At 47.7% G+C, this 112,983-nt stretch overlaps 1 protein-coding gene across 4 annotated transcripts; it reads right to left on the bottom strand.

Moving 5' to 3' along the window:
* Positions 1-5,501: 5,501 nt before the first annotated feature.
* On the bottom strand, positions 5,502-111,451 carry PRKG2 (protein kinase cGMP-dependent 2). 4 transcript variants are annotated; one of them, XR_013224964.1, is made up of 21 exons: positions 82,558-82,925; positions 72,858-73,388; positions 54,564-54,730; positions 49,930-50,043; positions 47,435-47,540; positions 44,310-44,373; positions 39,404-39,481; positions 33,261-33,355; positions 30,683-30,751; positions 26,598-26,696; positions 23,145-23,295; positions 22,482-22,618; positions 20,943-21,032; positions 19,368-19,509; positions 18,097-18,260; positions 17,913-17,978; positions 15,393-15,515; positions 11,799-11,861; positions 11,561-11,627; positions 9,002-10,052; positions 5,502-8,895 (listed from the first exon to the last, which is right to left on the bottom strand). XR_013224964.1 is itself a non-coding variant. In XM_077301075.1 (21 exons), exons 3-21 carry the CDS (start codon positions 73,373-73,375, stop codon positions 9,957-9,959), a joined length of 2,409 nt encoding a protein of 802 aa, XP_077157190.1. In that variant the 5' UTR covers positions 73,376-73,388; positions 102,139-102,315; positions 111,380-111,451; the 3' UTR covers positions 5,502-9,956. The 4 variants fall into 4 exon arrangements, 3 of the variants coding, with proteins under 3 accessions (XP_077157190.1, XP_077157189.1, XP_077157191.1); XM_077301075.1 differs by lacking the exon at positions 82,558-82,925 and adding exons at positions 102,139-102,315; positions 111,380-111,451 and having other exon boundaries at positions 5,502-10,052; XM_077301074.1 differs by having other exon boundaries at positions 5,502-10,052.
* Positions 111,452-112,983: the final 1,532 nt, after the last annotated feature.

Below are 112,983 nucleotides of genomic sequence, written 5' to 3'. Positions count from 1 at the left end.
CAAGGGGAGCAGGGGCTCAGGCGGTGGTGGTGACGTCCCTCTGCAAAAGACTACTCCCCCCCCGGGCCTCAGTAAAATTGTCAAGTGTTGACCGGTCCCCAGTGATAAAAAGGTTGGGGACCACTGAGTTAAACAGTAGATGCCGCCCTGTCTGGTCCTGCTACAGACAGCGTTTACCGGACAAACGGCATTGGAAAATCACGGTTTGTTTTCAACGTGAAAAGCGGCTGCTTTATGAGAACAGAAGCCTTTGCAGTCCGGTTACACCATCAAAGGGAACGAGGAGACGGTAAAGAAGAACGACGCGTTTCATAAAACGGCTCTCCAAAAATCCCCATGTGGTCATCAGGGACCCAGGACGGCATTTAGGCATGGATGTAAGAGATCCAGAGATCAAAGTTCTCTTTTCCTTGATGTTCTTCAATGCACATTCCAGGTTTCCCCAAAACATAAGGTAAAAGGCAATGTTAAACTTCAAACGCCAAAAAAAAAAAAAAAGCATTATGTCGAAAACAGGCAATTCAGGTAGGGAGAGATAATATTGATTTGTACATATTCGTTTATGCTATAGTAAAATACATGTTGCCTAATTTAGGACGTTGTCATAAGGAAAGAATGTTTGGGAAGATCAAAGTTTCGCTTAAATGCAGAGCGCCGCGAAGATCTTCAAAGAGGGACACGGATCAGATCAAATCTACGGAAAGACCATAACTGTTCTCCTGTGTTGGTCTCTCCTGCCTAGCACTTGAAGGTATACTGCAGGGATGCTGGCAGGGGCTCATGGGAATTGTAGTCCATGAACATCTGGAGAGCCACAGTTTGGCCACCCCTGGAATCCTGCCTCTGAACATGATGCTATTTAACCACAATGCTGGACAGCCATTGTTAAAACTTTCCTGTGCAAATGTGTCAACCCGTTTTCATAATGATTTGAAGAAGAAAATAAGGTGAGTTGGATTGTATGCCCCACGTTTCACTACCTGAAGGAGTCTCAACGTGGCTTCCAATCGCTTTCCCTTTCTCTCCCCCGTGAGTTAGGTGAGGCCGAGAGAGCTCTGTGAGACTAGAACTGTCGGTACTGTGACTAGCCCAAGGTCACCCAGCAGGCTGCATGTGGAGGAGGAGGAGGTAATCAAACCCGGCTCTTCAGTTTAGAAGCCCCTGCTCTTAACCACTTGCCCTTGCCTTCCTCTGCAGTTGGTGGCCTCATTTCCAAGAATTAACCTTGCTTAGTTACAAGATCTGAAGAGATCAGGCTACACCAAGTCACCAGACAGACAGGCAGATAGACGAAGTGCCATCAAGTGACAGCTGATTTACGGTGACCCTGCAAGGGGCTTTCAAGGCAAGTGGGAAGCAAATGTGGTTGGCCTCTGCAGAGCCATCCTTGGTGGTCTCCCATCCTAGCAACAGACTTTCATGGCAAGTGGAAAGCAGAGGTGGTTGGCCATTGCCTTCCTCTGCAGAGCCATTCTTGGTGGTCTCCCTTCCAAGACTTATGGTGACTCTAGCAAGGGACTTTCAAGGCAACTGGGAAGTAGAGGGGGTTGGCCATTGCCTTCCTCTGCAAAGGCTTCCTTGGTGGTCTTCCTTCCGAATATTGGCCCTGCTGAGTTTCTGAGATCATGCCACCTTCCCTCCCTTTTATGCGTTTTGTTTTAATGTTTCCATGTTCACTGCCTGGGGTAGCCTTGGGTGCAAGGATGGCCTAGAAATGCATTCAGTGAATAAAGGAGGCCTGTATTTTTTAAATTAAAGCTAGTTTAAGGTGTTCGGCTTAAAACACTTTGGGCTGCCTGCCTTACAAATAAAGAAAGGCCACAGCTGTACCAAGGAACTGCATTTCCCACGTGCATGTAATTGAAAGAAGAAGCAGGTCTTTGGAAGGGGGCGGGGAGTGACTCATGACTGAAGGACCCTTAAATCTGGTGCACTACCTAAGTCACCACCTGCACATTGTTTTCACAGCAGGGAACAAGCCACACACCTGCAGCCCTTACAGAGTCTAGCTGGGCCTTCTTTCAACTTCCAGACGCATGGCTAGGTGTTACTTTTGAATTGTAAAGTACGTCGTAATTTAATCCGAGCTCTGAGCACTTTTGGTGCTCTTGGACGGAGATGAAGCCTCCAGCGGACCACTTATTCCCTCTCAAGAACTTGGGATGGTTTTCACAGAACTCCCAAACAATAGTTGCTTCAAGCAACTGCCTTCCATCTGGACTACTAAATAGCTTACATGGAAGTAAGGCATGGGGAGGGGGAGGAAGAGATACAGAAAGCAAATCCTTAAGAGAAATCAGGTCTAAGAATGACAAGAGTTCTATTTGGGCAGCCCTCTTCCGATTGCGCCAGGGCTTGGTGGGAAAACGTACGGATCAGGAGCTTTCTGCAATAGGTGGAACAGTAGAATTCTCCTCCCCCGTGACCAGATCCTACACATGCTTCTTGCAGAGAAATAATCTCAGTACACCACGAAGAAAGGACGGTTCAAAATTATTGTAACAGAAAACAGAACCTATCCTGGGCTATACTAAACAATTTCACAATAAATACAAATAAACGTTTCTTATCTCTTCCTTTATATATATATATATATGTGCATTAGAACAACCAGAACGGCCTCTGGATTAAACCGTTTTCAATTGGGTTTTCCTCAGTGGTTGTTTTTCAACTTATTGTATTGTTAATGAAGTCCTTCAAAAGGACCAAGTTTTCCTCTCAACATTTAAATCATATATATGTGGCCTTTGGCTCGTCTGGTTGCAGGGCTAATGCCCACTTCCAGACAATGCTGGCGCCAGCCTGGATGGTCCCAGGCCTGGCACAGCTTAGACCCTTGATATACCCGTGGCGAGGGAACACGGATTCTTGCATGTTCCCTTCCTTACCGCGGGTACCATTGGGGCCTATGTTTGGCCAAGGTCATCTGGCAGGGAAGAGACAGGCTGTCCTGGCCCAACTCCTCCCCACCCACAGCTGAGCACAGCATCCTGGAAGAGACAAAAAATGGCCCAGGCAGATCTTCCGCTCTGTGCAGTATGGCAGGGACGCTGGGGCCATTTATTTTTATTTTTAAGGAGATGGGATTGCATTGTCCCTGGCAGCTCTGTTCCATGGCGGAACCTCACCACCCTGGCTGTCTCATCCGGGGGCGGTCGGACCAGGTGCAGCGGAGAAAGCGGTTAACTAGAAAGTGATATTAAAACATAAGCCGAACACATCAGCAAACCGTCACGACCCCCGGAAAGCAATCCAGAAAAGCCCTTTAGAACAAACATGCAGGAATTGCAAGTATTGGTATAAAACTGAAGTTGGTCTTTATTGAAGGGAATCGGGAGGAAACGATCACTACAGGCAAACGTTGTAGCAGACCAGTTTGCCCAAGGAGACCAGACCAGTTAAACCTTTGTGCCCCACGTGCCCCCCAATCACCATAGTCATGTGGGGATATTTCCCCCCACATTCAGTTTCTTTGATCAACAATCGTGTGAAACGCAAAGTCTTGGCAACATTCAGGTGTCAAAACCATGGTGAAGATGTTTACATTTCATCCGGGAACGTAGCGCTAAGACATTAACGGAACAGAGCAGTTCGCTGCCCTTCAGAGAGCCAGAGAACCAGGCACAGCAAGCAGGGAGGGGCACCAACCAGGAGTACAACTCAAGCCCAGGAGGAAACAACCAAAATGACATGAGCCAGGCATGGCGCATGACACAAACCTTCCCTAATTGCATGATGGGGTGCAGATGGTAAATGACTCCACGTGCTGTTATCTCTGTTGGTCAAGGTAGACAGCAATGCAGAAGATGAACAAGAGGGCTCCTATAACTTCCAAGCTACACCCCCCCTTCCAGAACCTGACCTAATATTTGCCCCCGTCCCGCAACCATTGGCTTTTCCACATTCTCATTTTATCTGTTTCTTTGGTGTGGGTGTCTATGTGTCTGTTCCACACATATTTGGCCCCCTCTAGTGGTCAATTCAATATCACACAGATTTATGGCCTGCATAAAAACCTGTAGTTTAAATCCGCAGGGAGGCATGTGCTGGAAAGAAATGTGATATCGAATCACTCCACTAGAGGGAGTGAAACACATGCAGAAGAGAAGAAGAAGAAGAGCTGGGTTTTCATACCCTACCTGTCACTACATGAAGGTGTCTCAAAAACGGCTTGCAAACATTTCTCCCTTCCTCTCTGCACAGCAGACGACCTGTGAGCTAGGTGAGGATGAGAGGGCCCTAACAGGACTACACTGCAAGAGCAGTCTTAGGAGAACTGTGACTGGCCCAAGATCACCCAGCTGGCTGCACGAGGAGGAGGAGTAGAGAATCAAACCCAGTTCTACAGACTAGAGTCTGCCGGTCTTAACCACGACATCACACTGGCTCCCTCCGCCCCTGATAACAACAGGAACATACCGGTGAATAAAATGAGACTGTAGGAAAGCATCACGTTGACTTCCAGTTCAAGAACCCAGTTGGGAAAAACATAGGATAAAATGGCAAGGGAGGGTTCATTTGCAGGGGAGAGTTGGTTTCCAGAAGAGGAAAGGCTAGGCAGGTTTCCCATCTGATTCTTCCCTGTAACCCAGGAGACACGTACAGTTCTGGAAACACATATCTCCACCTCCTGCCATTGGGGGGCTCAAAGGATGTGCTACTGAACATGGAGGTTCCCCTCAGTTATCGGGGCTAGTAGCCACTGGTAGACCTGTTCTCCATGAATCTATCCCATTCCATTTTAAAGAGGTCTATTGCTGTGGCCTTCGCTACATCCTCAGGCAGCAAATGGATTATCTGGGTCTTCTGACAAAGGTAGGCTTGACTTTCGAAAGAACCACTTGATGGTTTCTAAGATATTGGTGCACTCACACCTGCTTGTTCTACTGCAGACAAAAATGGCTACCCTCTGAAACTTGGTCTTCTGGACTACGACAAGCTTTCTCAACCAGGGTTTCATGAAACCCGGTGTTTCTTGATGGCCCTGGGTTTCCCAAATGGGTGGGAGTTAATTAATGTTAATATATATTTTAAATTTGTTAAACATTTATCGGGTGATATGACCATATACGGTCATGTTGATCCACCCCCCTCCTCAGAATGGCCAATGATGGGCCTGGAGGGGGCAGGAAAGGGAGGGGCCCCAGGTGGGCGTGTCCACAGCTCTGCTTCCCAACCATATTCTGCACAATTGCGCCACTTCTGGGGTTTCTCGAAGCCTGAAGACTGTTTTAGGGGTTTCTCAATGGTAAAAAAGTTGAGTAAGGCTGGATCTAGTCAAGCTTCTAAAAACTGACCACCCCATTCTTTTATCACTGGCTTAATTTTCATATGGCTTAATTTACATCTGTCTTTCTGCCCATACAGTATATTTCCATGAACCTGTGTGTTCTCTTGAGGTAGCTGGAAATACCAGGTTTTAGCTCTTTAGAGGGATTCACCGAAGAAATGAAGACCGCTTTCTCGTCTCCCGCACACAAAAGACACTGAAAAAACACAGATGAGGAAGAAGCCTGCAACAGATTTATTTGTGCACACAAAGAGATCCATGAGCTATACAGCGAGTTTAGAAAGGAGAAAGGCATTACTATTCGTTTTTCTCTCTGTACACACTTGCAATACTCTGTGCGATAAAACCTTCTACCCGGCGTACATTCTTAGTTAAAAAATAGTCATATATGAAAATCACGCATATATATATATATATACATACAAATAAATTGGAAAAAAACCTTATTTTTAAAAAAAAGGTTTTATAGCTTTTACATTTCAATTCATTTCTAAAAATGGGGCATGGACTGTAGATGGATGCGCACTAACTTTCACGGAAAACTAAAAACCTCTGGGAGACAAAACACAATCTTTGGTATTACTAATGGGAACTGGTCAGCCGTTTGGGGTTCCTTTAGATCAGGGATGGCCAAGCTATGGTTCTCCAGATGTCCACTGACTACAGTTCCATGAACTTCTGCCAGCTATGCTGGCAGGGGCCCATGAAAAAGGAGCTGGTCTGAGGCAGGAGTAGATGTCCAGGCCTCATCCCCTTTCCCAGGCATAGTAACCACCCAAGAATGCCACCCCCAAGTCCATGGAATGGGCCGATTCTCTGCTTTCATGGCAATCCTGGATATAGCTTGTGGCTGAGTCCATTAAGGCAGATTATAGGGGAAAGGTTGGGGTGGGGGGACTGGAAGCTCCTAGCCCCAGGACTCCAGGGACCCCCAGTTGGGAATCCCTGGATTAGACATTAGAAGCATCTAATGTTTAGATTTCCCTGACCTGGATGGCCCCAGCCAGCTTGATCTCATCAAATCTCAGGAATTAAGAAGGGTCCAGGGTTGCTGTGCAGAGGTAGGCAATGGCAAATGACCTCTGGACATCTCTTGCCTTGGAAAACCCCTTTGAGACGGCTGTAAATCGACTATGAATTTTTCACCCACTAAGGTTTAGGTTAGATATTCTAATGTTTAGATGGCACTGCTCTGGGTCACAAAAGCTATCCTGGGTCCATTCCGCACACATAGGATAATGCAGTCTCAATGCACTTTGGCAGCTGGATTTTTCTGTGCAGAACAGGAAAATCTACTTCTAAAGTGCATTGAAAGCACATTATCTATTGTGTGCAGACTAGACCCTGATCTCATCAGCTCTCAGAAGTGAAGCAAGTTCAGCCCTGGTTAGTACTTGGATGGGAGACCACCAGGAAAGTCCTGCATTGCGAAGCAGAGGCAGGCAATGTCCAACCACCCCTGAATGTCTCTTGCCCTGTAAACCCCGTGAGAACCAGATTCAGGAGAGACCATGCGGGCCATCTAGCCTAACCCCCTGCTCCAAGCAGGTTCAACCTTAAACTGAGGGGTCACCATAAGTCAACTGTGACTTGATGGCCAAGAGAATGTTTCGATTGCTGTGTGCTTTGATTCTCAGTGCTGCTGGGTTTTGGCCAACCCCCTTGAGTCTGACGACTTCTGAACGTAGCTGCAAACAACCGGAAGCACAGTGTGTGGGTGAGGGGAGGGTGGGAGGGGTTGCTGCACCGGGTGACCAAACATTAGCTATGTGGTTGCCATGCCATGTGACAAGTTCACAAGCAGTCATCCTGAGACAATCGGCCGCTACCATATCCACTCACTCTCCATAGGCAACATTCGTAAATTCAGGAGGGAGACCATTCGGCAAAACCTCGCTCCACTCCTGCTCCGAGATCCCAGTTCTCTGTTGCCAGTTCTCAATCAGCCTGAGAACTTTGATCCTATAATCCCTGAGTCCGTACTCCCACCGACCACTCCGGTGGTCTCACGGCGGTCTCCTTTTCCATGCCGCCTCCGCCGGCGTTAAATCTGTAGCGCTCCGTCAAAAGCAACTGATCCACAATGCAAAAATAGAAATCTTCGATTTCTCATTCTGATCAGCGTATTAAGAATCAAAACTCTTCTAGCATATAAAAAAATACTCTACCCGAAAGATCGGTTTCTCTACATTCTTCTGCTTCAACATGGCCAGTGTGCTTGTGATTTAAACTCTTGGAGTTGTATCATTATGAAAATAATTATGAAAAAATAAACCAACCACTTTAAGAATAATTCACGTTAAGGTGCTCGCAGTGCTATGTCGCTTCTGTTCAGACGTTACGAACGAACTGGCGTTGGGTTTTGTTCTTCCCCATGACCAGCTTTAACCTCATTTCCCATGGAGCACCCCCTTCTCTTTCTCCTGTGGCACAACAAGAGTTTAAAATAATCCCAGATTCCTCTAACGTCTGGTGCATCAACAAACCAAGGTTGGTCATTTTGTCTTCCCCAGTCACTGAGAACCGAGGTTTAACCCTGGTTTAGGTTCTCCATTGCTGGTTTAGGTTCTCCTCTCCCCTTTAATTTGTTTGCACATTCACATTCAGACATTCACTGGGAACTTCTGTTTTGGCATGCCATACTGGGGGAGAGAGCCTGTGAAAACAGCAGCGAGTGAGGTTCGTGTTCGTCATGAACAATCTCTGGTTGGCTTGTGAGTCCAAAGAGGAGAAGGCCTTAGCTGGTGTGCTTGGCAGATGGAGAACAATGGAAAGGAAAGAACGCTTGCAGGGACAAGAGTCACAGTTGAACGGGAATGCTCAAAAAGATCGGGAACCAAGTATCAACCAGCAGGTTAAATGGTGGTTTAGCACAGGTTTGCCATCAAGCAGACCACCAAAAATAAGTTACAACCAATCTAGATCACCTGATAAACATTCTTGTATGAAATTAGAGTTGCCAGCCCCCAGGTGATACCTGGAGATCCTCTGGGATCACAACTGGTCTCCGAGCCACAGAGATCAGTCCACCTGGAGAAAAGGGCTGTTTTGGAAGATACACTCCATGGCATTATACTCCACTAAACTCTTTCCCTTCTTCAGGCTGTATCCCCCATCCCCAATCTCTAGGTATTTCCCAACCCAGAGCTGGCAACCCTATATGAAAATGACATTGAAAAACAAGTTATTGCATTCTCATTTCATGTCTTTAGGCACACGTAATTTTAAGTGTCCTCCTTAAAACATTTGAAAACATTTCAGAAATCTAGAATTCAAAACGCTGCAAACAATATTTGGGAGAGGGGGAGACGGTACCTATAGGAAGTTATCCAACTGCAGCTCCATTCGGCTACAATCACTGGATTTTTGATGGGAATACCACTGGCCTTCTGATAGGGTTGGATCCAGGCAACCTTTAGCTCAATCCTGCCTAAATCTGCTCCTTGGAACAGATTGCTGCCATCTTGGATTTTTTTTCCAATGCAGGTTCCATGATCCCTGACATTACCTTCTGGGTGGTCAAAAGACACTCCATTCTCCCTTTTTCATCAGCTAAAACCTGGTGTGATCTAACCCAGTATGCCAGGGGAAGTCAACTTGTGGTCCTCCAGATGTCCATGGACTACAATTCCCATGAGCCCCTGCCAGTGTTTGCTGGCAGGGGCTCATGAGAATTGCAGTCCATGAACATCTGGAGAACCACAGGTTGACTACCACTTAGACTACCAGACTTGTTTTACCTCCCACCAACTCCAGGGTGAGAATGTATTTCTTCCATTTTCTTACAATACCTGTTTGGTCCAAGTTTGCTATTTATAACCTCCCTGCCTCTGGTGCAGAAAGGGAAAGGTGATTTCCCCTATAGACCATCCTGTCCCCACCTGTTCCTGAGGGTCCCTTGACCCCCCTCCCCCTCCTCCCATTTCAGGGGGCTCTGTACACTGCAGCAAGAATGGGAAGGTAGGAACACTCCCCTGCCGACTCCACCCCACTGAAGCCCTTATCCTCCCCAAGTTCTATCCCTACATCTCAAGGAGTTTCCAAACCTGGAGCTGGCAACTGTACCCCACCATCCCTCCACCAGAGGCCAGGAGGAACCCCGCTGCCAGCCCAGAACTGGAACCCTAGCTACAACCCTGAAAAAATGCTAGGGGTATCTGGGAGGACACTTTTTACAAGTGTGGGTTTTGTTTTCCTTCATGGAGGAGATACTAAAAGGTCATCTACATAAAACTAATTAGAATGCTTCTGGCCTCTCCTCTGCACCCCATCTCTGGTGTTCTTTCATTTTTCATCTCCGGGACTAGCCTTCCTTGCAGTGGCATTTTATGCAAAATGCACTCGAGCACAGATGCTGGCATGACGAGTTCGTTGCACGCCCCTCCAAGAGGCGGATGGAGACTTCAGTCGGCAATTCAGGGCAGAACGACACTTTCTGGATGTTGGGCCCTTCTGCTCCAGTCTTTCAATCAGCTTCTTGTGCACAGACCATTTGGGAAGTTACAAGATGAATTTGGGTATGGTCCACATGGCATCAGATCTGACAGTCAAAGTCCCGCTGATGTAAATGCAGCCAGGCGGAGCTCCTAATGAGGACGCTGGCGACCGGTGCAAACAATTGGAGGTGGTTTATGAGGTCGATATACAAATCGCAGCCCCCGTCCTCTTAGAAATCTTTATCCCATCCCGAAAGCTCATCTGGAGGGATGCTCTGCTCAGGAGGGTATCTATCAAAATAGCTGTAATCCATTGGACCTGAAAGCTAAAGAAGAATTAGCGAGAGATTTAAGTTTGAAGTGATGTAGGAATACAAGAGGCGCTGGGCTTGGAGTCCATCTAATCCAGCATCCTGTTTCACCCAGTGGCCAACAAACAGGACAGGGAGGCCAAGGCCTTCCCTGGTCATTGCCTTCTATCAGCTGGCCTTTCTCTTTCCTACACACCACTATTGGCTATGGTCCCACTCATTAATGCCACCGTTGCAGTGTTGGCTGCCATAGAATCTTTGAGGTGGAAAGGGCCAGACAGGCCATCGAGTCCAACCCTATTGCAGGATCAGCCTAAAGCATCCAGGATAAGTATCTGTCCAGCTGCTTCTTGAAGACCGCCAGTGAGGGGGAGCTCCCGACCTCCTTAGGCAGCCCATTCCACTGCTGAACTACTCTGACTGTGAACATTTTTTCCTGATATCTAGCCAATACCGTTGTAGTTTAAACCCATTACTGCGTATCCTCTCCTCTGCAGCCAACGGAAACAGCATCCTGCCCTCCTCCAAATGACAACCTTTCAAATACTTAAAGAGGGCTACCATGTCCCTTCTCAACCTCCTTTTCTCCAGACTGAGCATTCCCAAGCCCCCCATCCCTTCTTCATAGGCTTGATCCCCAGGGCCATGGGATTTTAAGTCCATTCAGACATGCTTGACCACAACAATAAAGACAATAAAACTAGGAAAAGTTGAAGGCAGCAGGAAGAGAGGAAGACCAAATATGACATGAAAGCCATGGCCTTCAGTTTGCAAGACCTGAACAAGGCTGTTAATGAGCAGACATTTGCGAATTAGTGACTTCCAAAATGTCGGATCAGACTCAGATGCAGAAAACCTGTATGCCAATGAGTCTGACTCTGATTGGACATTTTGGAAATCACTAATTCGCAAGGTCATAGAATCATAGAACCATAGAGCTGGAAGGGGCCACACAGGCCATCTGGTCCAACCCCCTGCTCAACGCAGGATCAGCCCAAAGCATCCTAAAGCATCCAAGAAAAGTGTGTATCCAACCTTTGCTTGAAGACTGCCAGTGAGGGGGAGCTCACCACCTCCTTAGGCAGCCTATTCCACTGCTGAACTAAAAAACAGGCAGGTTACCATAAACCAGAATCACTTGGCTTCACATAACACACACCCAAGCCGCAACTAGTAACAAATGCAGCTCGTTTCTCATGCGCTCCCCTGGCTTCTCCTTGCACGGGGCATGATTCATGTGTCCCGGTCTGCCACAAACTCACATTCCTCATACAGTATAACTGAAGAAGCCTGAAGGAATCATGCTAATTTTAAAAAAAAATCCTTTTAAATCTCAGTTTGTGTGGAATAAAATGCCAATTCAAGTGGGCATCTTTCAGGGCCACAGGAAACTGGAGTTTGTTAAAGCCAGGGATCTTTAAGCACGCACTGCGCCAAAAAGGGGAAGCAAAAAGACGGAGGGAAGAAAGCAAAGAAGAGCAAGGAAAGCATCCTTGATGTTAAAAATAGGCTGTCCTCCGTACCTCTCTTTTTAAAGGTGATGTTATCTTCCTGGCTCGGAGTCCCTCCCAATTGAAACCGTTCAGCCACCTAAGAGAGAAGAGCACAAAGACCTATAGAAGCCGGCTGCACTGGTGGATTATCCTAAACAAAAGGCACGTCTTGGCTGAAAGGAATGTCGCTCTCGCGGGGAGAGGAACAAAAGACATGATCCTGATATGCAGGATGTTGCCGGAGCCCCTTCTCTCACTCTTCCATTACCTGTGCCTCTTTATATCATGTATCCCATTCTTCAGATTGCCCAATCTCTCGGTAGGGTTTTGCCTAAAAAGGATTAAAAAGAAACATTGCATAATGTGCCGAAGGAGAGTGGGTTTATATATGTTGTTTTTGTGTTTTTCTCAAAGCGGCTTACAATCGCCTTCCCCTTCCTCTCCCCACAACAGACACCCTGTGAGGGAGGTGAGGCTGAGAGAGCCCTGAGATTACTGAAGAAGAAGAAGAGTTGGTTCTTATATGCTGCTTTTCTCTACCTGAAGGAGGCTCAAAGCGGCTTACAATCACCTTCCCTTTCCTCTCCCCACAACAGACACCCTGTGAGGGAGGTGAGGCTGAGAGAGCCCTGATATTACTGAAGAAGAAGAAGAGTTGGTTCTTATATGCTGCTTTTCTCTACCTGAAGGAGTCTCAGAGCAGCTGACATTCACCTTCCCTTTCCTCTCCCCACAACAGACACCCTGTGAGGGAGGTGAGGCTGAGAGAGCCCTGATATTACTGAAGAAGAAGAAGAGTTGGTTCTTATATGCTGCTTTTCTCTACCTGAAGGAGGCTCAAAGCGGCTTACAATCACCTTCCCTTTCCTCTCCCCACAACAGACACCCTGTGAGGGAGGTGAGGCTGAGAGAGCTCTGATATTACTGAAGAAGAAGAGTTGGTTCTTATATGCTGCTTTTCTCTACCTGAAGGAGGCTCAAAGCGGCTTACAATCACCTTCCCTTTCCTCTCCCCACAACAGACACCCTGTGAGGTGGGTGAGGCTGGGAGAGCCCTGATATTACTGAAGAAGAAGAAGAGTTGGTTCTTATATGCTGCTTTTCTCTACCTGAAGGAGGCTCAAAGCGGCTTACAATCACCTTCCCTTTCCTCTCCCCACAACAGACACCCTGTGAGGGAGGTGGGGCTGAGAGAATTCTGAGAGAGACTGCTCTGTGAGAACAGCACCACCAAGGGCATCAAGCTGGCTGCATGTGGAGGAGCGGGGAATCAAACCCAGCTCGCCAGATTAGAAGCCACCGCTCTCAACCATGACACCAAGCTGTACAGTAATGGTGTGATAGTGATAGTGATAGTGTTACCGTCACTTCTCAGATGGAAGTACTGGTTTACTACGCTTGGAGCATGTTTGCTTCTGCATACTACAGAGAGCTTCCCTCTCAAGAAGTCTGCTGCCATCCGGTGATCTGCTGGAGGGCCTCAGGGGCAAGACGGTTGGGTATGTGAAACTGGTGTGACATTGTGGTTAATGTTCTGGATTATGCCCTGGGGCCAACCGGGTTAGAATCCACACTCTGCCTCAGAAGCTGGGTCCTTCTTGGCCTCATCAAATTGGTATAGGTTTGCTGTTAAAGGTAAGCCACCAACCTGTGCGGGGGGGGGGGGTCGTTCAGGGCATCCTTGTGTAGGAACCAGTACATCCAGCAAAAGGGGTACTGCACTGGGGTTGTGAAACTTTTGATTTTTGCAGCGGTCAGCACCCATGCTCTGCAATGGTATCTTGTCATGTATCTATTTATTTATAATTCAATTTATATCCCACCACTTCCACGTAGTTCCCATCTGCAATGACGGAACACGCCAAATCACAACCCCACAGAAATTATCGCCAGGACAGAATCACAGAATCATAGAGTTGGAAGGGGCCATACAGGCCATCTACGACAGAGAATGAGGTGGCTGGATGGAGTCACTGAAGCAGTAGGTGCAAACGTAAAAGGACTCCAGGGAATGGTAGAGGACAGGAAGGCCTGGAGGATCATTGTCCATGGGGTTGTGATGGGTCGGACACGACTTTGCACATAACAACAACAACAACAAATACAGGCCATCTAGTCCAACCCCCTGCTCAACGCAGGACCAAACAGCCTCTCAGCGTTCCTATTAATTCTCCAGAATTTGGGGGTTAGATCCAGTCAGGTTTCCCGACAATAAGAAAAAGGGAGAAAGAAGTTTCCTTGGACCACGCAAGTCATGGGGACTTCCAGGGATGTAAGCCAAGAGCTGAGCAAGAAACCTGGATGGATCCAGCCCAGTGGGTTACAATGGCTTAGACTTTGGCACTCAATTTTATGTCAGTTGCCTAGCAACCTGAACGAAAGGTTCAATGCAAACCGAGAAACCAAAGGGGCTCTCTCATAAATCAGTTAACAGGAAGAGAAGAGGTAGCAGCTTAGCTCAGATGTAATAGGAAATCATGGTTTGCTGATAAGTGAATAGGTGAAGGCATCCTCGGATTCTGGAGGTCGTTCTTTTTCTTTCCCCTGCATGGCCAGACGACTACATTCTTCTGGGTTCACAGCAAATGTTTCCGAGACAGCCACTTGGATGTAGCTGATAAACCAAAGTTTGCGCCTTGACTCCAAAGCTAGACTCCAAAGTGAGAGTGAATCATAGTGCTCTTCTTCACATTTTCATTGCTTGTGTGGCCCTATTGCTTTGGTTTTTTCCCCTTTTCCCCCTAGTGGTGGATTCGATATTGCACCGTTGTATGTCCAACATAAAAACCTACAGATTTAAAGTACAGTTTTTAATGTTCAATCAGGGATTCCCAACCAGGGTTAGGGGAAACCCTGGGGTTACAGGAGGGCTCCTAGAGGTTTCACGGCATTTCCCAGGGGTTTGGGGGGCTGCTGGCATTGCTAGACGTCACTGGAGCCCACTCTCCTGGTGCTCTACAGGCCTTGCCTCATTCTCCACAATGTAAATGGTTGAGGATCGCTTGATTGATTGGCTGGCTCCCACATCTTACTTCTGTGGCTGCTTCTCTAAAGGGGCGTATCACCCATTCCGGGGTTTCTCGAAGCCTGAGAAAATATTCCAGGGGCTCCTCTATGGTCAAAAGGTTTTAAAAGGCTGTGCTAGATGTACAGCAATGTAATATCAAACTGACCATTAGAGGGAGCAACAGGAACGCACGAGTGACAAAAATGAGAGCATGGAAGAGTCCATGGTTTGGAATCCTAGGCTGAAGTGCAAGTGAAAAATGAGTTTTCCAGTTCCGAAGCAATGGCAAGGTTGTGGTGTGTGCCATGAAAGAGGAGATTTCTAATTACCTGCCCATACAAGGGGAAAGAGGAGAGCAGAGAGTGCGCAAACTTGAGCTTGTTCATATAACAGCGAACCTCGGTTTCCTATTACATATAAATCAGCCTGTGACATATAAATCGCCTGACGCTCAATAGGGCTGGGACAAGGTGGAGGAAAAGGTTCCCGCAGCACATGAAAGTTAAGCCTACCTTTCCACAACACACACCAAAGAGATGAGGCAAATGAACCACAATCACAAAGCATCGCCACATAAAAACACTGAACATTCCCAAAGTCAAATGCTAATAAAATGTCAAGCATTCAGCTCACCCTGATAATTAAACTAAAAAAAAAAAATCAGTTCTATGGTGTTAATATCTGGAAAGCGTATGCAAGCAGGAAAGTCTTGTAAAAAAATACACTTTTGCTGGAGAAAACCAGGAAAGGTGTTATAATCGTAAGGTAGCCATTCTGAACTGGGGCACCGGACAGAAAATGCTAAGCCAGCGAACGCATTCTTCTCAAGCCTTTGTCCCAAAATGCCCTCCTCACCTGCAGAGCCGCCGAATCAGATCTTCCGGACGCTTGGATATTATTCTTGGGAAATCGAGTCTTTCGACGCCTTTTAGAATCAAATTGTAGGTCACCATCTGGTCAACCCCAGAAAACGGAGGGCTGGAGAGAGAGGCCACGATTTGGGGTGTGCGTATAAAAGACATTTAAAAAAGAAAACAGAACGGTTGAGAAGAAAGAGAAGGGTAAGGCTGTGAACTGTTTTTATTAGCCAGAAAGCAAACTGTTTGGTCTGTGCTTTTACACATTTATTTGATTTTTGGTTTAGATTGTTTTTTTTTTATGATGCTGTTATAACAAAAACAATGGGCTGCAAAGAGACAAAGGGGGAAATGGTGCAGCAGGAAGATTTTTTTTTATTTCAAAGTATTAGAAGAAGAAGAAGAGTTGGTTCTTATATGCAGCTTTTCCCTACCTGAAGGAGGCTCAAAGCGGCTTACAGTCGCCTTCCCTTTCCTCTCCCCCCAACAGACACCCTGTGGGGTGGGTGAGGCTGTGAGACCCCTGATATTCCTGCTCAGTCAGAACAGTTTTATCAGTGCCGTGGCGAGCCCAAGGTCACCCAGCTGGCTGCATGTGGGGGAGCGCAGAATCGAACCCGGCATGCCAGATTAGAAGTCCGCACTCCTAACCACTACACCAAACTGGCTCTTTATTTATCATTATTAGTTATTTTTATTATCATCATCATCATCACAGCCAGATATCTGACCAGTCGATGGTGCTCAGTGATTTGAAATATATCCAAGTTCTTGGGAATGGCAGAGGCACCTTCTTGCTGTTCTAAGCAATACTGTCTTCTCCAGCTGAGCTAGTGTTAGTTGCTCAATGCTCAGAATGTCCAGGTGTTTCCTGAGACTTCTAAGCACTGCTCTAAGCACTGTCCAATGACAATCGATATGATGGTCACCTCCTTCTCCCAGAGGCACTCTAACTCTCCTTTTAGGTCTTGGTATTTTGTGGTCTTCTCCTATTCTTTCTTTTCTATTCTGCTGTCTCCTGGGATTGCAATGTGCATGATCCAAACCCTATTTCACATCAAGAATCTTTGCTTCACCATTCTCCATGATCTTGACTGGTTCGTGCACACACAAATTTCTGGCTGATGGTAAGCCAAACTTTTTGCAAAGATTCCAGTGCAATATAACGGCAACTCCATTGTGACATTCTTTATAGTGTGCTTGAGCAGTTTTACTGCAGACACTGATCAGAGGATAATGATATTAACGCAATAATTTAATAACTTATTTTGCAATAAGAATTCCTTCCCACTACACCACTGGTTTTTGCTTCATCTCTTTTAATTGTTAGCTGCCTCAGTGGCTCTAATTGGGCAAAAAGGCAGGGTATACATTTTGTAACTAAAACAACAAATAAATGAAATCTGCCATCGTAAAGTCACACAGGTGACATCACTGTTCATGTAACCATCACTCCTAAAGGAAATAAAAGAAGGCCAATTGAATTAATTTATTTATGAATCGATTTATGGACCGCCCCTCTCGGACTTGCTGTCTCTTTAAGCAAAGATGGCTTTTTCTTTAATATAATCCCGCTTTCATTTGGAGGTATAGATCAATGCTGATTAATACTAAAGTGCCCCAAATCTTTCTTAACCATTAATTGACTGATCCATGTTTATAGTTGAAGCAGAGTTTTATGATTAGATTATGGCAGCGTCTGCTGGGAAATTTCATCCTGATTATGGTAAAGAAAAACAATCCAGCATGCATGCAAATCTGATTAAAGGGCGGAAAGGATGGTGCATCCATTTGGAAGCGCCTAGCAGGTTAGTTGCAGCAAGCTTCTAGCCCTTTGCACAATGGCTAGAATGCCCCAGTAGGATTAGTTCAAATCCACACTCAGCCATGAAGCTCATGGGGGACTTACGAACAATCATTCTGCTGACAAGCCATGCTCTCGGCCTCACACAGCTGATGTGAGGGGAGAAAGGAGATGTGAACACCATTTATTTATTTAAATTTATAGACCTCCCTCTCTGCTGGAGCAGATTGAGGAAGCTGAACAACATACGTTCAACAATACACTTAAACTCATAGTTAAACCATCTTAAATTCGGTTCAAGAAGTCTGCCCATGAGTGCTCCAGAACTCAAGGTGGGTGTGCAAAACAGGGGAGGCCAGTCAGATGTTGATGTTGGCTGTTTTACTGGCCTCAACCACAGGCGTGGTGGAAGAGCGGGCGCTGCAGGGGCTGGCCAATCCAGCGAAGCAAGGCTGGGCGCACCCGCATTAGCCCATGGAGCCGGAAGTGGAGTCCGGACAGCCAGACACCACTCCTCCCATAGGGGCTCTTCACAAATATAAGAGCAACTACTGGTACAGATGAGGTAGATTTGGTCTGGATTGAGGACTGAAAAATCCAAGGCAAAGAATAGCAAGACTGAAATCAGGAGACCTAGATGAAGGATCATATATTAGGAGATATATTAGAAGATATATTAGTAGCTGGTCTACTGAAACAGAAGGTGTTTCCTACCCACAGGTTGTGACCCTTCTAATTACAGAGGCCAGGGCTTTCTGTGTACCAGAAGGTCTTCCACCACTGCAGGCCAGTGAGTAATAGAGAGAACAATGGACAGAAATAACATATTTGTGAAAACCTTTCAGGTCATAAAAGGTCAAAAAGCAGCGACATCAGGATTGATTAACCGGGCACTTACTTTCCCGTGAGCAATTCATAGACCAGGATTCCGAGCGACCAGAAATCCACACTGAAATCATGCCCTTTATTCAGAATGACTTCAGGAGCGACGTACTCGGGAGTGCCACAAAAGGTCCAGGTCTTCTGTCCGGCTCCGATCTTCTTAGCAAACCCAAAATCAACCTTACGAGAAAGAGCAGTAATTCACAGGTCAGGTGGTCCTAAAAAGGGATTCGTGCCCATTTTATAAAAACATTGCCAGTACCGAGAAAAGCATTTCACATGGAGCGTATTGTGTTCTCTTTTCTCGGATGGCCTGCCGCTTTCTTTTCGGCTAGGCTGAAAAAGTCATCCATGTGAAAAACTAGGTCCTTTTATAATGCTTCCAAAAGTGTTATGCAAAACTTCTATGTTCTTAATTAAAAAGGAAGACTAACTAGGTCTCCCGTTTAGAACAAGAGTCTAGTAGCACCTTAAAGACTAGAAAAAAATGGAAGAAGAAGAGCTGATTTTTTAGACTTTGCTTTTCACTACCTGAAGGAGTCCCAAGGCGACTTACAAACACCACAACAGGCACCCTGGGAGGTAGGTGAGGCTGAGAGAGCTCTAAGAGAATTGTGACTGGCCCAAGGTCGCCCAGCTGGCTGCATTTGGAAAGGTGGACAATCAAACCCGATTCTTGCCCCACCATGCTGGCTCTCTGGGCAGGCAGAAGAAGCATCTGAGGAAATCAGCAGTGGCACTTGGGATTTTATCACGATGTGATAAAAGAAAAAAGAAAAAAGAAAAGCAGAAAACATATCCACAGGGATCATGGCACTTTAGGTGCCATATTGGGAACTGCTGTCCTACTCTGTCAGCAAGGGCCTCACTTAGGGTCAACAAGTATTGAAGAAGAAGAAGAAGAAGAAGAAGAAGAAGAAGAAGAAGAAGAAGAAGAAGAAGAAGAAGAAGAAGAAGAAGAAGAAGAGATGGTTCTTATATGCCCTAGATTAATTCCTCCCCACATTCTGATTTTGCACAGGCAAATGATTTGCGGAAATGCAGTGCAGACGAAAAACTGTAGCAACGAGAGATGTGTGAGGCTGGAGTCAATATATTCAAGGAAAATGGATCCCCTGATAGAAACATTTCATCCTAATACACCAGGGGAAAAGCAGCCTGGGCTTCCAAGAATTAAATGCTCTCCAATTCCCCTTTGGTGAATGGGTCGCCGGATGCAAAACAAGACTTTCTCGGCCGTAGGGCTACACAAACAGCGTTTCATTTTATTTTGATGTTTAAACTTACCAGTTTGACATAGCCTTGGGCATCCAGAATTAAATTTTCCGGCTTCAGGTCCCTGTAGATAACGCTGATGCGATGCAAATATTCTACAGCTTCTGTCACACACCCAACGCAGAACTTTGTAGTGGTTTCATCAAAGCTGCCTCTAAAACAGAGAAACTGGTTTCATTTTATCTCTCCAAATAAACACAAGCAGGTTTGCCAACCTCCAGGCACAGCCTGGAGGTATCCCAGAATTACAGCTCATCTCCAGACTACAGAGATCAGTTCCCTTGGAGAAAGTGGGTGCTTTGAAGAAGAAGAGTTGATTCTGATATGCCGCTTTTCTCTACCCGAAGGAGTCTCTAAGTGGCTTACGTTTGCCTTCCCTTTCCTCTCCCCACAACAGACACCCTGTGAGGGAGGGGAGGCTGAGAGAGCCCTGAGATTACTGAAGAAGAAGAAGAAGAGTTGGTTTTAATATGCCGCTTTTCTCTACTCGAAGGAGTCTCAAAGCGGCTTACAATCTCCTTCCCTTTCCTCTCTCCACAACAGACACCCTGTGAGGTGGGTGAGGCTGTGAGAGCCCTGATATTCCTGCTCGGTCAGAACAGCTTTCTCAGTTCTGTGGAGAGCCCAAGGTCACCCAGCTGGCTGCATGTGGGGGAGTGCAGAATCAAACCCATCTCACCAGATTAGAAGTCTGCACTCCTAACCACTACACCAAGGGTGGACTCTGTGGTGTTGTACCCCACTGAGGTCCCTGGAAGACTAGTCCCTCCCAAATCCCTTCCACTCACGGGAGTTTGGCTCTAGGATATTTAAATGAGTATTAAATCTCATATTCCTATAGCAAAATAGAAAATCTCAACCCCCACAGGCTTTTCGAGGCAAGATATGAGATTTACCATTGGCTGTCTCTTCCCAGCAATCCTGGACATCTTTGGGGTCTCCCATCCAAATACTAACCAGGTCCGACCCTGCTGGACTTCCAAGTCCTAATAACATTGGGCCGGTCAGGGCTATTCATACTACTACTACTACTACTACTACTACTACTACTACTACTACTACTACTTCTTCTTCTTCTCTGGCTAATTCAGTGGTAAGATTGTGCCTCCTTCTGATTTACACAATGGAGATGCCAAAATTAACGGTGTCCTCCTACCACCATTCCCACCCCAGTTTCCCAGCATTGCTGGCACAGGCCACAGCAGAGAGAAGAAGAATCGGTAGAATATCTAGAGAAAAGGTGCACAATCATAAACCAAGCCTGTGAGAAAGAAAAGCCGCCCTTCCTATGAGCTCATTCCCATCTTAAAAGCATTCCGGAGCATCGCTTGGGAAACCTGCCTGACCACAACAAAACCACACTGTAAACGAATGCAGAAGCTTGTACAGGAGAGGCAGGACAGCTCTATCAAGCCAACCTTAAAGCTTCTGAGAATCTGTCCTCTCTAGACAACCGCTCCCGTGTCACACCAATCTAATATGACACGGGCCTTAAGAGCTGCGTCTTTGGTTTCAAAGGCCCCTTTAGTCCTTGTAGCCCACGTACAGAAAACGCCAGAGGCTGCACGGGAGAAGGTCTGATGTTACCTGTCCCGCAGGATGCTCCAGAGTTCACCTCCCAGACAGGCTTCCAAGAGCATGTAAACGTATTTGTTGTCTTTGAAAGTGCGGTACAACCTGCAGCAAAGGGAAACAAGAACAGAACACCCAAATCTCAACTGCTTTGATTTTTTTTTTAATTACCCCCTTCTCAGATGTGTCGCCAAGAGGTTATTAGGGTTTTTTTTGCAGCCAAGGGCTTTCCTGCATTGACATATTACTCACTGTTAAGTTCATGTTTCGGGAGGGGCGGAGTGTCTTCCTGTTTGCACAGGTTTTGCTCCTCTAGCGGTCCATTCGATATCAGACAGCTTCATTTCCAGAAAGGCTGGTATAAGCTTTTGTGTGTCTGTATCTGAAGAAGTGTGCATGTACACGAAAGCGTACACACGAAACCTTAAAGGTACCATTGGACTTTGTTCTGCTGCTTCAGACCAACATGGCTCCCCTTTATTTCCGGCTTCTCTCCTTTCTCCCTGGAGAAAATGGCTGCTTTGGAAGGTGGACTTCCCCAAACCCCACCCTCCTCAGGCTCCACACCCCCCAAAAATTCTCCAGATCTTTCCCAGCCCCAATTTGGCAACCCTACATGCCCCTCCTCCCTGCTATCAGACAAGGGCCTAGTCTGCATACAATAGATAATGCACTTTCAATGTGCTTCCGCGGCTGGATTTTCCGGTGCAGAACAGGAAAATCTACTTCTAAAGTGCATTGAAAGTGCATTATCTCATGTGTGCAGACTAGGCCAAGGTTTCACACAAGAAACTTCTCTCCCAGTGGAATTGCAAAGAATGGTGCTTTGTTAAGGTCACAGGGTGTGTAGAATTGGAGTGCTGGGAGGCCTAGTGTGGTGTGTGGGTCCCAGTGAAAGATATTTGCATTTGTGGAGGCATTTGGAGCAGAATAGGGAATTATCCCTATGCGGAAGCCACCCTTGGCTCAGAGCCCTGCTCAGATATGGCCTTCTGGTGGTATAAAGACCAAGGTTACATAGTACTGGAATAAACTGGAGCAAAGAACTGCACCGTGTGAATATCTTCTTGTCCTTTTCAACTTTATTCACACGGGGAGGAGTTGCCAGAGCATTCTCTGGTTCAGTAAACCCTTTTGTGTGATAATTTTCTTCAGTGACAAGTCATCCTTTCAGGTTGGTTAGGACAACTGTCCAAAAGAGCTGCAGATCTAACATGAGATGCTCTGACCATGAAAAACATAACATAAATTTCAAATTAATGTTGATCAAAGATATGAATGCGCCTGGTGCAGCTCTTTGTTCATTCCAGGACTATGCATCAGAGATGATTTTGGGCTGTCTCAGCCTCATTCGACACAAAGGGCTTGTTGTGAGGAAAAACTGAGGTAAACAAAGGACGATACACATTTCCCTGAGTCCTGTGAGGGAAGAGGCAGAATAAAAATATGATGCGGGCAACTAGTGATGGGCCAAACAGAATTACTGTGCAACTCCTGTGAGAGCTATCACAATTAAACGAAATTAAAGGTTTTAAGAAGGGAAAAAACGCTCACTTCACAACGAACGGCGAGCAGGCTTCTTCTAGAATCTTCTTTTCCGAGTGAATGTGCTCCTGCTGTTTGGTATCCACCACATGCTTCTTTTTGATACATTTCATGGCGAAAGCTATATTCTCGTTCTTGACTTTCACCTGGGCGCACACAGAGATGGAGACAAAATTACCAGGGAGGACGCACCAACGTGAATTCCCCTTCCACTCCCACCCACCTGCCAGTCTTAGCGTTGATTTGGGATTCTGAAACCCCAGAGTAAACACAGACTCGACTAAATAGGATAGGTGTAAAAAGAACCAAGCAGAACCCACGCGGCTTGGGGAGGGAGTAGTTTGATTCCCATAGCAACCAGAAGTGATCCGGGGCCAGGGGACCAAGCCCTAGGACAGGGGTAGTCAAACTGCGGCCCTCCAGATGTCCATGGACTACAATTCCCAGGAGCCCCTGCCAGCGAATGCTGGCAGGGGCTCCTGGGAATTGTAGTCCATGGACATCTGGAGGGCCGCAGTTTGACTACCCCTGCCCTAGGAGGACAGGCTGGGGGGTTTGGGAATGTTCAGCCTGGAGAAGAGGAGGCGGAGAGGGGACAGGATGGCTCTCTTGAAGGATCTGAAAGATTGCCACTCGGAGGAGGACAGAGAGGGCTGAAAGGGGGATGCTTACAAGTTCAACTCTCCCGAACCCGCCGACGCCCAAGGTTGCGACAATCTCCAGGTTTTGAAACGGACAGGAAGAAGGAAACTGGGTGACTTTTTCTCTGAGCTGGACCATCTCTAAGGAGACATCACTGGGCAGCCGTTCAGAGGAAGAAACTCTGCATAGGAGGGGGAGTGGGGGGAAACAAAGAATAAGGCATCCTCTTCCGTTTGTCGTCTCTGAAAACGCAACAGAGAACTGCTGCAGCGATCTGAGAGCTTTCCGAAAAGCGTTCCTGATGTCCTCATACGTTATGCTCACCGTACCTTTGGTATTTATCCTCACGGCGCCTGGAAGGGATGTGCTATGCGGTTGATGTAAATGGATGGTGAGGATCAATGAATTAAACAGGCCCGCCAGAGTACTGAAATATTTAATTTTAGCACTTCTTGACTTCCTTAATGGAGGTTTAAGCATTACTGCCCCCCCCTGCAGAATCTCTGCGCAGCCTAAAAATCCACATGAAGAAGATGAGTCTTTTTTCATACTCTGCTTTTCACTGCCTGAAGAAGCAGCTTACAATCGCCTTCCCTTCCTCTCCCCACAACAGGTGCCCTGCGAGGCAGGTGAGGCTGAGAGACCTCTGACAGGACTACTCTGTGAGAACAGCACTATCAGGGCTGTGATGAGCCCAAGGTCACCCAGCTGGCTGCATGTGGAGGAGAAGTGGGGAATCAAACCCGGCTCGCCAGATTAGAAGTTGCCGCTCTTAACCTCTACACCACGCAGGCTCTTTTGGGGATGTACATTACAATATGTGTCATATCAGTTATGGGTTCAATTCAAGGTCCTGTTCACTGTTTTGGGCTTTATCGCTCACATTTTTGTCTGCAGCAGAACAGCCAGATTTGAGTGCACTAATAACTCAAGAGACCGGCAAGACTAACATCATTTGCAACAGGGGAGGAGCTTAATTGGAGGGAGCCGTGACTCACGAAAGCTCCTCCCCGGCCACAAATTTTGTGAGTCATTCAGGTACTCCTGGAGTCTGACTCTTTCCCCCTGCTACAGGCCGACTGACTTTATCTATCTTGAAGCTGGAGTTTCTTCGTATGTAAGCAGGGGAGCTTCTGTCCTTCTAATAAGGGCAATCAATTTCTAAACCTCAGCAACATTAATAGGGGGAAGGGGGGGTTAAAAAGCTTAAACGGAAGGATGATCCCGCCGGAACAGAATGTGAATTTTTCAAATTAAGGCCCCTCCGCCCCCCCCCCTGTCAAAACTGGCTGCAGATGAGCCGCAGATGTCGCCTATGGTTCTATTTAAAGCTGCTTTTTAATGGCAGCATTTCATGAGACATTAGATATTGATTGCGTCCTCTCTGTTTGGATACCCCGGGCCCGAAATGGTAATTTGTTTGACGAACAGTCAGCTGGGCTTTATTGCATCTCTTCGTGGCCTTCCGTGACTTTTTCATAATGAACCAAAGCAGGGCGGGCGGATGTGGGGGGGGGGGGAGGTCAAGGGATTTCTTTTGCTCAGTTGAGTGCCAGTTCCGGTCCTACAATAATACTCATTTGTCCACTCCATTAAAACAGAGAGGATTTTTTAAAAACAAAAAATAAAAGACGGAGGCAGCGCTGGGTCACGCGCTGTTGTACTTAAGGGATGCCAGCATTTCTGCTGATCTAATCGGTTTAAAAAGCAGAGTGCTTGTAAGAGGAAGTGGGGCTGAAATGGGTTCGGTCTGTGATTGGATGATGCGTCAAACAGAGCCGTCACGGCAGAGGGCATTGTAATTGCGCCTAAACCCAGTACACAAGGCTACAGGTTCTTGTGGGAGAGTGCAATGACTCCTTATAGCAGCGGTTCTCAACCTGGGGGTCGGGACCCCTTTGAGGGTCGAATGACCCTTTCACAGGGGTCACGGCAGGGCAAGCAGCTTGGCCGGGGGGGGGGCTCCATCCACACAACAGCCTTGCGGGGTAGATCGAGATAGAGCGTTCATTTCTCTGGAGCAGTAGAAAAGAGTGAGATCGGCCTGGTGGGAAAAGAGGCAGAGCTGAACTGAGAAACCCTGGATAAAAACCAATTTATATACAATCCTTCACGCCACTGGTCAGTTTCAGTTTAATTTCTGTGAAAGAACGCTTGCATAATTTTATGTTTGGGGGTCACCACAACATGAGGAACTAGATTAAAGGGTCACGGCATTGGGAAGGTTGAGAACCACTGCCTTATAGACTTATCCAAACATGGTCAGGAGCATGCTGGCACGGAGACTATCCAAACTGTATTTATGTCGGATGTGTGCATACAGGGCCATCAAGTCACAGCTGACCTACGGTGACCCCAGTAAGGGGCTTTCACAGCAAGGTGATTTGCCCATGCCTTCTTCTGTAGGGCCGTCCTGGGAGGTCTTCCAACTGAGTACCGACCCTTTTTAGATCCTGAGTTCTGACGAGATTGGGCCTCACCGTGCTTGTAATGGTGGAGATGGGTGGCCTCTAATCTGGAGAACCAGGTTTGATTCCCCATTCCTCCTCCGCAGGCAGCCAGCTGGGTGACCTTGGGCCAGCTCCAGTTTTCTTGGCGATCTCTCAGCCTTACCTACCTCACAGGGCTTCAAGAAACCTGTGCAAAATATGGTTGGGAAGCCTCCTCCCCTTCCCACCCCCACACCCATGATTGCCCATGGGGGGCCAGGTTGACCTGGCCATGGTCAGTGGATGAGCGATAGGGGTGTGAGTGTCCTGCATAATGTGTGGGAGGGTTGGACTAGATGGCCCATGAAGTCCCTTCCAACTCTATGATTCTATTATTCTATATCACCTGATAATAATTAATTAACTCCCACCCATTCAGGACACCCATCCTGGTATTTGGGGGATGGCTTGACGGGGCACACAAACTGTGGGCAGCCCACCCCTCCAACACTGTGGACATGATTCTGGACACCCTATAGCTGCCTGGCACGAAAGCCATGGCCTTCTTCTGGCATGGGAATTGGTGATGACTGCCCCCAACAACAGCCGGTCCCACCTCCCTGATGGTGAGGACAAGCCAATGGACTTGTGGCCTGGGGCAGCTGGCCCCTCTGCTGCCACCCTCGGTAGGGGTGGAGGGACATAGGGCAATGGAGAGGGGGTGGTCCATGGGCAGGTGTTTCTCTCCTGCCTGGCCCCTGTGTTACCAAGCTCCGCCCACTCACTTGACCCAGGTGCCAAATCGGGTAGATATGCCACTGGATGGGGGAGTACAGTTGCTAGATCTACACACACCCCCAAGCCTCCGATCAGGAAACTGATCTCTGTAGTCCACAGATCACCTGTGATTCCAAGGGATCTCCCCTGGCCCACCTGGAGGCCGGCATCCCTACTGACTCAGAGGTGTAACCTCCTTGAGGAGTCTGTGATGAGCTCGATGGCCCTTCAGCAGCACGAATGGCATCACCACAGTGGGAGCAAGAGGGAGACCTACTGAGCTTGCCGTTGCTCATCGTCACGAGCCAGGTTGGCCACGTAACCCACAAGGTACGCCTGGAGCTCTTCAAATGTGCCAACCGTTTGATTGAAGGTTCTGTGGGGGGAAGACAAATGAACCGACTCAGTAAAGAGCTAGAAACAAAACGTACGAAATTGTCTTAAACCAGGGCGGGGGGGGGGGGTTGCAAACTGTGGCTCTCCAGGTGTCCGCTGGCAGGGGCTTGTGGGAATTGTAGTCCATGGACATCTGGAGAGCCACAGTTTGGCCGCCGCTGTAACAGTCTGGGTTCAAATACATTCAGACAGTATGAAAGTGGAGTTGAACATAAGAATTGGACCCTCAGTTCTTCAAGGTTAGCATTCTCGACTGACTGGCAAGGGCTTAGGTTGAGATCTCCCAGATCACTTGCTGCCTGGTCCTTTGTCGAGATCCAGTATGGTGTAGTGCCCTTTTGGACACAGTGGACTGCCTTGGAATCCAGACACAGGGTGGTGGGCCCAGCCAGAGAATGGTTGCCACGGCTTCCCTTCAGTCCCACCCCTTGCATTGTGGTGCCCACTGCAGCGAAAGCAATGTTTTAAAAAAATCGGCACCGTCAATCAAATTTCCAACGGCCAATCAGAAAGCTTCCTGGGCAAGCCCACCTGTCCCCGCCCACTTTCTAAAAATAACTGGCAGGTGCCAGGAAAGGTTTCCCATGGTACCCACATGCACCCCCACTGGGGTGTGGTTGTTGGACCTGGATCTGGGAAATTCCAGTTCAAATCCCACTCGGTCATGCAAACTCAGAGGGTGGCCTTGGGCCAGTCATTCTCTCTCCATCTAACGTACTCGATTATCTTGTTGTAAGATGAAAACAAGAACGGTGTAAGTCAGGGGTAGTCAACCTGTGGTCCTCCAGATGTCCATGGACTACAATTCCCATGAGACCCTGCCAGCGAATGCTGAATTGTAGTCCATGGACATCTGGAGGACCACAGATTGACTACCCCTGGTGTCAGTCACTTAAGCTCCTCACTGGGAGAAAGCGGGATATAAAAAATAAGATAAAAAGGTGACAGGAGATCCCGAGTTTTGAACCCAGAACCTTCCGCATACAACCACCGCCGCTGACTTATGGCTCTAGCTCCTAAAATTTAAAACAAAGTCGGCAGAATTATTTTTGAGAACGAAGAAACAGGGTTGGCACAAAACCCGTTAGGATGCATCAAAATAATTACGCTTTTATGTCCTTGTTGCATGGAGCTTCCCAAAAATAATTAGCCACCCCCACGCTGTTTCAGAAGCATCTTCTTTCATGTTCCTCCCCTTAATTGAGCAATTTCAGCAAATTTCTGCCACTCTGGTGTTTTTTCAACATTTCCCCATAAAAGTTCGAAGCACAGAGGCCTCTGAAATATGCCATATGGAGGAAATGGGATGGATGCAAAAAAAAAAAAAAAAAGGAAAAAGGAAAAGGCACTCGGAGCAGAACTTGCAGAAGTACATTTCCTCCCCCTCCCCCCATCCCTTCCCACTGAAGTACTCCCACTCACCCCAAGACACTCTTTGGGGTTTGAGGACCACTGGGGATTCAGTAGCGGGATGCAGGTCACGGTGAGAAAGGGGGAATTGGGCAGGGAATTGCTCCCTTGGGCGAGTTGCCTTGCCCTCTGATCATGGAAGGGAGAATTTCGATTTCACGCAGCTAGAATTGTTGACACTGTTCACATGGACTCTCCCCACAGAACTGTCTGGGTATCCTGGGTAGCCCTAAGCATCCTAAAGCATCCAGGAAAAGTGTGTATCCAACCTTTGCTCACTGGCAGTCTTCAAGCAAAGGTTGGATACACACTTTTCTTGGATGCTTTAGGATGCTTAGGGCTGATCCTGCGCTGAGCAGGGGGTTGGACTAGATGGCCTATGTGGCCCCTTCCAACTCTATGATTCTATGATTCTATGATTCAATGATTCTATCCCAAAAGCATATTTCTATGGCCAAAAGGGATGCCCCAGTGAGCCGCCAGGGTAACCATATATGCTGTTGATCCCCCCTCCCCCCTCCCAATTTGCTTTTCTGCGATAAGCTCTTTTCGGCAGCCTCGCTCTGGACCATCTGTTTTTTTTGTGGCTCTGGGCTACGAGGAACGTTCCTTCCAGAACATAAAAAGTTATGTTCTTGCTCGTTTCGAAAGAGGGCCTTGCCCGCTCAACGCCATTCCTCACGCTGTTCTTGCCCAGAGTAGGAACAGCCCCGGGCAGTCCAAAAATAGAGCCGCCTGGTGTTCACAAAGTCCATTTTACTTAACCTCACAGGAGGAAGAGAAAGAGAGTCCAGTAGCACCTTAAAGGCTAGCAAAACGGGCGACAGGGAAGGAGTTTTCATGACTCAATGCTCAGTTCTTCATTTAGATCAAGATGGGTAGCAGAGCTCCTTTGTAGCAGTAGGAAAGAGCAAAGAGTCCAGGAGCTCCTTAAAGACTCACAAAATTTGTGGCAGGGCTGGAGTTTTTGTGATGATCTTAAGAAATCAGCATTGACTACTCTTTACCAGCATGGAGTTCAATGCGACCCCCTTGTCACACATTCATATATCCCAAGTAAGCCAATTCATTTCAAAGCTGCCTTTAATTCTCTTGTGGGGGGAGGCAATGGAGATACCAATTCTACAGTGTGGTGACAATGTGGTTGGTGTTTTGGGGCAAGGGTCTAGCTTTTACCCTGGGTGGCATGTCAAGTCTGGGCCACCTGGAAGGGAAGAATTGGGATGGCCTGGCCCCTCCCCACCCGTGGACACAAGTACAGCATCCCCATCCTATGCATTCTCATATTGAATGCGGAAGACCGTGGCCCAAATTATACATCATTAAAGGTAAAGGTAAAGGTAAGGGTATCCCCTGTGCAAGCACCGGGTCATGTCTGACCCTTGGGGTGACGCCCTCTAGTGTTTTCACGGCAGACTCAATACGGGGTGGTTTGCCAGTGCCTTCCCCAGTCATTACCGTTTACCCCCAAGCAGCAAGCTGGGTACTCATTTTACCAACCTCAGAAGGATGGAAGGCTGAGTCAACCTTGAGCCGGCTGCTGGGATCGAACTCCCAGCCTCATGGGCAAAGCTTTCAGACTGCATGTCTGCTGCCTTACCACTCTGCGCCACAAGAGGCTCTATACATCATTAGGACCGTGTTATTGGTCCCAGTTGGGATTAGCTGAGTTGGGTTGGGGAGGTATTGTTGAATTAGACTGCCATCTTAGAATTATATTTCTAAATGTTTTATTGTGTTAACGTAGAAATTAAGCCCGCTGCTCCCCAAATGCAGCGGGCGCTAGTGGGGTGTTTGGCTGGAGGGGCAGAAGGAAGGGAAGAAGAGAGCGAGAAAGGGAGAGAAAGAGAGGAAGAAAGGGAGAAAGAGATGAAGGGAGAGGGAATAAAAGTAAAGTTGAGAGGGAGAAAGGAGGAAGGAAGCTTGTCAGTTCGGGGGCAAGAGCCCAATCGGTGGTCCTCCTCATCACGGACGAACTCCTCCCACACAAGGCTTACCACTTTATTTTTACCGCAAAGCGGTTATAGATGGGTTTTCTGGGTTATCTCGTTTTTATGGTTTTTATGCTATAAGCTGCCTCGACGTGACATTTGTCAAGAAAGGCGGGATATAAATGTTAAAATAAGTAAATAAATAAATCAAAGGGACAAAAAATGCCCCAGGAAGCTTTTTTTTTTTTTTTTTGCTTGAGAACAAAATACCACATTCTTTAAAAAAAAATAAATCAACAAGTCCACACTGCCCCACAGCACAGCGCAATCTCACCACCCTGGCTCCCATGTGGGAGCACAAATCTGAGATGGACTGCGTGCGACAGGCCAAAGGCTCCCCCATGTGGAGCCAGAAAGAGGTGGGACATCCTGCCCTGAGGCTATGCCAGGCAGCCGCCCGGCGCACCAGCTTCCGTGTGGTAAACATTTCGTAGTAGTAAATGAGAGTACAGATTAAGTCCAAGGACTGTGGGAAATGCATGAGTTCCACTAAGAAAATAAAGGTTAGGAGAACGCAGAAGGACAACTGGATCTGAAACGCCCCAAATGCCGCCGTGTTACTCACTCTCTGTCTATAACAAGGCACTCCACGTCGTTTTCATCGGCAATTATGTTCGCAGACCTGACATCATCGCTGAAAGCAGAAAGAGATTAGGAGCGTCTTAAAACATAGCAAGCCATCTTTCAAAGTGTTGCACTAGCAAAATGGCTTGGGCATAGATATGAATATTAAACAGCAATACATCAGATGTCTAGTTGCATGCAACGGATTTCCTGTCGGTAAAAAGCTACAGGATTAATCGCAAGGGATGCAACCCAGAAAAATATAGAGATGCTTAAATTTAAAAAAAAAACCCACTGGGAAACCAACGGGAGTAAAAGAACTAGCCAGACGCCAGTCTCAGTAGGACTGAATAGGACCCAGAGGAGTCAAGAAGTGACAGGAAAGAAATGTGTTAACTACACAACTGCTCATGTTTAAGTGCTGATATGGAAGAAAGCCCATTTAAAAAGGACACTCTTGATGCTGCAGAACATAAACTGTCTCTCGGGAAATAGCCAGGTGTGGTCACCCCATTACAAGTGACTCTATTTTATTTTGGTCACTGGTTATTTGACTGCTCTGAAATGTCTTGGACACATAGGCAAGGCTAGGAGCTCCAGTTGAGGAATTTAGACTAAAATAAGGCCCCCCAGTCCTGACCAGGATGGCTACAGTTGGCCTGATTTCTTCCGATCTCCAAAGCTAAGTAGGTCAGTAGTTGGATGGGAGACCAGGGTTGCTGTGCAGAGGCGAGCAACGGCAAGCTGCCTCTGCCCATCTCTTGCCTTGAAAACCTTTCGGGATTGCCGTATAAGTCCTATTGCAACTTGAAGGCCCTTCCCACCACCAGGTTCCACCAGTTTCAGCAAATGCCTCAGACGTAGCCAAGAACCTTCACATAATCTAGTCTCTTGTGCCCTCAAGGTCACCTTGTGGTGAGATCATCCAACAGGCACCCCCTCAAAGCAGCAATCTGAATCCGACCGGCTCCCCTTCGGCTCTTCTCCTCCGTGCAACAAAGACTAAGGCAACAAAGACATCCTCCAGATGTTCATGGACTACAAGGGCTCATGGGAATTGTAGTCCATTGACATCTGGAGGACCACAGGTTGACTATCCAGTCCCTTTGCTTTCTGAGAGCTGGTCCAAGCTGCCTCCTGACTAACCTACTTGTCCGAACAATGCTTAAGCAAACCGTCGACTCATACGAGAGACGGATCATCGGAGAAGCACAAGGGACTTCTGCAGCTGGTCATCCCCACATCCCTGCTGTGAAAGCTGTCCTTTGGGCACCCTGGCTGATGATGCTCCTTTGGCAACACGCTGCTGACGGCAGCGTCTGTGCAAATGGGCTGAAGTGGCCCTTGGGTTCGCAAGTGTGAAGAACGACACTCTCCCTTCCTCTCGCCCAGCCCACGTCGCCTCTCTTGCCCTCAACAATAATTTTTTGTCATCTCCCTTTAATGGATCTGCTCCAGATGACCCAACTGTCTTTGGCTGAGCATGTACTGAGCACATCAGTCAATCAATCAATGCAGCTGCAAGAGAAATGTGCTTCCTTGTGAGCTAATAGGAGGTGGCAGCTGTGACCAAACACACACGCATATGTTTAAAGGGGGGGGGGGGAGAAAGCCACAAACAAACCGCTTGATGCGATAAAGCTGAATTTTCCACTGGGTCCTTATAAAGCTAATGAGGATTTCAGAATATCAGAACTGGGAGGATAAACACTGGGATGTCAGCTAAACGGGCAGTTAAGCACAGGAAGGAAAGACCATTGCCAAGCTGAGATCCCCGTCTTATCAATGTTGCCACATCCTACTTGGGATGGAAAAATGTATACACAACTCAGGACAGCACCAACCGTCAGCCAGATTTTATGGAGGCCTCTCAAGCTACTTTCCTCTAGGTCAAGGAAGGCCAGACTGTGGCTCTCCAGATGTTGTGGACCATGATAACCATGAGCGTCTGCTGGCAGGGGTTCTGGCAATCGTACTCCATGAACAACTGGAGACCGCCATTTGGCCACTCCTGGGCCCATTCCACACACATAGGATAATGCACTTTCAGTGAGCTTTGGCAGCTGGATTTTCCTTTGCGGAACAGGAAAATCTACTTCTAAAGTGCATTGAAAGTGCATTATCTATTGCGTGCAGAACAGGCCCTGGTCTAAGGGGTTATTAAATGCTCCATTTGTCTGATTGGGGTGGTCTTTTGTTTTAGTGCCTGTTGACCTTCCCATCAGATCAGGGCAGAATTCGTACATATGGACACTGATTTACAATAAAGCAACCTGCTCCGTGAACTCACATTGACCTATGTTTGGTTAACCTAGTTCCGCCAAGTCTTCCATAACTGGGTTGAGCCTTGTGGGACCGAGTAGCTATCGCAAGATCCAGAAGGCCAACCGCGCCAACTGAACAAGTCAACATGTGTGGCGCAATCTCTCAGAAGCGACCGTGGCATAAATTCCTTCTCTCGGCTATATTTGTATCATGCCAGAAAAGGTTACGAGGCTCCGTAAAAACAAGCCGAACTGCAAAGAACGGCGTAAGCAAATGCAAATGTCTGGGTGAATCAGGGCTGCTTTCAGACTAACCTGATCAGGGCCTTTTCGCCAAAGTAATCTCCTTTCTGCAGTATTTTGATCATGTGGGTCTGGGAGCATCCTTCGGCCGTCTGGGTGACTTTCACCTGGAAACAAAGGGTTGCCGATTAGGTGGTCATTTGAGACACTGGCACATGCAATGAAAATCAGTTGCTTCATCACAGGCTGAAGTTTCCCCTTGCAAAAATAAAAACCAGCGGCCCCGTAACGCTGAACAAAAATTTGACCTAGCATAAGCTTGGATGAGTCACAGCTCACTTCGCCAGAAGCATGTTCAACCATCAGGCAGATGCATTTATGCTCAAAGCTGCAGACAACAGAAAAGGGTGGGGAGGAAGAGATGTTACAAAGAGATACCAGAGTGTGTGAGTGCGGCTGTGTGCGCGCATGTGCGCAAAGTGTCATTAAGTCACGGATGACTTACGGTGACCCCAGCGAGGTGCTTCCAGGGTAAGCGAGAAACATAGGGGGCTAGACCTTGCCTTCCCCTGCAGGGTCTTCCTTGGTGGTCTCCCAGTCAAGGACCAACTCTGCTTCACAGCTAAGGTCTGATGAGATCTGGCTACATTCTTCTGACCTCCGTCCTACTTAATAAGACAGCCGATCCAAAGCAATTGGTTCGTCCTTGCGGTTCGTTGGCAATATCAACCCAATAATGTAAGCAACATCCAGGAAATCACACATTTTTTTTCCGGCTGGTTATGCTTGAATTTAGATGAACATCAGAGTGCCCCCAAATAAAAATTAGAACAAAAGGCTCACTTGGAAAAGACAATAATGCTAGGGAAAGTTGAAGGTGGTAGGAAAAGAGAAAGGCCCAGCCTGAGATGGGTTGACTCAACGGAGGATAGGATGTTGAGGAAGTCACAGAATCCTAGAGTGGGAAGGGGCCAGACAGGCCATCTAGTCCCACCCCCTACTCAATGCAAGATCAGCTTAAAGCATCCAAGAAAAGTGTGTATCCAACCTTTGCTTGAAGACTGCCAGTGAGGGGAAGCTCCCCACCTCCTTAGGTAACCCATTCCACTGCTGAACTACTCCTGACTGTGTCATTAATTCATAAGGTTGCCACTTGACTGCACATAGACACAACATTTCTTATCTCTCAGCATTCTCAACATTGTTACTGAAATGCTAGACAGTGATCTCTCCTTCTCCAAGAAACAGGGGACTGGTAGAGAGTGAGAGAGCTGATTACCATTTTCAAGAACACTTTGAGGGTACCAGATGCATTAGAATTCTTAAGCCATTCCCTCTCAGAAAGATAACAGACACGGGGAGAGGGATATGTTCAAAATCTACTCTGAATTTGGACACGGCATGCGGTGCGTTGGCTATGAGAAAGCCGCTGCTAAGTTCGGGAGCTGAAATCTGCTCGGATCCGAAGTTGGCCTTGAATTCAGTGGGAGAGCTTTGGCAAGCCCTGGGCAGCCTTAGCCTCCACGTAATCCAAGGGAAGTTTATGGGACTCTTGGAAAGGATTAAGCACAATGTATATGGAGCGCTGCGAGTGCTTGTATCCATAACAAAGAAGGCACAAAGTGGCTCGCTGGATCAAGAACAAAGTTCATCTAAAAAGCTGCATTCTCTTCTTAACGTCAGCAGGACAAATATTTCCAGCATCCCAGAAGCAGTGTATATCTTATGGTCTCCTCCTTCGTGTCCCCAACTTCTGCACATGGTGTCTCCATTTGATTATCAGGAATAATTGATGGAGGAGGAGGAAGAGGAGGAGGAAGAGGAGGAGGAGGCAGAGTTGGGTCTCAAACCCCACTTTTTCACTACCTGAAGGAGTCTCCAAATGGCTTACAATTGCCTTCCCTTCCTCTCCCCACAACAGGCACCCTATGAGGGAGGTGTTATGTATGTGGACATTCTGTGCAACAAAACCAAGGCTCAAAAGTCAACCTACCATGTACAGGCGAAGACTCTAACAATGGGCCAATCATTGGGCCCCACTAACAGCCAATAGGGAAGACAGAAAATGAGGTGGCTGGATGGAGTCACTGAAGCAGGAGGTGCAAATTTAAATGGACTCCGGGGAATGATAGAGGACAGGAAGGCCTGGAGGATCATTGTCCATGGGGTCGCGATGGGTCAGACATGACCTCGCATCTAACAACAACAACAGCCGATAGGGCTCCTCCGTTAAGAGACAATCAGGTTCTTTGGCTGGCTGCCTGAATTGTATAGAAGCCAGTTTGTATAGAGCCAGTTTGGTGTAGTGGTTAGGAGGGCGGACTTCTTATCTGGCGAGCCGGGTTCAATTCTGAGCTCCCCCACATGCAGCCAGCTGGGTGACCTTGGGCTCGCCACGGCACTGATAAAACTGTTCTGACCGAGCAGAAATATCAGAGCTCTCTCAGCCTCACAGGGTGTCTGTTGTGGGGAGAGGGAAGGCGACTGTAAGCCGCTTTGAGACTTCGTCTTCGTCTTCGTCTTCGTCGTTGTCTTCGTCGTCTTCGTCGTCTTCGTCGTCTTCTTCTTCTTCTTGTGTCGGAGTGAATAAAGAGCTGTTATCCCAAAGAACTTTGTGGTCTGTGTTTACTGGAAGGGCTGAGAGATCTCTTGAGAGAATTGCGACTGGCCCAAGGTTACGCAGCTGGCTTCAACTAGGGAAGTGGGGAATTAAACCCACTATGCCGCTTATAACCACTACGCCAAATTGGGGCTCACACAAACCGGATCTTAAGCCTCCCCTTGCTCCTCTACCCTGATCTGAAGTGGTCTCAGGGATGCTGCTTCCTGCCCTGAAGGCTCCACATGCATTGCTGGGGTACATGTAGGCTTCCCCAAAGGGCAGGTAGCACACCTCCAGGGCCATTTCAGGTGAGGAAAAAGGGACGTGGGAGAAAGCCGAATCTCCATCTCCCCCCAAACACACCCACAGCAGGGCACTGATCAGAGAGGCCCACACCTGACTGGATCGACAAGTCACTGAGATATGCTGGAAGCCAATACGTGGGCTTCCTCAGCAAAGCTCTGCAGACACTTATCAAAACCCTACTGTCTAGTTCAGGCCACCAAATCCTGAGTCACATTTGGGACAACAGGAACAGGGTGATGCACGCACGCATTCTTCTGGGTGGGCAGAACCGGTCCTGCCACTGGATTCCCAAAGCGGGCAGGAGCTTTGTGGACAAACCGCTCATCTGTCAAAGTGAATTTGCTCTCTCTAAACACCCGGCCTAATGAAGACGTGCTCACAAGTGAACTGATGCGTAAGGACACGTCCCATATGGCTGCTGCAGAGATGAATGACACAGGGAAGGGCAAAATGCAGGCAACAGAATGCAAGATTGTTCCGTGGACTGCTTGTTCAATGGACTTGTGAAGTCTTCTTTACAAAGAACTCTGAGAGCAGAAATCTAGGGCAGGGGTTGTCAAACTGTGGCCCTCCAGATGTCCATGGACTACAATTGCCAGGAGCCCCCAGCCAGCGAACGCTGGCAGGGGGCTCCTGGGAGTTGTAGTCCATGGACATCTGGAGGGCCACAGTTTGACAACCCCTGATCTAGGGTATACAGAAGATGGCCCTTTTCTTCGAGATTTCAACTTACATAAAGGATGGAGTCAAAAGCAGTATTTATCTATATCTATATCTATATCTATATCTATATCTATATCTATATCTATATCTATATCTATATCTATATCTATATCTATATCTATATCTATATCTATAGACAAGAAAAGAACAGCAGATTCAGAAAAGTGCAGGGCATATATATGGGGGTGTGAAATTACCCCCTTTCTCACTTGCTTTGCCTTTAAGAAAAGGGTAGTCACACTTTGTTAGGTGCATTTGTACACAATATGTAATTAGATTATTTGGAAAATATTGAAAACTGAGCTAGCTTCTTCCGTTGCAGTCTTTCTGCTGCTTCACTCGCTCTGCCTCATGGGTCTATCTAGCCAGAGTCTGCACAGTGCAATAGATTATATGACATGAAGAAGAGTTGGCTTTTATACCCCACTTTTCATTACTGGGAGGAGTTTCAAAGTGGCTTACAATTGCCTTCCCTTCCTCCCCCCACAACAGTCACCCTGTACAGTAAGTGGAGCTGAGAGAAAACTAAGAAAACTGCTCTGTGAGAACAGCTCTAACAGGACTGGAACTAGCCCAAGATCACCCAGCTGATTGCATGTGTCTAAAAGTGGCTGACCATTGCCTTACCTTCTTCTCCCCACAACAGACACTCTGCTAGGTCAGTGGGGCTGAGAGAGCTCTGACAAAACTGGGACTGACCCAAGGTCACCCAGCTGACTGCATGTGGAGGAGGAGTGGGGAATCATACCTGGTTCCCCAAATTTGAGGCCCCTGCTCTTAAACATTATGCTACGCAGGCTGATTACTACATTCCCAAATCCTGACTCTTTCCTTTTGTTTTAATATCTTCCTAATTGCCAGATTTGGGATTTGCTTCATTATCTTCCTCCCCCCCCTCCCCCCATCAAAATGGGCTACTACAGCCAAATTTATTCTCCCTGGGACCAAACCTGCCGGTTCCCAAATCCAGTCCGCTAATTGCCTGAGCAGCACCCAAGGAGAATGGATTGTAGCCCGTGCATCTCTACTCCTTCTCCCCCCCCCCGCCCTTTATGCAAGTGGCAGAAATGTTTATTTCTGAAGCTTGCCAACTGGTGATGAACCATCTGTCTCCGGTCCTGCGTGATTGCTGATTTGTCTGTTCCCCGGTACTTAAGCCCATAAATGTCCTCTGATTAAGTGCTTTTGACTTCTGCATCGAAAAAAGAGAAGAAATATTTGTTTCTGATGATGTTAAACAAAAGGCTTCTAAAGACACTGGCTGGTATCCAAAGCAGGGGTAGTCAAACTGCGGCCCTCCAGATGTCCATGGACTACAATTCCCATGAACCCCTGACAGCGTTTGCTGGCAGGGGCTCATGGGAATTGTAGTCCATGGATATCTGGAGGACCACAGGTTGACTACCCCTGCTCTAAAGGACAAGCCCATTGGGGAAAAGCTACATCACAGGACCAAGGAACTACTGCAGAGCAAAGAAGAATAAAAACACTTGAGGCTAGTCTATACTTTAGAGACCCAGATATCATCTTGGCGTTCTCTCCCTGGGATGGACACAAGCCTGCTCAGACTTAGGAAACGGAGGCAGCCGTCACTCTATCCCCCCCCCCCCCCGTCCCAGTCCCTGATCCAGCTTAAACATTGCAAAGAGGTTGTCCAGATCTTTCAACCCTTCCTGCCCAAGCTGGGTGGGTTCCCCCATTACCCAACACTGAACTTGGGGGATGATGCACCCCTTGGGTCCCTCTGTACTCTTTTCTCCCATAAACTTAGAGCATACGTTCCCTGCCCCACTCAAGTCATCCAAACAGCCATCCATCTTGCCCCTTTCCAGGCAGCAACTGGCTTCCCCTTTGCAGGAAACTCATCTCCAGGTTAGGTGGCCAATTAAGCAGTTTATTGCTCCCTTCCCTGAGGTTTGGGTCCCTCCGAGTGTCATTTAAGGCACTTTAAAACTCTCTTGTCACAACAGAACCTTGGGAGAACTCCTTCTTACTTTTACATTTCTAAAATCGAGGGCATCTTTTTTTGTGTGGGGGGGTGCCTGAAAACCCACAGCAATGGGCAGCAGCTGGAACACAATTTAGTCCTTGATGGAGATGCATTCTTCTCTCACTGGCCTTGTGACTCCCAATTCACTCTAAAGCTGCCAGGTCTGCATTGGAAAATAGCTGGAGATTTTTGGGGGTGGAGCCAGAGAAGTGCAGGGTCTGTGGAGGGGAGGGACTCCAATTTGGTATAATGCTGTAGAGTCCATCTTCCAAACCTCCAGGGGAACTGATTCTGCAGTTTGGTAATCAGTTGTAATCCCGGGAGACCTCCAGCCACCACCTGGAGGTTGGCAACCCTAACTCATGGGGAGGCCAGCAGCATTACATTTTGGAGCGTTCCCTCCTCCCAGTTGCCCGGCTGCTGAGACGATCAAAGTTTTTGCCTGTCATTTCAGTCCTGTGCGTGTCCTTGAAGAGGCAGATCAATGGCGCACGGTGAATGCATTACAGGCTTCTCCTCCCCCAGCCCAAACATGCAGAAGTCATGCAGTTATGCTCAGAAGCCCTTCTCCAGATATGCAGTTGTGCATCTTACCTTCCCCTTGGCTATGACAAAAAAGGTGTTCCCTTCTTCTCCCTCCCGAATCACGTAATCTCCTTTGTCATAGTATTCCTGTGGGGCAGAGAGAATGCACATTGTTAGCGAGTGATTCAGACCAGTTTGGGGGGGGGGTTTAGAGGCTGAATTTGGACCATCAGCATTTTCACAGAACCTTTTCCAAGTGTCTGGGTTTCCAGGTGGTTAGAGGAACTCGTGCTAATTCAGCTGTCCAAACCTAAATTTAAAAGGTATCCTACTCTGCGTCTTTTTAGCGCAGGTATGCCCCTTCATGCGGGGATAAGTTTACCTTTCTGTGTTGCATAATGATTCTCGCGGCCGAAGATTTTCTATCCCCCAGTGAACAAAAAGTCTTTATTTTTATTATTTTATTTATTAGTTCTATTCCTAGGCCACCGCTCCTGGCAGCTTATAGGAAATAATAAAACAAGCTATACAGAAAAGACAATTCAAGCCCCCCAAAACCCCAACCAGAGTCTCACACCAGTCCTCTCCCCTTAACCCCATCCCAACCCCGACTGCCGAGACTCCAGGGGAGATGGAACAGTTGGGAACATTCGAGGAGGGGCCAGATCCTCCTCTGTCCCCATGACCTCTTGTCCCACCATGCCGATCTGGCTCTTTTCTGCTGCTCCAGGCAGACCAACGCTCTATCTCGATCTACCCCACAAGGCTGTTGTGTGGATGGCGCACCCCCCACCCACGGCCAAGCTGCTTGCCCTGCCGTGACCCCTGTGAAAGGGTCATTCAACCCCCAAAGGGGTCCCTGCCCCCAGGTTCAGAACCACTGCCGTGGAGCTTTTAAGGGCTTTGCGGGTGCCTTTGAATATCCCGCAGCCTTGAGGGAAACTGCCAGGGGTTGTCGCTAGCGCAGTCAAGCCAGAAACTGTTTCTGCCACTCTATTGTTTCCGAGCTGACATGCTGTTGCCGTTGCGTAATTTGCAGGCCGTGGCTCTCTTTAGGCTCCCCTGCCAAAAGGAATGAGTGTGTGGAAACGGACCAGCCTGGGAGAAATTCAGGGCACTCCGCGCATTAGCTTCATAACACTGAGAGCAGAGCAAAGCAGATATGACTCATTAGACTTCAGCAAGGAGCACGGATCCGGCCCGGAAATGTTTTGTACATTTGTGCTCTCCCGTCACTAAGTCACCCTGCGACATGCTTAGAACAGAAACAAATTGCACTGAAAATACACGGCGTATTTTCGTTTGGGTGAACGGCACTCATCCAGGTGAGATGAAGAGACCAAATGACTTCCCTTTCCTTAGGAACCGTACTTGAGCGTAAATTTAGGTATTTCCCAGACCAGAGTAGGCATCCCTAGGTGGAGAACTCTGAATCCTGAGAACCTCGTTGATCTTTAACAAGGTTTCCAGCTCTGGGTTGGGAAACACCTGGAGATTTTTGGGGATGGAACCTGAAAGAATCATAGAATCATAGAATCATAGAGTTGGAAGGGGCCATACAGGCCATCTAGTCCAACCCCCTGCTCAACGCAGGATCAGCCCTAAGCATCCTAAAGCATCCAAGAAAAGTGTGTATCCAACCTTTGCTTGAAGACTTCCAGTGAGGGGGAGCTCACCACCTCCTTAGGCAGCCTATTCCACTGCTGAACGACTCTGACTGTGAAAAACATTTTCCTGATATCTAGCCTATATCGTTGTACTTGTAATTTAAACCCATTACTGCGTGTCCTCTCCTCTGCAGCCAACGGAAACACCATCCTGCCCTCCTCCAAGTGACAACCTTTCAAATACTTAAAGAGGGCTATCATGTCCCCTCTCAGCCTCCTTTTCTCCAGGCTGAACATTCCCAAGTCCCTCAACCTATCTTCATAGGGCTTGGTCCCTTGGCCAGAGTAGCGCTTGGGGAGGGGAAGGAGTTCAGGGAGGGATAATGCCGTTTTCTCCACATGAACTGATCTCTGACGCAGGAGCGCATGAAGCTGCCTTCTACTGCATCAGGCCACTGGTCCATCAAAGTCAGCATTGTCTACTGAGACCAGCAGCTGCTCTCCTGGGTCTCAGGCGGAGGCCGTTCACATCACTTGCAATCTGATCCGTACTGGAGATGCCGGGGATTGAACCGGGAACCTCCTGCATGCCAAGCCGATGCTCGGCCCCTGAGCCAAGGCTGGTTGGCAACCTGAATGCAACTGGACTCAGATCTTAGGCTCGCCGAGCGCAACTCAGCTTAGCAAAGTGTAACAGGAAATTCCGAAGCTCGCTTGAAGAACTGTGCATACAGGAAATTCCGAAGCTCGCTTGAAGAACTGAGCACTGCTGTTTCTGCAGCCACGATGCTCGTTCGGTGCCCCTCACAGGAAGTAAAGGAGCTTCTTCCCACTAGCAAATATCTTTACGGATAATTGTCACGATGCAAGGAGCTATTTTAGGCACTCCTCAAGGCCTGCGCACATGCTTGGTTTCTCAGAACAGATCTCTCGCCTCCCTCACCCGACACACACCAAGGGCTGTCGTAGAGGGGCACTCCTTCTGTGGTGCGCAGAGACCATGATCCCAGTTGCCATCTATCAAAAGAGCCACATGACAATAAGACGCCCTGTGTGGCATCCCACCCTCTCCCCAGTGTGAGTCGCAGAAGCTCAAACTAGACAGGGAGACCCCACAGGTGCCCAGGGGGAGATAAGTTGGTGGAGGAGCAAGGGGAGTAGGATTGTGGCCAACACACTGTGGCCAGTAGCAACCCCCGTAGGGTTCCCAAGGCAAGAGACAGGCAGAGGTGGTTTGCCATTGCCTGCCTCTGAGCAGAAGCCTCAGACTTCTCTGGTGGTCTCCCATCCAAGGACTAAACAGGGCTGACCCTCTTAGATTCTGAAATTTGATGAGATTGAGCTAGCCTGGGCCAGCCTGACTAGGGCTAACCATTACTACATACCTTAATAGTTTTACTTCCTCTTTTATTATAAAATCAGAGTCCAGTAGCACCTTTAAGACCAACAAAGATAGTCTTAAGGGTTCTACCGGACTCTGATTTTATTGTTATTATTCAGACCAACACAGCTACTCATTTGAATCTTTCCTCCTTTATTGTTATTGACCTGCACATGTCAATGAGACTCACAATTAACAACAACAACAACAAATAGATGGAGAAAACCAGGCACTCTAGGCAGCAGTTCCTAACTTTTTTGGCACGATGACCCACAAATCCAAATTTACTTGGTATGGGGCCCATCAAGGGTTGGCCCTAGTTTTTTCGGTGTCCTAGGCAAATTGGGCCCTTGGCATCCCTCTATTCCATTTTCTATAATGCCCCATGAGAAACCAACAAACATCACACAGAGGGTGTAGCTCCTCCCCACTATGAACCCCAAGTGAATGAGAGTTCATCTCTGGGCAAGAGCCATCATTAGGAAGTCTGTGACCCATTTTCAGCAGCTTTAAAACCTGCATTTGGGTCCCAGCACACAGGTTGGGAAACGCTGCCCCAGGAGCTATTTTCCAAGCGTGTCTATCAAAAGCAGTTCTAGATGCTGGGAGAGGGAGACAGAGATTGTCTTCTTGCATTCCTGATCCTCCTCCCAACTGTCAAAGTCCTACACCAGCCTTTCTCAAGTTTTTTACCATTGAGAAACCCCTGAAATGTTCTGCAGGCTTTGAGAAACCTCAGAAGTGGCACAATCGTGCAGAATAGGGTTGGGAAGCAGAGCTGTGGACATGCCCACCTGGGGCCCCTCCACCTCCCATCCCTCCAGGCCCATAATCGGCTATTGGGGGGGGGGGGGAGTCAACATGATCATATATGACCATATCATGTGATAAATGTTTAACAAATTTTTAAAAAATTAAACATTAATTATCTTCCACCCATTTGGGAAACCCTTCCAGGGCTATCAAAGAAAGCCCAGGGGTTTACGAAATCCTGGTTGAGATATCCTGGCCTACACAGCCCTGCAGACAACATATTAAGCAAGGTGGGGGGGGGGAGTTGGGGGGATGAAAATCTGGATAGCCATTTCATTTGCACAGGCTCTTTCCCCCCTCCCTCTGACCTTCCTGGACTTTGCCAACCGGACAGCAGACGCCCAAACAGCTAAGAAAAACGAATATTAACAAATACGAATGGATATCTGTGGTTTGTTCCCCAGTTGTTTGGGTTACAACAATAACAAATGAGGCTCTTTCATTGAGGTTTATCCTGACCCCCCAACTGCATTAGTTAATAAAGGGAAGCTTGCCCCTAACACATGGCAGGTAACAGATTGCACCATAAAAAACGGGTTTTCTGAATTTGGCATTTGCAATGAACTCTCTAACAACCTGGCTCCAGATTTACCATTATGCAGCTGAGACGGAGTGGCCTTAAAACACACAGGCTTGGAACCAGCAGAGAATGAACGACAGCTTCCACCAATCTCCCCCCCTACCCCCCCCCCCCTTTGCAGCAGATCTCTAAATCTGCCTGTGGAAGGAAAATTTTCGGGAGCATTCTAGGTCACTGCGGAGAAGGGTGAGGTAGAAAATTCCCAGTCCATTGAAGGAAAACTTCCATCAGCAGAAATCACCCTTGGAGGAGGAACTGTGGCTCAGAAATAGAGTACCTGCTTGGCGTGCAGAAGGTCCCTGGTTCAATTCCCAGCATTTCCAGTTTACAATGATGGTATGAAAGACTTTCATGGACAATACTGAGTGGACAATACTGACCTTGACGGGCCAAAGGTCTGATTGAGTTGAAGGCAACTTCATGTGTGGATTGGTGGATCTAACGTCATGTGTTAGATGGGTGACCACTAGCACCTAAGAGACCCCCAACTATTGTAGTCAACTGGGAATGAAAGGACCTGGTCCAAATAATTCAAATTCAATCAAAGAAAGATTTTTCATATAACTGTGCAGCTTTTTATAAAAATACACTTACCACTTCCAAGCAGTCGATGATCTTGGTCAGCTTATCTTCGGGCAAATTCTTCAGCAAAGACACACTGATAAACAAAAAAAGTCAGACAGATTTAGTTACAATTGTGTGCAGCTTTCCAGCTAGTTTATGCAACACCGTTGTTACATGTGGGATTATTACGTTATTTTGTTCTTGCGCATCACCACCCTCGTCAAGGATGCCGACTCAGAGAAATCGCCAATAAATATCAATCAATCAGTCCTTGATGTGCTTCCAAGCGCAATGCAAATGAGTACATACAGTCAGGTGAAGGCAACCAAGTTGTACGGCCGATCCCCAACTCCAGCAGTGGGGCCATAAAGTAGGTGTGGCCAAACTGTGGCTCCCCAGGTGTCCATGGACTACAATTCCCATGAGCCTCTGCCAGCACCATGCTGGCAGAGGCTCATGGGAATTGTAGTCCATGGACACCTGGGGAGCCACAATTAGGCCACCCAAAGAAACACAGAATCTGTCCTCGCCCAAGCCCTATACATTTGGGCACAAATGTCTTTGTCATTTGAGCAACGCTTGGAACTGCTGAAAATTACAGAAGCACAATCTTTTCTGCTTGATTTAAATAGCCTCTTTCTTTGCAAAAGGAAAAGATAAGAGAGTCGGAGCGGGTAGGGTAAAATGGGCATGATTAAAGGGAAAAGGGCAGAGCTGCAAGACAAAAACAAACCTCTCTGGAAGACGTATTTCTTCTCCCCAGCTTCTACCACAGTTCCCATTACTGTGCTTGTGTTGTTCATTTTTTAGAGACTAAATATAGACCAACAATTGAGGTCAACGCAAGTGCAAGAGAGCCCTGTACATGCTCAGTCCATAATCAGGGACTTATTAAGGGGTCTTTGGTAGAGCAACAGGTAGCTTGCGATTACAAGCTTCAAAAAACACACCCATGGAGGGAAGGAAGAGGTCGATTAACTGAGTTAGGGCAAAACAGGTGCAAAGTTTCAACTTGTCTGGGTTTTGAACGAAGGACATGGCAGCAAGGGTGATATCAACTTGTCTGTGATGTCAACTTGTTCTGCCTCTTTTCTATTGTGAAACTTAAGGCAGCATGCAAGGGACTCCCCGGTGGTCCCCTATCCAGTCTCTCACCAAATCCACTCCTGTTTCATATGTTCTGCCCAAACACTTCTTAATCTCCTGATGGTCCCTGGGTCTTAGCCACTGTGTGACAGAATGTTGGACCGCATGGGCCATTGGCCTGATCCAACATGGCACTTCTTATGTACTTAGCGATGCTCTCTATTCGCCTTGGCAGGGGGGGGGGCAAGAGTGGGAGGGCTTCTGGAGTTCTGGCCACTGTGTGACACAGAGCACTGGATTAGGATGGACCATTGGCCTTATCCAACATGGCTTCGTTTTTGTTCTTGGGGAGTCTAGTTATGATGACAAAAATGTTGCACTGGTTCCAAAAGAAATAGGAGCATGTGTAAAAAGTCAGACGGATTTCATTCCAATCATGTGTAGCTTTCCCGCTACTATATAGATCACCTTAGTTACATTTGGGATGATGATGATGATGTTAATTTGTTATTGCTTGTTACCACCATTGTAAGGGAGTAAGGTAAGCTTTGGGTTGGGAAATACCTGGAGATTTGGGGCATAGAGCCTGGGGAAAGTGGGGTTTGGGGAGAGGAGGAACTTCCACAAGGTATAATGTCATGGAGTTCACCCTCCAAAGCTGTAATTTCTCCAAGGGAACATCTTGGCCATCTGGAGATCCACTATAATAGTCAAAGATCTCCAGGAACTACCAGGAAGCTGGCAACCCTAAGTAGGGAAGGGTCTGCCAATTTCCTCTTCTTGCTACAGGGAGCAGACTGGGACATTAAAAACACCACGAAGTTAAGTGGCAACTGCAGTACCAGCTGTGCCATAGTTTTTCCTAAATTCAAATCAACAAATGGATTTAGGCTCACCCGTGGCTAGTCTACTGGGCTCAGTTGATTGACTGCCAAGATTATCCCAGGATGTTCAAAGGGTTGGGTTGCCAGGCTCAGCAGAAAAATGGTAGAATGGCGGCCTGAAGGGATTATGGCATCGCCAATGTCACTACCATCACTTCCAGCTGTGACTTGGAAGTGATTACAAGTAACTCTAGGAATTGCTGGTAACTCTACGGCAGGGGTAGTCAAACTGCGGCCCTCCAGATGTCCATGGACTACAATTCCCAGAAGCCCCTGCCAGCATTTGCTGGCAGGGGCTTCTGGGAATTGTAGTCTATGGACATCTGGAGGGCCGCAGTTTGACTACCCCTGCTCTACGGCATCAATCGGGGACAGGCCTGGCAACCCTACCCTTGTCACGCTTGATCCTCCTCTCTTCCACCGGGAACCCTAAATCTCTGGACCAGCTTTTCAGAAAGCAAAAGGAGCTGCATGAGGAAAGAGAGACAGACAAAGAGAGAGAGAGAGAGAGCTCTGTTCCATGAACTCATTTTGTTCACAGTTCATTGGTTCCAACCCAATGCTTTTGATATAATTAGATGAGAAATATGAGAATATACCAAAAATGAACATGGCTGTGACAGAGCTGCACATATGGCACCTCGTCTTCATGACTGTGTGTTATGTTAAGATGAGAGAGAGAGAAAGAGAATTTATTAGCAAACCATCCTACTTCATCAGCCACCCAGAATATGTACTATCTCCTTGCAGTTTAAAATGTTTTTTGGGGGGAGAGGTAGGTTTTTTTGTAGCTGGTGGATCAACATGATTTGCTCAAGTCACTGGGAAATGCAAGGGGAAGATGACAAGCGACATCTGCCATTCAGCTGGCAGGACCGCGTTAGGCTCCTAATGAACTTTTTACGTACTGCTCTTAATCTTTTGCCCTTGGCTCGTGAGGATTTCGCAATGACCTTTGCCCTGATTGAGGCAAAACAAACAGAGCTCAGGGAACTGGATAAGAAAGCGCCTCTAAATTAAACGGGAAGATAAAGCACCCTCCCAGCTTTTCCTTACTTACGGAACATTGCCATTAGCAATCGATCAGATATCTTGGTTCTCTCTCTGCTACGTGAAGGAGCTTGCAGTTGTGTGGTAAGTACGCCTGCCATGCTAAGGAGTTATGCAACCATGCTGCCCATTTACCTTCTAAGGAAGTTTCTGTATTGTTCGTGTCGCGTTTGGGCTGTCCTCCTCATGATGTTCTGGAAAACCTCTCTGTCTAAGGCCCATGTTTTCACACTGGTGACAGCTTTCAAAGAAAGAAAGAAAGGGCAAGGTTGTTCTTTTTTTTTTAAGGCAGACGCTCAAACAGACTCCCAGCTACACCCAATAAAAAATCCAGTCAGATAAACATGTCCACTAGAGGTTCTACAAGGATGCACTCACACGAGAGTCCTGAATCGCCTTCTTTAGCAGCAGGAAGTGCCGCTTCAAGGGTTGCTACTAGCTTCAGACCCTATTTACGGTGTGATACACTTTTTATATTCAGCACCAGATGTCAATAAATACAAAATTAATCATCAATGGCACTGCAGGGTGAAGAGCCAGCAAACGGCCCCGAGAATTACTAAGGGATAAAGGTGGAAAGATGTTTATGACTCCATCTTGAACACAGTGTCCTTCACAGTTCCTTTCCCATGGTGGGGGGAAGAGTAGCACCCTTGCATCCCCACAGAAAATATTCTGTGTTCACTATAGTTCCACCCTAAGCAATATACACTCTTCTATGCCTTCAGTGAACTTCAAAGGATACAAGGGCTTAAGATGGCACTTTGAGGGACATTCAAGGTGGGGATGGAAAATGTGGTCAAGTCCCAACTGACTCCTGGCAACCTTGTAGGATGCTCAAGGCAAGAGGTGTCCAGATGCGGTTGGCCATGGCCTGCCTCTGCGTAGCAACCCTGGGCTTCCTTGGTGGTCTCCCATCCAAATACTGACCAAGGCTGACCCTGTTTAGCTTCCAAGATCTGATGAAATCAGGCTACCCTGGCCCATACAGGTCAAGCAAAGCCTAATGGAGGTGGTTTGCCATTGCTTGCCTCTGTGCAGCAACCCTGGATTTCCTTGGTGGTCTCCCATCCAAATACTAATTGGGGCTGACCCTACTTAGCTTCTGAGACCTGACAAGATCAGGCTAGTCTGGGCCATCCAGGTCAGGGTTCGAGGTAGGTAGGCAAGGCTATAGTGTTGTACTTTGATAAGGGAATCCAATGTGCTTTGGAAGCTGGATTTTTCTTTCCAGAACAGGAACATCTACTTCTAAAGTGCATTGAAAGTGCATTATTTGATTGTGTGAGGAATAGTCCTTGTGCTATTGGGCCTATTCTGCGGACAATAGATAATGCACTTTCAATGCACTTTAGAAGTAGCTTTTCCTGTTCTGCACAGAAGAATCCAGCTGTCAAAGCACATTGAAAGTGCATTATCTGATGTGTGCAGAATGGGTCCAAGTTTCTCCCCTCATTTGTAACATCTAGGACCACTCTCTGAGACAGACCTATCCAGTGCTCCATGTGCTCCTGGAGGACTGCCACCCTGGGAGCCCATTTACACCAAAGTAAACCTCTGAACCTGATGGGCTCAAATGTTGTGCTGAGAGTATTAAACAGCAACAAAGACTGCAGATTAATATGCACCCAAAACTGCTCAGACCTGACCAGGAGCTATAACTAGCTGACGATCCAGGAGCATTCAGTGAGAGCGAAGGGAGGGGGGGGGGGGAGAAGAAGAAATCGGTTACTGCAGATAATTTGCGTGGCATCGCCTTCTGCATGAGAATAGCAGAAATCATTGCATTCTGCCTCTGTGAATGTGAACGGCATCAACTGCTGAATCAGGCACCAAGCCTGAGACAAAGGGAGAATGTGGCAGCTTGGATCCCACTTTGGGTTGTCATCTCCATGTGGAGGAATTCCTAAAGATTTTGGGCTGGAGCCTGGGAGAGGTAGAATTTAGAGAGGGGACAGAGCCCAGCAGGGGTGCTGGTTTCAAGTCCCGGTGCCACATTAGACACGAACCCCAGTAAGTCATGTAGAGACTCCTTACAAGGTAGAGAAAAGCAGGGTGTAAAAACCTACTCTTCTTCTAAATTGCCAAGAATCATAGAATCATAGAGTTGGAAGGGGCCATACAGGCCATCTAGTCCAACCCCCTGCTCAACACAGGATCAGTCCAAAGCATCCTAAAGCATCCAAGAAAAGTGTGTATCCATCATTTGCTTGAAGACTGCCAGTGAGGGGGAGCTCACCACCTCCTTAGGCAGCCTAAGAGAAACCAAAGGTCCGTGTTTAAGCATCTTGCCTGGTTTATCTACCCGGCTTTCTCCTATCAACAACAGAACCAGTTCCCTGGTTTTGCTATTGCAGCATTTGCTTCTAGACACTGACATTGCCTGCCTTCATCTGGAAGTGGAGCACCAGTGTGCTGAAAAGTCTGGAGGGCAATCCAAAACCTAGGTGCTGTCCATAAAACCCCAAAATGGCCATTCATGTGTTGGACGGTGCTTTCTCCCCTTTCACGCCACCACAATCTCAGCCATCAGCAAAGAACAGCTCTTGGCAGTCCCTCCTCCCGCCCCGTCCCCCATCAGCAGTCTTAAATTTGTCCTGGTTTTGCAGCCTTCTCCCCACCACGCACACCTTTCACGGAGGCCGTCCTGGTGCAGTTGTACAGAATCGCCAGCTCGCCGAACGCTGTCCACACAGGGATGGAGGAGAGCAACTTGTTCTGCTGAAAGACCTCCAGTCTGCCCTCTGGGAACAGGCAACAAGAAATGATTCAATACGCTTCTCAGCTGCACTCATAATTACATGTCTATGTGCCACTGCAGTGCAATCGACTTATGGAGAAAGCAGGAGCGGGTGAAAGGGAGAGGCATTCAGGGCAAGGGAGAAGCCGGAGTGGTTTGCCATGGCCTTCCTCTGCAGAGTCTTCTTTGGTGGTCTCCCACCCGAGTACCAGCTCTGCTCAACTTGCACGATTTGATGCGATGGTTTTATAGCACACTGCCTTTCCTCCCCACATGATAATTAAATACGTATATCTGTCATCTTGTATGCTGCAGAGAAGCCAATCAATGTCTGTTACTCAACGGAAGACGGTAGATCAGTTACAAACAACACTTAACATGGAAAGCACATCAAATCTGTGCCACTGAGCATAATCTCTCTCTTTATCCACTCATCATCGAGATTCATAAACAATATCAGTCATCCAGAAGTCTGTCTTGGGCATTTCTGAAAGGCTCGTCGCGTTTAAAGAACCTAAATTATTTTGAACACAAGGAAAAGCGGTCTCGTAAATGCTTCTCCCTGCCAAGGAGGCGAAGCATGATGCTTCGGATGTTTTATCGACACGCTCCAATGTGCGGCAATGAAAATGCACAGAGCGAGATGGTTAAGAAAGTCTAAAAACAATCCATAATGCGCCGTGGAAAAGGTCGGCAGGGAATCAGCAATGTGAAAGTTCGGCTCCTGAAAGCCTGGCAGAACAGGTGTGCTGTGTGTAACTTCTAAAACCCTACTAACGTCCGGTCTTCGTGCGGCTCTTGATAAGACATTGCATAGCATGAGTGGCACCACAGCACTGTAATCTATAGGGCTGCCACCTCTAGGTTGGGAAATACCTGGAGATTTGGGGCATGGAACCTGGGGACCGGAGGGGAAAGACCGCAGCTGTGGATAATATCCTACAGTCCAACCTTCAAAGCAGCCATTTCCTCCAGGGGAACCGAGCTGGATGATCTGGAGATCAATTGTAATAGTGGTATAACTCCAGGTGCTACCGAGAGGCTGCCAAATCCAGCAATTGGGGCCTCCCACCCCAGCACAATAAGTGGTAGGAGGGAAAAGGGATCAGGTGAAAGAAAGACTTTCCTATAACATCCCAGGAAGGAAGGAAGGAAGGAAGGAAGGAAGGAAGGAAGGAAGGAAGGAAGGAAGGAAGGAAGGAAGGAAGGAAGGAAGGAAGGAAGGAAGGAAGGAAGGAAGGAAGAAAGAAAGAAAGAAAGAAAGAAAGAAAGAAAGAAAGAAAGAAAGAAAGAAAGAAAGAAAGAAAGAAAGAAAGAAAGAAAGAAAGAAAGAAAGAAAGAAAGAAAGAAAGAAAGAAAGAAAGAAAGAGGGAGGGAGGGAGGGAGGGAGGGAGGGAGGGAGGGACAGAGAGGAAAGAATGAATGATGGAAGAAAGAAGGAATAGAAGGGAGGGAGGGAAGGAAGGAAGGAGGGAGAGAGAGAGATGATAATATTTTGTCTAGTGCGTCTTCAATATTTCTATGGACCCAGTTCAATTGATTACATAGCCCAGAGGTCAAAGCTCTCTTATATGAGCATTAAACTAAATTCTCCAGATGTCCCACAATAAAAAAATCATGATCTCTCTATGAAGATTCTGCTTAGGGCCATTTTTGCAGCACAGTTATAGCCATTGAAATATCAGTTTCATGGCTCTTAGCAGCGCTGTCCCCTTTTGTAGAGAATAAATTTTTATCTCCGGCTGTAACTACACATGAAACTTTAAGAGCAAAAGACCTGTAAATAAGGTAGTTAGATATCTTTTATTGCAAATACTTCTTTCACCAAATAGAGCTGATTATTTCACAGCTGGGGTCTGCCAACCTCCAGCTGGTAGCTGGAGCTCTCCTGGGATTATAACTGATCTCCAGGCAACCGAGTTCAAAATGGCTGCTTCTGCAGGTGGACTCTAAGGCTGAGGCCCCACTGGACCCCTCCCTCATCTCCTCAGACTCCATCCTCAAAATCTCCAGGTCTTTCCCAACCCAGAGCTGGGAACTTTGTTCACAGCACATGTGAAACAATCATTGCATGGATAGAGTCAGCAGAAATTCAAGATTTATTTTTTAAAGGATAATTTAGGGGAAGCCACCCCTCCATGACATTACTGATTTCAGCGGCTTAATTAAGTGAAACCTAATAAGACTATTGACTTTTTCCAGGACTGATGCAAAGTAAACAGACTGACACTCTCAATGGGGGGGGGTTGCTTAAACCAGGGTTTCCACCCTTCTGGCTGGGCCTAGAGATCTCCTGGAATTACAATTGGTCTCCAGATTACAGAGATTAGTTCCCCTGGACAAAAATGGCAGCTCTGAAGTCTGGACTTTGTACCATTACTTCCCTGTTGAGCTCTCCTTCTCCTTCCCAACCTATGCCATCAAATCTCCAGGTTCTTCCTAACCTGTAGTAGCTTTAGTTTCGACAAATATTTATTCACCTGTAAAGCTGGTAGAGTTTGTGTGTCTGATTTAAACATCAGAAGGAGCATGCAGCTGGGGAGACTTGAACCCTGAGCTGTATGCTCCTTCTGGAACTGTCACAGGGACATCCACAGATGTCAAATGCTTAGGGTTCAAGATAACAAGGTGGAAATACACATAGGAGGCTGCATGCAAACGGGAAACAGTAGCTCAATAAATCCTGCAAGTTACAAAAGAATGTGTGCATTCCAAAAGGAGGTCAACATAAAGAATGAAGAAAAGTTATTGTCTGCAGAATCTTTAATAATCATCATCAAACAAAAACTGACTAGAGTCTTAGGTAATAACTAGTTTCATTGTTGGACTTCGTTTTGTAATAATGATTGCACGCAACCAAAAAAGTCAAGCAAAACTCAAGGTCTCTTGGAAACATGGTTTCTTTCTTGTTTGCATATATGCCTATGGTTGACAGATCTGGGTATGGAAATATCTGGAAATTTGGGGGGAAGAATCTGGGTGGGGGGACCTTAGGGGGGGTATAATGCTATAGAGTCCACTGCCCAAGCAGCCATTTTCTCCCGGGGAACTGACTTATGTCATCTAGGGATTCAATTGAAATAGCAGGAGCTCTCCATGTCTCACCAGGGGGTTGGCAACTCTGTACATGCCCCCATGTCCTCCTCCCAACACTCCCGCTACTTGCCAACCCTCCTTTCAAGGCTATGAAGTTTGTAGGCCATCAGGCAGCCCACCTGTCAGACGTTGCAAGGACTCACAACTAACTTCTTAGAAATAGAAAGTTTATTGAGAAGTACTTCATACACCTGGACTAGAGAAGTCAAATCTGCCTGAGGACAGATTTGCTTCTCCTTATCAATACATTTCTCCTGCCCAAAACTTGAAAGTTCCCAAGGGAGGGGGAGCAAGAGAGAGGAGCCAGATACAATTAAAAACAGTGTTGCTTTCACATGTCCTTGGCTGTCTACAGGTTTAGATAAGGTATTATGTTTACCAGAAGCTGGCCCAGCCGAGAGGCCTCAAAGGAAAGCATATATTCAAAGATAATGGCTACATCAACATACATAGTTTCACTCTTAACAAGCATGCATAATATAGGGGCCTGGAGCTCCCAGGCACCAAGCGGCAAAGGTCGATCTAACTGTCATGGAGATACTCAGGCTAATTTATGACAGGATTTTCTAACAAACCTGACACCACCAAGCAATGAATCTTCTCCACGGCTCCCTTCACCTCTATGTTCCTCTTAGACGTTATAATCTCCTTCTCCCACTCATGCATAGTTTATAGATGCAGAGGGGGTAGCCATGGTAGTCAACTGCAGCAAAACTAAGCAGGAGCTAGATGGATCTGGCAAAGGAAGCTCTGACTCACGAAAACCATGCTCGAATGAATTTTGTTCATATCTAAGGTGCCAGTGAATGGTTTTGTGTAACTTTCCATGATTTATAGAATCATAGAGTTGAAAGCAGCCATACAGGCCATCTAGTCCAACCCCTTTCTCAATGCAGGATTTGCCTAAAGCATCCAGGATAAGTATCTGTCCAGCTGCTGCTTATAGACTCCTAGAACCATAGAGTTGGAAGGGGCCAGACAGGCCATCTAGTCTAACCCCCTGTCCAGTGCAGGATCAGCCTAAAACATCCAGGATAAGTATCTGTCCAGCCACTGCTTATAGAATCATAGAGCTGCAATGGGTCATTCGGGCCATCTAGCCTAGTGACATTCTCACGTGGTTACCATTTCTGGGAATGGGGGTGGAGCTTGGATGTCTACTCCTGCCTCAAATTGCCTCCTTCCTCTTCCTTCCCCTCAGCCCTCCTTGGGCATGGCAGGCAGACATGGCCAGCTGTCATCACTCCTGGCCCGGGTCCAGGGCTCTCCACGGTCAAAAGGTTGAAAAAGGTAGGCCTAATCCATCCCTGGTATGCAAGAATAGAAGGATCTTCAATCTAATCTCGTGGGCTCCTCATATACTCAGATATAAAATTTCAGGATTTAGCTACACAGTTCCCAGAAGGAATAATGCAAACGGTTACTGACCTGCCAGTACAAATATATGGTTGCCGGCTTCTCCTTGTTTGATTATGTAGCTCCCCTGCTGGTACGTCCTCCCGTACATACATTCTACCATATCTCTTATCTGTTGCGGGTCCAGTCTCTTCAGAAATTGGTTCCTGCTCAGGGCATCTGTGATCAGCTTCTTCTCACTGTTATTAAACAAGCCACCAAGGCAAACAGAGAAAGGGAGGGGAGAGGCAGGAACAAAATCAGATTCACTGGTAGCTCAGAAATGAAGCATATTATGTACAAGATATTCCGCCACCATCGTATTCATGGTCTGGTGCCCACAGAGGTAATTTACCTTCTTTTCAGTTACGGCCTAAAAATGTTTAGAATGGCTCTCTCTCTCTTTTTCTCCATCAGCTGCAATTCCAGAGATCTGTGAAACCTCTTCTGAGATAATGCTAAAGGTTCCTTAGGGATCCCACAATAAAAATGATCAGTCATGGCAGGCAAACCTTCACAAAGGACACCACAACACAGTTTCCCTGGGGCTGTGCATCACGAAATGAAGGTGGTCTAATGTCCTCTAATCACACTAGGTGAGCTCAAGGTCATCGGTAGGTTTTTGTTCCATGCATTCCACCGCTTCTGGTACCCCTCCCAAGTTGTCACTTTCTAGTCCCACTCCAGAGGAATGGGAAGGCGACTGTAAGCCGCTTTGAGCCTCCTTCGGGTAGGGAAAAGCGGCATATAAGAACCAACTCTTCTTCTTCTTCTTCATCTTGGCCTTTCCTAGAGCTGCCAACCTCCAGTTGGGGTTCAGAGTGATCACCGACTTACAAATGATCTCCAGACTGCAGAAATAGGTTCCCTTGGAGGAAACTGCAGCTTGAGAGGGTGGACTCTACAGATTTGGGGTAGATCCTGGGGAAGGAGAGGTGCCTCAGTGGAGTATAATGCCCTACAACGCATCCTCCAAAGCAGACACTCTCTCCAATGAAATTCTTATCTGTAGGCTAAATATCAGATGTACACCCAGGAGATCTCCTGCCCCCACCTGGAGGTGGCCGACCCAAAGTTGGCATCAGCAGTTTGTTTTGTTGTTCTCCACGGTGGTATCTGAAGCGTGGATCTGGTTCAGCAACAGCAGAAATTAATTTTTAAGGAGCCTCTTCCGAAAGCTCTTTGAAAACCTATGGCCTTACATGCTCACCTCACCAAGACAGGGATGGCACGGTTCTCACCATAGGATTTTGTTTCCTCGCCCCCAGGCATTTTCCTCATGAGAATGGGAGATTGACCCAGAGTCTTCCCCTAGAGGTGGCAGCTGCTCGGTTATGGTGCTCAGATTCGTTAGACCTAAGCGAGATCCAACAAACCCGGACAGCACCCTGAGCAAACTGATCGCGCAGCCCAGAACTTTCCCCAAAATCTTCTGTAGCCCCCAGGAGATTCTCAGCTGTAGAAGGAACTGTCTGGAAGCTAAAGAATTTTTGCAAGCCCTGATCCAACCTATCCTTCACTTTCCCTTCCAATTCTTCACATTATTTTGGGAAGCCAGCCTAGAAACTACCAAAGGGATGTGACATATTTCATCAAGTTCCAAGGGAGGGGGGGGGAAACAAACCCAAACAACCCCCAGCATTAACAATGCATTTATTCACCAGTGCGATGCGCAAAATACAAAGTGATCTAATCCCTGCCCAAAGGGCTTATAATCGAGATAATTATTATTTATGCTGTGCCGTAAACAGACATGGCGATATTCAGAGAAGCCTGAACAAGCAGCGGCGGCAGCAGAAGAAATAGGTCGCTGCCTTAAAGAGGTTGCAATCCATATTTCAGCTGTGATTTTCATCAAAAAGGGGCGGAGAAGGGGGAAGAATGGAAGACGCAGGAACCGCAAAGAATGGACGTGTTTTGGCTGCAGTGTGGTGAGGACCGAAGGTGAGTTTGGAGGGAAGAAAGGTATTCTTGGATATGAGTAAAAGTGAACTGCACGATAAAAATAGGAACCAGGGAAAGGAAGAAGCCGATTCTCTGATAGGCCGGCCAGCCTAGGAATATGATAGCAAAAGTCATTCGTTTTGGAGGAAGGATCTGAAGGAGGATGGAGTAGACTCAACGGATGGAAAAGAAGCACCTATCCGGAGGGAAAGATGCAGCATAGCAGAAAGAGAGAGTGCAAAGAGAGAAAGGGGACGACAGCAAACAAACGGGCACAAAAAGGTGAAAGTCAGAGAGAGAAGGCGATAATCAGGAAATAAAATAAGGAATGACAAAGACATTCCAAAGAATTGTTTAAGGGAAATGCGGGAGCACAAAAGGAAACCATAACTGAAGTTCAGTTTAGACATCACACCCACCCATGTCTTAAGATGTTGACCTATGACTTGGCAGGATGGCTACACTGGCCAGCTCACCGGCGAATTGGAATAAGAAACCATGGCTTGGTTTTGCTAATCATGACTAATGTTGATTATATTTCTGCATGATCCCTTAAGTTAGCAATCCGCAACCTGTGGGCTGCGGACCACATGTGGTCCTTCGACTAATTGGAGGTGGGCCCCGAAGGACGCCTTCTCCCCCCCCCCGGCCCTTTACTTCATCCCCCCCCCAGCCCTTTACAACATACTTCATTGTTGTGGCGTGTCTGTATCTTACTTTGAAGGGACGTTTAAACATTACCAAAGCGATCAGAGAGCGTTAGGGCAGTGGTTGAGAGTAGAGGAGTAAACTACCCCCCCCCCACCGGACCTCAGTAAAAGGCGTTGAGTGGTCCCCGGTATTGAGTGGTCCCCGGTGATAAAAAGGTTGGGGACCACTGCCTTAAGTGACAAAACCATATGGTTTATAATGCTTCATCTGTAAGCCGCGGCTTTTATAGTTCGCCGTTAATAGCAAACCATGGTTGATCGTCATGGGAATTTCTCAGGAACTATATAGGCTTCCACCCCCTCCCTCTTGTGCACAGCTCAAAAATTAATCACTGGCTTCCTCACAGCAAACCACAGTTTATGATTATGTATCCAAGTCACCAACTCTGATTTACTCTCTTCCAATAAAACCAGGATGTCAAACCCTGGTTTAGTGACACAAGCCTGATCTCGTAACACACATGTAATTCCATTTTTACAGTAACTCTCAGAACTTGGAAAGTAAAAAAAAAAAAAAATTAAAAGGGTGGATTCCATTAGTGGAACTGACCAATGGGATCCAGCCAAACAGCAAGAATGGCTTTGGTTGAAGAAGACTTCCTTAACATCAAATGACCAAAACTATGAAACACACAGGAAACTAGTTCACAAAATAGAGAATCATAGAATCATGGAGTTGGAAAGGGCCAGACAGGCCATCTAGTCTAACTTCCTGCTCAACGCAGGATCAGCCTAAAGCGTCCAGGAGAAGGATCTGCCCAGCTAATGCGTAAAGACTGCCAGTGACATTGGCAATAAAACAACTGAAAATCCTTAAGTGGGTCCTGAGATGAGAACCACTTCTGAAGAGCCCTTCAAAATGTATTGTAAAGACTAGAACGGGTGCCCATTTCGTCAACAGTGGAATTGAAGTCGAGCTATATGGGTCCATCAAAATGGAGTCCTGTTCCAAAAGAACTCCAGGTGTGCTTACAGAAACATGTGGTGCTTGCATCAAATTAGCTGCACATTGATCCAGAAATGCTTCAGTACTTATAAAGCCACTGCACTCAGGATTCCACCTTCACAAAATACACATTTCCTTTTTATTCCAAACCAGCTGTTGTGCTCTCCTGCTTCAATGCTCCCTGCAACCGTGGTGCAGCTTTCTGGCCAGGGTGAGTGAAAAAGATGAGAAAATACATCTCTGGTGGACACCATGAGCACAGCCCCCTCCTCATCCTTGGAAATAGTGGAGTTGGTGCCATCTCTGTGCTTCTACTAGTGCTTCTGCATTCTGTTGCCTGGGCTACTTGAAACCATTCATGTGCTAGAGCAGAGGCTCATGGGAATTGTAGTCCATGGACATCTGGAGGACCACAGGTTGACTACCTCTGTGCTAGATGAAGCATTTTTGGGAGGAGGGGGTCAAGTTGCAACTGACTTACGCAACCCTATAGGATTTTCAGAGCAAAAAACCACCAGAGATGGTTGGCCGTTGCCTGCCTCTGCATAGCAACCCTGGACATCCAAGGTCCCTCATCCAAATACTAACCAGGGATGACCCTGCTTAGCTTCCAAGAGCTGACAAGATTGGGCTCGCCTGGGCCGTCCAGGTCAGGGCAATGAAGCCTATCCTTCAAAATGCCCCTTGAGCCCATTAAACTGATAACGAAAGCGTCTCTGGTTGGAGTCAAAGTTTGCTCATGGTGGGTACAAACCCAGGGAACTGTTCAGCAGGCCAAGATTGAAGATGGAAGTCATAAACTAATTTTAGATTGACATGGTTCCCAAAAGCAGGAGACCCAAACAAGGACTTTGGTGTAGTGGTTAGGAGTGCGGACTTCTAATCTGGTGAGCCGGGTTTGATTCTGTGCTCCCCCACATGCAACCAGCTGGGTGACCTTGGGCTCTCCACAGCACTGATAAAGCTGTTCTGACCGAGCAGGATTACCAGGGCTCTCTCAGCCTCACCCACTCCACAGGGTGTCTGCTGTGGGGAGAGGAAAGGGAAGGCAACTGTAAGCCACTTTGAGACTCCTTCGGGTAGAGAAAAGCGGCATAGAAGAACCAACTTCCCAGCAACTGCCTTTCTTGGAGAATGTGTTTAAGAATCCCAGTTGCTGGGATATTTATCTGTTTATTTAGGTAAATTGTACTCCATTTTTCACTCCCACTGGGGATGGGGTTGTCAGATCCCCCCTGTTCACCAACAGGAGGTGGGGGCGTACGGTTGCCAGATTCAGGTTGGGAAACTCCTAAAGATATGGGGATGGAGCCAGGATAGGACTGGGATCTCAGTGGAGTATAGTGCCACAGAGTCAACTCTCCAAAGCATCCATTGTCTCCAGAGAAACTGATCTCTGTAGCCTGGGGATGAGCTGTAATTCCAGGGGTCCCGCCTGGAGGCTGGCATCCCTAACTAGGACCTCAAAAAAGCATACAACTCAGATCACCACGCGAGTTTCTATGGCAGAGATCTGAACTAGATTTCCCAGCCTGATACTCCAATCATTATACCATGCTGTTTCTCATGCAAGAGGCTGCAGCTAGTTAAAGACTTCTCTTTTTGGTCTTTAAGTGCCAGAAGAAGGCAGGAGGAGGGAAAGGTAAGACCAGCTCTGAACTCAGTTGATGCCCACTCTGGTTTGTTCACAACATCTGAACTGAGCCTTCCTGGGGTGCAAATGGGCAGATCTGTATCAAACTGCTAACCAAACAAATCAAACTTTGATCTGGGAACTCCTGGCGATCTTTGCCACCCGTGTGGCTGATAAGTCCCAAAGAAGCAAAACATGACCACTCTGCAAATGTCCAAGGTCCCTTCTGGCTTGGACTCATAAAACAGCAACAACTTGTTCCAGAGAACTAAGCTTCATGGTGAGATCTCTGGAGGGCACCTTAAGAGAGAATGATCACTTCCCATTTACCACCTTGATTTATTTCTGTTATTACCGGGATACTGAGCTTGAGAATGAAGGATGGCGACAATAAAGGTTAGACAAACAAGACCAGAGGCATACTAATCAACAAACTGGTGGGTTGTATCCACAGCACTGGCAAGCCATGCCATAAATAGGTCACAAGCAAATGGAAAACAAATTTGGTAAGCTCCAGCTAAGCCATATCATTAACATCATCTCGCAGAAGGGACCTTTTCCTAATGAAAATCCAATTAGACCCTCCTATATTTTAAGAGATCTCAAGATGATCTTCAAGAGCTAATGCCCCTCATTTTCACTTGGGGAAACTGATCCCCAGAGCAAACTCATCCTGAAAGAATTTTGCTTATGGGCCTCCATGTCCTTCTTCTCCATCTTTAATTTTTCCCCCTGAATAGTTCCTTTTTTACCTATTTTAAATAACGGGGAACAACAAGCACATTGAGAGAGAAACAGAGGAAACTTTCAGAGAAATCTCATGTTACTCTTCATATTCAACAGAAGGCAAGCTTCTGACAGATACAGTACGTTCTAAGATGACTTCAGGTCCTGACCATGCTAGCCCAGGGTAGCCTGATCTCATCAGATCTTGGAAATTAAGTAGGCTTGATACCACTTAGTATTTATATGGGAGACCACCAAGGAAGTCCAGGGTAACAACACAGACAACGGCAAACCACCTCTGAATGTGTCTTGCCTTGAAAACTCTACAGCAGTGGTTCTCAACCTGGGGGTCAGGACCCCTTTGGGGGTCAAACGACCCTTTCATAGGGGTTGCAGCAGGGCAAGCAGCTTGGTCGGGGGGGGGGACATCTATACAACAGCCTTGTGGGGTAGATCGAGATACAGCGTTTGTCTGTCTGGAGCGGGGGAAAAGAGCAAGATGGGCATGGTGGGACAAGCGGCAGAACTGAACTGAGAAACCCCTGAAAAAAAAAACAATTTATATACAATCACGAACAATGGATCTTCATGCCATTGGCCAGTTTGGGTTTAATTTCTGTGAAAGAACACTTGCGTAATTTTATGGTTGGGGGTCACCACTGCATGAGGAACTGGATTAAAGGGTCGTGGCATTAGGAAGGTCGAGAACCAGTGCTCTAGATGACTTATATGGCCCATTCCAACTCTAGGATTCTATCTGCCTTGGTTGTCCTTTAAGCCCCTCAATTAACACGGCCATCCAACTCCCTTTGCTCCAGGCTGAGATTTCCCCAGACATATATCAGACCTGTCATTTTGGTTTTACAGAGACGGACCTTTCCGTGGCACCAGTGTTCTAATTATACGAAAGAAAGGATACCTTGTCAGTCAGGGGCAGGCAACTAACCACACAGGAGCCCCAAAACGGCTCATCAACATGTTTTGATTGGCGAGCAGGGCCAGTCTGCCACCTGATGGGCCAAGGTAAGGTGCAAACAGCGCTGCTTCCATTATCTGGCCACGTATAACCTTTGTCTCCCCCACTGCTTGTGTTTGCCAGGATAGCAGCATCTGCATCTTCATAGGTTTCTCAACCAGGGTTTCGTGACAGCCCTGGAAAGGTTTGCCAGATGGGTGAAAAGGCCCTGACTCTACTTGAGGTTAGTTGAATTTCCTTAGGACCAGGGATCCTTAGCTCAGGGGTAGTCAACCTGTGGTCCTCCAGATGTCCATGGACTACAATTCCCATGAGCCCCTGTCAGCGTTTTCTGGAAGGGGCCATGGGAACTGTAGTCCATGGACATCTGGAGGACCACAGGTTGACTACCCCTGGCTTAGCTGAATCAAAGACTCTCTGGGAAACGTATTCAGAGAGGCAGTCCCTCCGATGTAGAAATATCTCCCTCTGGCCCTGAAGCTTCACATGCTGAATGCTGCTTTGTTCCGATCCTGAGTCAACCTCTAATAATTAACCAAACCTTTAGTCTGCTTTCTCAAATTATTACTTTCCTATCCTCTTTCCTCCCTCCTACCCCGGGACTCAATACATAATACTTATTTGTACTGCTGTACTTAATTACTGAAGGGAATATAAAGGAAATATTTAAAAAAATTTTATCAAAGACCCATCTGGCGCATTTTTCTCTCTCCCCCATAAATGGTGCTGGACGAAAACAAAAATCGCCAATTTCTTTGTGCCTTCCCATTAAAGGCTCTCAGAGTAATACTTAGCAGGCGCATAATTGTATGCAATAATAATGCGTTTCCATTATGCGATATTAAAGTGGAGAAACAAATTGCAAGGTTCAGATATCCAGAGCAGAAACTCAACTGGTGGGTGGGGGGCGGGAATGTAAGCCCAAATAAACTGATATGAAAAGATTCAAATGAGTAGCCGTGTTGGTCTGAAGTAGCACAATAAAATCAGAGTCCAGTGGCATCTTTAAGACCAACAAAGATTTATTCAAGGCGTGAGCTTTCAAGTGCAAGCACTCTTCCTGAGACTATGAACTCCCTTCATGACAGTGGGAATATAAGGCAGAAATTAATTCAGTTAAATTAGCAAACTGTGTCACACATCCAAATTCAGCCATATGATAATTCTTTGCTAAAACAGCCAATCAATCCCCTGGAATTCAGTTGTAGTTCAGAAGAACATAGGAGAAATAAAACTTTCTATGTCAGTGAATGGTAGAGGACAGGAAGGCCTGGAGGATCATTGTCCATGGGGTCGCGATGGGTCAGACACAACTTCGCACCTAACAACAACATGTCAGTGAATAGAGTTCAGGATATAATCTGCTGGAATAGGATGTGCACTCTGTGCTCAATGCCACATTTCCAAGGCTCTCGTTGATGTCCATGGATTGTGCATAAAACCACCTCCTGATAGGCTAAGCTTGTAAAAACCAAGTGAATGTGCCTGGTAAAAAATATAAGTTACCTGTGTCAACGGGAGATCAAATATTTATGGAACGGACCTGCATCCATTCAAGCCAGACTGTCCTATGAATGAACAAAGATTCCGCTGAGCATTCAAGCAGAGCAAAACCAAGAGGAGACTACCCAAAGGAAAAGGTCAAGCCCATTCACCTCCATGCTACAAAACCCAGAATCAAGTTACTGTGGTGCAGTAACAATAATTGTGTGCCATCACCAATTCATGGTGACCCCAGAACGATGTGGCTTTTCAAAGCACCTGATGAGCAGAGGGGGTTTGCTGTTTGTCCTTTTTCTGCGTGATCTCCCTTGGTGGGCTCCTATTCAAGAGAAACTGTCACCTGTCCTATTCAGTTTCCAAGCCGGGAGGAGATCAAGCTAAGTTGGGCTATCAGGCTGCTGGCCATGATGCAACTAGGTAACCTACATTTATACACACAATGGTGGAAAGATATAGGTTACCTATTAGCTGCAAGTTACTCATCCCATTCCTCAAGATGAACCGAATTTTCGGGCCAAGCTAGATGCAATGTGGGCAGCTGCGTTGGCTTCTTCATACATCTGCCCGAATTTTCATATAACACTGTGGGGAGGTCTAAGTTGACAACTGGAAGTGCCTGCAGGTAAGGGGATGTGAAATGACCCTTCTTAACTCACTGCACTCTGTTCCCATGGGCACTTTTCTCACGAGTATGGTTGCCAAATTCCAGGTAGACAGCAAAAAAACAGAAGGTTGCACACTTGGCAGAGAAAACACAACAGACCGGGGTTGGACTAGATGGCCTGCATAGACCTTTCCAACTCTATGATTCTATAAATCATTGTGGTAGAAAGCCCTGTAATGTTTAAGGATTTTTAGCCAGAATGCCCATAATGCTTTTAAGACCAACAAAGATTTATTCAAGGTGTGAACTTTCGAGTGCATGCACTCTTCCTCAGACTAAATGAGTGCATGCACTTGAAAGCTCACACTTGGATAAGTCTTTGTTGGTCTTAAAGGTGCTATTGGACTCTATGTTTGTTGTGCTACTTCAGACCAACACAACAACCCAGTTGAATCTGCACACAAAGTTGTTATTAATTACATTTAAGACAAGGACTTTTAGTCACAATGCACGTAAAGTTGTTATTAACAATGTCTTGTCTTAAATGTAATTAATAACAACTTTATGTGCATTGTGACTAAAAGTCCTTAAAACTTTTTTGAATACAATAATTTTGTTTAAAAAGTGTTGAATGTGTTTAGATGAATCATACAGGGCTTTCTAGCACTGTGATTCCCGGTCTGTTGTATAACCTAGAACCTATATTGTGATTGATCTTCAGATGACCCAGATCAGTTCCCCTGGAGAAACTGGGCCTAGTCTGCACACAATAAATGCACTTTCGATGCAGTTTAGAAGTAGACTTTCCTGTTCTGCACAGGAACATCAGCTGCCAAAGCACAATGGAAGTGCATTATCCTATGTGTGCAGACTAGGCCCTAGTGACATTGGAAGGTGAAGCTGAAGTCCCTCCCTTCCCCCCTCCCCACCTTCCCCAGGCTCCACCCTCAAAATCTTTAGGCATTCTCCAAGCAGGAGCCGGGAGCACTATTCGCTAGGGAGCTCTGATACGGGAAATGAATCCGGTTGGAGAAAGATGTCTCCTACAACAGGAAGTACGTGAAGCAGCCTGGCATCGAGGCCGAACCCCCGTCCAATGACCTCAAAACATGAAAGGCCTCTTATCCTTGGTGTGGAGGACGAAAGAGGTGGCTGTCCAAGCCCCTGCTGTTCTACCATCAAAGTCAGAGCAGTGTGGAACTTCTCCCGGCTGGGCTCTAAGGACATTAAAGAGGAACAAGAAAGGGATGAAACATTTGGGCAACAATGGGGACTGATATTTTTGGGAAGGGAGGAGAGAGAGGTGATTGTTAATGCAGGTTTTTGGGACTGCTGCAAGATGCTTTGAGGGATTTATAATCCGAAACAGGATATAAACCAAGTGAATAAATGAAAACACACAAACTGACAGCAGCGCTCCAGTATTTTGGACTGGCCAACTCCTCCACTGGCTACAGATTCTGAAGGTGGTACCCGGGACCTTCTGTATGCCAAGCAGGTAATCTGCCTTCTGAGTCACAGCCCCTCCACAAAAGTAAGGTGGAGGGAAAGCAAAGATTCTGTTCCCCTTACCTGTTCCCACCTTTTGTTTCAAAAATTACACTGTACCCTTACCTGCTGTTGTGAATACAGAAAGCTGCCTTATACCGATTCAGATCTTTGGTCCATCAAAATCTGCACTGTCTACTCAGACCGGCACCTGTTCTCCAGGGTCTCCTGGCTGAGGTCTTTCATATCTTCAACTGCCTGATCCTTTCAACTGGAGATGCCAGGGATTGGACCTAGGACCTTCTGCCTGCCAAGCAGATGGCCTCTGGGATCTCAGGAAGAGGTCCTTCACACCACCAACTACCTGATCTTTTTAAATGCAGATACCCGGGAATTGAACCGGAGACCTTCTGCATGCCAAGTGGAGGCTCTACCACCAAGCCACAGCCACTCCCCAGCAAACAGGGCAGAGCAAAGAACAGCAAACATGGTTTTCTTCCATTTCGGCAAGAACTTAGGCAGCAATCCTGAACAGGTTTACTTTCACTCTTTCTCATATCTATTCTATGAGGCTTACTCCCAGGAAAGTGTTCTTAGGATTGCACTGTTGATTTCTTAACTATGATGAAAGAGGATAGAATGGGAATACAATGACTTAAGTTCTGACACAGATTGGAAGACCTCTTCCCTTTGCCTTCAAGGCCATTCTGGGCCTTGACCCTCCCAATAAGCTCCAGAAGAGCACTTAGGTCATCAAGTGTCAAAATCGGGTGTTGTCCTCCCCCTATTTTCTTCGGTTATCAGTCCCCCCCTCCCCCGGGCTGAATATCACCTGAGATCAACTAGGGGACAAGACACTGAGAACGGGAGAATTGAGGCACTGCGGTCCGGAGGAGGAGGGCATATGTTTAGCACCATCCATGCTGTTGCAAGGCATTTTATATTGTAAATTGTATTTTAGGAAACTGTGTGGGTTACTTTGAATGTGGGTGTTTGTAATGTAAACCACCGTGAACTGGCCGGGCCAAGAGTGGCAGTATATGAATGAATGAATGAATGAATGAATGAATGAATGAATGAATGAATGAATGAATGAATGAATGAATGAATGAATTGTCCCTGGCCTCAACAAGGATGAAAGTTTTTCAACACTGGCCCCAGTCTGGCAGACTGAGTTGCTAACAGAGAGCCGGGCTCTGATGGAGCTATCAAAGTTCCACGGGGCCTGAAACATGGCGTTTTTCTACCAGACTGAGGCCAGAGCAAGCGATAAAATCAGTGGGTCTCCCCCCCCCCTGAACAAACCAGCTCAACTGACCGATGATACTGGTTGGATGAAAGGTTTAATGAAGACAAAATGGAGCACTAAAATGATGGCTTTAAACATTCAAATGTTGGTTGTTGGTCTTTTTTGTATCTGGTTTTACTGTACTGTTTTATGTCTACTTTAGCATATTGTTGACTGCTCCTAGTCTTGCAGGGAGGGGTGGTTTATAAATCAATAATAATAATAATAATAATAATAATAATAATAATAATAATAATAATTTTAGATTTACAGAAATATATATTTCTTTTTAATGTTGATAGATTGAGATGGGTAGCCCTGTTAGTCTGTCCGTAGCAGGAGGAAAGCACAAGAGTCCAGTTAACACCTTAAAGACTAACAAAAATTTGTTAGGAGCCTGTTATTTGAAGGAGCTTTTGAGAGTCACGATGGAAGACAGGAGAGGTGAGCAGTGACTCATGAACGCTCATACCCTGCCACATTTTTTCCCTTTTTTAGTCATTAAGGTGCTCCCAGATTCTGGCTCTTTTTATCTTTTTGATGTTGTTATACACTGGCCAACAATTGCAATATAAAGAGTCCACTGGAAGACATAGAACTTTTCAGGAACCTGTAAAATACTGCTCTGTGCCAGAGAGAGATGTATCCAAGCTCCAACACAATCCTACAAGACACTGAGCGGCACTAACAGCTTGCAACAAGCCGGCTTTCATGCTGATTTCATAGCCTGGGAGATACTCTTCCGAGACAATTTGGCCCGACTTTGCTGAGCGATTTCTGCCAATTTCTTCTAGAAAACCCTGGCTTCGTTTCCTCGCGTTGATGCTAACAATGGAAACCCACACATGGAGCTTAGGATAATTAAAAATGAGACAGACAGCAATCGCTCTTGTTTAATCCGCACAAATTGATCTTTATCTGTTTTAATTAACATGCTATTCTCTGCACTTTTGCTGACCTTACCTGGCAGAGAAAGAGTGCCTCAAACAATGTAACCTTGCAACCATCGATTGCTGGCATGCTAAGGGCTGGCTCATATAACCGGTGGCCACCATACAATTGCTTCTGGGAACAGATGGTGACCATATCTCGATGACTATCTCATTCAGCCTTTCTCAACATTTTTGCCATTGAGAAACCTCTGAAACAGTCTTCAGGCTTCAAGGAACCCCGGAAGTGATGTCAACAGGCCAGACCCCCTTGCCAGATCCCTGGAAGTCATAGGTCACCAGAAGTGACATCACTCAGACATTTATTATTATTTATTATATATATATACTGCCCTTCAGACTCCATTGCCCGCCTTCCAATGCCAGAAACAGCCCAGCAGTCTTAAACATTAAAAAATACACTAAAAATTAATTAACTCCCACCCAATTGGCGAAACTCTTCTGAGCCATTGTGAAACCCCAGGATTTCGTGAACCCCCTGCTGAAGAAGCCTGGTATAGCCCATGGAGATGCCAATTTTGTGAACCAGTTTGTCCACATGGCAGCTGTGACCTGCCATGGTCTGTGAGAGCCGTGGCACCTAACAAGTGGACTAGTTTGTCCACTTACCTGACTCTGAAAAGGGAATCACAATGATTGTATCTTCCTGGGATGTCGAGAGATCTAAAGTCCCTTGTAAGTTCAAAACAGGCTTATAACAGAGACCCTCTTTAAGAGATGATTGGCAAGAATTAATTCTGGGCCCCCAGAAGCAATGCTTCACAACGTTTGATTGTTTTCTGTCTCACAGGCCATCCTTGAGCAATACAAGCCAGTAGAACATATCTACAAAACTACAATGCCAGATTAGAAGTCCTCACTCCTAACCACTACACCAAACTCCTGCGTTGAGCAGGGGGTTGGACTAGATGGCCTGTATGGCCCCTTCCAACTCTATGATTCTATGAAACTGACTCTCAGAAGTGGCATGATCATGCAGAATATGGTTGGGAAGCATAGCTTCGTACACGCTCACCCAGGGTTCGTCCCCTTCCCACCATCTGGGGAGGAGGTGAGTCAATAATATATGGTCACCTCATCCGATAAATATTTAAGGAATTTAAAAAAATATTTTAAAAATGAATTAACTCCCTCGCATTCGGGAAACCCTTCCAGGGCTGTCAGGAAACCCCAGGGTTTCTCGAAACCCTGGTTGAGACAGAAATAACAAACCTTTAACAAATGCCCCACGAGAGAACAAAGCTGGAAACTGAGCCAAAATCCCTTTGTAGTTCACGATGAATTCATACATTTGTGTTGGAGAGAGACCTTCATACAAGAGTGACTTCTGATGAGAGATTATGCAAGGGGTACACATCTGCTTTGGAGTAGGTGGGGGAGATGTCTGAGTGTCTGGGAGAGATCGCAGCTTGCTGAACGTAGAGGTCAATCAATAACAGTTTCCGCCAAACAGTCAGGAATGCCTAGGGGGATTTGTCTGCCTACGGCAGGGGTAGTCAAACTGCGGCCCTCCAGATGTCCATGGACTACAATTCCCAGGAGCCCTTGCCAGCATTCGCTGGCGAATGCTGGCAAGGGCTCCTGGGAATTGTAGTCCATGGACATCTGGAGGGCCGCAGTTTGACTACCCCTGGCCTACGGCAATGACTGCATCTGATCAAACATCTGGTAGGTTTCAAAACTTTCTCCATCCCCGTAACCCCAGAGTCCCCGCATCCCACGTTCACAAACCAGTGACTATTCCGAATAAGGGGCACTTGGCTGGCACAAAGTTAACAACACTGGTTGCCATGGTAGCAGTCAATACATGGCGTAAGAGTGTTTGCTACAGAGCTGGAGAGATAGAACAAGCTCCCGCTGACATTTGCAGGGCCTCTGGAAACCCAGACTCCTCTTAGACACGAGGGATAAACTTTGGCTTGTTTGACATTCTTGCTTCCACTTCAGAACTCCATATATGGGGGGGTCAGCGAGCTTTTATACATATTCCGTTTTACGAGCCTTCTGTGTCAAAGGGAGAGGCCTCACTGTTTTGCTATTAACCAGATCCTTCCAGGAAGAGTGGAAAATGCCAAAGAAACATCTTTATATTGCAAAACTGTAAATAATATCTACCCGGTGATAAACCTCGGCTTATTTAGAGCATTCATGAGCCCACTTTAGCTCGTGGCGTCAACCGATCCAACACACCCTGCCTCGTTACTCCCTAAAAGTTAAGAGCAATTTCATTTTCAAGGAGGCAACCTCAGATTCTTAAAACGTCTACTAGGGGAGTATCAGTAAGGAACTATCATTTCACTAAAGGGAATGCTGGAGAAAAGAAGATTAAGAGGTTAAAAACAACAACAACAACAACCTTGCTCAGTTCTGGCTCTCCCATACGGCTGAGAGCAATTTTCATTTTAATGCCGGAAGGTCAGTCTGTCTTGACTCTCGCCTTGTTCTAGCTCTGTGTTTTGCAGTCCCCGAGGGAAGCCCCGATTGGAGGGGGGGAGGCTATTTTCAAACCATTCTTGCATTGCTTTGTAGTTTGGAGTCCTTCAAATGGAACCCAGAACTGGGACAATGTTTATTTATACCAGGGGTAGTCAAACTGCGGCCCTCCAGATGTCCATGGACTACAATTCCCAGAAGCCCCTGCCAGCATTTGCTGGCAGGGGCTTCTGGGAATTGTAGTCCATGGACATCTGGAGGGCCACAGTTTGACTACCCCAGATTTATACAATGCCTTTTCCCCCCAATGGAGACCCAAAGCGGCTAGCATCATTCTCCTCTCCCCCATTTTATCCTCACAACCCGACACTCTTACCCACAACACCGCAGTGGCTCTCAGCAGTGCCTTCAACCAGCCTTTTTTCAACCTTCTGACCACAGCAGAGCCCCTGAAACGATTTTTCAGGCTGTGAGGGGCCCGGAAGTGATGTCAGCTGGCCACGCCTCCCTGCCATTCCCCCGGAAGTCACATGTCTCCAGAAGTGACATCACCACCCTCATTAACAGGCAGGCTCAAAGAGGATGGGAGGGAGAGTCAGGAGACGGGTTAAGGCGGGAGTAGGCATGCGCAGGCTCCACTCCCTCCCAGGTGCATAAACTACGAGAGAACTCACTCGCATTGGGGAGGCAGCCAGTTTCCTAGTTTGTGGCCAAGTCCATTAAAGCAGGAGGGAAAATTCCACGGGCCCCTCTGGACCTACCGGAGATGAACTCTAATTCTGGAGGGGTGGTCTTCAAGCCCCACCTAGAGGCTGGCACCCCTAGGAAGATGGTGCTCGTCAACCCTATCGGCAAATCTAAAAATATTTGTATGTCGCCTGGAAGGCCAACAGCCACTTCAAAGAGCCGCCATGCTTGTGATCAGAGGCCTTTTCTACCACTTTGTGGACAGAGAGCCCTGGAAGTACACGGCACCGTTTTCAAGTTGACATTGTTTTTTTGCCTTACAAAACCTTGTTTCATATAAAAGGCTCCTGACATCCCTCATCAAAAAAAAAAGCAAAAAACGATCTCTTACAGAGAGTCAGTGTTCGCCACCTTGAATATTTATAAACATTCTGTCTCCGAAGGAGGAGAGCTGCGAAGGAGTTGAGGGATGACATTTGTTTCAGTGGGGGAGAAGCACGGCGACATCCTGTTCGGGTAGAAGAAAGGCTGCCAGGGTGGCAACAGTGACCTACATACTGTGGCGGGAGGGGGGGAATCCTGAAGGAAGGGTAGAGCGCAATGGAAACAGAGAACTGAATGGCAAGTGATGGTTTTGGGCCCGCCCTCCCAGAGCCAACCTCTGTCCCTTGCAGCCACGTAAAAGCTGTGGGGAATGGTAAAAGGAGTCCAAACATGTACCTTATCTCCCCCCCCCCCCGCTGTTTTCCCATATCACTGCGGGGTGGTGAGTTATTTTACCTCTTTTGTTTCTCCATATGCACAAGGATTTCCATTTGGGGAAGCAATATCAGTGAAATCACCCCAATTCATTCATTCATTCATTCATTCATTCATTCATTCATTCATTCATTCATTCATTCATTCATTCATTCATTCATTCATTCATTGTATTTATATACCACCCTTCCCGAAGGCTCAGAGCAGTTTACATGAAACAAGAAACGATACAGGTAACTCCATTTGTGATAACAATAGCATTCACATAATAACAACAATGACATTAAAGGATGGTGGAAACGGCAAAGAGCATCCGTTCAGCTCATACTGAGGCCCAGTGGGTTGGGCGAGTTTGTGGTGGTCGTCGTAGGAGGGAGGCTTGGGGGCCAATGGGAAGTGGTGGTTCAGGTCGACCTCAGCCAAGTGCCTGGCGGAGAAGCTCCCTTTTGCAGGCCCTGCGGAACTTTTCGAGTTCCGTCCGGGCCCTTTCCTCTGGCTCGTTTCACCAGGTGGGGCCCAGGATTGCACAGGGAAAAAAGTTCAAGGATAGGTAGAAAACCTTCCTCCTCCTTAGGACTGCCAGCTCTGGCCTGAGAAATACCTGGAGACTTTGGGAATGGAGCTGAGGAGAGCAGGGTTTGGGGAAGGGGAGGGGGCTTCAATGGGTACAGTGCCCCAAAGTCCGCCTTCCTGCGAGGGAACTGATCTCTGTTGACTGGTGATCAAGTGTAATCCCAGGAGATCTCCAGCTCTCATCAGATAGCTGGGACCCCTACTCCTCCTGTATGACTGTTCAGAACCTGTTTTTTTTTTGGGGGGGGGTCTCTGTTTTTCAGGAGCCTCTCTCCTGCAGATGCTGCATAGCTGCAGAGAAGGTGAGTTGGGTCCTAGTTCCCCAAAGTCTTTATGAAGAATAATAATGTGTAGCTTGGCTCAAAAAGGGAGAGTAAAAAATAAAAAAATAGACCAGTGGTCTTTAATCTTTCCAGACAGAATGTGCTCCTGAGTGAGATCACAGCCCCGTCAGGAAGCCAAGTTGGGTCCCAGTTCCCCAAACCCAGTTCTTTAAGAAGCTTGGTGCGGTCTTTAATCTTTCCAGGCAGAATGAGCTCCTGAGTGACTACCCGAGTTCTGCCGGGCCTGCAAGATGAAGCTCTTCCGCCAGGCCTACACTTGAGGCCAGCTAGGTAGATAAATAGCTACACAACAACTAGAGCAATATCAGCCCCCCTCCTGCCCCCTCTGACCTCCTTTTATTCCCCTTCCTGCTTCCCTGTATGTACACATCTGCTGGCTATGTATTTTTCAATTTTTAAAAACATTTATCAGGTGATATGACCTAGAGGGCGGTGGGGAAGGGAGCATGTGTACAATTATGCTTCCCCACCATTTTCTGCAAAATCATGCTACTTCTGGGGTGTCTCGAAGCTTGAGGAATGTTCCAGGGGGTTCTCGGGAGTAAATAAATTGAAGAAGGTCGGGTGACAGGCATGGAGGCATCCCCTTCAGTGTCAAGTAACCTCAACCAACTGCCCCTGCAAAGAGAGGGAGGTGGCCACGAGGCATCTCTGCTTTCTATGCATGCGTTCAAGCAACAGTGGCCCAAAAGACTGAACAATGTGATCTGCCCACCAGTGGCAGAGTGTGAGTTGGCAACAACCAAAGGTAGGGTGGTCTCACCTGGATGGCTTCCGTACCCGTGCTTTCTCAAAGGAGAACCGAGGCTGCTCCGACAGGTCGTACGTCCGGGTCGTGGGCTCGGCCGACACGCCTTCCTTAGCGCCTCTCCTCCGGTTATTTGAGGGCGCTAGGCCCGCCTGGGGGGCTTCTCTCAGGGGAGAAAAGAGGAAGGGGTTTGTCCCCTGGGTGTCCACCACATCCTGCAGCTTGTTCAGCTGGATGCATTTGCACTTGAGCTCCTCGGTGAGGTCGCCGATGGTCCGCGTCTGCTTGGCCAGCTGCTCCTGGAGCTCGATGATGTGGTAGCTCCTCTCCTGCAGCTCCTCCTCCTGCCTCTTCAGTTCCCTTTCGAGCTCCCAGACTTTGCTCCGCAGGAGGTCTGCCGCCCCGGCAATGGTGCTGATGTTCAAAACCGGCTCTTTCCCCAACATGCCGCCCCCCGAGCAAGTGTAGGGGCAGTTCCCTGCATGGCCGTCAGGTCTCTTCATATACTTGTGCTTTACCGATCCGTTTCCCATCTGGGCAGGTGACCTAGGCCAAAGAAAACAAATCAACAGCTTGCTGGGGTCATGGGAAGAAACACGCAAGGTGAGCATTTGGCCGGAGGTGCAGAGCTAAGGCCCCAGTTGAGTCTTGTCGGGAAATGACACCCAGCCCCGACTGGACCCCCACCCTGGCTGAGGACAGCCCTGGCCCAGACTTATCCATCCAGGAAGGCCTTGGAGAAGAAGAGGGAGAAGAAATAAAGATTTATAGCCCGCTTTTCTCCAACTTGTCTCAAAGCGGCTTACAATCTCCTCTTCCTCTCCCTGCAAAGGTACCTTGTGAAGTAGGTGAGGCTGAGAGAGCTCTGAGAGAACTGTGACTGGCTTAAGGTCACCCTCATGTGTCTCAAAATGGCTTATGATTGTTCACCCTTCCTCTCCCCACAACACCCACTTTGTGAGGTGGAGCTGAGACAGCTCTGAGAGCACTGGGACTGGCCAAGGTCATCCAGCCGTTCTCATGTGTCTCAAAGTGGCTTACCATTGCCTACTCTTCCTCACCCTACAACAGGCACCTTGTGAAATAGGTGGGGCTGAGAGAGCTCTGAGAGAACTGTTATAAGCCCAAGAGATCTCCAGTCACCACTGGAGAGGGACAGGTTTGGCACCCCTATAGAGAGGTTAAGAGGCAGCCCTGAGCCACAAGGGGAAAGATGGGGGCAGGGAGGCAGAGGGCAGGGAGAGTAGGTGGGAAAGGCCTCGCTTTCCGTTTATAGCCTCCCAATTGGAGAAGGTGGATACAGGCCAGGTGTGGGTGGAGCCAGGGAATAATATGAACGGGAAGGCGCCACACCTGGCCAGGAGGGGAACAACAGACCGAGCCTCACAGGTCAACCTCTCCCAGGACAGCCATGGAGAGCATTGCTGAAGGCTTTCCATCCCTCCCACCCTCCAGCTACCAGAACATCTGCCGATGGCCCATGCTGTTTTCCCAAAGCAAGCGCCTGGACCATCTGCCGCTTTCATTGAACATCCCTAATAAGAGTTTCATACTTTGCAACTGGAATCCTGGTGTCAGGCTGATGGGAGAATAACACCAAGCAACCAAAGCCGGGGAGAAAGGGGGATTTTGTTGCGGTTGAAAGAAGAAAGCAGATGGCCTTTGCCCTTGCTACTGCACCGAAGCGCTTGACGTGTTTTTGAAAAAAATAATTTCTGTTCGCACTTGGAGGCTTAAAACAAAAATCATATCACACTTGCAGGTCCCAGATGCCAACAATAACTGCGTGGGTAACAAACCCGTATGCCGTTTGCTAGTCTTAGCCACGAGGGACAACCTCCAAGAGCTTGGGAAATCAACGGAACCAGAGAATTCTTCCACCCCTGCATGGGCTGGGTGTTTTTGACTTCCTGTATCCTATTTTGGGGCCAAGGGACCAAGCCCTATGAAGATAGGTTGAGGGACTTGGGACTGTTCAGCCTGGAGAAAAGGAGGTTGAGAGGGGACATGATAGCCCTCTTTAAGTATTTGAAAGGTTGTCACTTGGAGGAGGGCAGGATGCTGTTCCCGTTGGCTGCAGAGGAGAGGACACGCAGTAATGGGTTTAAACTTCAAGTACAACGATATAGGCTAGATATCAGGAAAAAGTTTTTCACAGTCAGAGTAGTTCAGCAGTGGAATAGGCTGCCTAAGGAGGTGGTGAGCTCCCCCTCACTGGCAGTCTTCAAGCAAAGGTTGGATGCACGCTTTTCTTGGATGCTTTAGGATGCTTAGGGCTGATCCTGCGTTGAGCAGGGGGTTGGACTAGATGGCCTGTATGGCCCCTTCCAACTCTATAATTCTATGCTTCTATGATTTTACCCTGACTTGGATGGCTGGCACAAGCTAGAGTTGCCAGTTCTAGATTGGGAAAAACTTGGGAGACTTTTGAGATCCAGGAGTGGGTGGGATTTGGAGCCGGGAGAGACCCTCCAAGGCAGCTGTTTCCTCCAGGAGAACTGGTCTGGAGATGAGCTATATTTCCAGGTCCCACCTGGAAGCTGGCATCCCTAGCCCGGTCTCATTAAATCTTGGAAGCTAAGCAGGGTCAACCATGGTTTGTATTTGGATGGGAGACCACCAATAAGTCCAAGATCACTATGCAGAGGCATTGAACGGCAAGCCAACTCTGTCCATCTATTGCCAAGAAAACCCAAGGTCAGGGCCGGTTCCAGAACTTGAGGGGCCCTCGGACGACAGTGCCCAAGGGCCCCCATATGCCCGCCACAAGCCCCCCACATATCTTTCCACCCCTTACCTGTGTGCCCCCCACTTCCTCCCGCTCAAGAGCCCTCCCACTGCCCTTGCTCAGTGGCCCTCAACCCCTTTCCATGACTGTATTGGCTGGTGCCAGCTCCCCTGAGGACTGTTGTCATGGTGACCAGCAGCAGCATCGGCTTTCCTAGTAATGCCAGGCCTCTCGGAGAATGGGTGGCAAAGCATTTTAAGCAAACTGGGGGCTGGGGGGGGGGAGGTATGTGTGTGGGGGGGGTCAGCAGCAGTGGACCCCACCAGGAGCCTTAGGCCCTGGCAGCTGGCTGAGACACAGCCTCACTTTACAAACACACCTGTGCTGCTTCCCGTCTTGAGAATCATTTGAGGGATCTGCTGGGTTCTAAACGTAATGCAAGATTGCCTCAGGGCAGGGCATGCAAAAGCCCCCCTGGTCAATCCCTGGCATCTCCTGTTAAAAGATCAGGCAGCAGGTGATATGAAAGGCCACTGCCTGAGACCTGGGGAGCTGTCTGAGCAGACAATACTGACCTTTATGGACCGAGGGTCTGACTCAGTAGAAGCCAGTTCTGTGTGTTGCTGTGTTGTTGGTGGAGGAGGAAGAAGAAAGAGTTGGTTTTCATACTCTGCTTTTCCCTGCCTGAAGGAGTCTCAAAGCGGCTTGCAATCGCCTTCCCTTTCCTCTCCCCACAACAGGCACCCTGTGAGGGAGGTGGGGCGGAGAGAGCTCTGACAGGACTGCTCAGTTAGAACAGCACCATCAGGGCTGTGACAAGCCCAAGGTCACCCAGCTGGCTGCAGGAGTGGAGAATCAAGCCCAGCTCGCCAGATTAGAAGCCACCGCTCTTAACCACGACACCAAGCTGGCCAAACCAGGTGCGATGCGGGGAGATCCTTAAATGGACCTTTCCAACATTCTTAACATGGGAATAGCAGCCCCACAGGTTTAGAGTGAGGAAAGGGAATGGTGAAAACTAACAAAGCCAGGTTTTTATAACTAAGTGCTGTCAGGTCCCAACTGACCTCTGGCAACTCCGCCATGGGTGTTTCATGGCCTCTGAGCTGCAACCCTGGACATCCTCAGTGCCATCCCCCCCTCCATGGACTGACAAGGACCAACCCTGCTTAGTTGCTGATATCCGAGAAGATTTGCCTAGCCTGAACCATCCAGGTCGGGGTAGGGGGAGAGCGGGAGGGAAGAAATAATCTTCCCTCTTGTGATTTCGCCACTCCAAGGCATCTTTCTTCCCCTTTGGCCTTGGCTTGGCCTTTCTGTCTTCGCAAACGAACCACCCACGATGGGGCAGTCAGGTTCAATCAGGAAAGCGGAGCATTGAGTTGGAAAGTTTACTCCCCCACACCGTAACTCCAGGGACTCGATCCAGATCAACATCCTTCATGGCTGCTTTTTCCATTAAAAAACGTATGCAAGATCTATTCATGCATCTCACAGTCTCATATTGGGTTTAGACCCGAGATCAGCCTGCTACCTAGGGCTGGGAAATAGCCTGGAGATTTGGGAAGCTGGGGCCTGGAGGTGCAGTTATTTGGGGAGAGGCAGTGCATTATGTCATAGACTCCTCCCTTTAAAGCAGCCATTTTATTCAGGGCAACAGATCTTTATTGTATGGAGATCAGTAGGATTCCACAAAAGCTCCAAGCCCCACCTAGAGGTTGGCAACCCCTAATGCTATCCCCTGCCCCAAAGAAGCCTCAGCCCCATATGAACCATTACAGAAATGAACCCATAAAAAGTTTTTTTGGGGGGGGATCTGTGCCCATCGACATTCCTGCAAGGGAAATATCGGTGTTCTGATTCTCAAGCATTGTACATTGCACGGACGTACCAAGTGAAGTGCTAAACAAGCCCATCTTTTGGCAAGGCTGCAAATTGAATTAGGTGGCCTTCTGGTTTTCCTCCGCTCTTGTGATCCTATGCATTATGCAAGGTGCGCACGGGCTTGATTGATAATGGTGCTCCTACTAGGGGTGAGTCGACACACACCAGAACCACCAAGATGTCGCCTGCAAACTGCCAAACATCGCACAACAAGGCTCCGTCCTTCTCTTCCTCAGTCATAACTTAACAGGAGCACAGGAGCATTTTCAGAACAGGTAGCCCCCCCCCCCCCGTTCTCTAGAAGAAACAGCTGTCCCCAACCCCTGGTCCGGAGACCGGGGCCGGTCCATGGATCAGCCGGTACCGGGCCACGGCTCCTCCTCGTCCTCCTCCCCGGCTGCTGCCTCGGGGGCTGCCCTGCCACTGGCTCACCTTTGGTGCATCCAAGCAACTTCAGAGAAGGAGGCCGTCACCTGACAAAGGGACATTTTCTATCGGCCCAATCTTCATTGATTTTTTTCATCGTAAAAAATAAGATCTAAAACGTCGTTTATCTTGCTCGCTGCTTTATGAACCTTTTACTTTTTTTATTATGTGTGCCCCATAATTAGACCTCTGAAGAAGACCCTTTTTGGATCGAAACGCTTTAGGTCTGAGGTTCAAAGTTGTGCGGGGCATCATGTGCTTTGTGTATGTCTTTAATTTCCTAGTTTTTAAAGTTGTGCACAATAAACGTTCATATAATTTTATCATGTACACTGTCCAGAGATCCAGCCTTTCAGCTCCTAACTGTTTTGCAGTTAGGTTTGTTTGTTTTTTGTCTTTTGATGCTTTTCTCCCCTCTGAGGTTCTCTTTCATATGTGTGTCATGCTACCAGGAGAGCCTAAGATTGCCTGTTCAGAGATTGTTTGCCATTGCCTACCTCTGTGTCATAACCCTGGTGTTCCCTGGAGCAGGGATAGTCAACCTGTGGTCCTCCAAGTGCTGGCAGGGGCTCATGGGAATTGTAGTCCATGCACATCTGGAGGACCACAGGTTGACTACCCCTGCCCTGGAGGACTCCTATCTGAATACCAGCCAGGGGCGACTCTGCTTACCTTCTGGGATCTGACAGGATCGGGTCTTGCTGGTTATCCAGGTCAGGTCTATCCATTCAATGGATTAAATATACTGGAAAGTATATCTGAGGCAGAGACCTTTGAGTCTTAAAAGCTTTAAAGTGTCTGTCCTCCACCAGGGCCTTTATAGCTGTGACCCGAGCCTGGTGGAATAAGCTGCCGGTCAAGATCTAGGCTTTGACAGAACTACTGGAGTTCTGCTTACAAAACGGCACTACTCCACCAGGCCTTTGCTTGAGGACAGAGCAAGCTAAAAAGGTAAAGGTAAAGATATCTCCTGTGCAAGCACTGAGTTATGTCTGACCCTTGGGGTGACGCCCTCTAGCGTTTTCATGGCAGACTCAATACGGGGTGGTTTGCCAGTGCCTTCCCCAGTCATTACCGTTTACCCCCCCCAGCAAGCTGGGTACTCATTTTACCGACCTCGGAAGGATGGAAGGCTGAGTCAACCTTGAGCCGGCTGCTTGGATCGAACTCCCAGCCTCATGGGCAGAGCTTTTAGACTGCATGTCTGCTGCCTTACCACTCTGCGCCACAAGAGGCTCGAGCTTGCAGTCTATAAAATCTATGGGTCTCCCTCCATTAATCTTCGGGCTATCCCTTCCACTGAATTAGAACCCCATTGGAGTATCATACTGTTTGTGAAATGGACCAGGAGGCGGACCGACGAACCGATGAGCGGAAGCAACAGAGTACTGTAAGTTTTTAATAACGTTTGAACTGCGATTTTATGAAGGATGCACTTGTGATGCATGTTACGAACAGCCCTGAGCCTGCTTGCCTGGAGGGGAGGAATATTAAAACCATTGTACCCTGAAAACCTTGTTGGTTTTTAAGGTGCTACTGAAGCCAAATCTTGCTATTCTATTGAAGATCAGCTACCCTCTGAAATTAATGTTTGGGGGGGGGATGTTGAAAGGACAGCTTAAACTTGATCAAACCACAAGAGAACCCGTTCCAGCCAGAGGGCATAAGGACCCTTCTCAGTGGTTGTTGGCTAGCAAAGCAAAATTCACATAAAATCTAAGAATGAAACACGGTAAGCAGACCCTGTTGCAAAGGTATAGAGATCTAATTAATATATTTATGGTTTGGGAAATGAAGACTTTTTACATCTAGCAAATGAAAAATTCAAAGTCCTTTTAAGGCCGGGGGTGAGGAAAGAGTCTTGAGTTTATAAATGACGGAGGGGCTATGGCTCACTGGTAGAGCCTCGGCTTGGCATGCAGAAGGTTCCAGGTTCAATCCCCAATATCTCCAGTTAAAAGGATCAAACCATGTGTGAAAGACGTCTGCCTAAGATCCTGGCGAGCAGCAGCCAGTTGGAGCAGGCAGTTCTGAACTTGACAGACCTACGGTCTGTTTCAGACTACATGGTTTCATCTATGCGGCATCTCAAAGACCAAGAAGTCTTCTAGGGTAGGAGTTTTTGAGTGTCATAGGCCATCAGATGAAGGGAGTCTGATCACTCGAAAGCTTATCCCTCCCAAAATCTTGTTGGCCACTATGGTATGACTGAGCTCAAACCGAGTCGTTCTACTGCAGTCCAACGTGGCTACCTGTGAAACGATCCCCATTCCTTCATGTACTCAATCCTAAATCGGCAGTATCACAGCAGATTCTCCCTCTGACATTCTCTTGTAGAAGAGAAGCACCTTTTAGCTCTGCGACAGAATGCCCTGAAAGATCAAAATGTCTACCCACCGGTTTCTGAACACTGCAATTTCCCCCTAAAATGTCAGATTGTAGCCATTTATTCTTCCGACATTTCCAGCGCAGGGAACAGCTGTCTGTCATTATGCCATCTCTCGACTGCTCTTATGGGGCCCTTGACTCCCCAATGATATTATGGCGGCCAGTTCCCCCCAACCCCCCTCAGCTCCTCTCTGTGGCTCTCCCCAACTCCCTTTAGAGTAATTCCACCTCCAACACACAGAGGAAGTTCTTCATATATCTGCATCTATTCTGGGCCAGGGACTGGGGCAAGGGAAATAAAATCATCTCCCCATTCTTGGTGCATTCTCTCCAGAGCTGCTGGCCTCTCGAGGGGCGCCACTGGAAGACACCTTCTCCACCAAGGGTGCAAACCTTCAGGCATCCAGTGGCCCGTTGACAAATTTAACAACTGGAGCTAGCGCCCATGCTTCTCTGACCCAAATTCCTTTTCTCTTCCAGACCTTTCTCCTACCATTTGTCACTATTTTCTGTTCTACCTCCCAGGCCCCTTTTAAAGGTTTTTTTTCCCCTTCTTGTTCTCCCACCCACTCTTTCTCCCCATTTATAAGTTTTTCTCCTCTAGTCTTCCTTGTCAATTCGGCTCAGTTGGAGCTGGTTCATCCCAGAGCCCTTCTAATCACTGCTAGGCCTCAGACAATCGTGGTAGCCCCCCCACCCTCCATCTAAAATGGTTTCCTCTCCCTCTGCCTCCATTGTAACAGAGCAGCACTCAAGACCTTCCCCCTCCCGATTAACATACATTTCTATTAATTATGTTTATTTCTGTCCCTACCTAAAAGCTCAGATTGAGACACACTGCGTGGTGGTGGTGGTGGTGGGGGGGGTTGCTCAATTTATTCTGTGCGATTCATTTAGGCTGAGAACGAAAGAAGAGCACAAGCATCCGGCCCAAGGTCACCCATAGGCTTTGGGGCTACTGGGATTCGAACTCAGGTCTAGTATTTGCATTCATTCCGCCACATTAACCTGTATGCGAAAGGATTTCGAATCAACAGCTTAGTGCCCGGACTCTTCTGGAAAAATCCACTTTGCGTCACGGACGCTCCCACAGTATCGCCCCTCGGCAATAAATTGGGGACAAAGACCACAGAGAGCTTCTGGAAAAATTTTTTCCAGCTCTCTCCCCTTTATTGCTAAGCTAGTTAATTAACCAATAGAGTCATGTCAAATCTTCTCCTCGGCTTGCAGGTCCCACCCTGGTCTTCCGAGGCTGACGTTTGACAATCTCTCACACCAGTCATTCTATTAAACATCCTTATAATCGAACAGCAAACCGGGTTACATAAAATTTGATTCCTCATTATGTGCTATAGCAAGCAGCAAGGGAAGTATCCACATATGTGTGTGCATGTGTGTGTGTATATACACATATGCATATATATGTATATATGTATAAACACAGATATAAGGTATTATTATAGATATAAATCTTGTTGTTTGGGATAGACCCTGGTTCAGCCGTGACCTTAGACGAACTGTTCAATCTCCCACTCCCCAAAAGAAGACATACTTAGAAAACAGTCCCCCAGGCAGGTGAAAGCCAATTCCCAAACAGCAGGACCAGGTTGTACAACTTGACTCCCAGGAAGTCAACATCTGAGAACTGGAAGTACCATCTCTAGTTCCACCCTGCCCACATTCCCCAAAATTCTCTCATATATGCAGAAAATAAAAAATATATATATACTCGTTTTTTTAAAAACAGAACTATTAAGGCAGTCCCCCCCCCATACACACACACAAACATGTATATACCCCCCCTCCCTGAACAGAAGTCTCTGTCCCAACTCTGTCAATCACCCGTCCAAAATGACACCCCCGGGGCAATTTCGTCGGGCCGCCCCCGTGGGACCCTGTCCGCCCCGCACGGCTCTTCCCGCCGCACTTTCTGCTCTGGAGTCAGAAGCGGGGGAAGAGCGTCGGCGGCGTGTTGACCCTCCAAAGGCCAGGGCAAACCCCAAGAAAGCCCCGTCTGCGATCCTCCCACCCCCAAGCAAGGGCGACCCCCCAAACAGTGCACCTCGGCAAGGGCGACTCGCTGCGGATCGACGCCGGGAGGAAGGACCAAGGTGGGCTCCGGATGGCTGGCGTCGGCCACAGGCTGGTCCCCCCCAACACCACCCAGGACTCGAGTCTCCCTTCCCCTCCTCCTCCTCCGCCGATCCCCAAACTCCACCAAGACTCCGAGGCACCCGCAGCTCTCCCCCCCTCTGCACCCCCCCCTCCTCCTTCCAGTCCAGCGCCTACCTTGGCCGCCCGGGCGGCGGGTCAGCCCTCGGCCGGCTCCGCTTTCACTTGCTCCGGCTTGGCGGGGCCCGGAGCGTGCGGGGGGCGAGCAGGCGGTGCGCAGGAGACGGGCCAGGCGGCGCGGGCGCAGCTCCTTCCTCGGCGGCTGCCTGCGAGAGGCGACGACGCCCAGCCAGCCACGCAGGTCGGGGAGAGGCAGCCTGGCGCACGTCGGAGGGAAGGAGGGACAAGGCGGCGGCAGGAGGGGGGGGGGGGCTTGGAGGGACGGGCGCAGGAGCTCCGCTCCAGCTGGCCTCGCCTGTGCTGGGAGAGAAATGCGGCGCATCCCTGAGCGCGCGCGCAAGCAAGCACGCCGCTGGGCTCCCCGGGCGGGCGCGTGGGCAAGGAAGCGGCCCGGGCGAGCACAGCGGGTGCCTGGCGGGCCGGGTTCACACGTGCGCGCTGCAGCGCCTGGGGGATGGCGGGTGGGAACCGACAGGGGGCGCGCCGCCCGCGGAGGAAAAGCGGGGCTGGCGCTTTTGCGACCCCGCTGTGCTGCCCTTCGGTAGGCTGGGGACCCTGAGTCAGGGTTCTAACGGCTTGTCTGGACTGGGGAATAACAAGAACAGACTAGTGTGGGGGGTTGCCAACTCTCCAGGTGGCACCTGGATATTATAGTGGATCTCCAGGTGGCCAAGATTGCCCCTGGAGAAAATGGTTGCTTGGAAGGGTGGATGCTAGGGCTAGGGCATTAGATCCGGCCCTTCCCTGGCTGTATCCCCAGAATCTCCAGGTGTTTCCCAACCTAGAGTTGGCAACCTTAGTGGTGGACAGTGACAGACTAGAATTTGGAAGGTTCAGGTTCTAATCCCCGTTAGTGCCAAGGGACCTCCAGGTCCTAGAGGAGACTTAAAAACCAAACAGGCTGAAATGAAGATAGAGCATAACATTGTTACAAGTAGCTCTAAGAAACCCACCATTAAAAACTCAGAACGGACGAACATCACTGTTAGACCCTCCTGGCCCAATTAGACCATCCAAAGCATTTTAAAAGGCCAGCTACTCAGCTAAAGGCCTGGGCAAAAGAGAGTAGGGTAGTGCCATGGGAGTCTCAAAGAAAAGTTCATCGCACAGGCGAGGAGCCACCATTGGGAAAGCTCTGTCTCTGGATGCCACTACTCTCTCCTCCCCAAAGACAGCACGGCTTTGGAAGAGGATCCGAACAGATAGTTTGCATGGAGGTACATATTGACACATACCTTCTGACACGTGGACATATTGTCTGCGTTTAAAGTCTTGGACAATGACATTTTTAAAAACCCAGTAAACTAAAACAAGCATTTTACTGGACACTAAAATGCTTCCAGCAAAATTTTACAGTGCGAAGAATACATAGCACAGAATGAGGCTCAAAAATACTTTTCTAACATTGCAATTTATTCTGCAGGGAAAGTGTTGAGTACCCTCACCAAGATGGCCCAGGCTAGACTAATCCCATCAGATTTCGGAAGCTAAGCAGGGCTGGCCCAGTTAGGATTTGGATGGAAGCCCACGGTGGCTACACAGAAGCAGACCTCTGAACATCCTTGCCTTGAAAGCCTTATGGGATTGCCTTAAATCAGTGGTGGTTTGACAGCTCTTTCCCCACATGTAGTTTAGGTTCAGCTGATGAAACACCATCATGCTGGGACAAGCAACACCTGTTTTGACCTGCCTTGTAGCTGGGATGGGTTCAGAAACCCTGGTAAGGAGGGGGGAGGGAAAGAGTTGGGTTTTATTCCCTGCTTTCTCACCGCCCTAAGGAGTCTCAAAGCAGCTTCCCTATGGCAGACGCCCTGGGAGGTAGGTGAGGCTAAGAGAACTCTGGCAGAATTGTGACTGGCCCAAGATCACCCAGCTGGCTTCATGTGGAGGGGGAATCAGACACGTTCTCCAGATTACAGACCGCCAGTTTTGTACAGCAAGCCCTGCAGGTTGTATTAGAAACGAAGGAGCTCGTACCTACAGCCTCCTAATTGAGCCAGGAGGACAGCGATGAGGAGGATCTGGGGCCTGGGGACCAAGACCGATGAGGAAAGGCTAGGGGGTTTAGGAATGTTCAGCCTGGATGAGAGGAAGTTGAGTGGGGAAAGGATGGCTCTCTTGACGTATTTGAAAGGTTGCCACTTGGAGGAGGGCAGGGAAAGGTTCCAGCTGGCAGCAGAGGAGAAGACCTGCAGTAATGGCTTTACATTGTGTGTAGAATGGAACCAGCTAGATAGGAAAAACGTCCACAGTCAGAGGAGTCCAGTGGTGGAATGGTCTGCCTAAGGAGGTGGTGAGCTCCCCCTCACTGGCGGTCTTCAAGCAGCAGCTGGACAGCTCCTTTTCATGGATGCCTCAGGCCAGGCTTTCTCAATCCGTGTTTCTTGATGGCCCTGGAAGGGTTTCCCAAATGGGTGGCAGTTCATTTTTTACATATTTTCAAATTTGTTCAATGTTTTTTGGGTATGATGACCATATATGGTGGTGTCGACCCATCCAGCCCTTCCAAAGTGGCCAGTAATGGGTAGGAAGGGGTAGGGCCCCAGTTGGGCATGTACACAGCTATACTTCCCAGCTGTATTCTGCACAATCACACCACTGCTAGGGTTTCTCAAAGGGTGAAGAATATTTCAGGGGGTTCTTAATGGTAAAAATATTGAGAAAGGTTGCTTTACACTGATCCTGAATTGAGTGGGGGGTTGGATTAGATAGCCTGTATGGCCCCTTCCAGCTCTAAGGTTCTATAAGCAATGGCTGGACAGAGACTTCTGAATGCTTTAGGCCAGGGGTAGTCAAACTGCGGCCCTCCAGATGTCCGCGGACCACAATTCCCAGGAGCCCCTGCCAGCATTTGCTGGCAGGGGCTGATGGGAATTGTAGTCCATGGACATCTGGAGGGCTGCAGTTTGACAACCCCTGCTTTAGGCTGATCCCGCATTTAGATGGCTTTCATGGACACTTCCCAATCTATGGTTCTATGATTCCTTGGAATTTCAGAATCCTGAAAATAGTCCATCAGATTATTCTAATTATTAGATACCTCCAATCAAATCTGAGAGCAGTCCTTGCAAATGAACTCTAATCAGAACACTCCTTTGAGGTGTTTTGTCCTTTCTACCCCCTTCCCCCCCCATTCTATTTTGTTCTAATTAAAAATGACAAAAGTTATTATACAAAATGCACTAATTGTAGCTTTACAGCTTTCCTGGTGCTTCAAAATGCAAATCTGGTGGGTGATGCTGGGAGAATTATGAAAAAGAAAGGGGGAAAAATAGGCCATGAAAACTTCACATAATTAGTCCGCTCTACTGCAAAAAAGGTTGGCAAAGAGACAGATCCTGGCATCGCCTCCCTTCTCTAAGCGTGCCCATGCGAAAAGGAGCTCCTCGGCACAAAACCTCAGGTACTTGATGGAATTAATGCGCAAAAGCTACACATGACAGACCACAGGTGATGGTGCCAATTTAATTTTACTGATCTTGCTTGGGTGCCTTTTAACTTCCTGGCATGCAGACATGAAGCAGGTGACATTTTCATGTACATAAAGCATCATCAAGTTGCAGCCGACTTGATGCTGATCTCAGCAAGGAGCTTTTAAGGCAAGTGAGAAGCAGAGGTGGGTCTGCCATTGTCTTCTTCTGCAGAGACTTCCTTGGTGGCCTTCCTTCTAAGAATTAACCCTTCTTAGTTCCCGAGCTCTGATGAGATCAGGCTATACCAGGCACGGCAGAATTAGGGCTGTCAAGTCATGGCTCACTTACTGTGACCCCAGGAGGCTTTCAAGGCAAGTGGGAAGCAGAGGTGTTTGGTCATTGCCTTCCTCTGTAGAGGCTTCCTTGGGGGTCTTCCTGCCAAGAACAGACTCCGTTTGGCTTCTGAGATCTGATGAGGTCAGGCTATGCCATGCAGCCTTTCAGATACATGATAGATGGATGGATGGATGGATGGATGGATGGATGGAGGGAGGGAGGGAGGGAGGGAGGGAGGGAGGGAGGGAGCGAGAGAGTTCACTTATGGCAACTCTGTAGAGTTTTCACAGATTTATTTAGCCAAGATAAGTAAGGCCAGATCACAAATCCAGCTATCACTGTTACACATGATCCCACCCATCAGCTCCAACTTACAATAAGAATGTTAGAAGAGCCCTGCTGGATCAGACCACGGGTCCATCTAGTCCAAAGTTCTAACTTGCACAGTGATGAAGAAAATGAAGTAGTAGTAGTAGTAGTAGTAGTAGTAGTAATAGCAGCAGCAGCAGTAGTAGTATAGAATGCTTTGGCCATAATACTGACTAGTGTGGGTCACAGAGACCACAGCCTTGTAACATCTACACTGGCTCTGAATTGGCCAGACTGTGGCTCTCCAGATGTCCATGGACTAAAATTCACAGGGGAATTGTATTCCATGGACACCTGGAGAACCACAGTTTGGCCACCCCTGCAATGGTGGTTGATAAGGTTGCCCGCCTCCAGGTGGCATCTGCAGAGCTCCTGGTATTACAATTGATCTCCAGATGACCAAGATCAGTTCTCCCGGAGAAAATGGCTGCTTTGAAGGGTGGACTCCATAGCATTATACTCCAGTTGATGGCCCTTCCTTCCTGAAACCCCACTTTCCCCAGGCTCCAGCCCCAATCTGCAGGTATTTCCCAACACAGAGCTGGCAACTCTAGGAATGCAGTGGGGTCATAGGACATATTCTGAATTTATGGACTATTTTGTTTCCAAGAGGAAGAACAACTCCTGACCCTGACCTCCCACAATTGTATACATCCAGTGTTTATTCAACTGGGACAGGATGAAGAAGTGGGGTGGGTCCCACCATGCCTATTGTACAGGAGGACTTGCAGCTGAGTCAAGAATGTTCATTTCCTTCTTCCCTTTCATGGGAAACTTGTCCAGAGCCTATTATCTTGACACATGACCCATCCGTCAAACATATACTTTCCCCCCATCACAGCTGATTTATGGAGTCCCATTGGGGTTTTTAAGGTCAGAGAGGTTCAGAGGTGGTTTCCCATGACCTGAGTCCATGTAGCAACCCTGGACTCTTCCCTTCCCTTCCAAGTACTAACCAGAGTGGTCTTCTATCCAAGGGACTGTCCAAGATCTGACAAGACCAGGCTATATAGTAGTGTGGGGAAAGATTGGAGATTTAGGGGGGGGTGAAACTTGGGGGGGAAGGATTTGGGGAGGGGAAGGGCCTCAGTAGCATACAAGGTCATAGAGTCCACCTTCAGGAGAACCTGTTTTCTTGAGGGCAGCCTTTCTCAGCTTTTATATCATTGAGAAACCCCCAAAACATTCTTCAGGCTTCAAGAAACCTCAGAAATGGCACGATCGTATCCCATATGGTTGGGAAGCATAGCTGTGTGTATGGGAGCCCTCTCCTTCCCACCCCCTTCCAGGCCATCTTGGGCAGGGTAGGTGGGTTGACATGACTATATCTGGCCATATCACCTGATAAACATTTAACAAATTTTAAAAATATATCAAAAGTTAACTCCCACCCATTCGGGAAACTCTTCCAGGGCTGTCAAGAAACCCCTATTGTTTCATGAAACCCTGATTGAGAAAGTCTCCTCGAGGGGAACTGATTTCTGTAATCTGGAGATTGACTGTAATAGTGGGAGATCTTCAGGCTTCAGCTGGAGGTTGGCAAGCCCCAATGGCTCTTCAAAACAGGCCCCCACATTGCTAAAGGACTTCTGTCCCCCCGGCTTGCAGAGGTGCTTGCATGGAAAGCTACAGAGCTGCACCCCCTGATCCATCAAGCTGTCCTCTCATGCTTGGTTAATAGCCACAACTGGCAGCAGATTCCAAAAATGTCACAGCTCCGCTGGGCCAAGAAAAAATAAAACCTTCCTTACCAGCAGAAGCTGTGAAGCCCAAAAAGATTATTTACAGAAACGGGGCTCCCTTGCTGCATTTGTCACAGAGCTCTCCGGCCTAATAATAGTCTCCGGAAACAAATGGCGTGGATTAATTCCCGAGACTTGCTGCAGGAGGAAATTATTTCCCTTTTTCGGCTCCCTCCAGAGGAACGCTTTCATGCCTCGGGATTCACCCGCAACTGGGGAAGAGCTGTACGTTAATTAACCTTCCAGGTTGGCTCCCGTAAGTCTTTTGGTTCAGGTAGGCATGGAGATGTAATTATGGAAACGGTGGAGGTTTTCGTCTCCTGTGGTTGTTAAAGGTACACCAGCCCCGACAGGAAAAAGAGGCAGTGGCTCCAATTCCAACACCCTCTTCAAGGCAGGAGAATACTCTTATTACCATGAAGTAGAGCATGGAAATACTGTCCTAGGACTCAAAAGTACCTTGTTCAGTGGGTATTCAAGAAAGGGCCTTTTCAGTGGCAGCCCCATGATAGAACCTCCCCAGCCAATTTGCCCTCACTTTTGGATCTTTGGGAGAAAAAGGGGGGAAAGAATTAGTTTTTATACCCCGCTTTTCACTACCTGAAGGAGTTTCAAAGTGGCTTCCAATCTCCTTCGCTGCCTCTCCCCACAACAGGCCCCCTGTGAGGGAGGTGGGGCTGAGAGAGCCCTAACAGGACTGCTCTGCAAGAACAGCTCTACTAGGACTGTGACTGGCCCAAGGTCACCCAGCTGGCTGCATGTTGAGGAAGAATGCGGAATCAAATCCGGCTCACCAGATTAGAAGCTGCCGCTCTTAGCCATAACACCAAGCTGGAGGTAGTGGAAGATTACTTTATTTGATTAAAGCCATCTTAAAGTGTGATTTTAAATGTTGGTCTTGTATATTTTATGTGCCCTATCTTATTTATATTATAATCTGCCTCCATAAGAAAGAAAATGCTCCATAAGAAAGAAAAATGACTAATAAATGCTTTAAATAAACACACAAACAAATAAAATCAATAGAGACAGCATCCAATCCAAAACGTGCCAGAAGTCATGCTCCATAAAAGGTGCTTATAACGCCACACTTTCAGATGACTCATAAAAGTGAGCCCATCTACAAACAACAAGGAAAAATTATTCTCAGGTCACTGGCCATTCCTGAAGGGGCATTCCATGCCAATCCAAAATATCAAACTAATAATCAAACTATGACCACAAGTAAAACCCACCCAACTCACCCCATGGCAGTTGTATTCGATTCATGTCCATGTCACAGTCCCAGAGGTTCAAATGGAAAGGAGAAATCCCAGAATCCTTTGCAGAGAGGAAGGGAAGCAAGAAAGCCTTCCTAATCCTAGACAGCTACATAGTAGTCATGAAGAACTAAATGACAATGTTTACATGAACAGCAAGAACTGAAATGTGAGCTCTAGGGGTGACCAAGTAGCTATAGTGCTTAGGCAATCAACTCTCCAATGCAGGACTAAATTTGGGGCCTTCCCAACTCCGAGGACAACTGCAAACTATACTTTTAACTATTTAGGCACAAATCAAATCACAGTGATTTCCAAATCCCAGCAAAGTAAGCTGGATAAAAACACTTTCAATCCACTTACAATGCACTTTTGCAAGGGGATTTTGCCATTTCACATGGTAAAATCCAGTTGCAAAGTGCATTGGAAGGGGACTGAAAGTGCATTATTCCACTTGTGTGAAAGTGCTTTGGACAGGACTACTCCCAGCCAGATCCGAAGTATCAGAGCCTGCGATGAATCAGAGGCCTTGTCAACATCGTAGGTCCACACATGGAACCCTGATTGTGCCAATATTGTATGATGAGGTCATCACACCCCAAGTTCCACATGCTTTTGGAGTACCACGGCAGCCTAGCCACTAGATCCGACTAGCTACTTTCAAGATCTCTGGGATCCAGACTGATTTTGGCTTGTGTTTCTAAAATCTGGCAGAGCCTCGATAAACATTCCCATCCTGCCAAACTATTTCTGTAGCAGAACTTGGCATTTCTGCCTGTTTTTGTCTCGAGATGACAACTCAACAGACTCTTCTGTGCTTAAATATTTAGTAACCACATGCAGCCGGCGGAGTGACCTTGGGCCAGTCCCAGTTCTCTCAGAGCTCTCTCAGCCCCACCTCCCTCACAGGGTGTCTGTTGTGGGGAGAGGAAGGGATGGTGATTGTAAGCCGCTTTGAGACTCCTTCAAGTAGTGAAACGTGGGGTGCCAAAAACAGATCTTCTACTTTCCTCTGCCGGTGGGCACCATGGGACCAAATTGGGGGGCCCTGCACTAATCTAATTGTTTTTAGGGTGAGCATCTTCTCTGTTTGCTCCAATTTGTGACAAAGACTGTGTCCACCATCCAAATCTATTAACCTTTTTCTCGGGAAGGGGTGGGAGAGTCAGATTCCTATGCATCTCCCTGGCAGGACTGGTGCTGAGCACAGCACATCTCAAGGGGGAGCAAGGTAAACAGCACATATGCAGCACTGCTAGCACGGTGCACATCCCCACCATGAGCTGGAAAGAGCATGCAAAACACAGCCTGTTTCGTTCCAAAGGATCACCAAGAAAGCTTGTAATTACTGAGTTAATTCTGAACTGAGCCAAAGGGAGTTTGGCCCATCCAATAGCTTAATTAGGATAATGTAATGAAGGGGGGGAGGGAGGGAAGGAGGGAAGATTCTTGCACGGGTGTTTAGAATTAGGATTAATAGCCTGATTCAACATGTGAGGATCTGGACTCTTGCTCAAGGCACCTTACAAACACGGTCACCGATGGACCGAAACGTATTAAAACGCGACAGAAATTAAATAACGGAACAAGCTCTGAAACCAATCAATGGCCCACAAAGGCAGCCAAAGGCTCAGCCATCAGACTGCAGAGTAGATGCAATATATTGAGAGGAACAGCCAGGAGTCACTTAGTGTGCACAGAACTTTCATTGAATCATAGAACCATAGAGTTGGAAGGGGCCATACAGGTCATAGAATCATAGAATCATAGAGTTGGAAGGGGCCATACAGGCCATCTAGTCCAACCCCCTGCTCAACGCAGGATCAGCTCAAAGCATCCTAGAGCAAATGCGGCTAGCACAGATGGTCCGACTGGCAAAAGAGAAACCAGCAACTCTCGGATAACTTATGTCCCCACTGAAACCTCCCATGGGTGTGAACAGCTCCCCAAAAAACAATTAACCCATAATCTGCCAACCGTAACACTCCATATTCAATATGCTACACATGGTGGCAAGGCAACTGTATAGAGTTGCCAGGTACCCCCTGGCTAATTCCAGGTTGAGAAATTGGGGATAAAGCCTGAGGAGGACAGGAACCTTAGGGGGGTATAATGCTATGGAGTGCACCCTCCAAAGCATCCAGTTTCTGCATGGGGACTGATCTCTGTAGTCTGGAGGTGAGCTGGAATTCTGCTGGATCCATGCCCAGGTCTCACCTGAAGGCCGGCATCCACACAGGTTGCCTTGACCAGTTGACCATGGGCATGGGTCCAGCATGCCCAAAGCTGTGTTCAATCAACAGAATTTCCAATACAATCCTATTGTTTTCAGAGCCCGAAGAGTGCAAACCAGAGGATGGAAAATTTTGTCCTCCCTTTTCTCCCCAGCCCTTATTTCCTCCTGTGTCTGTACTGCAATTAATCAGAGAAACATCACAAGCACGGCAGGGGGGGAATGGTGACCCGTGAAGATCTGGCACTTGAATTACCTCCCCCTCCCACCCACCATGTTGTTGGCTGTTTTTAGATCAACAATGTGATACTGCACACATTGCTGCCCCCAGCAGTTATTTACTAGGAATACATCGTTTGTTTGGAAATGAGTCTTAAACCCCAGTCGATAAACCCTAGAGAGAAAGACATCTGGGTGTTCTCACCCACTGTGGTCTAATATATCTCTATATCTCTATCTCTATCTCTATCTCTATCTCTATCTCTATCTCTATCTCTATCTCTATCTCTATCTCTATCTCTATCTCTATCTCTATATCTCTACATCTCTACATCTCTACATCTCTACATCTCTATATATCTATATATCTATATCTTCTTATACTGGATCTGAATAAATAGGTATAACTTAAATGGGCACAATATGCACCTTCACAAGACAAAAACCTCCCTTCTGCAATAGCAATGACCATACTTTAAAATAAATAGCTTAGGGATGCCCAGGGGAGTCTTGGCATAGTGGTTAGGACTGCGGACTTCTAATCTGGTGAGCCGGGTTTGATTCCCCACTCCCCCACATGCAGCCACCTAGGTGACCTTGGGCTTGTCACAGCCCTGATAAAGCTGTTCTGACCTCTCTGTTCTCAGCCTCCCCTCCCTCAAAGGGTGTCTATTTTGGGGAGAGGAAAGGGAAGAGTAGAGAAAAGCAGCATATAAGAACCAACTCTTCTTCTTCTTCATTCAAAATTGGAAGAAGAGTTGGTTTCTATACCCCACTTTTGAAGGAGTCTCAAAGCAGCTTGCAATTGCCTTCCCTTCCTCTCCTCACGACAGACACCCTGCGAGGTAGATGGGATTGAGAGAGCCCTGCTAGAACTGCCTTGTGAGAACAGCTCTAACAGAACTGCAAGAAGCTCAAGGTTGCAGTGGGCTGTCCCATCTCTTTTTGCAATAAGCTCCAGATTGGTCTATATCATGGTGTCATACATGTTCATTGTAAAGCTGGCAAGGAGGCCAGAGGAGGTTCCTCAATCAATCAATCAATCAATCAATCAATCAATCAATCAATCAATCTTGCCCAAATCCCCTCCCTTTGTTCAATACCCTACTGTTTTAAAGGCCTTTTTGAGTGCATTGAGGCATCAGAGTTTAGCAAAACACAATCAGTTCATGTCAGGCTAGCACCATTGGTGATGATAGCAATAGAAAAGACTCAGTCCCCTCCAGCTCATGCACAGTGGTCTTGATCCAAATAGGGCTCATGTGTAGGACTGCCAACTCCAGCTTGTGAAATACCTGGAGATTCAGGGTTGGGACCTGGAGACAGCAGTTGGCGGAGGGCAAGGACCCCAGCAAGGTACACAGTCCACCCTCTGTGGAAGCAGCCATTTTAGAATCATAGAATCATAGAGTTGGAAGGGGCCATACAGGCCATCTAGTCCAACCCCCTGCTCAACGCAGGATCAGCCCAAAGCATCCTAAAGCATCCAAGAAAAGGGTGTATCCAGCCTTTGCTTGAAGACTGCCAGTGAAATCCACAGAAATCCCAGGAGATCTCCAGTTCCCATCTGAAGGTCAGCACCGCTACACAAGTTCCTGGGAATGCAAATTCAAGCACACAGTTCCCAGTATATCTATGACAGAAGCATGTCAGAATTCCACAAGGCCTTGATCATTTGGGATTCACCCTTGTCCAGTCTGTTCACAACCAAACAAGATTGTATTGGGGTGGATTCTACCCCTAGCTTTCCACACCGCTGAGAAAATTATATTTTATTTATTTAAAATTTATCCCCCCTTTTTGCCTTTGGGCTCAAAGCCTTCTTTGAATCTAAGGAGTCTTCCTTGAGTTTTCCAAGCTGAAGGAAAGAGAACAGCTGGAGAGGTTTGATAAATTATTTCAGCGTTTCAGGTGCTAAGGCAGGCTTTCTTGATGGTTTCCTGAATGGGTGGGAATGAATTAAATTCTTATATATTTTTAAGATTTGCTAAACATTTATCAGGTGATATGACCATATATCCCCCCTCCCCAAATGGACAATGATGGGTCTGGAGGGGAAGGCCCCTGGGTGGGCATGTACACAGCTGTGCTTCCCAACTAAATTCTGCACAATCACACCATGTCTGGGGTTTCTCAACGGTAAAAGAAACCGAGAAAGGCTGCACTAAGGCGATACAAACATTCCAGTCTGAGGAGATGGGGGAAAAATAAGAGGAAAAAGCTAAAGCCAGAAAGTACCTTGCTTCGAAAAACAACCTGAAATTAGATTACTCTGATTCTATTTAGAGGCATTAGAGATTACTAAGAAAAATGGCATTATTCGAGGCCCCAGTCTTCTTATAACCCTCTTGCAAATGAGTTTAATTTTTTTTTATACGTCGTTTTTTCTCCCCAAAAGTGTTATGATACCAGCAAAGAAAACCTTTCCTCACAGGTCACCTTTTCCTTCCAGCTCTGGAGAAGACGGTATCCTCAGACGAAAGCGTTTGTTGATAATTAACGCCTATGGTTTCCCCTCGGTATCACACATTTCATTATTTCTGTGAAATCCTTTCCGCGTCAGGAACAGTCAGTTAGGTTCAGATTGGGCTTTAAAAATAAAACATGATTACGTGCCCTGCACGGCTGCTCTGTTACCGAATTGTCACAGCCGGAGTCAAGGGACCGAACTTTTCTCAATCCGGCACTGTCTCTTCGGCGTGAACCGATTCGGTGAAGTTTACACCTCTATCCTCACAGGTGTTAAAACACTCTCCTCCCCTTGGAAATAAGCCGCATTCCGGGTGATGTGCAAGGTGATATTTTTATCACACTGTGGTTGTTATAAATTATCAGAAATTTGTCATGGGGGGAATGCATCAGTCAGCTCAAACAGTGATATACGCCTACGTTTCAGATGTGGGGATACCGCTTCTGTCTCTCTTTCTCACTAGCTGTGGTAAAACTATTGTTTCATTGGTACCACAGTACCACTGCAGGCTGGAGATGATGTGGAGCAGGGGTAGTCAAACTGCGGCCCTCCAGATGTCCATGGACTACAATTCCCAGGAGCCCCTGCCAGCGAATGCTGGCAGGGGCTTCTGGGAATTGTTGTCCATGGACATCTGGAGGGCCGCAGTTTGACTACCCCTGATGTGGAGGATTATGAATGAATTTCCTTCATAAATTAAAAAAAAAGAACACCACTCTTGCAGATTCAGATATTAGGGAAGTCTCCTTCTGATCTTGTTCCATCGGTCCTGCTCAAACTTACCCAACCATTCACATCTCCATATTATATTGATTATTTCCGAACGGCCGGTAGCTGGTTTTATTGTCTTATAGATTAGGCATTTTTAGATGCAATGGTTGTTTTATTGTTGTAACCCACCCTCCGGCTTTGGGAAAGGGTGGAGTAGAAATCTAATATGTAAAATAAATTAACTTAGTTATGGATGCCAGTCCTCAGGTGGGGTAAAAATATGATAAATCGTGAGCAGCAAAAAGTAGTTTATGAATATTTAATACTCCACTTTCCCAGAAGATAATCAGCAGAGTCAAAAATAATAACAGGGATCCCTTCAAAAGCAGCCAGAATTCCATCGGTACCTTCTGGCTAATAGCCACCCATGGAGCTCTGCTCTTAAGAACACAAGAGAAGCCATGTTGGATCAGGCCAGTGACCCATCCAGTCCAACGCTCTGTGTCACATGGTGGCCAAAACCCAGGGGCCATCACGAGGTCCATCGGCAAGGCAAGAACTTCAGAAGCCCTCTGATTGTTGCCCCCCAACCACAAGAATAGAGAACTTCAATAAGAACCCAGAAGGTGCCATGTTGGATGAGGCCAATGACCCACCCAGTCCAACACTCTGTGGCCAGAACCCAGGGGCCATCAGGAGGTCCATCAGCAAGGCCAGATCTCCAGAAGCCTTCCCATTGTTGCTCCCCCCAACCACAAGAATCAAGAACAATAAGAACCTAGAAGGTGCCATGTTGGATGACGCCAATGACCCATCCGCATGGTGTCACATGGTGGGCAAAACCCAGGGGCCGTGAGGAAGCCCACCAGTGATGCCAGGACTCCAGAAGCCCTCCCACTGTTGCCCCTGCCCCCCAGCATAGAATCATAGAATTGGAGGGGCCCTCCAGAGTCATCTATTCCAATCCCCTGCGGAATGCGGGAAATTCCCAACTAAGAGCATCCCTGCCCCAGACAGACTGCTCCATCTATGCCTTGTGGCTAACAGCCACTCATGGACCTCTGCTCTTAAGGACATAAGAGAAGCCATGTTGGATCAGGCCAGAGGCCCATCCAGTCCAGCACTCTGTATCACACAAAATCCAAGGGCCATCAGGAGGCCCACCCCCCAGTGGGTCCAGAACTCCTGGAGTCCTTCCAGTTTTGCCCCCCAAGCACCAAGAATGGAGAGCATCACTATCCCAAGACAGAGGGCTCCGTCTAAAGCAGGGGTAGTCAAACTGCGGCCCTCCAGATGTCCATGAACTACAATTCCCAGGAGCCCCCTGCCAGCGAATGCTGGCAGGGGCTCCTGGGAATTGTAGTCCATGGACATCTGGAGGGCCGCAGTTTGACTACCCCTGATCTCAAGATTCTGGCCTTGCTCATAGGCCTCTGCTCCAGATGTTTAGCCCACCTTTACCCTTCTTGTCCCTCACCATCACGGCTGTCTATTTTTAAGCACACCTGTTCCTCCTGTGGCACAGGGAGATTAATGGTGGGGATGCTGCGCATATGGACCGATGTGCAAACTATTTATGGCACGTGCTTTTGGTCAAAACCGGCTTGCGGTTTCTGTATTGTTCAGCGTCTTACAACCCTTTCTCTTTCCCTCCCATCTTGCCTATTACACGGAGATCATCCTAGCAGATTGAGGAAACGGGGGCTTTTGATGTCGAATTACGTGCCAAGCCCTCGGCTCGGAGCGGTATGTGCTCTGCAGTTCTATGTGCCGCGCGGAGACGGGCAGCAGGCCTGTTCCTAGATCTGAGACTCTCTCCTTTCAATTATTTATTTCTTTAAAGCCCGTTTCCGGTCCTTAAAGTGGAACGAGAGCTTGGAAAAGATCAGGGCAGAGCTGAAGCCTGCGCTGTTCTAAAATCCTGCTCAGTAGGGCTGCCCGTGTGGGGGCGGGGGGTGGGGAGCCAGGTCTGATCTTGAGCGTCTAATGGTTATGTGAGAAGCAGGGCACCCTGACCCGGATGCTCCAGGCTAGCTTGATCTCACCAGATGCCAGGCCGGGTCAGTACTTGGTTAGTAGTAGTTGGATGGGTTCCCATCAAGAAAGCCCTGGTGGCAATGCAAAGGCAGGTCATGGCAAGCCACCTATGAATACCTCTTGCCCTCAAAACCCTATGGCAGGGGTGGCCAAACTGTGGCTCACCAGAGGCCCATGGACCACATTTCCCATGAGCCCCTGCTGGAGATCACTCACAATTCCAGGAGCTTCCCAGGTGCCACCTGGGAGTTGGCAGGAGGCTGGCAGCTCTGAACCTGTGATGCTCAAAACTGCGGCTGTTCTCAGCCCCTGAACCAAGGAGTTGGAATGACCGTGTGCTTCTCGCAGCGGGGAATCATGGATTCCAAGCCCTCGCCTCTCATTTTTGGCACGGCTGACGTGCGTTGATTCTGACCGGAGGAGAAGCTTTCCTCGTGGTAGGCAGTAGCTTTGTTTTCTTCCCGCAGTTCCTGAGGAAAACACCCAACACGTCCTGCCAGGGTGGCTCCTGAACCCCCTTTTATCACGTTCTCGTTGTTTGCTAATTCTCAGCCTGGGCAAAGTTCTTCCCCAGCTTTTATTACCTCCCCGAACATTTCGTCACCAGGCAAGATGAGGTTACAAAGCTCTGTGCGAGCCGTTCCCGTTGATGAAGGTCATAAAAGTTTACGAGGAGCAATATTCTTGTATGGGAGTGTGCCTCTCACTCTGTGTGTGTGTGTGTGTGTGTACGCGCAAGAGGAAACCCAATCCTTCCCTCTTCTCCAGGAAACATCGCTGAAGGACGGCAGGAGCTTGTGAATATTTACTTGCCAGCCATAATTTTTTCTCCAGTAAGTGGCTCTTTCATTTTCTTGTGGCGGTTCTTTGACCAAGCTGGTTAAACGGAGATCAACTGGCTCTAGAGAGGCAAGATGAGGTGGTGGGTTCTTCAGGGGAGCAGCTCCCACCAAGACCGTTCACCCCCTTGCCTTGACCTATATTGCCTACAGCTTCCCAGCCTCCTTTCCTTGATCCCCCTGGGTGCTCCTGCGGGAGGTGGGGAAGGTCAATGGGGAGAACATGGCTTAGGGGGCCTCGGCATCATTCCAGTTTGTTTTTTACAACGAGACAGGAAAGGGGGAAACTGCACCATACCTTGTACCCTCGAGGTTAAGCAAAATATCTATTCAGTTGCAGCTGGGGAGAGTACGAAGCACTCCATCACAGTCAGTTCAGCGGAAAGGTCCTTAGAAGAAGAAGAGTTGGTTCTTATATGTCGCTTTTCTCTACCTGAAGGAGTCTCAAAGCGGCTTACATTTGCCTTCCCTTTCCTCTCCCCACAACAGAGACCCTGTGAGGTGGGTGAGCCTGAGAGAGCCCTGATATTCCTGCTCAGTCAGAACAGCTTTATCTGTACCGTGGCAAGCCCAAGGTCACTCAGCTGGCTTTGGGGAGCATGTGGGGGAGTACAGAATTGAACTCAACTCGCCAGATTAGAAGTCTGCACTGTTCAGCCTGGAGAAAAGGAGGTTGAGAGGGGACATGATAGCCCTCTTTAAGTATTTGAAAGGTTGTCACTTGGAGGAGGGCAGGATGCTGTTCCCATTGGCTGCAGAGGAGAGAACACGCAGTAATGGGTTTAAACTACAGCTACAAATATAGGCTAGATATCAGGAAAGAAATTTCACAGTCAGAGTAGTTCAGCAGTGGAATAGGCTGCCTAAGGAGGTGGTGAGCTCCCCCTCACTGGCAGTCTTCAAGCAAAGGTTGGATGCACACTTTTCTTGGAGGCTTTAGGATGCTTAGGGCTGATCCTGCGTTGAGCAGGGGGTTGGACTAGATGGCCTGTATGGCCCCTTCCAACTCTATGATTCTATGATTCTAACCACTACACTAAGCTGGCTCATTATGGATGATGCCTTATTCTAGCAAGGTTAAAGAAGATATTCTGCATGAACTAATTTAATGGTAGCCTTCCCGTTTTGATTTGGACATCTTTGGAGGGGTCATGCCCTTACATACCCACAACAACCATGTTGGGCCAGGGTTACATCAGCCAGGCGAATGGTCAGTACAGCGTAGTGGTCAGAATGTCAGACTAAGTGATGGGAGACCCGGGTTCGAATCCCCACTCTCCCATGGAAGCATGCTGGGTGACCTTGGGCTAGTCACCCCCTGTCACCCTCACCTACCTCACAGGGATGTTGTGAGGATAAAATGAAGACCGGAGAGCCATGTAAGCTGCTTTTTGGTCTCCATTGGGGAGAAAGGGGAGGGCATGAATGGATAAATGAAATAAATAGGTAGCTGAGCAAAGCTGTGTAGATCGGGTATCGAAGGCACCCTCCACTGTGGCTTTTTAAGAGCTAGAAATGCTCAGATTCTAAAAGTGAAATTCTTTGTACAGACGGTGTCAAGGCAGAGTCGTAAGGCTGTTTGACGGGAAAGACAGCTGATGTTTTCCAAAACCGAAAAGGGAATGGCCAATCAGTGAGCCAAGAGGAGCTTCGGGGAGAAGTTCTGACATTTCACACTGAGGAAAATGGGAGCGCACCAAGGCCAAGCATTCCCCCTTCCCCTCTTACACATTTCTGAAGGCTGAACTCCGCTTGATGTGCCTGAGACCTCACAACAGACAGCCCTCCGCTGAGTCAAAAGCCGAGAGGCTGCTTGTTCTCACAGTTAATATATATTTAACCAAAAACAGCCTGCAACAAGAAAGTTCAGAAGGCACTTCGGCAACTGCAGGGTATGAAGAGGCAGGCAATCGCTGGTACCTTAGTATTCCTGTCACAAACATCAGTATTACAACTACGAGAGATAAGATAGATTGCCTCTCCTTCCTTGGCGACTGTAAGCCGCTTTGAGCCTCCTTTGGGTAGGGAAAAGCGGCATATAAGAACCAACTCTTCTTCTTCTCCTTCTTCTCCTTCTCCTCCTTCTCCTCCTTCTCCTTCTCCTCCTTCTTCTCCTTCTTCTTCTTCTCTGGAGTTGGGCTCTCACCAAGGAATCCGTCTTGCTCTCCCATTTAGGGAGGCCAGCCTCCAGGTCGGACCTGGGGATCTCCTGATTTAACAGCTCATCTCCAGGTGACACAGATCAGTTCCCCAGAAGAAAATGGCTGCTTTGGGGGGGTGGACTTCATACCATTAGACTCCCCTGAGGCTCTTCCCCACTCCAAATCCTGCCTGCTCCCAGCTCCAGGTATTTCCCAGCCCAGAGCTGGCAACCCTGCCCCCACCCCATCTTCACCTGACTCACCTATACAGGGACAGCCAGTCTGAGAGCTGGCTGAGACTCAGGTAGCTATAAGCTGTGCGGGGTAGTGTGACCACAATCTTGTCTCTTCCTACACACAGGGAAGGTATCTGAAACGTTTGGTATCAGAGGCTGTGAGGAAGCATGTGAAACGGGATGAGGACAGATGCAGAAAAGATCAAAGAGAGGAGAAATACGGTGACATTTACTCATAGGGATTTTTTTTTTTTGCGCTTTGCCGATGTCAAAGAAAAATTACAGATCGCTCCTCCACCCTTTATCTCTTTTCTATTCACAGCCAAAAGCCGTTCCCGAGACCAATGAGTAAGTCATTCTCAAGAAGCTCACGAGACATTTATATGAATTATAGAACAACTTCTGCAGTTCCAAGGGCTAAAATAATCATTAGGGGAGTTTCAGATGCTCATATTTTACTATCTATGTTAAGCTCCTAACAAGGGGGAATGAAATTTCCCCCACTGCAGCATGGCAATTCCTATTTCTGAACATTAGGCCTGCTTTCCTATGCATCCTGGCTCTTAAGCGCTCCTGGAGACATTTCATCAGGCAGCATGAGCCATGGCTCCATGATGTAAAAGGAGCCCTTTTCTGTTTTCTTGACGATTTTTGGCAAGTGTAAAAGGAAACTGGAGGATAACTGTACTTTCTTTCTCTGTGAGCCTCATGCCAATTACAGGCAAGCCCAATTACAGCCGATCTCAGAAGTTAAACACGGAAAGGCAAGGCACCTCTGCTCATCTCTTGCTTTGAAGACTCAGTGGGGGTCCTCCTAAGCCACCTGCAACTTGCCAGCACCGGACACCAATAAGAAGCATTGATGACTTTGTTGTTTTCTTCACTCGGGCTAGCTCAAATGGACAGCTGTCCAGGGTCCTGAATGAGCAAACAGGTGTCACTGGGGATATCTTTACCCGCAGCAGCCAGGGCTGGTGGCTCTTCCATCTTTTGGGAGTCCCTATATTTTCCCACTACACGCCAATCAAGGGCTCTCTCACTAAGGGAGCCACAAGCAGAATTCACAGAAGAAGAAGAGGAGAAGGAGAAGGAGAAGGAGAAGGAGAAGGAGAAGGAGAAGGAGAAGGAGAAGAAGAAGGAGAAGGAGAAGGAGAAGGAGGAGAAGGAGAAGGAGAAGGAGAAGGAGAAGGAGAAGGAGAGAAGGAGAAGGAGAAGGAGAAGGAGAAGGAGAAGGAGAAGGAGAAGGAGAAGGAGAAGGAGAGAAGGAGAAGGAGAAGGAGAAGGAGAAGGAGAAGGAGAAGGAGAAGGTGCTGTTTTTTGTACCCTGCTTTTTATTACTTGAAGGAGTTTCAAGGCCACTTACAATTGTCTTCCCTTCCTCTCTCCACAACAGATAATCTGTGTGGTTGGTGAGGGTGAGAGAGCTCTGAGAGAACTGTGACTGGCTCAGCTGGCTGCATGTGGAGGAGGAGTGGGGATCAGACCCAGAGCTCCAGAGTAGAGGCTGCCACTCTTAACCACCACACCAAACTGGCTCTCACTTTTTATAACAGAAAGCAAAAAACTGGTTTACCTTCTTTCTAACCCATCTTTCCTTCCAGTCGGGACGCCGAGCAGCCTGCATCAGTCTCCTCCCCTCCATTTTACGCTCGCAACAACCCTGTAAGGTAGGATAGGGTGACCGGCACAAGCCTACTCAGCCAGCTTCCGTGGTTGAAATAAGCACTGGGTTTCTTCTTATATTCAGCTCCTAAAAAGCAAAGAAAAAAAAATTAAAACCCAGTAAGCTGAAATGCACAAAAATTTAGCTCCTAATGCCAGTTTCTAGTGCATCAGAGAGCAGTTTGGGGTAGTCAAACTGCGGCCTTCCAGATGTCCATGGACTACAATTCCCATGAGCCCCTGCCAGCGGCAGGGGCTCATGGGAATTGTAGTCCATGGACATCTGGTGGGCCACAGATTGACTACTCCTGAGTTTGATGAACACTGAACTTCTCTTCCACACCAAATGAGATTAATCTGATTGGGTCAAGATGCTTCATAGAGATGCAGATTCCCTCAGAATCAGAGAATGTTCCTTTTCCCCCTGCCCAGTACTGACATCTAGTGGCTGAGGAGAGCATAGCCACAGCAGCTTATTCAAAACCCTTTGGAGGCCTTTGCATCAAGGACTCAAGGAATTTTGCAAAGCAAAAGCCTTGAGATATCTGTACACCGCCCGTGGAGCCGCGGGCGCCACGGACTAAATAAAGGAGTAAGGTGTTCTGGGGCGGGATGTGTCCGGGATGAGGAAGGGTCTGGATTGGACCCTTCCTCATGACAATCGGAGGGACCAATCGGCAGGCGCGAAGGTCGCTCCTGGCCTGACGCGGCGAGAGGCCGTGGCCCCAGCGAGCCGGATTCTCTTTTTAAAGAGAAGTCTCCCTGGCCGGCTGCACTTTCTCAAACTGGATGGCTGCTCCGACCGCCGCGAGGCGGCAGAAGATGGCTACCCTTGCCGCGGGGCTGGGGCCCTTCTCACGCACGCTGCGGACGCCTCGCCCGGACAAGCCCCGAAGACGTCCACTCCCGCGGAGCCGCCACAAGGTCAGTCTAGCACCTTCCCCGGGGCCTGGGGAGCTTTTTCCAAGATCGGGGGGGGGGAAGAAAAAAGCTCCCCAGGCCCCTAGTGCCCGCTGAATTTTGGTTTCAGCGGGCTCTACTACTAGTCTTACATACAAGCATAGTTTTTTGTCGCAGCGTTTCCCGTAGGTTTGTGCCTGTTTCATCTCCACCATAGAGGGAAGCTTAAGTGATAAGACCAGAGAAACCGGGGGGGGGGGGGTAATTAAGGCAAGTAATTTTGGTTTTCTTCCAAAATTACAAGTGATCTCCAAAATCCAGACATCCGTTCCCCTGCGTTAGAACACACAAGATCTGTAGTGTGCAGGATTCAATGGCAAATATGAAGGACATCCTACAGGGGCATAAGAGGAGATGTGTAGTTAGCCTATTAAAGTAAGGAACTTCCTAATATTTCCCAAATTATCATTTCATGCACACACAACTGTTTCACATAATAGCTGCGCACAATGTCATGGTACCTCCGAAAATCTGAAGGTTTTCTTCTGAATTTAGGCCAGCCGCTGCTTCCGCCTTCCGTGGGTAGCACAGTACAGACGGCAAAGCCGTATCCCCTTTGGGATACAAGAACTCAAGGATAATCATTACAAAATACAGAGATGTCTGACATCTGTATCTCCCCAAGCATCGCTCAAAGGGATTGTATATCTTCTAGAGCTTCATCCCCCCACTTTTGACAACCACGATCTAGCCGATTCACCTCTTTCTGCCACTTGTTTTTGGACTCGGAACATCTGGAGTCAAGGTCCCAACGTCTTGCGATAAGACACAAAATGCCATCAATCTTTTAAAGCATTTCCCATAAATCCGCGTTCAGGTCCCTAATAAATTATGTAAGGCCACACCGGCACGTGCTCCGTGAGCTGACTGGATGATTGCTCCTGAGGGTATTTCAAACATCTCGTTCGGATCATGAACCTTCTGTGATTTGTTTTGGGGGGTGAAATCTAAAATACACAAGGCAGCTGAAAAGACCGCTTCCTTGGGTGATGTTCCCTGCTGGTCCGTATGGCTGAGCAGGTTTGTTTCAGGACCTGTGCGGATTGATGAATCCGCATCATTTGCAGTGGTCTTGGGCTCATTCCGCACATGTTGGATTAGGGCGTCTCAATGTGTTTTTGCAGCTGGATGGCCAGCAAAACAGGAAAATCTGCTTCTCAAGTGCATTGTCCAACATATGCAGAATGAGCCCGACTCTGATCTGGAGTAAAATGTTCACCATTAAGTGGGGGGGACAAGGGAGGAAGGGAGGGCAGAGGGGGAAGAGGAGTTCTCTTGGGGCTCTGTTCTTGCAGAACAGTTTTCTTAGAGCTCTCTCAGCCCTACTTCACAGGGCGTCTGTTGTGGGGAGAGGAAGGGAAGGCAATTGTAAGCCGCTTTGAGACTCCTTCGGTTAGAGAAAAGCGGCATATAAGAGCCAACTCTTCTTCTTCTTCAGTAATGTCAGGGCTCTCTCAGCCTCACCTCCCTCACAGGGTGTCTGTTGTGGGGAGAGGAAAGGGAAGGCGACTGTAAGCCGCTCTGAGGCTCCTTTGGATAGGGGAAAGCGGGTTATGAAAGACTAGATTTTCTCTCCTTCTTTTCATCAGGGGCCGTAACCTGGATGGCCAGGGTTAGTCCAATCTCATCAGATCTTGAAACCCAAGCAGAGACAGCCCTGGTTAGCAATAGGACAGCAAGCCCCCAGGGACTTCAGGGTTGTGACACAGGCAGGCAAATAGCCAAACACCTCCGTCTCTTCCTTCTAAAACCCTACAGGGTCACTGTAAGTCCACCACCTTCATGAATTGTAGGGGGCTCTTGAAAACTGTCTGTGATGTGAATGATGAGGAGTTTTATTGTCTTACTGGGACCATTTTATTTCTTTTTAAGAATTTGGATACTTCTGGCTGTACGTCTCCAGTCCAGGAGCGCGAATCTATCAAAGGCAAAAGGGCAGAGACCCACAGGGGAGCATAAGCTCTGCATTTAGCAAGGCTAGGCTGGTCACGAATGCATTGCATTGAATTGCTCTCTCCAACGTGGCCTGGTCGTCTGCTAGCATATCGCCACAGCATGGATCTATCAGTGTGACTGCCTGTGGAATTATTTTTAATATGCATTTCTGGAATGCATGAGCAAACTTCACCAGGAGGTGGATGGCCTCTCCTCCAGGAACATTAAAGATTTTATGAACAGCACGGGACACCCATGTGCATGCGTACACGTGCCCCTCCCGTGAATCTGCCCCTCGCAGTGATTTCAGAATGCTTTTGCCCTGAGGCAGGGCTTTATAGTTTCAAAATAGTTTCCCCAAGGGTAAGGAACAGAAGGATTTCATAATCTCATGTTCAAATGCGAGCTGATCTGTGGATACCTAGATCTATAGATTGGGCTCACGCTGTATTACATTTTAGAAACTGGCTATGAATGGATTTTTCTGTCACTTCCGACGATTTTAGTAAGTGGCTGCCAGCAGAGCTTATTTACCTCTTCATACAAATCTGCTTGTACCAGGTTAGCAAAGCGTGCTAGAGTCACTTTTGAGGGAAATGGCTTGATTCCCTTTCCCAGCATATAAGAACCAGCTCTTCTTCTTCTTCAGTAATCTCAGGGCTATCTCAGCCTCCCCTCCCTCACAGGGTGTGGGGAGAGGAAAGGGAAGGCTGTAAGCCTTACTGGCTTTTTTGCCTGAAATTCTATGTAGCCGCTGAAGGATTTCTGTAGCAAACTCATTGCTGGTTCCTCTCCTCCTTGCGATGGGATGGGGAAGGATGTAGAAGAAAACAGATATTTATCTTGCGTCCACTCTGTTTAAAAGCGAATTGGATACAGATGTCTCCCAGCTGTACAGGATACCTCTGCTTCGCTGGAAGTTTGCTGTAAATCTGGTTGCTTAATATACCTGCTTCAGTGATTTTAATTTAGGGGACATTGGGAACTTCCCCGCACATGACCCTCATATATTATGCAGGAAAGAGGGGGCTTGGTTTGGATCTGAAGCCTCTCTGGGGAGGAGCTGTGAGATTTATGGGAGGGCTGCATTACCACAAGAGGTTCAGGGAGTACCACAAAAACCTTTCGCTGATTAGCAGAGCAGTAAAGAAAGAAAGAAAAAAGATCGGTGAAAACAGGACTTTGGAAAAGGCCTCTTTAGAGCCATAATAAAAATGCTACAATAGATTTATTTTATCTAGAATCCAAGGTCTCTGACTGGTTTTCATCCTTTTGGCCTTCTAGAAATGCTTGATCTTGTCTGCTCAGGAGCACACATCTAGGGTCACTAGGTCACACCTCCGATGGCTCTGGCTGGAGCATCCCTGCAGATAATTGTGGTGGGGGCAGAGGTAAATCCCTCCTTCAAAATGACACATCTTACTGCCACATTTACGTTGTCACTTGGCAGCTGCCGGGAGCTTCAGGGTAGGGATGTGAGATGTGTACCATTGTCTGCACCATGAAAACCCCAAACTGACATCTGGTAACACAATAAAATAAAGTCCAGTGGCACCTTTAAGACCTTTAAGACCAAGAAGGCGTGAGCTTTCAAGTGCAAGCACTCTCCCTCAGACTAATGACATCCGGTAAGTGTAGGAATTACAAGAAAGTCTATAGCAAAACCATAAGAGTTTCCAACAATTCTGAGAGCTACCTGTCGTAATTTCCAGGGGTATTGCGGTACAGGTAGCACTGACTTAAAAACAATTCTCCCCCACTGATCTGGGGATGGCGGGGGGGGGGGAATGTTGTAAAGATTTTTTTGGGGGGGAGTGATGTTCTCAAGTGGTGCTAGCCCATACTGTAAGATTTGGGCAGAGGGGCTCAGTTCTCCTCAATGTTAAATTGCCACCTAGTGGCCAAGTTGCAGACGTTTTTGTTTAGAAGTCATACTGGGCATAGCCTGTAGGGAAAGTGGGGTTTGCAAGGGAATTTTCCTTAGATGGGGTCTTGAGTATGTTGGTAGCTGCTGGTTCTTATGTCACCGTGACCCGGATGGCCCAAGATCTCATCAGGTCTTAAGCTACACAGAGTCAACCCTGCTTAGTATCTGAATGGGTTAATATTTGGACTTTATATATTTTGGCCCGAAACGCTATGATTTGCCAGCATTTCCCACCACCGGTTGCCATGATCCTGTTGTTTTAAAAGTGCCCTCTAGTGGTGAGGTGAGGGAAAGGCAGCCAATGAAGAAAAAGGAACAGAAAACGTCCCGGTGGAAGTTTCGTGGCTGATCTGAGTGTCTCTGTGTTCAAAGTAGTAATTAGTGCTGAACGGAGAATTCTCGCCGTGTGGATGAAGCCTTGCTAAGCTAGCGTGCCAGTGTGCATTGGCATATCACAGAACCCAACTTGGTTGGCACAGAATTTGAAACATTTTATAGGATTCTGAATCACAGAAGCAGTGTTGGAAGGAGCCACCCAGGTCCTCCAGATGTTCAAGGACTACAACTCCCATGAGCCCCTGCCAGCAAATGCTGGCAGAGGCTCATGGGAATTGTAGTCCACAAACATCTGGAGGACCACAGGTTGACTATCCCTGGTCTAAAGCATCCAAGAGAATTATCTGTCCAGCTGCTGATGGGCTGCCAGTCAGCAGTCAACACCTCCTTAGGCAGCCTATTCCAATGGTGAATTACTCTGTGGAAATTTTCTTCCCAATATCTAGCCGCTACAGTTCTACATGTAGTTTAAAACCATTACTGCGTGTCCTTTCCTCTGCTGCCAACAGGAACCACTCCCTGGCCTCCTCCAAGTGATAATCTTCCAAATCCTTCAAGAGAGCCATCCTGTCCCCTCTCAACCTCGTCTTCTCCAGGCTGGACATTCCCAAATCCTTCAGCCTTTCCTCGCAAGGCTTGGTCCCCACCCCCAGACCATCCTTGTCTGCTACCACTGCAGACCTGATTCTGTGAACCTAGGCAGATGGTGAGTGGGTGGGCAGGAGGGGCTGGGTCGGTGCTTGGCTCTTGTGGCCCTTTCTTGCAGGCCCAAGGAAATGCCAATCACCATCTTGGGGTCAGGAGGCGAATTTCCTCCAGGCCAGACAGGGATTCTGTTGTTTAGGGGGCATCACCTGGGCATGGAATTGGGGTCACAGTGGGTGAGCAGATTCCTGCATTCTGCAGGAGGTTGATGACCCTGGAGATCCCTTCCAACTCTATGATCCTATGACCACCCCAGCTCCCCTCTGAAACTGGGACTCAGGTAGTAGTAGAGAGAAGATTTTCTTGATCTCTGCCTTTTCACTACCACAGATGGGGCGAGAGAGGTCAAAACGACACATGTGTGTGTGTAAAATATACTTTTCTGGAGCAATGCCGTGCACACGGCCTGCACCGTTTTTCTCCATCTCGTAAAAATCATTCTAGTTCCCGGAGACCAAGGAACAATTCCTTGAACCGGTGTCAAGAAGCTGTCAACCTGCTGATCTGGCTGTTTGCTACTCTCTCTCTCTCAACATGATAAGCAGGCCCTCCTAGATATCCGCATCCCGACGCCGAAAGGGGCCAGTGGTTGATTCATGCGTTGGAGGCAGCCAGGCGGGCTCACGCACGCCGGGCTCTGGCAGAAGAACTGTAGATGTTTCCAATTAGGTGAAAAACAAAACCCTCCCAAGAGCGTGGCTTTCACCCAACGAAAACTCTCTCCTGAATATCACGTTTTCTGCGGCCGAAAAGTGGTCGAGACAGCTGTGCCACACAGGTGTTACGGCAGGCAGTAAATTAGGCGGCTTTTATAGACGGCTGGGGACCGGCCGTCCCCGAACAATTAATTTTACCAGTGGAACTTTGACCCCCCGGGCACTTTTTATCGCCGCAGGAATTTCTTATCGAGGGTTTGCGTGCAGGTGCAATGGAGCTCTTAAGGCAGGTACGGCCGGGAACCAGAGACACTCCGAAACTCCAGGCTCCAAGAAGGAAGGAAGGAGGGATGGTCCAGGGGGGAGCCACCGCAAGGAAAGTCATCCCTTGCTAATGGGTTTATTGCTTAGCCTCTCACCCAAAATGTGTGCAAGATCTCCGGGGCCCACCTAATGGCTGGGCCGAAACGCCACTGAGAAGGAATTACAAGCACAGCTGTGCGGTTGGCCCGGCAGGCTTATCACGGGGAATGAACCTAAGTCCCACACGTGGATAGTTGGGGGTCACATGTCCAAGTGTGCAATGCAGGGAAATCTGAAAGCGTCCACATCTCTTTCAGGGAAACCGTATCCACCGAGAGGACCAGCAAACTGCCCTCTGTGCTTTGGCAAACCCTTGTTACCAAGGAGGGCCCTGATTTTGGAGGATCGGTTATCCTCTGTGTTCCCCCCTCCTTTAAGTCTGTGTCCGTATTTTGCCTCTGGGGAAGGTCTTTCAGAAGAGGCTAGCTTCTTTTGGTTTCCCGTCCCCTGCGAATACATCTCAGCAGTCTCCCCCGCCCTTTCTCCCGGCCTATAAAATTAACCCTACATATTCTAAAGAAAGGTCTTATTACTTTGAGAGCGAATTTGGTGCAGTGGATATAGCAGCCTTTCTCAACTTTTGACCATTGAGAAACCCCTGAAACGTACTTCAGGCTTCGAGAAACCGCAGATATCCAAAGTAAGCCGTATGATGCCATGTGATAATTCTTTGTTAAAACAGCAATTCAGTCCTTTGGAGTTCAGTTGTAGCTGTTTTAGCAAAGAATTACTATATGGCTTAATTTGGATATTATGACAAGAGTTTACTAATTTGCCACAATCTGCTTTTGCCTTACCTCTCTACACTTATGACGGTTGTTCATTTAGTCTGAGGAAGAGTGCTTGCACTTGGAAGCTCATGACCTGTATAAATCTTTGTTGGTCCTAAAGATGCTACTGGACTCTGATTTTGTTGTGCTACATCAAACCAACACAGCTACACACTGGAATCTAGTAGACCTTCTATTTTTGTTATCAAGTCAGAGGTATAAGTAACACTTTTTATAACCCCCGGCTTCAAGAAAAGATCTAGATATTTAGAAATAGGTTCAAGTAGTGAATTTGAACCTGCAATATTAGGTCTAACTGGAGGCGGGTTTAAACCCTTATGGGTTTTAGAGAGACCGTAAAAGATAGCAACTCTGGAATGCTCATTCATAAGAAAGTCCCCTATTTGAAGAAGAGTTTGTTCTTATAAGCCGCTTTTCTCTACCCGAAGGAGTCTCAAAGCGGCTTACATTTGCCTTCCCTTTCCTCTCCCCACAACAGACACCCTGTGAGGGAGGTGAGGCTGAGAGAGCTCTGATATTACTGAAGAAGAAGAAGAGGAAGAAAAAGAAGAGGAAGAGGAAGAGGAGGAGGAGGAGGAAGAAGAGTTGGTTCTTATATGCCGCTTTTCTCTACACGAAGAAGACTCAAAGCAGCTTAAATTCACCTTCCCTTTCCTTTTCCCACAACAGACACTCTGTGGGGTGGGTGAGGCTGAGAGAGCCCTGATATTACTCCTCGGTCATGACAGCTTTATCAGTGCTGTGGCGAGCCCAAAGTCACATCGTTGGCTGCATGTGGAGGAGCAGGGAATCAAACCTGTCTCACCCGATTCGAAGTCTGCACTCCTAACAGCTACAGCAAACTGCTTTTTTTTTTTGTTTATCAGATTTAAATACAGACCTTCCCTAACTGTAGTTTTAATAATTGAAAGGACATGATCAGTGGGATCCCTAGAGATCTTTCTATAGAATACTGTATCATTCAATGGTCTTTCATGATCTTTACTCCACCCCACCTATGTATTTCTGCATTTCTCCTTTTCACCACCAGAGGACACCCTTTGACAATCAATGCTAAACCCAGAAGTTTGGATGGCAGAACCAGACACTCTGTAGAAGACCTGGGGTGGGGAAATGGCATATACAATGTAAGATGATGAGCATATGAATAAACCTTTGATGGTGTAGGGCAGGGGTAGTCAACCTGCCAGCGAATGCTGGCAGGGGCTCATGGGAATTGTAGTCCATGACCATCTCAAGGACCACAGGTTGACTACCCCTGGTGTAGGGGATATTGTCAGGTGAAATAACAATAACTGGAGCTAACCACATCACCTACATCATCAAAGGCTTATTTACAAGCTCATCTTTCCAACACTGTATATGCCATTAAATGCCAACAATGCCCCTCTGTTCTCTAGACAGGGCAAACAGGTCAACCCCTCCACCAAAGAATTAATGGATACAAGTCTGAGATAAAAAAGCACAGGACTGAAATACCTGAAGGGAAACACTTCAGCCTTCCAGGACATTCAATAAAGGACCTCAAAGTAGCTGTTTCATTGCAAAGGATCGTCTAGAACAGACTAGAGAGAGTGCAGAAATGCAAGTTATTACAACACTCAAAACAATGGAACACCCTGGACTCAACAAGGACTTAGGTACTTTTAATCTCACTACATATGCTAATCTCATTCAACTCTTATATCTACACGTTTTACAATCCCCACTGTATTTTATTTGGGACAATGTGACTGTAATGTGATGGAAGTAGAGAATCTAACTCTCTGGTCTCATGACAAAATAACAAACTGAGCACCTTTTCATTTTTGGGGTTGCTTCCATACTTGGCTGGAGACGGATGGGGCAAGCAATTGTCTCTTTTAATTACTTCCTTTCACAACTGGGAAAGTGTCTGCCATCAGTTACTAACCTTGACATTTTTATTTCTCCAATGTTTTTTGTGAACGACAACTGAATTAAAAAAAGACCACTCAAAAGGACCGATTAGCTACCAGGCTGTGTAATTTGGATATTATGAGTTTACTAGTTTGCCACCACTTCACTTTTGCCTTAAATCTGTACTCTTACGATCCTTGTTCCATTTTGTCTGAGGAAGAGTGCGAAAGCTCACACCCTGAATAAATCTTTGTCAGTCTTAAAAGTGCCACTGGACTCAATTTCTGTTTCGCTGGAAAATAAAAGGCTGAAAGTAGGAATGCAGCTCTTATCAGAAACTCTAGATGGCGCTAGTTGGCAAGGATGGGCTGCCCTCTAGTTACTGCAGAATTGGCCCGCCTCCAATGACTGGCAGACCCCTGCAAATTGTTCTGGTTCTCTCCTGACATCTGCTGAATCAGCCAAAGAAGGGAGCCATAAAGCAGACGAGCAATAAAACAGCCCAGATTTCGTCTCCTTTGCAACCCTTTCTTCATGGCCCTGAAGAACCGTGATTTACTTTTCCTTCTCCTCTTGCTAGGACTTCACTCGGCAGCCTGCATTGGGTCGGATCCTGCAGCTCCACTCGGCTTGCTGCTTTCCTTCGGTGTGTGCACCCAGAGATAAAAGCCACCGTTCGGAATTGGACTCGTGTCGACTCTGATGCATCCCGTCTTGAGTCACTCAGAGCGCATGCAGAGTTTCAAGGGTAATGCACATCGCAAAATTATCATTATTCGTGCAAAAATGAATTATCCAAGAGGGATTTTCTGCACAGCTAATTGGCTTGCTCTGCACAAAGTGCTTCCCAAATTGGATAAACGATTCCGGACTGGGGTCTGCTCCGTGCCATGTATCACTTACCGTCAACAGCAGGGGTAGTCAAACTGCGGCCCTCCAGATGTCCATGGACTACAATTCCCAGGAGCCCTTGCTAGCATTCGCTGGCAAATGCTGGCAAGGGCTCCTGGGAATTGTAGTCCATGGACATCTGGAGGGCCGCAGTTTGACTACCCCTGGTCAACAGGATCCTCTCATGTCAATTTTCTGCATTGGTTATTGAGATGTCCCATTTTTTTTTTTTTTTAATGATCATACTGTTTCACTGAGCCTCTTGTGGCGCAGAGTGGTAAGGCAGCCGTCTGAAAGCTTTGCCCATAAGGCTG

This window comes from Paroedura picta, chromosome 10, assembly GCF_049243985.1.
Source record: "Paroedura picta isolate Pp20150507F chromosome 10, Ppicta_v3.0, whole genome shotgun sequence".
Lineage (NCBI taxonomy): Eukaryota > Metazoa > Chordata > Lepidosauria > Squamata > Gekkonidae > Paroedura > Paroedura picta.
The sequence above is the reverse complement of the archived record's forward strand: the minus strand, read 5'-3'. Positions and strand labels throughout refer to the sequence as shown.

Excerpts from the sequence above, each read along its gene's own strand:
- PRKG2 (XM_077301075.1), bottom strand. The coding sequence starts at position 73,375 with ATGGGAAACGGATCGGTAAAGCACAAGTATATGAAGAGACCTGACGGC. Across the intron at positions 21,033-22,481 it reads TGCTCGCCGTTCGTTGTGAA|GTTGTACCGCACTTTCAAAG; the intron begins GTGAGCGTTTTT and ends CCTTTGCTGCAG. Across the intron at positions 11,862-15,392 it reads CTGATTCGGCGGCTCTGCAG|GCAAAACCCTACCGAGAGAT; the intron begins GTGAGGAGGGCA and ends AATCCTTTTTAG.